Source organism: Callionymus lyra, chromosome 5 (assembly GCF_982586985.1).
Source record: "Callionymus lyra chromosome 5, fCalLyr1.hap1.1, whole genome shotgun sequence".
In the NCBI taxonomy this organism is placed as follows: domain Eukaryota; kingdom Metazoa; phylum Chordata; class Actinopteri; order Syngnathiformes; family Callionymidae; genus Callionymus; species Callionymus lyra.
In genome coordinates this window covers 8,587,990-8,709,885 of record NC_141822.1, presented here as the reverse complement: position 1 = coordinate 8,709,885, position 121,896 = coordinate 8,587,990, and the positions used below count along the sequence as shown (strand labels likewise).

The 121,896-nt window shown below is 38.4% G+C and overlaps 6 protein-coding genes across 7 annotated transcripts; 4 read left to right on the top strand and 2 right to left on the bottom strand.

Moving 5' to 3' along the window:
* Positions 1-844: 844 nt before the first annotated feature.
* Positions 845-7,685, top strand: LOC148079233 (inactive phospholipid phosphatase 7-like). The gene is made up of 2 exons (XM_087792432.1): positions 845-1,414; positions 6,184-7,685. Exons 1-2 carry the CDS (start codon positions 922-924, stop codon positions 6,570-6,572), a joined length of 882 nt encoding a protein of 293 aa, XP_087648558.1. The 5' UTR covers positions 845-921; the 3' UTR covers positions 6,573-7,685.
* A 7,551-nt stretch (positions 7,686-15,236) lies between these two features.
* Positions 15,237-37,951, top strand: prrc2b (proline-rich coiled-coil 2B). 2 transcript variants are annotated; one of them, XM_087790720.1, is made up of 31 exons: positions 15,237-15,383; positions 18,246-18,422; positions 18,491-18,665; positions 19,252-19,354; positions 19,877-19,940; positions 20,004-20,147; positions 20,714-21,027; positions 21,100-21,224; positions 21,304-21,467; positions 22,421-22,508; positions 22,594-22,741; positions 22,844-23,174; positions 23,247-23,422; positions 23,529-23,730; positions 23,802-24,012; positions 24,944-26,953; positions 27,643-27,806; positions 27,877-27,992; positions 28,052-28,193; positions 29,355-29,431; positions 29,512-29,802; positions 29,888-29,989; positions 30,052-30,238; positions 31,644-31,741; positions 31,829-31,953; positions 32,655-32,895; positions 32,964-33,131; positions 33,200-33,285; positions 34,058-34,127; positions 34,487-34,696; positions 36,428-37,951. In XM_087790720.1, exons 2-31 carry the CDS (start codon positions 18,308-18,310, stop codon positions 36,584-36,586), a joined length of 6,606 nt encoding a protein of 2,201 aa, XP_087646846.1. In that variant the 5' UTR covers positions 15,237-15,383; positions 18,246-18,307; the 3' UTR covers positions 36,587-37,951. The 2 variants fall into 2 exon arrangements, with proteins under 2 accessions (XP_087646846.1, XP_087646844.1); XM_087790718.1 differs by having other exon boundaries at positions 29,876-29,989.
* Positions 37,952-39,153: 1,202 nt separating this feature from the next.
* On the top strand, positions 39,154-41,948 carry LOC148079231 (uncharacterized). The gene is made up of 4 exons (XM_087790717.1): positions 39,154-39,235; positions 41,141-41,284; positions 41,358-41,462; positions 41,533-41,948. Exons 2-4 carry the CDS (start codon positions 41,147-41,149, stop codon positions 41,689-41,691), a joined length of 402 nt encoding a protein of 133 aa, XP_087646843.1. The 5' UTR covers positions 39,154-39,235; positions 41,141-41,146; the 3' UTR covers positions 41,692-41,948.
* A 1,452-nt stretch (positions 41,949-43,400) lies between these two features.
* edf1 (endothelial differentiation-related factor 1) lies at positions 43,401-47,552 on the top strand. Its single transcript, XM_087790716.1, has 5 exons — positions 43,401-43,611; positions 44,569-44,620; positions 44,899-45,059; positions 46,026-46,119; positions 47,115-47,552. The coding sequence occupies exons 1-5, from the start codon at positions 43,534-43,536 to the stop codon at positions 47,174-47,176; spliced, it is 447 nt and encodes a 148-aa protein (XP_087646842.1). The 5' UTR covers positions 43,401-43,533; the 3' UTR covers positions 47,177-47,552.
* Positions 47,553-52,206: 4,654 nt separating this feature from the next.
* On the bottom strand, positions 52,207-77,484 carry prag1 (PEAK1 related, kinase-activating pseudokinase 1). The gene is made up of 6 exons (XM_087790715.1): positions 77,300-77,484; positions 72,046-72,385; positions 70,314-71,980; positions 60,543-60,685; positions 57,481-58,202; positions 52,207-54,726 (listed from the first exon to the last, which is right to left on the bottom strand). Exons 2-6 carry the CDS (start codon positions 72,307-72,309, stop codon positions 53,659-53,661), a joined length of 3,864 nt encoding a protein of 1,287 aa, XP_087646841.1. The 5' UTR covers positions 72,310-72,385; positions 77,300-77,484; the 3' UTR covers positions 52,207-53,658.
* A 22,910-nt stretch (positions 77,485-100,394) lies between these two features.
* On the bottom strand, positions 100,395-104,726 carry adgb (androglobin). Its single transcript, XM_087792431.1, has one exon. It carries the CDS (start codon positions 104,724-104,726, stop codon positions 100,395-100,397), a length of 4,332 nt encoding a protein of 1,443 aa, XP_087648557.1.
* Positions 104,727-121,896: the final 17,170 nt, after the last annotated feature.

Below are 121,896 nucleotides of genomic sequence, written 5' to 3'. Positions count from 1 at the left end.
ACTATTATACTAAATATTTATATATAATATATAAATACTAGATACAGATGATGGTGTGGTATGAGGATAATAAAAAAATAAGCACGAGCAGTTATGTCTGACTAGGTTTGATCATCAATATACATTTTTATTAGAAGTTAATAAAAGCTACCATTATAACATATTTAATTACTTAATTAATGTAACAATATCATGTGTACATATGCATGTATTTAATGATAGCAGTTCCGTACATTCGAATATATCAGTAGGAATAGATGAGAAAAAATGATATGGAAATATCGATTTATATTTAAAAATATATATATTCTAATGTTTGTATCATATTTATTTCCACTTATTAAAGTTTTAATTTGTTTTAATATCTGATCGATGTCTCTGTTGTTAAGCACCTTGGAGAACTCCAGAATCCGGATCGTGCGTAAAGTGCGTCAAATGCGTAACGTTGATGCCGCAGCTGAGCTCGGTTCGAGCCTCTTGTTCGTCCTCCATCTTTTTCTGTCGTTTTTTTTTTTACATGATCCAACTTATTCTGGACGAGTCCGTCTGAACCAGAGCGTTTTTTTAAAAAAAAAAATCTTTGCTGAGCTAAGATGTCAACATCTCGTCTCACGTCTTGTTTTGCGCAGATTCCACGCGTGTTTCCTGGCAGGACCTGGTGCTGATGAGGTTCGTTTATTTTCGTGCAGTGGATCAGGTTTCGCTGGATCGGGTCTTGACGTCTGGACCACCACGCATTCCTTGCTCGTCTAAATATATCTATTAAGGCCAGTGTTGGGGGGGGTGGGGTGGTGGGGGGGTCAGTGAGGGAGGGGAGAGGGGGGGTTTATTCCTGGACTAGTCTTTGGGAACTCGAACTAATATCTTCCGGATCCTGGTCCATATTGTGTCGCTGCTGAGACTGGACGCCCCAGAAAAAACATGCCCGCCGGTACCAGCGCCAGATCCCGGGCCCGGGAGAGGAACAGCGTCCTGGGGAGACCCGAGTTCATGTCCCTGAACCAGCCGCTGCGCGCGGGCGGAGGCGGGGCCCCCGAGGGTCGAGGGTCCGGCACCAAGAGACCCGGTCCGGCCAAGCAGCACCAGGCGAGTCCCCCCGCTTCCGCGGGCGAGGAGGCCCCGGACGCCGGCAGCAAGGAGCGCCGGGACTCGCGGATGCCGGAGGAGGACTGCATGCAGCTGAACCCCTCCTTCAAAGGCATCGCCATCAACTCGCTGCTCGCCATCGACATCTGTCTGTCCAAGCGCATGGGCGTGTGCGCGTCCACGGGCTCCTCGTGGGGGGGCTGCCGCTCCATCGTCAACCTGCTGTCGCTCACCGGACACGGGATCACGTGGATCGTGGGGACGCTCGTGTGCCTGACCAGGAGCAACACGCTGGCGGGACAGGAGGTCCTGGTCAACCTGCTGCTCGGTAAACACTTTAAAAATATATCTAACCTTAGACCCTCCTGACTCACGTTAGTAAACCTTCTTCATCTCCAAGATCTTAAGTCCCTCATCATGACCATGTTTTTAACTTATTACTTAAGAAAGTTGCTCAGAAATCTGGGCGAACGAGAGGTTACGAGAGTCCATTATGACGTATAATAATGGCTTCATTCCTCCTCCTCCAGCCAGCTGTAATCCCAACCCGCTTTGTTTATACAACGAGTCCCCTTGGAAGTGGAGACTATTAAGACCCTCATCATGGCCATGTTTTTAACTTATTACTTTATAAAGTTGCTCTGAAATCTGGGCGAACGAGAGGTTACAAGAGTCCATTATGACGTAATAATGGCTTCACTCCTCCTCCTCCTCCAGCCAGCTGTAATCACACCCCGCTTTGTTTATACAACGAGTCCCCTTGGAGGTGGAGACTATTAAGACCCTCATCATGACCATGTTTAGAACAAATCACTTTATAAAGTTGCTCTGAAATCTGGGCGAACAAGAGGTTACGAGAGTCTATTATGACGTATAATAATGGCTTCGCTCCTCCTCCAGCCAGCTGTAATCACGCCCCGCTTTGTTTATACAACGCGTCCCCTCGAAGGTGGAGACTTCCGGGATTGATGACGCGCAGTGACAAACCTTGATGTTTGACCAATCACAGCAGAGTGGGTGTGGTTATGGTAAATAAGATTTCATCTCCAGAAAAAAACAAATTGACCCTGTACCATGCTATGTCACCTTGAGTGATGTCACTTAAAGAAACAGTGTCTTTGTAATATCTGGAGTTGTAGTGAGTAAAAATGCAAAGTGGTACAAATGAAGTATTATTGAAATGTAGTTTCAAAATGTTATGATTATTTTTAAAACGTGGAAATTAAGGATAATTCTACGCAGTACTTTCCATCCATGGGATAAATCTAAATCGAAGTAAAAAAAATCTCAATAATATTAGATTTAAACGCAGTCAAAATAATTGCAACACAAAAGGCAGAATATTTGAGATTTTGTTAACATGTTTTGATTAAAATGTCACTGAACCGTCAATTTATAGTGACTCACACTTGAAGTACAATATCTTCCTCAAAACATACATGATATCCATCAAATAATGTTTTTCTGCTGCTTGTTTCTTTAGCAACATTGCTATAAATAACTTCTATCCTCAAGTTTTACAAAGACAATAAACGTAAAATATATATATATTTTTTAAAGTAATAACTCACATGAACTCAATTGATTATTTCAACTAAAACGGATGTAGTTGAAGTTGTTATCATGAGCTCATTTACTATCATGTTCTTTACAGAGATGCTAACACAGTTAGCATCAATGCTAATTCTATTAAATAAAAAAATATATATTTATGTTTTTCAAAGTAATAACTCACATGAACTCAATTGATTATTTCAACTGAAACAAATGTTGTTGAAGTTGTTATCATGAGCTCATTTACTATCATGACATATACAGAGATGCTAAAACAGTTAGCATCAATGCTAATTCTATTAAATAAAACAAAAATCGTCAGAAATGTTTCTCTCCGTCTGACGTCTAGACTGTCATGTCGAGATGTCGATACAAAGTTCATTACGGAAAGTAAATTACGGCATAAAAATGACGACTTATCTATTGATCCGACTGGTTATTGCGACATCCGTGGATCACAACTCAGATCATGAACCAGAAAACAAAATAATAAAAACAGTACTTGTTGCTACATCAACATAGATTTACTCGTAACATTCTGCTTTAATATCTGCCGATTAACCAATATTTGACACATTTATTCCCCGATTTTTCTCATTCGATTCTTTTTAAATGCATAACAACAAACACAAATCTTTCATTTATTTGTTTTGAAATCAGATCATGAAAATGCAACAAGGTTCCCGCTTTTATGATTTTATAATCTTTTTTTTCTGCCTCCTTTTATTTATCTGTTGACACATTTGTCTCAACATTTTAAATAATCCATGTTTACGAAGCTTCAAAATAACATCAATGTTGTAAACTGTTGCTGTTGAAGAAGGAAAACGTACCGTCAGTAACAAACAGTTCAAGACTTAAACTGACATTAATGAAGACATTCAAGAAAATAAATAACCAACAAAATGAACTCAATAATCAACAAACTCAAATAATCAACTAATAAACAGAATATAAACAAAAAAACGAAGAACAAAGTTAAAGCACAGATAAGAGTTGAAGCAGAGGTTGAGGGTTGAGTCTCCTGACAGCCTGGTGGAAAATCATGTCCTTTCACCTGCTGGTTCCTGAAGATCCTTATCCAGTTTCTTTGATGATGAACTTTAGGAAACTTTAACATAATATTGCCTTTTATGTAGTAGAAAAACAAGTCTTTTTTCATCTAAATTATAACTTAATATAATTATGGTTCTGCAAACTGTTAATAACCTCATGTTTTCTTCTTTCATTAAAATAAAAAAATGATAATAATAATAATGTCTACTTCTAGTTCAACTTCTACTTCTACTTCTTATTTTGCTTCTTTTTATTATTAATCTACTTCTTCTACTTCTTATTATCCTTCTTCTTCATCTACTTCAATTTATACTTCTTATTCTACTTCTTATTTTGCTTCTTCTGCTTCTTTTTCTAATTCTTCTACTTATACTTCTACTTATACTTCTACTCTTATTCTTCTTCTTCTTCTACTACTCCTTATTCTTCTTCTTCTACTTCTACTTCTACTTCTTCTTCTTCTTCTACTGTATTCTTCTTCTACTTCTACTTCTTATTCTTCTACTTCTACTTCTACTTCTACTTCTACTTCTTATTCTTCTTCTACTCCTTATTCTTCTTCTACTTCTACTTCTACTTCTACTTCTACTTCTACTTCTACTTCTACTTCTACTTCTACTTCTTCTTCTTCTTCTTATACTCCTTATTCTTCTTCTACTTCTACTTCTACTTCTACTTCTACTTCTACTTCTACTTCTACTTCTACTTCTACTTCTACTTCTTCTTCTTCTTCTTATACTCCTTATTCTTCTTCTACTTCTACTTCTACTTCTACTTCTACTTCTTCTTCTTCTTCTTATACTCCTTATTCTTCTTCTACTTCTACTTCTACTTCTACTTCTACCTCTACTTCTTCTACTCCTTATTCTACTTCTACTTCTACTTCTACCTCTACTTCTTCTACTCCTTATTCTACTTCTACTTCTACTTCTACTTCTACCTCTACTTCAACTTCTACTTCTTATTTTGCTTCTTCTTCTTAATCTTCTTCTTCTTCTTTTCTCCTGGTATCTTCACCTCTAAAATGTACAATAATAATCAAAAACTATCCATAAGAACTCAAAGGGAATTTCTTAAATATAAAAATGTACTGGATACACAAGATAATTATAAATGTGATTAAAAGATTAAAGTTTATATATAACAAGAAAATGTGTTTATTTTTTAATGAAAATTGATTTTAGTTTGTAGTTAACATGAATAAAATGATACGGAATAGAAAAGTATTTGTTAAAGTGAGATTATAATCTGTGATATTTATTGTGTTGCTCCTACTGTAACTGTCTTTGTTCCTGTAGTTCTCATGAGTTCAGTTAAACTCTTTGTTACTTAATTTAGTTGATCTTTGTCTTTAATCATTTCTTTAATCCTTGTTGTTTTTTTTATTCTTTAACTCATATGATCAATACTCTTTTGACTTTGTTTTAACAGCTGTTTTGTTTTTTTATCCACGTTAAAAATGTTAAAATATCCCAAAATCTGTTGCTTTATGTCAAGTAATTATATGAATAGATGCTATTTAGCCCAATTAAGATGAAGGAAACACATTTTTTAATATATATATTTTAAAACTCTCCACATATTTACCTTGAAAAAACAAAAAAAACAATACATTACTTGAATAATATGTAATTAACTTATGGTTATGGATTGATGCACATTAAATATGTGTATATATATATATATGATATTGTAATATTTGGTGTTCTGAGCTTCATTCTCCACAAATGCTGTTTAAATAAAAGCAAACACTGTGGAGGAAATATTTAGAAAATCTATTAAGATTGATTTATTAATTGATTTATTTTCCTTTATTATTCTTAGATTAGGAAAAATTCAGTTCACAAAAAAGATTCAACATAAACGCTTCATTAAACATGTAGTAAACATATTATAAATAAGGAGAAATATAATAAATAAATAATAGAGTAACACAGTTTAGAAGTGGAGCTAAAACACAAATTAAAACTATATGTCAAACTTCACAAAGCTTCATGAAACAGCGTCATGTTGTGTAGAGGTCAGTAGGTGGCGCCATCCGTTTAAAAATGATGTTTCATGAGAGCAGTCGTTTTAAAACAAAGCAAAATACTTCAGAGACGCCATCTAGTGGACTCTGAAGATAATGACACTGTTTCATGAAGCTACACTATCAAAATTAAATCAAATTTCAACCAATATAATCATCAATTTATGTTTTTAATTATAAAGATACATTTTGGTTTAAAGTTAAATTGACAAATCACAAAAGATTTTTAAATAAAAATAAATATAAAATTAATTCCGAAGATATAACATATTTAAATAATCCCCCATTTTTAAGGCCCTCTTTAGATTTAAGTATAAACTTGAATAAAAAATCTACTTAAAATGTATCTTATCAAACTAAAAATACATGAACATTTTCCTAGATTTCTTGAAATCCGTGAAAGAAAAAAAAAAACTAAAAAGAAAACTTGACTGTAAAACTCTCTCCGTGTCCTCCAGCGCTCCTGGTGGACGTGATGACGGTGGCCGGCGTCCAGAGGCTGGTCAAGCGCAAAGGACCCTGGGAGATGTCGCCGGGCTTCCTGGACTGCATATCCATGGACATGTACTCCTTCCCCGCCGCCCACGCCAGCAGAGCCGCCATGGTCTCCAAGTTCCTGCTGTCCCACCTGGTGCTGGCGGTGCCGCTGCGCATCCTGCTGGTGCTGTGGGCCGTCCTGGTGGGCCTGTCCCGGGTGCTGCTGGGTCGGCACCACCTGACGGATATGGCGTGCGGCTTCGCCCTGGGCTTCTTCCACTTCAGCCTGATGGAGACGGTGTGGCTCTCCTCCAACACCTGCCAGGCTCTCATCTCCTTCAGCACCTTCAGCTGGAGCCCGTTCTTCTGAGACCCGCCTGAAGGACCCGATCCACCATCAGACGTTCTTGTTGCATGTGACGCCTGAGACTCAAGTCTTGTCGCCGAAGCTCGCGGCGACAGGATGATCCGTATATGCAAACAAGATAGTTTCACTGTGAGAAGAAGATAGTTTTTCTATGATCCCACAAGTTCATGTACACGCCTGTGTAGACAAATATGGAGGTCGATTTTTTTATTGATGATTCCTTTTGATTTGATTTATACGTTTGCTTTCATCCAAAAATATTGTAATTAAAAAATGATCCAAGAAAGAGTGGCTTCAAAAAAAAATGTTTTTTTCAATTGAATAAAAAAGCTTCAATAAAACAATTAAATAAATATAAACATTTTCAGCCAAAAACCGTTTCAGTTGCTTCAAAAAAACATTATCATTGAAAAAATGTTGTTTAAATCAACGTGGCTTCGGTGGAAAAATCTTTAATAGCTTCAATAAAAGGGTTCAAAAGGTTTCAAGAATAAAAAAGAAAAAAGTTATTTTAATGAAATAAAAAACAGGTTGCGTCGATTAAAAAACTAGTCAAAAACAGTTTAAATCAAAGAAAAAGTTGATGCTTTATCAAAAAAACGATTATCATTAAAAAAAGAAATTGTGGCTTCAGTGAAAAAATGTTGCTGCAATAAAATAGAGGTTAAGTAAAACAAAAAAAACCCACAGAATTAAAAACTGTTTTATTCAAATGAAAAAAAAAATCTTGTCGCTTCGATCAAAAAACATTAATATTGTTTAAATCAAAGTGTGTTCAATAAAAAAAAATGTTTCAATAAAAAAGTTGAAAAAATGTATATGAAATTAATTGTTTAAATGAAAAGATTGTTTTAATTAAAAAAAAAAAAAAAAATCAATAAACTTTAATTGGTTAAAGCATTTTTGGGGGGATTTAATAATGAAGACACAGATGTCAATCCCATAATAAGACCTAAACATTAACATGGTTATTTAAATAAATAAAAAACAGTGCATTAAAAAAATGAGACATTTTAATTTCGATTGCACATTTTATTTTTGATTTCAAATCTGTTCATGATTACAGATCCTTTTTTTTATTGAAGACATTTTTCTTAATATTGAAAATATTTCTTTTGATTGAAGCAACTTTTTTTTTTTCAATGAAGAGCCATTTTTACTGAAAATATCTTTCTTTCTTTATTAAAGTAACATTTTTAATATTTTTATCTTGATTTTTAATTTAAATGTTTTCATTGAAGGGACTTTAAAAAAAATAAAAAATCGACCTCCATAAAAGAAGCCAATGGAATTTTTAAACTGACAAAATACTCTTGAGTACCACGAGTAAAGTGATATTTGTGAAAGTACTTCAGCGAGTTTGTCAGTTTAATTGTGAAGTTCAAATTAAAAACCGAATGTGTTGAATAGACTGCAAGAGTCAGTGGGTGTTAAACCCTGTTCAATCAATTTAAAACATACTTTCATGTGTTTTATTCGAGTATTGGTTTCCTCCAGGTACTCCTCTTGTTACCTCTGCCTCTCACCCTATGTAGCTGGGACAAACTCGAGCCCCCGCGGTCACAGCAGAAGCGCAAAAAGGTCACGAATGTTCCTTTGAATGTTTTAAGAGTTGCTGCTGAAAGTTTTTGAAAAAGTCAGTATTGCTCAGGTCGCGTTAAATGTGTGTTGTACTTCGCTGAGATTATGGAAGTATTTCAGTGTCATCAGAATATTGTACAGTTAAATTTAACTTTTAAAATGTTGAAACTATTTTTAATTAAGTTTTTTTATGTAGTTTTTAAGCATTTCATTTGGAATATTTGATTTAAATAATTTGTATATTTTATATTGAATGGTTGAATTAGTTTATTTGGGAATATTTGAATTAAAAAATGAGGAATATTTTCCAAATATTCTTTTTACACATAGAGTTTGATTTTCTAATTCCAATAAATAAAAAATGCATTTTCAAAATTGGATACTTTTTAATTCATAGCCTTTACATTTAGTATGAAAATGTTGGTATTGGTATTTATTGCAACATTTTTATATTGAATTTAAAAGACTATACATTTTAAAATATTGACTTTGTGGAAATTATTTATTAATTATTGGAATTAGAATATTAAACTCTATGTATAAATCTTTTTAATCAATTAAAAAATGTTTTAACAATCTTTCAATGTAGAGATAATTGAATTAAAGAACAACCATTTTTTCTTTAAATAAAGTTAAATTCAATCACTCAATACTCTGATGACACTGATCTACTTTCTTATCACTTTTCTCCTCTTGAGATCAAGACTGTTTCCCGCCTTGAAACCAGCTCTCTGTTCACTAATGTGAACCTTAACCTTTGTGTTATCACAGGGTCAAAGTGACCCGGCGAACCGCTGCATATGTATTCATGGAAGCCAGGGAGGTCGTTCACCCTGACTCAGAGGCAACGCAAGGGATACCACAAACACATTTGTTCACCGGGTAACTTTGACCCATGGATTACACAAGGGTTAACCTTAATGTGTGATGTACAGTTTATTTCCTGCCTGATCATCTACATCTGAGGCGTCAAACTTATCCATTAATGGGAACAAAATGTTCAAACACGTCTTCAACTAAATGTCTGGAAACGAAAAATAGAACGAAATCTGATTTTAAGAAAAAAAAAATCATCCTCAATTTTATGGCAAAAGACATAAATGATCCTTTCACACTCAACATATTCTACACTAAATATGTTCTATCTGAGAGTTTCCCCGTTTAAGAATTGACCTTGAGTTTGACCCCTGAGATGTACGAGTCAATCATGTGTCACAGAACTTGTGCCTCTGCTTCCTGTTTGTTCCTCCAACTCCAACTCTGTTCTTCAGTGAAACACTAGCTTTTCAGACATTTGTAAGTATTCATTACTGGGATTTTTTGTCACCTTTTCGAAAAGCACAGATTTTCAAAGTTGTATTTAACATCTGCTGGTATTTCAACATTAAACTTCCTGTTTCTGTTTTAAGCTCCATTTTCTGTTCAAGTCAAACTTGTTTTTCCTTCATGTTTGTGTGTAAATAGACAACAGTTCTGTGTAAATCAGGTTTTAGCTTCCGTTTTTCATCTCTTGAATAAAGGAGGTGAAGAGACACAATTATTTATTTGGCGTTTGCCTCTTTGCCAACATTCAACTGTCGCAATACAAGGAATAAAAATAAATTCACGTGTGGAGAAATTATCTTTCTATACAGGTTTAAACAGTTCATAAAATATGTCAAAAGAAAGACGAATAAATCTTATTTATTGCCTTTATTTGAATCTAGACTAATAAAACATCAATTCAATTTTAATATTTACTCTTTAATACTTCTTTGGATCGGAAAACTTGTCAATAATGTTGATGTATTTTATTTAAACCACTCCAAAATATGTCTGATTTTGAAGCACACGAGCATCAAATCCACAATATTGTAGAAGTATATCAGTGCCTCATAGTGTTAACATTTCTAAAAGATTTAAGCATTTATTTGAATAATTGAATTTAATAATTTCTGAATTTAAAGCTTAATTCATTTATTTTTCAATAAATAATTGAAAAAAATAGAAGTAATCATTCATTTTACACGTATATTCTGTTCACGTCTGGACTACAAAATATGTATCAGATAGTTTCAACTTTTAATACAGTTTCATGTTGAGGATTAAGCAAAACTATTCAACAAATTAAGATTTAAATCCATGTTTTTTTCAGCATTTATTCTCTTTTTTTTGTGACCAGAAATATGACTTGAACTTACCGCAGCACTTTCACTTCTCTTTAATGTTTGCTGCGCAAGAACATTCTGTTTATTTTTATTTTTAATGCCTAAAAAACAACAAAAATTCTTTAGACAAAATAAATATCTGCAAAAATATTGCGTTTAGAAGTTTTCGTGTTTTTGGTATGCGTTTTTAAAAGTACGCTCTTGTATTGATGGATGTTTTATTGACAGAGGATCAAGAATTATGGATTATTATATAGAAAAATAAACACTAAAAAAAGAGAAACCTGAGTTCATTCAAACTGTGACGTTCACACTTCGACTCGTGTTATTTTTGGCCGAACGAACTAAAACCTTCTCCAGTCATGAATGTTTGCGTCGATATTTCCGTCTTTTTCTTCGCAGCTCTTGAGTCTTAAACACGTTTTATATTTGGACGACATTGACACGCTGGATGTCACGACATCTTCCGCCGCCATCTGTTCCTTCGAGCTTCCTTCTCGAAACCAAACACCATCTGACCGGAAATGTCAAAACACACCTGACTCGAAAACAACGAGTTTCGAAGAGAAATTAATCCACCGTTAAAATAATCGATGATTCAGTGAGAATCGTTGCTCTCGGATTATTGTTATTTTTGCTTCACTGGATCGTTAACTTCAGGCTTCAGTGACTGAACTCACAACTTTGTGCTCTGATCGTCAAACAATTACCGAGTTTAAATAAAAGAGAAGTTGTGTAAAGAAACGACAAATGTTGGATGAACAAGAGGACAAGTGCTCCCCCTAGAGGACACTACAAAACACGCACCTTACAAGAGCTAATCGTTGGTTAAAGATAATTAAATAATTTATATTTAAAATTATTCTGTGGATTTCCATTATTATTATTATTATGACATCAGGAAGTATATCAGTACCACCAGAATATTGAATAGTTGACTTTAACATTTAACTTTTTTCTTTAAAACGTTTGCTTTATTGAAATGGGTTTTTAAAAGAATTTAATATTTTTTTATTCAATCATTTCTATATTGAAGGTTTAAATATGTGTTTAATTAAGGATTACAATTATTAATTTGTATGTCGAAATTCGAATTCGTTTTTTTTAAATAATTGAATTCTATAAAAAAAATGAATATTTATTTAGTACATAAATACATTTTCTAAATGCAATGTACTTTTGATTTTTTGTACTTTGAATTCAATACACACCTGAATATATAACAGTGTCACCAGACAATACTATTATAAAGCTACTCGATCGATTTTCAGCCAATCATGGAGGAACTATTATTCAAACATTTTTTATATGGTAAATGCTGCGAATTACAACATGTTGAGTTTAGAAAATGTTATATTTGTATAATGAGAATTTAAATCCCAGAACTCCAGTGCACTTTATTGAAATGTTTAAGGATTTAATATTTATTTTATTATATTGAAATTTTTGAATTTTGTAAAAAACGAATAATTTCGAAGTTTTTTTTGTACACATATAGTTTTATACTCTAATTCCAATAGTACAAAAAAACTAATTTTATGAAATCAATATATTTGGAATTCGTTGTGTATTTTAGTATAATAGTAGCACCAGACCAAACCAAACGAGTACTAAGCTACTTGATCGATTTTCAGCCAATCATGGTGGAACTATTTTTTTTTAATATAAAAACGCTCCCAATTAAAGAAAGTTGAATTTAGAAAAATTCATTTTTAATCATTTGAATTAGCATTCCAATATTTTATTAATTAGATTATTTAAAAAAAAAAAAAAAACCTTTCAATATACACTACTATACAGAACAAACTACTGTCCATCATGGATGATGACAGTCATCCTCTGAACACTGTCATCAGTGAGCAGAGAAGCAGATGAAGCACGAATGCTCCTCCCAGGTGCAACACTAATAGACTCAGGGACTCATTCATCCCTCGGGCTATTAAATTGTACAATTCTGAGTTCGGGGGCAGGAGTGGAGTGAGAGTATCTGGATGTTCTGTTCTATGTTATTCTTTGTATCCTTTGTCTTTGTTGTTTTTCTTAGACCTATGTTCTTTGTCTTTATCTTTAGACTTAGATTGTGTCATCTTGTTCCTTCTCTTTATGTTCTTCTTCTTATTTTATTTTGTATGTATTATTTTTTATTGTTTATGAAAAATTGCTGGCTATTGGAAAATAACAATTTCCCGAAGGAGACCTCCTGAGGGATCAATAAAGTTTTACCTTACCTTACCTTACCTTACACTCTCTTAAAGTATTTAAATAATAATAAAAAAAACATTTCAATATCATAATAAGAAACTTCTATTGCTAGTGTTTTAAACACAACATAAATGTGTTTGTGGTGGCAGTACATAATAAAAGAATGACATAAGATAACACACTCACATAGTTTAATTCAATACTTATAAAACATTTACAAAAGCTTAATTTGAAATTCAATTACTCAATATTCAGATGTCACTGATATTTATAAAGTTAATAAAGTTTTACCTTACCTTACCTTACCTTACCTTATATACTTCCATTAAGCGACTCACAGCTCCGTTGATAATTGCGTAAGAGAGCTGAGCTATAGAGCCAAATCATTATGACCACCAGCATCATGATCGCAGCGACTGCATCTCGTCAGTTTTAAAAGCCGCAATCAAAAGAGCTGTGAAGCTGCAGAAACGATCATGATCTTATCGTTCCATCACGTCTTCAAAAGCGCTTTGATAATAATGGTTAGGAGACCAATATGAACATCACATTACAAACCCACTGAACCGGGAGCACATCTGCAAATCTTCTGCAACCAAGGATGAAAGTGTGATGATCAACAGCGCGGAAGTAGGTACTTTATTTATTAAACTGTTACAAAAATATATGTTTCAATAAGTGTCTTTACTTTTGAAGCTACATCCTGTTTGATGACCAAACTGGTGCCAAAATATATAAGTTTAGTTAACGTATCACTACAGTTTCAACCCCTTATCATCATTACTAGTTAGTTAGTTAATTTTCATCCACCTTTGTTGACAGTTTGTTACATTTTCATTGATCTTTAAATGTTTTCGCAGTTTTTAATGTACGTGGTACGGCGACCTTCTAGAAATGTCGCTTTAAATACCATGCATTCTTAACATACCGATAAAAATCATAATATTATTATTATTATTATTATTATTATTATTATTATTATTATTGTTATTATTTTTATTATTACTACTATTATTATTATTATTATTATATATTATAACTCTGGTGCACTTTATTGTTTAAAAAATATATATTTAAATGCGTAGTTTTATATTCTAATTCCAAAAGTACAAAAATACATGTTTTAAATTCAATATATTTTGAATGTGTTGTCCTTTGAATTCAAAACACTTAGTGTCACCAGACAGTACCAATAGAGTACCGAGCTACTTGTTCGATTTTCAGCCAATCATGGTGGAACATTTTTTTTATATTTAAAGGCTGCCAATAAAATATGATAAATAGAGGATTTTATTTTGAACTATTGGAATTAGAATCCCAAACAATATTTGGAAAAGAAAATTAATTTTCATTAAAATCCAATAAAACAAAAACCATTTCAACATCAGAATTAGAAACCTTTATTGCCAGTGTTTTAAACACAACTTAGACTATTGTAAGTTTATTTTCATGTCCAAACAAGAAGGATCTGTCTCGCCTGAAGTTAATACAAAACTCTGCAGTGATAATTCTAACCCGCTCTAGTAGAAGAACTCACATTTCTCTGATCCTTAAAACTCTTCACTGGCTGCTAGTTTCTTTCAGGATCAATTTAAAAATTCTGGTTCTTACTTTCAGATCTATTCATGGTCAGACTTACATCAGTGATCTGATCCAGACTTACACCCCAGCTCGGGCTCTGAGGTCTGTGGATCCGACCTCTGTGTTTGTCTTGAATGTCTTGACCTTTCAAAGTATTTATTTAAACTGTGTATTGTTTTGATTGAAGCGCTTTGTGACCCTGGTCTAGAGAAGCACTTTACAAATAACTATTACTACAGACCTTCCATCAGTGATCTGATCCAGACTTACACCCCAGCTCGGGCTCTGATGTCTGTGGATCAGAATCTACTGATGGTTCCTGAACATACTTCAGGACCAGAGGAGAGAAATCCTTCCAGACTGTTGCTCCTAAGCTTTGGAACCATCTCTGTGTTTGATGATCTACTGACTCCTTCAAGAAACATCTCAAGACATTTTTATTTGTGCTTTTTCTGATTTTCTGGAACTCCTGTGTTTGTCTTATTTGTCTTGATCTTTTAAAGTTTATTTTTTAACTGTGTATTGTTTTTGATTGTTAAAGATCTTTGTGACCCTGGTCTAGAAAGATCTTTACAAATAACCTTGACTTACTTACTTTTGTACTTACATTTTTTACAATAATGGAATTGTAATTACTTTCGAAATGTACTATTTGAATAGTGATATTTCACAAAGTGTAGTTATATTTTGGGATTTTGAACTGCAGAATCAGCTGATTTGAAAATAGGTTCAAGTTATTTTATTTGGCAAATATACATGTATCAAGACATACAGCATAGATTAAATTCTAGTCCTCTTAGACCCTGAGGCAAAACATGAAGTAGACAATGAAAGGACATTAAAAACTAATAAATAATAAATAAACTGAAACAATTCAACAATACTTAAATAATTAACTTAACCAAACAGAATATCAACAAAAAAACAAGTTAATGCACAGGTAGTGCAAGCGGAGGTGAGAGTTATATATAATAATCATTTTTATGTATAATAAGAATATGTTTTAGTTTTTAAAGCATTTTATTTTCTCAATAATAACAATTATAATGAAAAAAACAAGGTCATTCTCAGTCGTAGTGGCTCACTCGGGCCGACAGGGGGCGGTGTCGTGTTTACGTCGCCCGATGACGTAGAACGCCGCCGCTGCTCACTCAGGCCGGGTAGAAGCCCAGCAACAACTCCGCGATCGTTCCAACCTATGAAGCTCGGCCTTTACAATCGCCATCCATCCTTCGAGTAGATCGTGTTTTGTGGATAAAGCGACTCCATCCGTGAACAGAAACCAAACCCCATCGTTGATTCGGTGAGTTTCGCGTGTCATCCGCGGACGGATTGAGAAATGTCCGCGTCTCTGCAAAAGTGCCCGATTTTATTGTTGCTTTGTTCTGGGCAGCAGCCATTTTTAATCGCCCCTGTCCTACATTTCCCATCGCTGTATTGACACCGTTTCCCACCGTCACTTTACGAATGTCACGCTTTCCTCGCGGACTTATGAGCCAAACCTTGCAATAAATGTGTTTTATAGGTAAAATGCATCTTATATTTAACCTTCAAAACCTCCCGGCAGACCCGGGGTTATTTCACAAAACAATGACGTTTAAAGGGGTTTTTCCCCCCCGCAGATATTCAATAGTCTCGTGGATATAAACGTTTAAATGTGAAATATCTAAAGGAATTATTTAAAAAACTGACCCTAGTTTCACTTGTTTTGCTTTTACCGTAATATATCGTGATGTTTACATAGTCGCTTTCCTTTAGCCGCTAGCTTGTTTTAGCTCACACTTTCTCCTTTCTCCTCCTTTTACTTCTCCATCTGTGTGTTTAGAATCTCAGATAATTGTAAGAACTACAACTGTCCAGCTTCTAATATCTAATAATGTATTTGTGATCGATCTGTTTGGACGAAAAAGCGATTTTTTTTATGAGTACACTCTGATGTTAGCATTAGCATCTCTTAGCCTCAATGATATAAACCAGGGGTTTTCAAACTCAACCGGACACAACCAGAGGTCAGTTCTTTTGGAAACAGAGTTACTGATTTAGGGGGTGTTTATTTGAAAAAATAGGTTTATATTTTTTTCTTAAAAACGTTGTGGATTTTGCGTGGTTTCAATGTGAAATGAGGCCTTTAAATCTGTGCCATCTTGACTATACAGTCACAGGGATGTCGATGATAACATTTGATCTGGTTACATGTGTAGTTTTTTAACCTCTGACGTTCAACACAATTGGTGTCCCTGGCTCTGCCTGCACAATAAAGACAGGGCTGCAGAATATCACATCAAGGGGTTGAAACCACTGATGGATAGAATGTTCCAACACAAAAATTGTCACGATTATAGTTACAGTAGTGAAAATATAATAATTCAATTCTGACGATAAGCCTTTATTTATTATTTGGAAAGAACGTAAACATCCATCTTAAATGCAAAAACAGTGTTGAGTTATAGATTTGTGTCGCTTTGGTGATACAGATGATAAAAGGCAAAAAAGAAGATGTAGTTTTAGGTCGTTGGATGTTTTAAGTCATCCTGGAATATACTGTACAATGTGTCGGACAAATCCCTGTTATTTTATATTCACCTGTGTTTTATGATGAATGTTCGGCAGCGTCGACTCGTGCAACCATGATTCTTTTTTTAATCTTGCGCTGAGCCACCTGTCAAAATAAGACATTGAGCCAACCTTGACTTTTGTACTGCAATACCTTCCGACTATACATGATGTTCAAACTACCAACTGCATTCTCCAGATCAACGTTATTAGATTATATCCCCTTGGATAGTTTACCTACAGTTAATGTTTTATGCTTCTTTGTGAATAAATATATTGTTTAAAAACCCAGAATGTATGCAAAAGAATGCATCATGTTGTGTAGGATGTTTTGTGCAAACAAGAGATTTGAAATGTCACTTGACCAAACACTTCAAGTTGGTTTGAAATAGTTTTGTAGTGCCACTTTCCTACAAAAAAAAGTGTGCATGCACGGACACTTGGGGTGGACTTGACCAAGTCGACGCAACATGAAGTTCACAATTGTTTTGATTTCCTTTGTATCTTGCAATAGACTATTGTTAATTGTATTTTGTGTGACACACCATCAAATTATAACTCAATCCTGGTCATGATTGTTTTTTTTAAATTGTGATTTGATTTATGAATGACGCTTGTGTAGTACCAAACTAATATTATTGTATTGAACGGACAGAGACTTGCGTCAATAACCTAAAATAAGTAAAACAAATGCATGTTTTGAATAGCTGTCAAAGAGATGTCATGACCAGTTTGGCTGTTCAAATTCTTTCAAAAGTTGTTGTTCAAACATGGGCGTAAGAAGAGGTGTTTCTTTGAAAATAGGATGAATACTCAGGATTTTTTCATGTGGTCTGGAGGTTATAGTTTGTCTGTTGTAGTAGCGACTGTAATAACAAACTTTGTCTACCTTTAATTATCATCGCATTTCAAAACTAGACCCTAAACAATATGATTCGAAGCCAACCCTCCATCCTTAAATGTCGTAGTCTTGTCTATAAAGACTAGGACTGATGTCCTCCTGTTGTATTATTCTGACTTACTATCATAGCCTGAGCTGAGCTCTCATTTACAACGTCCACATATGGTATAAAAAAGACATTACTCGTCAGAAAGTTCCTATGATGACAACATGTTTTCCATACATCCATGAAGAGCGTTCAGACCAGACATGCTCCTCATTCGCCGCCAGAATAATTTCCTTGGCAAATCGTTTTATGTTAATGAGTCGCTCCAATTTGTTCCGTTACTTGGTGATGGATTAGTTAGTGGTGAAAGGATTATTATACTAATGTATATTTTATTCACGACAAACGTCATTCTGTTGCAGTGTGTAATTACCAGGGAGTCTAGCTGCAAATCTGGGGTTTCCTCATGGTTCACTGGCGAGCCGTTTACATTTTGGTTTTCCGTGGAAAAATGCTGTGAACGTTTATCCCAGGCTCAGATAATGTTACAAAGAAATGTAGATTTGCACGTTTATGGTTGCATGTAGTTTGTGACGTGTGTGAATTCCCCTCCCTAATTCAATGTTAACCCTGGTTTTGCGACTCGATATGAGCTCATAGATTTGATCATTAGCTGTAAGAATTATTACACACTGAAGACTGAAACTGTGCTTTTTCCGTTGTAGAATCTGAGGCACTGGGAAGAGGCGCAAATAAAAATTTCCATACTAGATGACATTACATCGCAATGTCCGATCGTTTGGGGCAAATAACCAAGTCCAAGGATGGGAAAAGCAAGTATTCCTCTCTCAGCCTATTTGACAAGTACAAGGGAAAATCAATAGAAACTCAGAAAAACGCAGGTAAGATGTGAAATTATTCTGCTCAATCCTTTTCGTCATTTAAAACTGGCTCCTTTTTTTCCCTGTAGTTCCTCGACATGGCTTACAGAGTCTTGGCAAAGTGGCCACAGCCCGGCGCATGCCCCCGCCCGCTCACCTGCCGAGCTTGAAGTCTGAAAACAAAGGAAACGACCCAAACGTGATTATCGTGCCCAAAGACGGTACAGGATGGGCGAACAAGCAGGAACAACCCGATCAAAAGAGGTAATAATTAAGACCGGAAACTTTGCATAAAAAAAAAGTAGACTCCAGAGGGGATTTTTATGACATTTGAAGGATTGTTTAGAAATGTGCCAGAGATCATAGTCCGTTAAGAACCAGTAATGACAGATAACTGGACTTATTGAACACAGCTTGAAGTTGAATCACTTGTCTGTGGTTGACAGTAATTGTTTATTTGACTATGTAGAAGTGTCACTGACCTTATGTTGTCGTGGTAAAGGTTGCGTTTGGTCATATTTTTTTTTATCAAGAGTCAATTCTCTAATCATATAAGTAGATTTATTGACAATTATTTGCTTTGTTTTTGTAAGTAAGTAAGTAATATTTATTTATATAGCGCTTTTCCAGACCAGGGTCACAAAGCGCTTTAACAATCAAAACAATACTCAAAAAAGTATATACTTTAAAGATCAAGATAATACTGAGAACAACACAGGAGTTCCAGAAAATCAAGTAAAATGAGCTCCTTGGTGGAGGTATGCAGTGTCTTATTGCGCTGCTGTTTTTTTTTTGAAGTCGTTTGAAGTGCATTTCATCAAATTAACTGCATTTATCTCCGTTCTTTTAGTTCTGTTGCATCAACACCACAGCCGCAGGAGTCGCAGCCACAGCTGGCTTTACAGAAATCTGTCTCCAATCTTCAGAAGCCCTCACCGGTGGCCAGCCAGGAGGTGAGTTCATGCACCGGGGGAGACTAGAAACATGTTTTTAAGTATTGAGGGATTAGCATCGACTCTTAGCCGCTTCACTTTAAAATGGTTTGTGTGACCTGTCAATAGTTTTATTAAAAAAAAACAAAAAAACATTTGTCTGTTTTAATACGAGGAGGGACTGCTTGTTATTTAAATGCTCGTGGAAATTGTCGTTTCTATTATCCACATTTCTTAATGAAATAAAACTTGTAAAACTAACTTTACTTTTCCTCTTAGTTGACAATGTCACTGTCTTTTACGTGGCTTTGACTGATAAGGCGATGGATTGATTTATATGTGTAGATTGAGATGTTTGTAATGTGGTTGAGGAAATGCATGAAAACGTGCACATGACACTAACCTCTATAAAGGTACCTCAAGCATGTACTAGCAAAATGTTTGTTATTAAATTATCTTCAGTTTAAAATGCTGTCGTATGAAGGAAGATAAAATAAAGTAGTTGAATTATAGAAATGTTTTTTTTCTTCTTTTTTTTTATAGAACACAAACACAAGTGGACCAAAGCAATGGGCCCAGCTAAACGGAAAAGCAGTAGAGCAAGATGGTGAGTTTTTCTTTTAGTATTTCTAAACGTTCATATTAAAAAACACATGCTCCTCAACCCCAGGTCCAAGGGTGTCAAACAGACTGCAGCCCTTCTCTCACGAGGAGTTTCCGACGCTAAAGGCAGCTGGAGAACAGGACAAAGTTGGAAAGGAAAGAAGCGCCTTCGATCCGTCGTATGGGCCCGGACCAAGCCTCCGCCCCCAAAGTGAGTTTTAAATGATAGTTGGGGCTCTGGGTCAGATAGTGCTTCGCTTTATCTGCGGCCCTGCTCTTTTGCGGATTCTTTTTAATGCACACGGTACCACATATTGAAATGTATTGTGTCAAGCTGCAGTAATCGACAACAAAACTTTACCACTTATAAACTCCTATGATGCCTTTCTACAAATGCTCTATTTTGTGACTGCTAATTGGTCGCTACAATACTGTATTGCTACGTCAAAAGTTATGGATGGCTGTGATTGGTTGGCTGGCTGGGCGGCAAAGCAGGTGATCAGGGGATCTGTTCAGGTCAACACTACAGAGAGTTGTTGAGGGGCATGGCTCCTAACATGCAAATGTTTGCAAGTTGTGGTACATTTTGTTACATTTTAACAATTAGAATGATTTTTATTATTTTAGAGTGACTATTATTAAGATGTTTTATTTATTGCACAGTTTCCAAACATAACAAAAACAAAAGACTACTGTATTTGATAATTATTTTCGGATGAAAATATAAAAAAACGAGTTTTTCGTGAGCCATCATTTTCTTCTTTCCACTCTTTCCAGATGTAACAAGTTGGAGGGAAGGTGGTGGCAGGAACCTTCAACCCTCAACCCTCGGTCTGCTCGCAGACCCCGAGGCTAAACCCGCTGCCCCAGGTGAGACGGGAACCCCTCCGGCGTCATCCCACCCCACCTCCGCCACAGTCACCGCCTCCTCGCCCACCGTCGTGCCAGCTCCGTCTTTGGGGCTGGACTCCAAGGAGCCTATTTCTCTGCGACCTGCCCAGCCCGTACGAAGAACTACCGTCCCGACCGCTCTGCAGTATCAGCTCCAGCACACTTCCACTGCTGTCTACCACGACATGCTGCCTGCATTTGTATGAGTCTCTTTCTTTGTCTTTGGATGATATGATTCATCGATCGTTGCTCACCCATGCTTGTCTCGGCAGATGTGTTCTAAAGAATCCCAGGAGACCACCAGGCCAGACCCAGCCCCCGTTACTGCAACGGCCCCGGCTCGATTTGACAACAAACTCTCGTTTAGACAAAACTATACTAAACCTGAACTGGTCAAGTAAGTACACTTACTTCACAGAACATCAATGAATGATTCAGCATTTGCTTGGTTTTGATTTTGTGTTTGTAAATCTCAGCGGCGACGTGAGGAGAGAAAACAAATTTGTCCGAGCGCCACCAAGACTCGGTTCCCAGCCGATCCGCAAACCCGGTGACAGAACTCAGCGTCCCGCCATCATCAATCCTGACGACCTGAAAGATCTCGACGATCTGGATACTGAGTGTGATGACGGCTGGGCTGGTTAGTACCTCTTTATGAGACTTCCAATAAGATGTAGATGCTGGTGTTGAAGGAACATTCTGATGATAAAGATAAAGCCTCTAAGATTGATATTGTGATCAGACTCACACCGTTTGGTACACATATTTCAGACCTCGAATCAAACCGTTAAAAAGTTTTGCTCCTGACATGAAAATAGCTCGCCGTGCTTTATCCATCTGGCTTGAATTGTGAGCCGTAACAACAGCTTTTTCAAACTCACCCCTCGGATAAAAAGTTAAGAGAAGCTACTGCAAATTAAAAGTGAACAAGACCATATGTGGTAAACACTCCCACAAGTGTGGTGTGTTCATTGACATGAAGTGGATTAAGTTAAGTTAAAAAGGTTTATATTAACCAAATGGAAAATTTGAGTCAGTTTCAGACCCCTCCTTCCTGGTTTATGCCAGAAACGAATCAGAAACTGTAGTTGCTCTTCATCTGCAATTCAGATTTTCCATCTTCCTTTAAATATGTTTGTACAACATAAAACATTAAACAAACGATGCAAAAGAAGTGATATAAAAACAAACATTTTTAATTTTATGCTTTACAGCATTAAAATGATCTTATAAAAATAAGATTCTCGTTTTTCTTGCTTACGCTAAAGGTGTTGCTGCAACAAAAAAGCTAATGAGACATTCTTGTGGAGCTGCCAGGGCTAATGAACAGCCTGTGTTAACCTTTAAAATGACAAAGACTACATTCTAAGTTTGAAGTTTTCTCTTCAGTTTCATAATATTTTTAGAGGCGCTGAACTCGATGACGGTTGTCACAGATGTTGTGACGGCTGCTGATTTCGAAAGTGTGACTAAATCTGATCTTCCAAAAATGAGAGATCATTGAGTTTCAGATAAGAACATCCCTATGAGGCATTATACGCCTGAAGAACACTCTTGAGAATCTGAAGTTGGACCATTCTTCTTTATCTTAAGGTCTCCACGAGGAAGTGGATTACAGTGAGAAGCTGAAGTTCAGTGATGATGAAGAGGATCACTCTGGCGTTGATAAAAGCAAGATTTGGTAAGATTGATTTCACTTCTGCAAAAACATATTAACTTCAGATTGTTACATCTGCTTGATTTGTGCTGATAAAAAATGTCATCAGGGGCGAGTGGGAGCGTGAAAGGGAGAAACACCGGGAATGCCAATCATCCCCAAGTTCAGGTGACGGTCCCGAAGACGGTTACTCTTACCATCATCAGCACGAAGCTGCTAGGAAAACAAACGGCAGACTTGGCACTGCAGAAACACAGGTAACTCAGTCTGATTTATTTAATCTTTTTTACTTGAAATTTGTTCATCTAAACCGTCGACAAGTTACCCAATCAGATATTCACTCTCGGTTTTCTCCGCAGAAAAACCGCAGCGACCAATTGAGTGACAAGGATGATCACCAGCGCCAGACTCAGCCCCCGGGCAGGGCCAAGTACGTGTCTCCGGAGCTGTCGGAGGCCGTGGAGAGAGCCCGCAAGCGCCGCGAGGAGGAAGAGCGACGCGCACAAGAGGAGAGATTAGCGGCCTGCGCCGAGAAACTCAAAAAGCTGGACGAGAAATTCGGGAAGACGGAAAGGCAAACCTCCAAATCCGACGACGGGTCCAAAGACGGGGAAGCCAAAGTGATCCCTGTGTCTCCCAACAGAGAGCAGAGCAAAGCGCTTCATGAAAACTGGCAGTACAGCACAAAAGGTAAGTGAATAATAAAAAATTAATGAATCTAGCCGAGTGAGAAACGACATTTCATTCCACGTTGATCTACAGATGAGTGTCCCTCGGACAACTCCCCGAGCAACAGTTACAGAGAGGAATCGGGCTTCCCTGCCTATCGCAGCAGCGAAGAAGACGGCCCAGAATCCTCTGCTTCTGGGGATTATGGTGGGCGTCACCCCTCGAACCCTGTGCCGCCACGCTTTCAGAAACAGCTGCATCAGCAGCAGGTAAATTTATTCATGATTTTATTCCCCACTGCCTCAGTAATATCGTATGTGTCGCACAGTGTCAAAGGTTTTGAGTTTAATTCCATTTCATTCTTGCCTCTCCTAGGAACATGTATACAAGATGCAGAACTGGCAGCAGCCCCCGCATCAAGCTCAGTCTGGATCAAGCCACACTCAGCGGGGATACTACCCCCCACACGTGCTCGGCTTCGACCCCCGCTGGATGATGATGCCGCCCTTCATGGATCCTCGCGTGCCTCAAGGAAGATCTGCAGCCGACTACTACTCTGGAAGTGTCCATTCTTCAGGTGGGCGACATGCAAATGAGCTCACAAAAAATAAATAAAAATATCGAAAATAACTTGGGATTTCTCAACAGGAATGGGGAAACAACAAATGGGGATGCATCAGGATCACTTACACAGTCCTGGTTCCGACGAGGGGACTCATCCCAATAGCCACCAGGATCGGAAAAGCGCCTCCTCCGATTCGTATCCCGTGTGGAGCCAAGATGGCTACCCAGTGCGCAGCTTCACTCCGCCGTACCAAAGGCAGCACGAGAGCTCGGAGAGTGGTCATCCAGATGACGGGTCAGTTTGAATCGGATGTCTAAATTAATTGTAGTGTTACACCAACGTGAACAATTTCTGGCCAAGTTACTTAAATGTCATAACATTGGCAGGGGGTGATTTTAATTTTATTAGCTTCGGGAATTATCTTTAATTAATACCTGCGTTTTCTGGGCTAGAAATAAACCACTATTTTTCACTTCTGACTAAATCTTTTTAGTTAATTTTGTGTATATGTATGTAAAAAAATGATAAAGTTGAAAGTGAAATAAGACTATTCTACATTAGTCAGACTCGATGAAAGAAATTTGGTGGAAAGTATAAAGCTGATGCGGGAAATATATTGACAGTGATAACTGTTGCTTACTAATCCGTGTTGAATGCAAAGGAAAATGCACGTTGCTTTAGAAAATGAATGCTTTGAAATCATGGGTTTGTTTGCTACATCATGTCTCTGGATCTTAAGAAAGTAACTTGATGTATTCAGAAAATCTTTTCTTGCCCTTATCTGTGTGGATACATATACTCTGAATTTGCTTCAGTAGCTGAGATGAAGATGTTGAGGTTCTCTTTGGGTGTGATGAGGATGGATAGGATTAGGAATGAGTCAATCACAGAAACTGCACATGTTGGATGTTTTAGAGATAAGGTGAGAGAGCCCAGAATGAGATGGTTTGGTCATGTACAGAGGAGAGATAGTGAGGATGTTGGTAAAAGGATGCTGGGGGTTGGAAGACCAAAGAGAAGGTTTATGGATGAAGTAAAAGAGGACATGAAGTTGGTTGGTGTGAGAGAGGGGGATACAGGGAACAGGGTTAGCTAGAGGAGGTTGATTCGCTGTGGCGACCCTCGAAAAGAGCAGCTTAAAGAAAAAGAAGACCATCGTGCAACATAAAACCTTTGTCCTCATCTTGATGTTAATGCCTCATTGTTTTTATTATTTTCTCCTCAGTGTTGACCTGGCCTCCTCCCTGCAAGACACGTATGAAGCCAGTGAGGCTCTGAGTCGGCCCCAAGAAGACCTTCCCCAGCACTCCTATCAAAACAGAGAAAGGGAGCACCAAGAACAGAGATTGATCTTGGGCGCTCCGGGTCGCTCCCAACTTCACGGAGACGGCGAATTCTCAAAGAGAGAATCCCGCGACCGGCATCTGAAAGACGGTTCCGATTCTCCCGACGAGAACTTGATCTCCCCCAGGGACGCCTGGAGAAGAAGCGAATGTCAAAAGCAAGACGGAGGCGTCAACAGTTCTTCCGGTCAATGGTCCGAGCTCAGCTCCTGCTCCAGTGGCAGCATTAGCCAGCCGTCCGAGACCACCGGACGCACCCTGCTCAGACGAACCGGTCCGATTAAGAAGCCTGTGCTCAAAGCTTTGAAAGTGGAGGACAAGGAGAATGAAAAGCCAAAACCAGAGCCTGAGGAGAAACCTGTGCCGTACCGCCTGGAGAAGGAAGTCCTCACCAATGTGTATGACTTGAAGAAGGATAACCAACCTGCAAACAACCGGTCCTCGCCTGTCGTGGAGAAACAAAACGAAGAGAGGCAGCAGCGTCAGTCTCCGGCTCCTCCCAAAGTAGAGAGACCACTTGGCAACCTCTGTGACGAGGGTCCCAAGGAGAGCGTTTGGGAAAGTAGGAAAAACCAGTCCGCCAGAGACTGCCAGGATCCCCAAGCACCACGGCGCAACAACTGGATCTTCATCGATGAAGAGCAGGCCTTCGCAGGGGCCCGGGGATCCGGTCGAGGACGTGGTCGAGGTTTTCGGGAATTCAACCCTCGCGGTGGCAACCGTGGGGGCCGAGGTGGAGACGTTCTCAGAGGGAGTTACAACAACAGCAACAGCAGTGGTCCACGAACCGGCAGAGGCCGAGCCCACGCGACCGACCTCAAGGTGGTGGTGGTGGTGGACGAGTTTCAGCGCGGGAAGCCCAGAAGACGGAACGTCAGCGAGACCTTAAGTGAAACATCTGAATACGAAGAGCTGCCCAAGAGACGGCGGCAGAAGGGATCGGAGAACGGAGAGGCGTACGTAGAATCTGGCGAGGTGCGAAAAGCCGACCGGGAGTCATGGAGGTCCACTAAGATGTACACTGAAGACCCCAATATTGAAGCTAGAGAGAAATCCAAGGCAGGCAGAGGCTTCAGCGGTCGGACTTTGCCGCCCAGACTGAACACGAGCGTCAACTACAATCGAAACTTTGGAGGCCAAAGAGAAATGCCTTCGTGGAGAGGCCGTGGTCCACAGTTCAACACCAACGCAGGTCCTCTGCAAGAAAACGGTTATGGTCCTGGAGCTGAGGCTGGCTACACCCGCAGACCTCCCTCTGACCGAGACGCCCTAAAGTACCCCCCCAAGTTCACCGGCACCTTTATGGAGAACGGCACCGAAGAGCGAGAAGGAGAGTTCTTCTTCGATAATGAGAACCCCGACAGGCAGATGCTGAGGAGGCGACGACCGCCCCGCCAGGACAAACCGCCACGATTCCGCCGCCTTCGCCAGACCCTTGAACCCGGATCAAACCAGTGGACCAGCGACGAGTACCTAAATGGAGACTTCACCAACACATGGTCAAATCGCCCCAAGGGCACCGGAGAAGAGAACTGGCCAAGCAGCCACTACCCTGGAACACGAGCCGGTCCGCAGGCGCCCGGGGAAGACTGGGAAAGTGGATCCGATAACAGCGACTTCGGTGACTGGAGGGAGAAAAGGGCCGGAGGAGGCCCTGGGACTGCACCGGGACACCCCGAGGTTCCCACCGACTCCTGCCACAACGACGCCACATCTGCTGAGAAAAGGGAACTGTCCAAGAGGAGCTTCTCCAGCCAGAGGCCGCTGGTGGAACGACAGAACCGTAAAGGGGAATCGTCATTGCTCGAGACGGGAAAGATTGGGCGGACGGGGGATAATCCGTCCAGCACCGGGAACCGGAGCGACAGTTGGCAAAATGGGTCTTGCAAGAGGTCAGTCAAGAAGTAGTGAGTTATGATTTAAATTGTTATTGAATCATTACTAAGCAACTTTGCCAGGCAAATCTCTATGGAAGTATATTTGTGCCACCTTACAAAATGCATTGAAAAGTTGTTTTTCTAAGCATTGAATATTTTAATTCAATGATTTCAGTATTGAAAGGTTAAATCTCTTTTTTATATATAGTTGTATCAAAAGATTTGTATATCTAAAAAAAAATGACACATCCAATAAATGGAAAATACATTTTCTAAATGTAATACATTTTACTTTGTAGCCTTTAAATTCAATACATTTCAGCTAAAGGTGGTGAAAGTACTATAACTACATTTTAAATTGAACTCAAAAGTAAATAAATTAAGAAATTTGAAGAAAATAAAATAATAATTGGAATGTCAAACTCTCCAAAGAATAATTAATTTAAATAAATATTTAGTCATTCAAAAAAAAACCATTTTAAATAAAGAAAACATTTGTAGAATTCAAATACCCAATATAAACAAATGTCAACCTTTCAATATAGACATTTTTAAATTAAATTATTCATTTCAATTTAAGGTTTCAATTGTAAATTGATATACTTCCATATCCTCGGCATGCTCTAAAACCCAAGTTACAAAATGAAATCTTCTCCGTTAACCCTAATATAAAGATGCATCCTAATGCTTTCTTCCTTCTGTAGCAGAAGCCCAGATGAGTCGAGTCCCATCTATAACATCGAGCAGTCAGAGGAGAGGGATCCCAGCGACGCCTCCGGGAAGAAATTGGACAAGGATCTGAAGTCAGGAGCCGTGAAGACGGACCTGTCAGAAGCGCTGCCCCAGTATGAGCTGAGCGGCTACTCAAGTGAGAAAGTTTGATCAAACCTGCGAGGCAGCTCTCGGCTACATCTCATTTGTGTCTAACTTTTCTGTAGTTGATGAAAATTCCGGTGGACCAATGTCCAATGCAGACAGCTACCAAGATGCCCTGTCCAAGAAACAAAGACGCCCGCAGGAGGATGACCGGAGGAGGAAGGAGCAGTCTGCTCAGGTACCTGGACTGACAATGGAATTTAAGATTCATTTTTTTAATCCTTAAATCTTTCCTAGGTTTCGGTGAAAAACCGATCTCTCGCCTCCAAGATCCCACCACGCTTTGCCAAGAAGCAGGGGGGCATCGTCATGGATCCGCAGGAGGAGCAACTCAGCTCCAACAACCTGGGGACGGAGATCTGGGAAACCAACAGCTCAGGTGAAGTTCTTCTCCTTCTCTCGCTGCTCTGTGTGTTTGCTATGGATGGATATCAACTTTTTCAATACCTGTACTTCTATACCTTCACTTCGAAAGTAGTTCCTGAACGATACATTTTTTTTTTTATACCAATTTTAGAGATCAATTCTAGTATAGAACAGGAGTATTGTCAGGAATCTGGTGATATGATTCGTTTCTAGATAAAGGGTCAATGCTACCATAAATAGTGATACTGTAGTAACAAGGATATATGTGTAGTATTGTCGAGTACTTGACTCTGGTGTTGCAGAATTCACAGACCACATGACTGCCACCAAACTGCTTTCATTTGTTTTCAAACCAAAAGATGTCCAAACATCAGCTTTAAAAGCTGCTGGAGTCGACTGTATCCTCTCGTCCTCAGTCATCTTGCAGGATAATTCTTCCTTTGGCTGCAGAGGACATGATGTCTTCTTAAATAATAGTATTTTAATACCTAACTGAAAAAAGATTAAAGTATGATTTAAAAAAATGTTTTTATATTTTTTTGGGGGGGAAAGAAGATACGGTTCTGTTGGATGTCAATACAGTTTTGTGAAGAAAAAGAAATTGCAATATATCATTGTATCACGACCTAATTAATTAGACTTAGTACAATTTATTTATTTATTTTAAGCATTGTTCAATTTTTCACTCCAAAATGTTTTCAGGGGGAAAAAAGAAAAATATATTTATATATGAAATATATGCAATTTAATTTTGTATTTGCTAATAAACTAGTAAAGAGCAGTAAAAAATATCTCAATTTTATTATCTTTTCAATTTACATAATACAGCGAAGCTGCAAAACACTTTCATTACAATCTATAATAACAAGAAGCTTTAAACTAAAGAATCACAGTTTTGACCGTGAGCTACATGACTTGAAAGAAAATAATATTTTGTTTATTATTAAATAGATTCAATTTAACTAAGTCACTGAAATAAACTGATCTGTCCATCACGCCATCACCACACGGATTTAAATCTATATCATTAGATGATCAATATTCTGAGACAAGTTTCTTACAAATGATTTTGTGTCCTCAAATATGTGAGATGTGTGTATTATTAATGTAGTTTTAAAGCACTGTGCGACTGAAAATGTCTTTATTTAAACACAATATTGTCGTCTTGTCGCAGCTCTGTCAGTGCAGTCTTCAGGCGGAGACTCGTGGACCAAGCAAGTGTCTTACACAGGAAGTGAACCCAACTCTGAGGTAAACGCCATTAAAGTGCAGAGTGTTGCTGGACTCCTTCTCACCGTGTCCTTCGTGTCGATCTGTGCTCGTGGTTCCAGGATTCGGACGCGGGTCCGGAGCAGAGCAAAGAGCAGCACAAACCAGGTCCCATCGGGAACGAGCGCTCGCTCAAGCACCGCAAAGGATCCGAAGGCGTGGACCGCCTGGAGGGGAGCGGTCCCATCACCCCGGTCAACGGCGTGGACCTCCACGTGGACAACGTCCTCCCCGTGCCCCCCATAGAGTTTGGGGTCAGCGCCAAAGACTCCGACTTCAGCCTCGCGCAGGGCTCGGTGACGGTGCCGGTGTCCAGTCAGGTCAACAAGATCCAGGAAGTTCTAGCCACCAACGTGAGTCCACTTCAGGAAAAGATCCTCCTTTGGTGCCGTGGCCCGTGATTGACTTGTGTTGATTGACACGTAGTTCGTTAAACAGACGGTTCTCAACCAGAGCATCCCGATGCTGCGCTCCAACCACCTGCAGCCGGGGATCAACCTCAACCCCATCTCCTTCCCCTCGGCCGACCTCACCCTCAAGGTAAGACTCCACTCCCGCCCTTCAACGAACATGGAGAGTAAAAAACTGAACTGGTCCCTCAGATGGAGTCGGCTCGTAAAGCCTGGGAGAACTCTCAGTCGCTCCCGGAGCAGGGGTCTCCCGGGGGAGTGTCGTCCGGCGTCCAGGCTCCCTGCAGCGTGGGCTCCTCCGTCAGCTACAGCTCTTTTGGAGGCGTGTCCATGCCCCCCATGCCTGTGGCCTCCGTCGCCCCCTCCATGTCCATGCAAGGTACGTCTCCTTTCTCTTTAATCACATGACCAGGGGTCTGGTCTGTGGCCCACCAGATGATGTGCTTGAATTTGATTGTTGTTCATGTTGTTGACCTGTCGGGTTGTGTATTGGCAAGAATCTGGCGATACAGTATATATCACAATACAGGGCCAACGATACAATATATTGCGATACTGTAGTATCCATGGTATATTTGTAGTTTTGTCGAGTGCTTCACTCTGGTGTTGCAGAATTTACAGACCACGTGACTCTTGACAGAGCTGAACTGCTTTCAAAATATTCATGCATCCTCTCATCCTCAGTCGCCGCTGGAATAAATGTTAATTTAGCTTCAGAGGACGTTATGACTGCTGCAGTGTAATTGCAACATTACGATAAACAATCTGCATGAATAGTTCAGGTTAATTGGAAAAAATAGAATTATTTTATTTAATATAAACCATATAAAAACCAAGGTATTACCTTAAGTATAATTTGCAAGCCAAAAATCGCTGTATCAATATTTTTAAACGACCCTAGAGACTAACAACATCAGCGACTAAGATAAGGGACAGAAATGATCTAAGAGCTGATGCTGAAGAAAGGATGTTGATTGATTGATTAAATTACATTTTGGAGCCCAATTTATATCGGTTATCTCCATGACATTCATACTTCCTGTTTAATAAATACACGTTTAATTTGGCCCCTGATTGAGTTTGACACCAAAAATGAATATTATTTAATGTGGGGTAGATGACATTTTCCTCAAATATTCTTTACTTGCTTGTTTCCTGGGTTTATTTACATGGTATGCTTGTGCTATATCCAGCTGTTTTTCTTTGTGAAAGTCAGAATTCAAAAAAAGAACCAAAAATGTTACTGGATTTCTCCACTTAATAATGGCACCGGAAATCAAAGTCGACTATTAAGGTATTAAAATTTAATCATTAATTCAGGCTCATCAGCGCTGCAGGAAGAAGAGATTCTGCTGCTCTTTCCTGCCCCCTGCTGTCAGGTTATTTAATAAAAAAAAAAAACTATCCCTCCAGCATACTTTTGTGCTATATTTGAACTTTACTAGTGTTTTTTTCGGAATTGTGTTGTGTTTTTTGCACTACTATTATTGCCATAGTGTAATATAATTTGTTATTTATTGTATTACTATAATTCTATAATTATTACGTTATATATTGGATTAAACATACAGTTCAAAATTGGATAAAATACAATATTTATGTTTCATCTTTTTCTATGACTGTGAACTTGCTGCTGTAAAAACAAACACACACTGAGGGACAAATAAAGTAATGTCTCATTTATTTTATTTACGATGATTGTGTTTAACTGGACGTTCAAAGTCGAACAACAAAACTTCCACAAATTAATTTTTTTAAAGGATGTTTTGCTTCTTTCACTCTAGGAAGTCATATTCCACCTCTTTATCTGGACGGTCACGTGTTTCCCAGCCAGCCACGCCTTGTTCCTCCCAACATGACCCAGCAACAGACCTACCAACAGGTACACACACTTGTACACACATGTACACACACACATACTGAAATGTTTCCGTGTGACTAGATGTCCTCATGGTGTCTCTACCCTCAGGCTGCAGCTCAGCAGATCCCCATCTCTCTGCACACGTCCCTCCAGGCTCAGGCCCAGCTGGGTCTGCGAGGTGGACTTCCTGTCTCTCAGTCCCAGGAGATGTTCAACTCCATCCCCCCCTTCAGGTACTGACCCCCCTCCTCATGCTTCAACACACACAGGTTGTGTTTCTACGTTTGTATTGTGTGTGTGTCTACAGATGTATTGTGTTCCTACAATTGTGTTGTGTTTAAAGATGTCTACAGGTGGTGGATTGTGTGTTTTTGCGTGTGTGTGTCTACAGATGTATTGTGCGTGTGTCTACAGGTGTGTTGTGTGTCTACAGACGTGTGGTGTGTGCAAGCTGACTTGGTGTGTGTGTGTGTGTGTTTTTGTGAATCTACAGATGTGTTGTTGTGTGTACCTGCTGACATTTTCTGTTTGTGTGGGTCTACAGATGGGTTTGTGTGTGTGACTGCTGACATGATGTGTGTGCACGTGTCTGCAAATGTGTTATATGTGTCTACAGACGCGTTGTGTATGTGCGTCGTGCGTTGTGTGTTACTTTCTGACAGTTGTGTCTGTGCGTGTGTGTCTACAGATGTGTTACTTTCTGACAGTTGTGTGTGTGTGTGCGTGTGTGTCTACAGACTTGTTGTGTGTCTACATATGTGTTGTCGTGTGGGATGCTGACAGTTTGTGTGTGTGTGTCTACAGACTTGTTGTGTGTCTACATATGTGTTGTGTGTTACTTTCTGATAGTTGTGCGTGTGTGTCTACAGATTTGTTGTGTGTACATAGTACTTGGTTCATGCCAGTGTTGTTTCAAAGTGTTCTCTGGCTGCAGGTCGCAGGTCTACATGCATCATAACCTGTCTCAGGGGTCCCCCATGGTCTTGTCCGGAGGGGGTCCTCTCAAAGCTCCGTACTCTGCCTTCGCCGGGATGCAGCACTCGGACCTGGTCAAGTCTCAGTCCGGCTCTCACTACCAGCCCATGAACGGCAGCCAGCAGCTGGTGTACGACAGCCCCATGAACCAGGGGCCCAGCCTGGGCTCCTCCCAGCTGATGGACTCTCAGCTCATCCAGGTGAGTGACCCAGACCCCCCTCTGGTGTCAGAACCACCATCTCAAGATCCAAAACCCCCCCCCCCCAGGTGACCATGCCGCTCCCCGCCGCCTCGCAGCTGCGCTACGGCTCCGCCCAGCAGCACCTCATCCTCCCGCAGTCGGTCCATCTCCAGCAGGGTCAGAACCTGACGGTGGGCGGGCGGAGGATGATGCCGCCCGGATCGCAGCCCCCCGTCATGCCCGGCGGCAGAGATGTGAGTCCAGTGTCCACGTTTATTACTGTTGGAGGTCAAAGGAGGGTCTAATGTTTTGTTCCTCGCAGCTTTCTCAGGGATCCCAGATGGAAATGAAAGGATTCCAGTTCTCCGACAAACCAAATCACTCTCCGGGACTGTCTGGGTCCTACAGGTGAGAAGAAGACATGAGCAGTGGATTCTGTCCTCCATCACTCATGATACTGGTTATTATTTATGTTCTTGATCACACCTTTTGAAGTAACAAAACAACTATACTGAATGAAACAACCTTTATAGGAAAATGAATAACAAACAATACACAACTTGAAAACTAAAACTTAGTAAGTGCAGACAATAGTGAAAATAAACTTCACTTATCACTTCAATAATTTAATATTTTTATTAACAAAAATGAATATTTGAATAGACCAGTAATTAAATAAAAGTGCTTAAAGAAATCAATGTGTATTTGATCAGCCAATAGAAGTGTGTGTTGTCAATATATACTTACAAGTAGTAAGTATATATGTGTAGTATTGTGGAGTACTTGACTCTGGTGTTGCAGTATTTACAGACCGCATGACTCTTGACAAAGTCGTAACTGCTTTCATTTGTTTTCAAACCAAAATATGTCCAAACATCAGCTTTAAAAGCTGCTGGAGTCACTGTATCCTCTCGTCCTCAGTCATCGCCGGGATTTGATTGTTTCTTTAGCTGCAGAGGACGTAGTGAATGCTGCCATCTAGCTGCCGGAAGTTTAATCGCAGCAAAAAAAATGAAAAGAATGCTGTTAATATTAGCATTTTAATTGTAAATTAAAAAAATAATAATTTTATACACACTTTATTAAAATATTAACCATAACCACAACCAATTTAATAATTTATATTAAAAAAATGGATACTGCGATATTTCAGTGTAACTGAAAACCTTGTCCTCACCAGGCCTGGATCTGCCAGCCCGAGCGGGAAACCGTCCGGACCTCTCGGACCTCTGCCACACTTCGCTCAGCAGGTACTGACCCGATGATCCACGTTTTAAGATCAATAAGTGAACGTGACTCGTGTGCGTCTTAAATGACTGCAGACATGAATAGTCGATAATCGTGATTCAACATTTTGATCCTTTTTTTTGAGCCTTACAGTCTCGATTTTTGACCAAAGACGATTGATGTGCAACACTGTTAACACACTCTTTCTCCTCCTCCTCCTCTTTCTCCTCCTCCTCCTCCTCCTCCTCCTCTTTCTCCTCCTCCTCTTTCTCCTCCTCCTCCTCTTTCTCCTCCTCCTCTTTCTCCTCCTCTTTCTCCTCCTCTTTCTCCTCCTCCTCCTCCTCCTCCTCCTCCTCCTCCTCCTCCCTCCACCCCCCCCCAGGTGCAGCCTGCTCAGGGCAGCATGGTGATGCACATGCGGCCCCCCACCACCGGCCCCTTCCCCAACCCCATCCAAAGACCTGTCATGCAGGTCAACAAACCCGTCATCATCCGCTCCCCCCCTTACCCCAACCCCGGCCGCGACCTCTCCCACTCCGTGCCCCCCTCTGCCCCCGAGTCCTCTCTTAAAGGGCCGGAGGATGGCATGAAGGTGAGCCACCCACTGTAAATATAGGTAATTTGATTTCATCCATTCTCTTCACTTTTTCAATAAATGTGTCGCATGTGAATGTCGACGACTTTTAAATGATGGTGTTTTTATTGTGATATCTGCACATGTGTCGTCATCAGAATATTATAAAAATGTTATGTTTTTTAAGCATTTAATGGTTTTTTTCGTAATTAAAAGTATTCATTTAAATACTGAAAGTTGGAATTAGTCTTTTATTTAATAATTGAAGTTAATAATTTGTACGTTATTGAATTGTTTATTTATTTTCTTTAATCATCAGATTTTTAAAAATTGAATATTTTCAAAAGGATTTTTACACATAAAGTATCTTGTTCTAATTCTAATAATTCTATTGAAAATGTTCTAATTTCAGGTTTTTTTTTAATTTGTAGCCCTTTTAATATACCAAAATTTTTAGAATTTAAAGAGTTTGATCAATAGATTGAGGAACTGTTTATGTTGGTGGGGGAAGGAGTTAGATAATAAAAAAAAATGGGACCAAGGACAGAACCTTGAGGAACACCGGCTTTGTATCTTTGTGTACCGTATTTCTCCGACTGTAAGGCGCATCAAGTCGTTTTTTTTTGTTGACAATTTGAGGTTTTTAAGTGCGACAAATGAGAACATTTCAAGATTAGAATGTAAATTATGTTCATCTACAACTAAAAAAAAATATTATTGGTAATAAATGAAGGACTTGTTTTAAAGGAACGCGAGTATTTTGGAATAATTGTAGGTTTTCTGTCTCAAATCGAACACATTGTGTGAGTTAAATTGTTGCTATAGACGACAATTATTGGTGATTTTCTTTAAAAGAAAATGCAAATATGGTTTCATAGTGACTTGTGCTACACGTTGACTGTATTGAGTGTGATGTGTCGATGAGGCTTCATGAAACAGCCGATAAGATATCGTGATGCAGTGAGTTAATTTTTGAAAGGCCACTAGATGTCACTCTTTATAATCTTTGGTTCTGATCCAGTTATTTATTTAGAAAGATTGAAATTATCCATTAAAGACACTGTATCGTGAAACCTCATCCGCTGTTTCATGAAGCCTCGTCAATACATGCGAGTTTAATTGTCTCCATAGGCAACAATTATTTATGATCTTTTAAAAATGAAAATGCAATTATTGTATCATAGAGTGACTTGTGCTACACGTCGATTGTATTTAGTGTGATGTGTCGGTGAGGCTTCATGAAACAGATGATGAGGTATCATGATGCAGTGAGTTAATTTTTGAAAAGGCCACTAGATGTCACTCTTTATAATCTTATTGGATGATTTCCATCTTTCAAAAATGAAGACACTGTATCGCGACACCTCATCCGCTGTTTCATGAAGCCTCGTCACTACATGCTAGTTAAATTGTCTCCATAGGCAACAATTATTCATGATCTTTTAAAAATTAAAACACAATTATTGTGTCAAAGAGCGACTTGTGCTACACGTTGACTGTATTTAGTGTGATGTGTCGGTGAGGCTTCATGAAACATGAGGTATCATGATGCAGTGTGTTCATTTTTTGAAAGACCACTAGCTGTCACTCTTTATAATCTTTGGTTCTGATCTAATAAATGAATGGATCATTTCCATCTTTCAAAAATAAAGACACTGTATCGCGACACCTCATCCGCTGTTTCATGAAGCCTCGTCGATACACGCGAGTAAAAAAAAAAAAAGTTAAAATCTGGACTCTTCTCAACAGAGTAAAAACATGCGAGACGCACGCAAGGCTCTGGAGGTGAAGCCGCCGTCTGGGACTCTGAGCGGAACCCTGCAGGACTCCCTCGCCGCCGCCGCCGGTCAAGTCAAACCCGCTCGCAGCGGCGCCATCAAACCCCCGGCGGTCAAAGTGGAGGCTTGAGTCCGGACCCCCTCGTCACCACCACCAGCCCCCCCCCCCCCTCCCCCCGGACACTATAACGTCACACCACGTGTAGAGATCTATAAATAAATATATATGAATATAAATATAGACACAGTCTTTTAAGCAGGAATCTTCAAGTCCTCTTTAATTTATTTGTCACTTGTACGGGGAGAGTGACCACGAGAAGAGATTCTGCGTTTAACTCTGAAGTGAGGAAAAAAGAGGAAAAAAATGACGAGTCGTTTATTTTTCCTCTTTTTTTTTCTTTTGCCAAACTGTTCGTCCTCCGTGTTCACGGACTCCAGCCTTCGGACCGAAGCCGACGCTCCAAACCTCGTCGGTACTTTTTAAACAAACTAAAAAAAAAAATGCAGTGGGGCACTTTTTTTTTCTCTCTCTCTCTGTTGTTTTTGCTGATAAATAAATGTTATTCATCTTTTTTTTTTTTTTAACCCCTGAACTTTTATTCGAGGAGACATCGTTGCATGTCGGCGCGGCAGGAGTGAAGCACAGGAAATTAAAAAAAAAATAAAAGCTGCGTCGGGACTTTTTTCTTCTTTTTTTTTTGTGGATGTTTTTACCAAAATCTTGTCGCTTCCACGTGAACTTCACTGGCATCGATGCAGCATGTGATGTAGACTTGCAGCCAACCACGCCCCGGCACCCCCCCCACCACCACCACCACCCCTTAAAACCCTCCACCACGAACTGTCCCGACCTCAGCGATCTGGACGTGGATTTTGAAGAAAATAAAAAAAGAAAAAACCTGCGCCGTCGCCGCCCTTCATAAGTAGCCGGTTCCGAGGTTTCTTAAGAATCCAGTTCCCGCAGCAGCGATCAGGGTCCAAATGTATCCAGTTCAGTATCGATCAAACGCTTCTTCACTGGATCTTTCGCTTCCGCCTTCTTTCATTGTGACGCCGCAGCAGCAGCTTCCAGTCGAAGGACTTTTTAAATGTTTGAACAATGTGAAGCTTTTTTTTTTTTGTTTTTGTTTTGTAATGGACACTGATGTTGGAAATCACATGACGCTTGACGACACTTGCTGGTGTGTGTGTGTGTGTGTGTGTGTGTGCGTGAGTGTGTGTGCGCAGACGAGAGTCTCTTCTTTGTGGCACTGTGTACAACGGAGTAACGGTTCAATTTAAGGTGTTCTTCAAAAACGGCTTTGGAAGTGTTTGCGCGATTTTTCTTTTTTTTTTTTTTTATACCTTCTGGATCCGTTTGTTTCCCCCTCACAGGAACCTTTATTTATCCACCTGATCCTCTCGGATATTTGGTCAATACTCTCCCTTGTTTAAAGTTTAAAAAAAAAAAAGAGCTTATTGAAAGAAAATGAAATAAAGCAGTTGTGATTTCTAAGATGTATCGAAGATCTGTGTCTCACGTTGTCATATTAAAATCTTTGTTTGCAGAAGGCCCTTGAAGAAGTGTGTCGACTGGTTCATAGATGATGATGTCATGCATTTATCTTTTTTAAGAGTCTTGGCTCATCCCCTCATTTTCCTAATTAATATTTTTATTTTTTACTCGAAAAACGTCTGCAGGAGTTTTGAAATCAATCAAAAAAGGAGCCAAATTATTTAAGTCACGTGCAAAACAAAAGGTTTACTTGCTTAGGAGTGATTTTTATTTTATTTTTTCCATTCTTTTGGGCTCCATTTATCCGTTTCTTATCTCAAACGTCATCTGTACAGCTCACCATATCAACATCAACATTCATCTACTTTGATTTTCAACCAACCATCCGGCAGGGCCAGATAAAAAGACTCGGCGGGCCAGATTTGGCCCACGAACCACGATCCAAATCGACAATGTATTGGAGAGTATGACGGCATCTTGATTTTGTTTTAAATACTTATTGTTTTTGTTTCTACTGCGAGTTCTATATTTTTTATAAACGTGTTTTAATTAATTAATGACCTCATTTCTACAAAGAATACGTCCATTAGGCCCGCAGGCCCCGACTTTTCCTTTGCACCGTAGACCGGTTTAATGCTGGCTTTACTTTTTTCTTCAGATTTTCTTCAGCTAAAAACTTCACAAATAAAAGTCTATGAAAATAAACTCACTGGTTTGGCAGAGATACAACAAGATGGTCTTTTCTGTGTGTGTATATATATATATATAGTTAGATAGATAGTTAGATTTTTATTCTTTTATTTCACGATTTGTTTGTCGAAAACTTGACCGAAATAGTCAAGAAACAAATGTGAACTAAACTTAATAAATCCCCTTCATTTTCTATTTCTTCGACGCCCATTTCCTTTAAAATAAACCTTTATAAAAATCACGAACGACCGACAACGAGAAGAGATTCAAACATTAAAACCTAAACTGACTTATATTTTAAATATATTAACTCGGTTGTGGTTCAAGTTTTTTAAACGTCTAAATAAAAACCACTTTTATTCAGAACATATGCAAAAATTAAAGGTACATTTTTTTCCTTTTATTTAACTTTATGATTTCTCTTACAAAGAAATTGTAATACTGTATATACAAATATATTTAAAATCGCGCACCTGTGGGTGGGAGTGAGTGACGTCACAAGTGTCAAATTCCAGGGATGTTTTTGGGACAAAAGATTCTTGTCTGAACGAAGAGGTTCGTCTCGTGTCTGCAGGAAGAACTTGGCGGTTCCAGGTGAGTCTTCGCTGTCCATTGAAATCTCTATAACTTTTTTTAAAACGTTTGTTTTTAGCAAAAACTTCAATGTTTTCTTTTGTTACTTTAGCTCGAGCTAACAGTTGGTGTCGCTAGTTAACCGCGTGGTCACGTGGTTGCAGACGCAACGTTAACCCTCGTCAACTATTAACTATTAACACTAAATAACGTTCGATTAAATCGTTGTTTCACTTTTTATTCGTGTTTTTAGTTTATTAAGTAAACAAGACTATTTTTGTTGTTGTTGTTGTCTCCCCCTAGTGGACAATAATGGTTCGTTCTCGTTGCAGTGACATATGACGAATACATTTAGTTTATTTAATCTATGTTGCATTTTATCAGCAGTTCTCTCTGTTGCAACTTAATATAATGTTTTCTTTTATTAAATATCGTTTTTATTTTTGAGCAGGTCTTGATTTAAAGTTTACAGAAGGAGACAAAGTATCTTAAATAAGCTGCTGATATGTTGATATTTTCACAATTTCAACATTTTTTTAAACTGAATATTTTCTTTTTCTCATTTTTGTACAAAATAAATACAATTAATTATAAGAAAATGATGATGTAGCGAGTATTTATTTCATTATTGTAGTTTTATTTTCATTAAGACAATCAAATCTGGCAATTTTTAACTCTATTTATTTATGGTATTAATGCGAATGTTGTCAAAAAACAAAAACCTTAATCTAAGAGTAACAAGTTAAAGAATATACAAAAGAAATGATGAAGGAAAAAGACAAGAATTATGAAGAAGAAAAGAGTAAAACAAAATGTTGATTGCAAAAAAGGGTCAAAGTCCTCGATGATTAAAAAAAACCTAAATTAGTGTTTCTTCTTCTCTAGTCACTGAATCCAAAGTCTCTATAATATGAAGCCGAACTTAAACTTAAAGAGAACATTTTACAAAATAGTTTAACGTTTGTTTTCTGGAATTTAAACTGGTGTCAAATTAAAAGGTTCATGTGTTTTTACTCAAGACATTTAGTATGAATTATATTAGTGTCATCAGAATATTTAATGGGTAAATTTAACATTTGAAAGGCTGACATTTTTATTGAAATGTTTCATTTAATTTAATATATTTTGAAAAATAATTCAATTCAATAATTTGTAAATTTAAAGGTTGAATAAGTACATATTTAATTATTATACTGAATTAAAAGAGACATTACACATAGAGTTTGATATGATAATTCCTATAATTCAAAAATTATCATTCTAAATTCTTTACTTTTACAGTCATAGTATTTCGAATTCAATATAAAAATGTTGCTATAAAAGTTCCGCCAGACAACACCAACAGAGCACCGAGATACTTGATCGAACTCTCAGCCAATCATGCGACACAATCAAGTCGTTTTCTATTGATAATGTCTGGTGACACTATTATACCAACATTTTTATATCGAATTTAATAGACTACAGATTAGAAAATATTGACTTTAGAAAATGAATTTTAAAGTTATTGGAATTAGGAAATCAAACTCTATGTGTAAATAAAATAATTAATTTAGAAAACATTAAAATAAGATAAAAAATGCAGTTGTTAATATAGATAATAATAATAAAAAAAACAACAACATATAATTCAATGCTTAAAAACGTTTCAACATTTGAGGTTTTACTTTTATAATACTTAGTTAATTTGCCAGTTAATTTTAATACAGCAGGCAAGTGATTAAAAAAACAAAAAAATAAGTTAAATTGTAATTAAAGTGCATTAAATCTAAATAAACTCTGACAAAAGTTGATATTTTAACCCTCATATGAATTTTAAACACTTAAAACTAAATAAAAATCTAAAGTAAAATCATAGATAACGGAGAAGGAGATTTGAAGAGAGAAATAAAAGTGTGTCGTTCTATTAAAAACGCTCATCGAAAGTCCAGGATGTCGAGGAAGTCGCGGGTCCGACCGGACGAGAGTCTGATGGCGATGCAGGAGCTGGACGACCGTCTCCAGGAGCAGATCGACAAACTGGAGCACATTCGTCTCGCCGCCATCGAGCTCAAAGAGAGCGTGTCGGGGGTAAAAAACTCCTGCCCTTGAGCAAGTCCCACCTTCAAGGGGGTCGACCTGACGACGAGTCTTTTGTCCGCAGAGCAACTGTGATCTTTCTCACGCCATCAACAACCACACGGAGTGGCTGGAGCACATGACGGAGCGAGCGGAGACGCTGACCATGAACACGTCCGTCTTCGTTCAGGTGACGATGACGACACATGAGACCATAATAATAATAATAACAATAATAATTTGTGTGGTTCCTGGTCCAGATGAATCCCAAACCTCGAGCCTGGACCGGCAGAGCAGGTTCCAGAAACCACTGGACTCGGCGTCAGGTGGTCGACGACGCTCAGTCGGAGTTCGGCTGGTCCCCCATCCGCACCCGTCGCCATAGCAACGCCGCCTCGGAGATGTCCTGTAACTGGTGAAGGAAAGAGTCGACGACGTGACGTTATGAAGATTTTTATATTCCAGATATTACCTTGTTAGCGTCGTACATATCACTATATTTGTGTAGTTTATTAGTGCATGGTTATTTTAAAAGCATTATTTTTGGTATATTTTTGTTACTTTTATATTTTCCTACACCATGTTTTTTTTACACTTCTATGGAAGTAAATCAGTGCCATCATAATATTGAACGCTTTAATTTAACATTTCAAATAATTAAATTAAATCATTTCTATGGAATGGTTGCATTTGTTTGTACTAAAAAAAAGTATCATCGTTTTAAAAGTTAAATTCAATTTTCTGATGTCACTTTACATTATATACACTTTCTTTTTGAAAAAAGGGTTGAAATATTTTTGGTTTATGTTTTCTGAATGTGTTAAATCAAATTTTATGTATTAAATCATTCACTAAATGACGATGAAATCTGCATCATTATTAACAAACTAACATTTAATTACCTAATATTTTACTTTTCTCGACCATAGAATTAAAATATATAATTCTAAAATGATAAAAAGGCATTTATTGTGTCTTTTAATGTTAATTTATAGCTTTACATAATGTTTTACAGAACTTATTTGTCTCCACTTAAACTTTAAACTTCATATACAAAAATATCATCCATATTACTAACAAAAACAAGATGGTGCAGAGAATAAAGTTTTTCTACCCAAACTATTTTTTTAAATGATTATAATAAAAACATAGAAACTTCCAGCTTTAATTTATAGCTTTGCCAAAATGTTTTACAGAACTTATTTAGATATTCAGATAAAATAGATTTTACTTTTTATATAAAAAAATGTTAAATCCATATAATAAAAAAAAAAGGTGGTGCAGAGGAGGATAAATCATCATAAAAACGCCTAGATGACACAATCTTTTACATTTGTTGTTTGTATAGCTTTAATTTATAGCTTTTAAAGTCCTAAATTATTATTCTAAAAACGTACAAAACTCAACCTTCATTACACAATATTTAGTATGTGTCAAAACAGAAAACAAGTTAATTTAAAATTGCATAATGTTTTTAACAAACCTTTTTGGGTTTAAATCCATATTATTATATTTAAAAAAAATAACAAGTTGCTGCAGTAGAGTTATAGATACATTTTTATAATGTACTGCTCTATTATTATAATTATAAAAACATACACACTTCCACCTAGATGACTCATTGTTTCACTGTCTTGACCGTATCATAAAAAATATATATAATGTAAGAAAGAAAACGAGGCATTTATTGCGGCTTTTAACCTTAATTTACTACTTTATTCTTACTTGGACACGTAGAGGTGAGAGAATCCTCCAGCAGAGGTCGCTGCAGACGCGCGTTTTGTTCACGCGTTTGTAAATAAAGTTTTTAAATTGAGAATCTCGTCTTCTTTGAAGGTTTATTTGAAATAATAATAATAATAATTGTTTTTAAAGTGATAGAATTTAAACTTTAATTCAAATAAAACATATTTTCAAGTACAATTACGTCCATAAATTACAAGCTATATTTTTTTATTTTTTTATTTTTTTTACATTTATCACAGATCGAGTGAAATAGACTTTTTAACTTTCACAAATATACATTTATATTATTTTTTCTTAACTTTTAAAGCGGTATAAAAGCAAACCTAAAAGTAGTGACTCGTCTCCTTTAACGAAGCTTCAACGGTGCGTGTACACGGAGTGAACGCGTGGGGCGATCATTGAACGAGGAAGACTCGACTGAAGCAGATCCAGAATCTAGACCAGGGACCGTTGAAGGTCGTTTTTTCCACATTAAATAAAAGGACGTTTTTGTTGGAGGTTTAAAGTCTGGAACTATGGCGGAGAGCGACTGGGACACCGTGACTGTTCTGAGGAAGAAAGGCCCGACTGCTGCTCAGGCCAAATCCAAGCAGGTTAGCATCGAAACCCGAGCTTTTTCACACTCACTTCCACCTTTTTAACATTTTAAACCAGACTTTTATAATGTTTACAGAAGCTTAAGATGTTGTTTGTTTAACAACAACTACGAGTTTTGTTCCCTCAAACACGCGGCTGATGTAACCACGTGAAATGCTACGTTGTTTATCCAACACCAACAATAACAAACCAAATATGTATTAAGTCATTTCACTTGAATGCGTTTTTTTGTTTGGTTTTTCATAATCGACCCATTAAATAGTAGTAAAAATACATTGTTTAGTTAAACACGCCAGGTTTTTCCAAGTTTAATAATATAGCATTCAAGCTAACACGCTAAAGCTAGCTTCCCCAAGTTTAATAATATAGCATTCAAGCTAACACGCAAAAGCTAGCTTCCTAACTTTAATAATATAGCATTCAAGCTAACACGCCAAAGCTATCTTATTTGTATTTGTGTAGTATTATGTTGTTTACACGCTTTGTGACCCTTGTCTGTTAGCGTTGCTTTACAAATAAAAACGTACTTACTTCCCAGGTTTAATAATACAGCATTCATGCTAACACGCTAGCTTCGAGTGCCACTCCTACTGTAAACATTATTATTTTACAACACTTGGAATCACACATAACTTCTAAAATGGCGTATTTGGTCGACTTGAGTCTAAAAAAATACCTATATTTAGCAAACACTAGCTGTAGGTTAACTTGTATACAACTATACGCCATATGAGTTATAAGTTAGCTTTAACAATATGTCATTATTTAGACTCTAGAGTGTAAAATAATATAGTAACTGTATTATATTGTTTATAAAGTGTATCTCAATCTGTTTGGAATGTTTGGCGGCACACTATTCATTTACTGCAAATTCAAAATACAGATATTGATTGATTTGTATTCAATGTTTTTTCCTTCAAACAATAGTTGACTTTTAATTTTCATTTTTCTAGGCGATCACCTCGGCTCAGAGACGTGGAGAGGAACTTGAGACTTCCAAAAAATGTACGCATAAGCATCAATCTGTTTCGTTAAAATGGCTAATGTTATTGATTTATAACCTTTTTTCATCAGCAATGCGAGCACGCAAGATATATTTCTATCTAACACACCCGCCATCTTGCTTCACTGCTTGTATTTCATGAATAAATTGAAAACATGCTTTGTTTATCGATCTCCAAATGGCTTCTTTTAAGTTCTTATCACATCTTTTGTGTCGCCCGTGTAATGTTTTGACAACCGTTCCACTTCATTGAGTTGTTAACGTCCGGTGGTTCTCGCAGGGTCTGCCGGACAGAACAAACAACATCTGGTGACGAAGAACACGGCGAAGCTGGACCGTGAGACGGAGGAGCTGCACCACGAGAGGGTTCCTCTGGAGGTCGGGAAGGTGATCCAACAAGGGAGACAGGAGAAAGGGCTGACCCAGAAAGATCTGGCGACTGTAAGTACAGTCCGTTCAAGTTTGTCTGTAGACGTACCTCGTCATTTATATTCATGTTTATGAAGAGTATCTCTGGCGCTTCCGCGTTACAAGGGTCAGACGAGCTGATAAGACTTGGTGACGCAGTTTTTAAAGCCCATATTTGAAGAGCGCAAATTAAACTGCGACAGTCTCGCTGCTCAAAGGTCCAGGTTTAAAAATAGGACGTTGGTTTGGATTCTCCCTTTCCAAACATTACTATCACTTTGACACTTTCACATCTATTTCTAGCACCAGGTTTCGATCCATAAGGTAATATTATTGAGGGGACAGGAAGCTAAAAATGGAACGTATTGGTTTACAGAAATGTGTTAAGAAAATTAAAACTAATTTTTACTCCACCTCGATAAATCAGTTCATAAAACTGAGACCTATTTACATCCTAAGTCCCAGTCATAGTCCTAAATGTTTTTTTTCACTATTTTCTAAACCAAATGTTTATTTTTGACGTTATTTAATGAAGTTACTTGTAATCGTTTCTTTACTTGTTAAATTGTTCATTGTTTGACCTCCACCAAAGCATCAATGAAGAGTCGATACAGTTTTTATTAAATCAACGACGACCCTTGAATCGTTCACAGAAAGTACAAAATTCACAGCTTTTTTTTCTCTCCTTACCTTGTGTGTGGGAAATTTGTATGAAAAATGCTCTTTATTTGAAATGTTATGTAATGTTGTTTTACCCAGTATTATATTCTATTACTTTATTTGTGAATGCCGTACACGACTGTGTTCCAGCAAAACATAATGCATTACACTAAATAAATAAATTGACTTTAAGTTACTTATTGACCCCCATGCCTGCACTCTCTTCTTCGCAACCTTTGACCTCTGTCTATATAGAAATGTCTTACAAGCGCGCCGACACAGAGATTTGTGTTTTTAAGTTTCTTTCTCTATTCGTGACTTTGAAAATGATTCTTTCAGAAAATAAACGAGAAGCCTCAAATCATTGCCGACTACGAGTGTGGAAAAGCGATTCCCAACAACCAGGTGATGGGGAAGATCGAGCGAGCAATCGGTGAGTTTTCTTTTTCTCCTGTTTTATGTCTGGAATATTATTGATGGAAAACATTTGTCCAGTAAAATCCCATCATAGGAGTTAGTTTGTTAAAAGAACCAATGAACTTCCTAACAAACTATTAGTTGTGTGTATTGACAAGAGTCTGGCGATACAATACATGTCATGATACATGGGCAAAGATACGATACTGTAGTAATAAGGATATATGTGTAGTATTGTCGAGTACTTGACTCTGGTGTTGTAGTATTTACAGACCACATGACTCTTGACGAAGTCCTAACTTCTTTCATTTGTTTTCAAAACCAAATATGTCCAAACATCAGCTATAAAAGCTGCTGGAGTCTGTACCACTGTATCCTCTCATCCTCAGTAAATGCTGGATTTGATTGTTACTGTAGCTTATGAGGACGCAATGACTAAATCCAGTGGCCGGAAGTGTAATTGCAACCCAAAAATGAACAAACGCAGTAAATATTTAAATTGTAATGGTAAAAAAGACATTTTCTTACACCCCTAGTCTGCTGCAGTCCACTGTATCCTCTCGTCCTCAGTCATCGTCGGTAGCTCGCAGAATTTAACTGTTTCTTTAGAGGACGTAATGACTCCTCTAGCGGACGGGAGTTGAATTGCAACAAAACATTAAGAAAAGCAGTAAATATTTGCATTTAAATTGCAAATAAAGAAGAAAAAAAACTGTATTTTATTCATACTGTGTTGAATAAAAAAAACAATGGACAAACTATGATAAAAAGAATATATTGACTTAAAAGCAAAGAAACTGACAGTATAGCAATAGGAAATATTGCGTTGTTGATATTTTCTGACAGCCTACAAAATATGGTAAGTGTTCAGGCACTACCTGGTGGTGGGGTCAGGGCTGCAGACTGCAATGAAGCTGATGGCAAAACTCTCATCCCGACCACCTATACACGTTTTCCTTGAAGTATTTTTGTCAAGTCCAACCCCGAGTGACACTTGTGTTCCATGTCCAGGTCTGAAGCTGCGAGGGAGGGAGATTGGTCAACCAATGGAGCCAAAACCCAAAAAGAAATGAAGACAAAGCCTCGAAATCAGCCTCCCCCCCCCTCCCTACCCCACCCTCTATTTTTTTTAACCCCCTAACCTCCCTCCCCGTCCCACACCCTTCTCTCCCGTCCCTCCCCAGGCTGATCTCGACCCGAGTCCTGCTCCAGGACCGGGTCCTCCCCTCTGCACCCGAGTCTTGACATCATCGACTAATCGAAGTGCTTTTGTTTCCACGATGCGACATCGACCAGGAAATCGACCCTGAATCTCACAAACGCCGGAAGTGCTCGATCGCATCTTTCCTCACGTGCGCGACAGTGAGTGGATGTCATTTGTTTAGTGTTAACCTCTTAACACACGGCTTTGTTTTCCATCTGAGGAATAAAGTTTGGCTGCTCATGATACGCCAGTGTTTCTCTTCCTTGACCTCGGATCAACAACTGTAGTTTTTCACTTCACTTACTTGATGTGACGTTCTTGAGAGTCTCCACGACGCCCGCTAGATGGCGCTCTTGGCCCTGTAAGCTTTTGAGGAATTCATTGAATATCGTATTAAGTTTTAATTTTTAAAGCGAGAGCGCCACCTGTTGAACTCTGAGCACAACCTAAAGAAGCTTCTTCACCCCATAATGGTTTCAACTAATACACTTTATCAATATACTTTATTCCAAGTCCTTGAGAGACTGAAAAAAAGCAGTTTCTTCTAAAAACTATATATTGTAATATATACAGTATATAACTAATATATTGTAGTAGATCATTATTTGGAAAATTAAGTTGTTATATTTGCAGTTTCATCAACATGTAGTTCTATTTCTGTCCACTAGATGTCAGTAAAAGTCTAGTAATCGCAGGTTTTAACAGTGAGCCGTTAAATACATTTTCAACACAACTTGGTGGCAACTTAATTATTATTTTTTATTCAATACCAACTCATTCTTCTACCCGTCAGTCAAGACCAACTAAACCTAGAAAACACTCCCCTGTCATCAGAGGTCCACGGTTCAAATCCTTATGTTAAAACTAATTAAGTTTTGTAATAAAGTCACTACAGGGGCTCATGAAAGTGATGGTTCAACAAAAAAAAAAACTACTTTCTACTCAACCTCATGTCGACTAATGATGTGATTAGTTTCAGAGTAATATGTTCTTTTTTTTAGAGTTATACACAAAAATGTTTTTTCATTTTAATGTAGCAACTGGAGCTCAGTTGTCTTCATCTTTGTCAAAAAATACATAAAAACATCCAAATACCTTCATACTGCTCGTGTGTAACGTCCCTCTTGGATTGAAGCCTCGACATAAAGAATTGTTCCTGAAAAATAAAACAATTCTATATTTTACGCTTTTGTTTTAGCAGCATAAATCTGAATAAATGTGTATAAGGAAAGATGACAGGAAGTTCTTGTATGTTTAAAAAATAATCTCAGGCCTTTTAAGTTGTTGCTGTTTAAGTTTGAGGATATTTCTCTCCCCATGAGTAAAAAAAACAAAAAACAAAACATAAAATAATGTATAGTTTATTGATCATGATCAAGTCAAGGTGATTCAAAGACGGAATCGTGATTTATTTTAAACACACTTTGGTAAATGTATTATTTCTTTCTCGGCCCCACGACTTCTATTGTTTCAAGATTCAGTGAAACAAAGTGTAAGTTTATCAGTTACTTATCAACGTTTTAAATGAAATGGTATTTAACCGTTTATTATTTTAAATAAAGAAATTGAATAGTTTACATAATCGAAGGAAATATTTATTTAATTTAATTCAGTAACTTGAATATTAAAAGGCTGAATTCATTTTCCTTTTTAAATAATTAAAAAAAACAACAACTTTTTTTTCCTAAATTAATGTTTTTGTTTTTAAAAGTTTTTTTTTTTTTTTTTTTACTAGTTTGATATTCTAATTCAATATTTATTTTTAATTCTTAACTTTTAATTCAATATATAAATGTTGACAACACCAACTCTCAGCCAATCACGGAGTCACTATTATACCAACATCTTTAAATTGAATCTAAAAGATTACAAAATAAAAAAATATTAAATTTAGAACATTCATTTTTGAATTATTGGAATTTAAAATATTACAATCTAGAAAAAGTTTCTGAAAATATATCAATAATTAAAAAAATAATTCAACCTTCAACGAAGAAATAATTACATTAAAATATTAATATAAACTGATATATTTTCAAAAATACATTTGAATAAAAAAAAAGTCAATATCCTGATGATCTACTTCCTTGATGTGACACAAGTGCAACAGCTTTTGTGATGCAGTTGTTGTCGACTGTGTGTGTGTGTGTGTGTGTGTGTGTGTGTGTGTGTGTGTGTGTGTGTGTGTGTGTGTGTGTGCGTCAGTCGTATATTTCCTCACACAATGTAACACCTGACTGCCCGAGGTCCACTGAGCAAACAAACACTGACGGTTGTTACTGAGGTGGACTGTTTGAATTTATGCTCAACAGGCATTTTACTCTGTGTGTGTCTGTCTGTGTGTTTGTGGGTCTCTGTGTGTGAGTGAGTGTGTGTCTGTGTGTGTGAGTGTGTGTCTGTGTGAGTGAGTGTGTGTCTCCTGAAAATACCATTCCATTGGCCCAAACGCCGTAGCAACAAAGTTCCACCTATGACAAAGGAGCAGCAGTTTGGAGGGAGGGATGTGAAGCAGAAACTAGCGAGTGTGTGTCGGGGGTCGGGGGGGTCCAAGAGTGTGTGTATGATGGAGGGGGGGGGGGGGGGGGTCCAAGAGTGTGTGTGTGTAATCAAGGGAGGGAGGGTGAAAGTCTGGGGGTCTGTTGTGGCCCGAGGCTCCAAACTCTCATTGAGATTCCTCAGCATGTATGACCTGTTGTGTGTGTGTGTGTGTTTTAGTGTGTGTGTGTGTGTGTGTGTGTGCTCTTCACTTGACCGACTCGAATGTGACGTTTGTCTCTCAATCGTACAAACTCGTCCTCCAGCAGTAACGTGTCACGATGACATGAACTCGAACATATTCAACTGCTTTCATTAATGACAGTGTGGCGCGGGGGCCGTTTGTGGCCCTTAAATAGATGTTGTGAGGCCCATGGTCTGTTAAATAAACATGTTGTTTTACTGAGTAATGTTTGACTATATGACCCTTTTTTCTGTCTGTGATCTCAATTTTGCGTCGACATCTATAAAGAATTGTTTTTATAATTTAATTAAAAACACTTTCTATATTGAAAGATTTTTTTTTTTTAATAATTGTATTTTAAAAAGGGAAATATCTTAAAAAATTAACCAATGTTCGATTCAATTTTTTTCTTCTAATTTCAACACCTTTTAAATTTGTAGGCTTTTAAGTTCAATGTAAAAGTTGATAAAAATAGTGCCAAAATGTTGTATTAAATTGAATTTTCAAAGGCTGCAAAATAAAATAATAAAAATACAATTAATTGACCAAAAACAGTATTAATTAATTTAATTATTTAAAAAGATCTTCAATCTACCTTTTAAATATATATATATATATATTTGTTTAACCTTGAATGTAAAATACAGGTTTTAGAAAACACTCTTTATGACTTGTGAGTTCATTAGAAACATAAAGTGAAGATGCTAAGTGTTGAAGCTAATGCTAATTGTTTAAATTGTTCTTTGCAGGAAGTAAACATTTGTACAGATGTTTCCTTCTTAACTTCACTAGTGTTTATTTAAAGTGAAACGTAATACACAATGTTTTACTGAGTAATATATAAATATGATACCTTTATTAATTTTTTCTTTCCATGAAATTTTTTCTCAACTTTGTGTCGAACTGGATGAAAATTTGGACTCTTTATAATTTGGATTTTTTTGAATGAAAGTGTAAACAAACTCTTGGAATGATGTCACTGGTCACATGACGCTTGTTTTTTTCCTTCATTAAATAATATTAGAATATAAGAATATAAGCGCACTGCTAACAGTTAGCGCCTTTGCTAATTAGCAACATTGCATGATTTGTTTTCCTCTTAAGATTCACGCTTTGAGACCAGAAGAGATTTCAAATGATCAGCTTCATAAATAAAGACGTTTTTTGCATTAAAACTTTTCTTAATTTATCATTTTTAATAAACAAACCGTTTTTTTCTTCTTCTCTTGTCAATTCAACATGTTGCTATAATAACTGCTAATGCTAGCAAGTGACCTGATAACTGGACTTGCAGTTAAGATTTTTAAATTATGATCAACTTTTAATTTTATTTCATTTTAACTCACTTCTTATCTTTATAACATTTTATTTTCTCATTGCTATTTTATTATCCACCGTGTCTTTTGCTCTTTAAGACATTAGCAGGAATGCTAACTCTAGTTAGCTTTTAACGACTTTATCTGTAGCCATTTTGTTTTTTTTAAATTTCATGTTTGACGACTCGTTTTAAAAGACTAAACTAACACTGTTGTGTTTACTACTTGTTTATCTTCATGTTTAATTTAGTTATTTCTTGTATATTTAATGAATAACTAGAAAGTATCTAGCGCTAATTTTAACATTATTTTACGCATATTTACTTACGGTCGATGCAGATATTTATCAGTTTTAGGCGTCTTATCGTAAAAAATATGGACTTTTATTAAACTACCGTACATTAAGTAAGAACATTGATGTAATTAATGTTAAAAAAAAATGTTTACATACAAATTTTTTTTTTTTATTTAATAAAATTTAAACTCAAGTTTTACTTGAAGTAAAACCTTTCATTATTTTTAAAATTCATTCAATAGTTTCAATGAAATCTTTTAAATAGTTACCATTGGTTTATCAATTCTTCTTCTTTCCAACTAAAGTCTTTTATTGTTAAATATATATATATTTAAAATCCTTAAAAAGGCAAAATAACTGAAACACTAGTAAACAGTTGCTAATTCAATGACCATAACTGGATAATATCGCATCGTTGTGTCCCCGAGCAAGATACCAGGCGCGCTGCGTCGCAGCCTACTCCCACCGGCGATCATGTAAGAAGGTAAAATAGTTGTAAAAGCAGCTTTAAATGCCTAAATAAAAGTTTTTCTTCCTGGTCTCCATCAGTGCGAGTCACAAGCTCAGAGAAGTGTGTGAGAAAATAAATGCAGTTTATTGACAAACACAAAGTGAGATGCTAGTCGTGGGTTTGTTTTTCCGCGTCACACTTTTTACTCAATGGTTGTCGTGGGTCGAACACAAGCGATCGGTCGGTCCAGTGGCTGCGACAGAAGAACCGTCATAAATATATTTATATAGTTGCTTTTTTCTTCTTCTTTTAAGACCCGCTCGTTCGGCTGCAGAGCAACATTTACAAAAGTGACTGTACAAAGTGGAACATCGGGTGAAAAAGCCAGTTTCACCGGGAAGTGGACGCGAGACGTATTTACATGAAAAGGAACAAAAGGCACAAGTCGTTCAGCAGGTGACGGACGGTCGACTCGAGCTTGTGTTCAAACAAAAGCTGCACGTTTAAGGTTGACACGAATACACAAACTTTGGCAAAAGTGTGTTTAAAAGAATACTCTCCGTCTGCAGCAGTTTCACAGTGAAAAAAAAGAAAAACAACGCATGCTCTCAACGTTTTGAAAACACTTTCTACCTTTTCGTTTGTGAGCGTTTGTAGAGTCGATGCTTTTGACCTCTGACCTCTATCGAGAGTTGGAGGGATGACCAGGGCGGACACTTTCACAGAGATGCTCGAGGAACTGAATACAAGTCACGAAATACAAAGTATTTTCTGCCGTGTTCGGAAGTATTTCATCAGAAGATCGTATTGTTGAATTTAACATTTTAAATGTTGTAATTGTTTTATCGCAATGTTTTTTATAGCATTTGATTTTCTTTAGAATAATTGAATGAAATAATTCGTCTTTAAAGGTAGATTTTTTTTAGTGTATAGTTTCAAAATAAAAGCACATGGAGTTTGATATTCTAATTCCAACATTTATTTTTTAATTTATACATTTTTAATTCAATATAGAAATGTGGGTATATTTAGTTATTGAATTATTGAAATTAAAATATCAAACTATGTGTTTAGAAATTCTATTATAAATTCGTAAAAAAAACAAACATATTTTTCAATTTAGAAATTTGATTTAAAAAAGTAATTAAATTCTTAAAAACGTCTATTTGTGTGTGTGTGGAGTGAAAGTATCTGAATGTTCTGTTCTATGTTAGTCTTTGTATCCTTTGTCTTTGTTGTTTTTCTTTGATCTATGTTCTTTATCTTTAGACTTAGATTGTATCATCTTGTTCTTTCTCTTTATTTCTCTTTGTTCTTATTTTATTTTGATTAATTCTTTATGAAAAATTGCTGTATTTTCTGTGGCTATTGGAAAAAAACAAATCCATAAAGTTCTACCTTACCTTACCTTACCTATTTTTCAATAAAAAATCTAAAGGTTGAAAATGTCAAAAGGTTCAATTAAACTATTCAATATTCCGATGTCACTGAAATACTTCCAAACACGAGGTTCAAAGGTCAAAGTGAAGGTCGTGAGTCACATGTTGCACAGACGTCGACAGCTAGTGCTTCAGTGCTTGAGTGCGTACAGCAGCTCCGCCGTGTGACACAGCGACAGCGGGTTGGCGGACGAGAAGTACTGGCAGCAGAGCCAGTCCTCGAGCTCGGCGTTCCTCTCGGGCTCCAGCGAGCGCTCGGCGAACTTCATCATGAGCAGCGCTCGCTTCACGTCCAGCCAGTTGAGCAGACTCTCGTGCCGGGACGCGTCGGCCCCGCGGCCCTCCTGCGGCTGCTCCATCAGGTCCTTCCGGGGACCCCACAGCAGACTCTGGAGGACCCGCTTGGCCTCCTGGATGTGGATGCGCTTGATGGGGTCCGGCTGGAGCAGCAGCTGCGCCAGCTTGTGGAGGCCGGCGGAGTAGAGCGAGACGGCGGGGATGGGCGGCAGGTCCTGGCAGCGGTAGTCCTGCTCCTTCAGGGCCGGTCTCACCTCGAAGGGGTTGGGCTGGTGCAGCAGCTCGTAGATCAGGATCCCCGTCTGGAACTCGTCGAACTTGCGGTACTGGGCCGCCGAGACGATCTCCGGCGCCAGGCGGGCGTGGTCGCGCTTGAAGCGGGGGTCCACGGCGGTGGAGGCGGCCGTCTCCGCCGAGCGCCGCTTGGACTTGGCGAAGTTGCTGATGAGCAGGCGCGGGAGCTGGCGCTGGACGTCCGGGGGCTCGGGGTCCGACCTGCGGCTGTTGTGCGGCACCAGCAGCAGGTTCTCCAGGCAGAGGTCGCGGTGCGTGACCCCGTGCTCCTTCAGGTGCTCCAGGCAGTGGCACAGCTGCAGCAGCAGGAAGCAGACGCGCCGCTCGTACACCTCGGGCTGACTCTTGTGGAACGCCTGCCACTCCCGGGCGAAGTCCGCCGCCGTCTGCTGCGGGATCTCGGGGGTGATGACCACCACTCGCTCCCCCTGCTGGCCGGAGACGCCGGGCGGCGGGGAGACCTTGTCGGCGGGCAGCATGCTCTGGGGCACGCAGGCCAGGAAGTGGCCGCAGTCCTGCTGGAGGTTGAAGTGAGGGGGTACGCTCTGCTGCACCGACAGGCCGTAGAGGTGACCCTGCTTGGCCTCGCTGGACGCACTCTTGCAGATCTGGAGGGGGAGGAGGTGGGAGGAGGTGGGAGGAGGTGGGAGGAGGTGGGAGGAGAGCCAAGGAACACAAGAGAGGAATTCTTAGTTAGTGAAGCTTCAAGGTCGACACCCGATCAGCTCCTGCTCTTACTCTTCTTGTAGCACATTTTTTATTTATTGCTAAAACACTTTCAATGTAAATATTCATGAACTTCATCAGTATAAGTCTTGAACCAAACACCCTCATTTATCAGCCTTGAAACTATAAAACTGATGGAGGAATAATTTCACAGTATTACTCCGAGAGGCTTGGTAATATTACTCTTCAAGGCTTTGTAATATCGGCTCTGGAGTAATACTCCATCATCCCCCATAGTATTACCACGTGAGGCGCCGAAATGTTGGCTCCTTAGTATTACTCTGGATGGCTTCGTAGTTTTACTTCACAAGACTCCTTAGTACAACTATGCAAGGCTCTGCAGTATTACGCCACAAGGATCCGTAGTATTACTCAACAGGGTTTTGTACTTTCACTCCGCAATTGTTCCTAGTATTAATCTGCAAGGATCCATAGTATTACTCTGCAAGGATACATTGTAGTACTTTGTGAGGACCCGTATTATTAACTCTGCAAGGATCCATAGTATTACTCTGTGAGGATCCGTAGTATTACTTTGTGCGGATCCATAGTATTACTCTGCAAGGATCCATAGTATTACTCTGCGAGGATCCTTAGAAGTACTTTGCGAGGATGCATAGTAATAATCTGCAAAGATGTGAAGTATTAACTCTGGAAGGATCCATAGTATTAACTCTGTGAGGATCCGTAGTATTACTTTGTGCATAGGATTACTGAACTACTGCAAAGATCCATAGTATTACTCTCCGAGGATTGATAGTATTACTCCTTGAGGTTCCATAGTAATATTTCACGAGGATACATAGTATTACGCCGCTAGGATCTATAGTATTACTCCGTGATAATCTTTTGTATTGCTCTGCAAGATCCATAGTATTACTTTGTGAGGTTCCACAGTATTACTCCATGAGGTTCGATATATATCACAGTTGTTTCTCAAGTCTATTTCAATAAAGCTTTGATTGATTAGTTTCTGTTTAACCTCACAAACATTTAATTCCACCGTCTGGAAACAAAAAACGTCAAAATCCTCTCCAGTTTATCTGCATGTTTATCAGATTAAGTGTAATCTGGTCAGTGGGATTAGAATCTACTTTAGTCTGCCGCCGCAAACATAAATATTCATGAGGAATAATGTCATTGGGTGTGTTGCCCCTGACGACGGGGCTGCTCCCGGACTGTAAATCCCTGCTGGAATGTTCAAAAGATGGATCGGCCTTCAGATGTTGTGCCTCGTTAGCAAGGTTGTGGATCCACGCCCTTGAAGCTTCACTCTCAAGCTCCTAATCTCCGCAAAGTTCTGGATCTCTCCTCAAACAAGTCCCGCTCTGTGCAAACTGACTCTTCAGTTGAGGAGCTGCTCACCAGCCCAGAACATCCACACGCCCACAAACGTGTTGGATTAAAAGTTTAAAATCTTTTACCGTCAAACTCTTGACATGGAATTTCAGGAAATTGCAAAAAAAGACTTAAATATTGCAACAGCACTGTGTAGATTTATTTAATTTTAAATACATGTATTTTTTAGTTTTCATTTTATCATATTGTTATAGTTCTTTTACGGTTTCTATTACAACAAATATGTTTTTAAATGTACAATTAACATAAATATTAACAGCGTTTCTTCTATTTTTGTAATTTACAATTACTATGTATAATTACTTCCTGTCGCTAGATGGCAGCAGTCATTACCTCCGCCATAGCTAAAGAAACAATGAAATAATGGCGATGACTGAGGATGAGAGGATACAGTGACTCCAGCAGCTTTTAAAGCTGATGTTTGGACTTATTTTGGTTTGAAAACAAATTAAAGCAGTTATGACTTCGTCAAGAGTCATGTGGTCTGTAAATACTGCAACACCAGAGTCAAGTACTCGACAAATACATCCTTGTTCCTAAAGTATCACTATATATCGTATTAACCCCCCTGTATCATGATACGTATCGACAGATTTTTGCCAATACACACCCCTTCAAAGGGTTACATTTTGTTCACCTTAATTAGTTATACTCTTATTCATTTTAACTTACTCTTAAGTCGAGTCATTTTGGTATTATTATTATTTTTTTATGTATTAGTTATCTGTTCCTTTTTAGAATTATAGACAAAAATGTTTTTTCATTTTAATGTAGCGACTGGAGCTCAGTTGTCTTCATCTTTGTCCAAAAAGACACTTAAAAACATCCAAATACCTCCAAACTACTCGTCTGTAACGTCCATCTTGTATTAAAGCCTCGACATGAAGAATTAATCGAAAAAAAGTTAATGAAGTCTAGTTTGTTTTTAGAAGAAGATCCCAGGCTACCAGCACAAATATCTGAAATACTTTAAGCAGGAACTGAGAAATTGATAACTTCACTACAAACGTGCTTAAAATATAAAGACTTATTTACATTTTTTCGGCACAATAATTCATGTCGAGGCTTCAATACAAGATGGACGTTACAGACGAGCAGTATGAAGGTATTTGAATGTTTTTAAGTGTCTTTTTGGATGAAGACGAAGACAACTGAGCTCAAGTCGCTACATTAAAATGAACAAACAGTTTTGTCTATAACTCTAAAAGGACGACTCTGAAAATAATCCCAACATTAGTCGACATGAGGGGTGACTGGTGAGTAGTTAGCGTGGTTACCTTGACTGCGTAGGAGTTCCTGGGGTCGGAGGCGCAGGCGGCGGAGAAGTAAACGGCGTCTCCGCTGACGCAGCTGGGCTTGTTGGACGTGAGCCGGAACAAGGACCAGTTGCTCTCCTCGAAGCGGAGCGTGTTCTTCTGCGAGCGGGTGAAGTGGTCCTCGCACTTGAGCGCCAGGCGTCTCAGCGACTCGGCGTACAGTCCCCCCAGTTTGGAGTAGACCCCCTCTCGGCTGTCGATGTTGCTGAGGAGGGTCTGGAGCTGCAGGGTGGAGCCCAGGTGAGCCGCTTCCGGGGCCACCGGCGGAGTGCTGAGTTGAGGCGAAGAAGAGCAGGTGTGGCTGCTGCGACAGTGGAAACCCAGTCGCCCTTGGACCTTGAACGGCTCGTCCAGGGTCTGGGATCTGGACGGACGACCCGCCGGAGCGTGGCAGCGCTCCAGGGAGTCGTTGGAGGCGAAGATGGGCCGCGGGTCCACGGGACTGGACGGTAAACTGGACCTGGGGTTGGCGTCGGACCCGGCGAAAGGCAGGCGAGGGTACGCTCGGACGAAGCCTCGCCCGCTGTCCGGCGCTGACACGGTGCGGTTCACCATTTTCTTCTCGGGGAGCGGCGGCGGCTGGTTGCTGCTGGACGAGGGAGGACGAGGAGATCCGGGAGTGGAGCCCGCCGGACTTTTGGGGAAGGGTGAGGAGCAGGACCTCCGGGCGGCATCACGGGAACCTGAGGACACAAACGAACGTTAGCTTAAACCAAATAGAAGCTAAGATTAATCGTATTATTCCCTTATATCTCCAAATAAATACTTCATTTTTAAAGTAGTTTATTCCAGTTTGTTCAAGTCATAAATTTAAAATCTAATAAACCAAAAAAAAGGATGTTATTGATTTGATTTTATTCGTTATGTTGGCCATAAAAAAAAGAGGTTTTCTGAGGAGGAATTAAATAAATTGCTAGATCACCAGAATTTAAATTGGCAATGAAAAAAAAAGGTTTACAAATATATATTTGATTTTAAATATAAAATGTACCGTATTCTTTATGATACATTTTTTCCATTTTTCTGAAATTACTTTTTACGTTTTGTATTACAGTGAGGTGCCACAGAAAATAGCAATACTTTTTTCAAATCATCTAATATTTTCTACCAGTCTATGAATATATATATATACACAATATTTCTTTTCATTATTTTCTTTTTCACAATCTTCCAACTTAATTTCTCCTTGTAAACTTGAAAAAACTTTGCAAAGAAGTCAAAATAAAATGAACATTGAGAGGAAGGAAGGAAGGAAGGAAGGAAGGAAGGAAGGAAGGAAGGAAGGAAGGAAGGAAGGAAGGAAGGATAAAATTGGCTGGTAAAAAAATATTTGATGTTAATATTAACTTTAAACCGTTTTATTGAATTCAAAAAACGCTTCAGAAGCTGTTTTAGATCAAAAACAAAATAAACAAAATCAAATCCTTTCTATTTAAATCCTAAATTGATGAAAGTATTCTTCACATAAAATCTTTAATTTCAGTTGCTAATCAAACCAAACGACCATCATGTGGCTACACATGATCTCCCTGGCAGAGGCAATAAAAGAAATCACTTTATGTGGACAGTCACGATGTGACAAGTTCACACACTCCGCCTCCGTCCTTGACAGTCAATCTGCCTGCGACCTTGGAGTCTGCTCGTCCATCAAACTCAACCGACTCGTCCTACCTCGTCTTCTCGCGGCAGGAAACCTCCAAAATACAGGATTCACCAACAAAACGTCCTCCGTCCGACACCCGGACATCTCTACTTTCACAAGTTCACGACTCGACCGGGACGTCGGCCCCGAGATCATCTCAGTCTCAAAAATAACACGAAGAGGAAAAAAAAAAAGAGGATGTAGCCAAACCCCTTTCCCCTTATCAGAGTCCATAATTATCTCTTCTAACAACGTCGGCCAGGAAGTTTCAGCAATTACGAGCGTCTGGGAGCCAAAAGTGGATTTGAGGGAATGACTGAAGATTCTTGAATCAAGGACACGTGTCAGTCGTCGACTGATTCAATGGAACTGTTTGAATGAAACATCAGTCTAAACAACAGTGTGTGAGAGAGAAGAGATAAGATTCAGTGCGACCTTCAAGCCTGCTCTGGTTTGTCCGGCGGCAAAGTCGTCGCTTTTATAGAAGAACGTGTTCAAAACAGCAGCAGAGATCAAAACTGCTTATCAGGCGGAGAGAGAGGGAACAAAGGACCACCAACTTTCAACAGTTACCACCGTCATAAACGTTCCCTCTTCAGCCTGATCAATGCATTTATCATAAACAAGTAACAAGTCAGGGGGGAAAGAAAGTATTAACACACTTAAATATCGCAATATTATTTATCAGAATACCTTATTCATCAGCAATGTATCGCTTTTCTTTAAGTTACAATTAACTTGTAAATATTCAGGACATATTGTAATTAAACTGGTCGCAGTTATAAGGAACAATGGAATCAGGGCGATGACTGAGGACGAGAGGATACACAGGATCGACTCCAGCAGCTTTTAAAGCTTTGAAAGTAGTTACGACTTTGTCAAGAGTCATGTGGTCTGTAAATACTACAATACCAGAGTCAAGTACTCGACAATACTACACATATATACTTGTTACTACAGTATGGCGATATATCGTATTGCTGCCCCTGTATCGTCATACGCATCGTATCGCCAGATTCTTATCAACAAACACACTTTATTATTGGACACATTTTGATGAATTATTGATACTGAATTGAACTCCTTCGATATTTAAAGTAAAACATTTTCAATATTATTCAAATACCAGATATGATTGGAAAAACAATATTTTTTTAATGCTTGATTATATTTATTTATTATTTATTATTCATTTCTAGCCAGTAAGAAAACTGAGCTTATATTGACATTTTTTTTTTATAATCATAAAACATTTTTTCAAAACATACAGATGTATAGCTTTAAGGAACTTTTTTTTTTACAGATTACGTGCAGCTTTTGGAATGATTTTCCTTTAGAAATGCCCCATTTATTCTTAAAAAATAAATAAAATTAAACTCACCAGCGTCGAGACTGTCCGTGGAGGCGGTCTGCAGACTGCTGCTGCCCAGACCCCTCAGGGACGAGGTGGAGCTCTCCATCGACCCCTGTTGGCTCCAGCGGTCCAGCTCCAAGTTGCTGCCGCTCAGCTTCCCTGCCGACACCCTGACGGAGAAAAAACATTGAAGTTACTATTTTAGCAATTTACAATTTAAAATGTAAATGTTTGTGCCGCTGCTAATTTATGTAGCAACAATATTGTTTACAGTCCTTACAAACTAAATCAAACAAGGGTGCAAACGTCTTGGTCATGGGCCAAAATATTTAGATTTACCAAACAAGTCTATTTTTCTCTTCATTATTTGAGGCACATTTTATCACCCTTATCTTACTTAATCATCTTTATACTTATAGGTCACAATAGAAAAATTTACATTTATCTACATTTATCTGGAGCCAGAGTCTGGTTACTCAGCATTACATTTTCTTAGAAAAATAACTCAAGAAATACACTAGAACAATAGTCTTGGCTGAATAGTAATGAAATGAAACCTGAAAATTTAATGGTGAAGAAATACATTTAGGTCAGTATAAATTATTTGTTTATTGTTTAGTATTATTCTAAAATGTCTAAACATCTACAGAAATTAACATCATTTATTTGAACTATAACCCATAGAAATCAAATGACAATTTAGAAATTAGCTTTAAATCAAACGATACAGTACATTTCTTAGAATATTTCTATATTCAAAGCTCACATGCTCCTCACCCTTCAACCCCCTGAATCTAAATCATATTCCACCCTCTGAACGTGACATTTGCCAACCATAACATCTCTGTGACTGTGTTCTAGAGTCGGACGTGGAACCCCTGAGCTTCTCTATTTGTTTCTCTACATCCGCATTTAAGCGTAACGTTCCCTGAGAAAGAGGACATTAAAGTAGGAAGCTGTGTTTAAACTATGAAAGCACATGTATGTGGTTTCTTTTCTCTGAGACTGCAGCTACTTTTTTTTAAAACAATTAATTAATAATTAACTTGAGCACAAGAACAAACACTAGCTTGAACATATTTATGAGTCATCCACACTTCCTGTTTATAGTAGATCATTCTCCTATATAAAATAAACTTCCCATTTGATCTGTCATAACACTTTTGTGTAACCTTCGTGACTAGACCTGCTTCCTGTCTGCAAACACAGGGGTTCATTTTTGTGTCCCACGTCCACATCCCGTGTCTGTTAAAGGTCAACATTTTGATGGTTCAACCACTTCCTGTCTAGAAGAACAACAGTGCATGTTTGAGAAAGATTTAAAAGAGTCAAGACAACTCATCTTTAGAACAGCACCTGTGTCAAACTCCGCCCCGAAAAAGTAATTTTACGTGGCCCGCCGGATAGTTGGCTCAAAATGTATTAATGCTAATCTTGTGGCCCATAAAGTTGTTTAAAATAAGATAAGATAATGTTAATGTTAATGCCTGATGTTTGAGATTCACTTAACCACAAGTCAGAATTGCACATTAAACAATCGATTAACAAGGATGATTACAATCATCTGTTGAGTCACAGCAGTACTTGATATGGAATCATTGCTAAGTCACTGAACTCGTCATTTGCTAAACAAATACTTGCAATACTGTATTTTTCTGACTATAAGGAGCAATTAAAACTCATAAATATTATCAATGATTTACTTTGCACCTGGTTGTACTTACTGACCTCAAACAAATATTATGTTGTATGTGGCATTCCCAAGGATTGCTCCACAAGACTTTGTGGTAATACTCTGCAAGGCTCCTGAGTATAACTGAGCAAGGCTTGGTAGTATTACTTTGCGAATCTCCTGAGTATGAAGCTTTGAGGCTCCTTAGTATTACACCGCGAGGGATCCATTGTATTACTTTGTGAGGCTTCGTGGTATTACCATGCGAGGCTCCATAATATTGCTGCACAGTGTTGTTCATAGTATTTGTTTGCAAGGCTGCCTAATACTACTCCACAAGGCTTTGTAGTATTACTCCTCAATGCTCCTGAGTATAACTCAGCAAGGCTTTGTGGTATTACTTTTCGAATCTCCTGAGTATGAAGCCACAAGGGTTCGTAGTATTACTCTACGAGGCTCCCTTATATTGTTGCACAAGTGTTCATAGTATAAGTTTGCAAGGCTGCGTAATACTACTCAACAAGGCTTTGTATCATTACTCTGCAATGCTCCTTAGTATAACTCAGCAAGAATTCGTAGTATTACTTTTCGAATCCCCTGAGTATAAAGCCACAAGGCTTTGTGGTATTACTCCACGAGTCTCTGTAGTATTACACCGCAAGGGGTATCTCGTATTACTTCTTTAGGCTTCGTGGTATTACTTTGCGAAGCTCCGTAGTATTACACCGCAAGGGGTCTCTTGTATTACTTCGTGAGGCTTCGTCGCATTACACTGCGAGGCTCCCTTAAATTGCTGCGCAAGGGTTCATAGTATTCGTTTTCAAGGCTGTCTAATACTACTCCACAAGGTTTTGTAGTATTACTCCAAGAGGCTCCCTGGCATTACTCTGTGAGGTCTGTAGTAATACTCCATGAGTCTCCATAGTATTTCTCAACAAGGCTTCATAGTATACTCTGCGAGGCTCCCTAATGTTAATGTGCAAGGGTTCATAGTATTCGTTTGTAAGGCTTCCTAATACTACTCCAAAAGGCATTGCAGTATTACGGCAAGAGGCTTCCTGTTATAACTCCGTGCGGCTAGAAGTAATACTCCATGATTCTCCATAGTATTTATCCACAAGGCTCCATAGTTTTACTTTGCAAGGCGTACTACGGAGCCTCTACTGTACTTTAAAATAATATTTTTGTGAGTATACAAGAACATAAATGGCTACTGTTAACAAACGTGTGCCTTATGGTCCAAAAAATACAGAATATACTGTACATGTTGTGTTTATTTTACACAAGACAGTCTCTGGAGAGCATCTACTGTGTAATTGTACACACATGCAAACAAGCCACTGAAAACCAAACATGACTTGAGAACAATGACGCGACAACAGCAGCGCGATGGTTCCTCTGTATACTAAACACAAGCCTCCTTCACGCCGACCGCTCGCCTGCCTGCAGATAATGATGAAGCGAGTGCATGAGTGGACTTCCTAATCAAGACCACCAATTACTCTGAGTGACAGCCCTTCGCTTGTCTCATTAGAGCTGCTAATGGATCAGAGGAACCGGGCCAGCGCCGCTTCTTTCCCTCCGTCGCTCCTCACGCACAGACGCCTCCTCCGGCCATTTATCTGCAGGTCCAGAGCTTCATCCACAGCTTCATCCACAGCTTCATCCACGTGAATCAGGCCAACAAACGTTCAGGAGGGAACAGTTTGAGGACTTTCTGCTCATAGTTACGACCTTGTCGTTCCACAAACACAAGCTTGAATGTTCAATACAACACATGGACGGATGCTGCGCTACATATCAATGTATATATATATATATATATATATATATCAATGGATATATATATATATATATCTATGTTAACAGATTTAAAGTTTAAATCATTTCAAATGGTTTAGACACGATCAAATATATCTTAAAATAAATAAATATAATGTTATAGCATTAAATTAAGTCATATTTATCTATATATCAAAATATATATATATCAATATCTATATCTATATCTATATTTATATATATATATATGTAAACATATATAAACAAAAAAAATCAGTAAAACTTCCATTAAATTAAAGAGTTTTAATAAGGTTTTTAAATTTTAAATCATTTCAAATGGTTTAAACATGATCAAATATATCTTAAAATAAATAATAACGTTATAGCATTAAAATAAGTCATATTTATCAACTTTAGAAACATTTAAGAAGCACATTTAATTGTTTAAATTTAATGTTAAAAATGAAGAAGATTCAACAAAAGAGTGAACAGCATGAATTAGCAGGCTAGCTGTTAGCAAGCTAACTGTTGTTAGCTGCAGCGAGCTTTCGAAAAAGACGACTTTTACTTACTTATTTAGGCTTTAGTTGACAGACATTATTCTTTCAACAAACATCTTTTGAAGGCACATTTAAAAGTTAATTTTTTTGATTTGTTTTGCCTGTATTACATGCCAGGCTATAGCTCGCTTATCAGGAATACTCTAATCCAAAATGGAGGATGTTTTTGAAAGAACACCGTGGCTAATAACACAGCTAATAATTAGCAACAATGAAAAACATGGAAAATGTATTATTAACTTGTGGGTTTAATTAATAGTTGAATTGAACTTTTAAATCGAATGTTGCACCTTTGATGTTTAATTGAAATGGTTTTATTCCTTGCATTGGATATTGTTTGAATTATTAAATGTAATATTTTTAAATTGAAAAGTTGAATAGCCTTTCATTGAATAATTGAATTTAAAAGTCGAATATTTTCAAAATGAAGAGTTTGATATTCAATTAAAAATCATTAACAAAATGAATGGTTCTTATTTCAAATTTCATGTCTTTTAAAATTATTATAAAAACGTTGGTATAATAGGGAATCAGGCTAAACTCAAAAAAAGTGGACAAATGAATTTGTTTATCAATTAATCAATTAAAAACATTTTTTTCTTTTTTTAAAACAAAGAAAATACAAAGCAAGCATAGAGTTTCATACATTATTAATATCTTGTAACATTTAAAAAAAAATCTACTACAAATTACTAAAGGAAAAATTCAATGAAGCGATTCAAAATTGATTTAATCTCATGGTACGACACAAATATCCAGCATTAAAACCCTGATTTGGCTTGTAGTTTATTTAATCATTTTGAACGGAAAGGCTATAAATAATCACTGATTAAATCACTTCCCTCGCCAAAGTCTAGATGAGATATCACTGCTGCCCCTGCACATCCATCAGGTTTGTATTTAGAAAAGAGGCTGGCACCAACAGTCGCTGGGATTAGGAATGTAAACAATCGTGCCACAGTAGCTAAGTGGATCTGTTGACACGCACCGCCGAGCTGCGCCGGGTATAAATAAAGCTGCGCGAAAAGGAGCTGGGAGAGTTTTTTAAAAATGGTTTGAGGTTTCACTTAAACGACGGATCCTGTGACGGCGACACATGAGACTCAACTGAAGTGTTTTGTTGGCGTGGCTGGAGTTCACGCCCGGACGACGGCGACTCTCTGGTGAAAACATCATGTGTCTTTTTAAGATATATTTGATCTAATATTTAGGTTAGTTTTTGCCAAATGAAAGCGTTAAATAATCATGAAATATGAGGCGGGATATAGGGAAAGTAATCGATAACGAAAAAGCAAATCAATATCGCAATTGTTTTTTTTTCCTCTTCCCCCATACCGTATCGATACACAACATTGTATCGATAACAAAACATTTTTGGGGGTGTTTTTATTAGTGAGTGGCTGATGAAGCTTCATGAAACAGTGTCACGTTGTTTCGAGGTCAGTAGGGGGCGCCATCAGTTTAAAAATGACGTGATGATTCATTAGACCATTAAAAACAAAGGAAAATAGTGCAGAGACCGCCATCTAGTGGACTCTGAAAATAATGACACTGCTTCATGAAGCTTCATCAGACCATCACTAGTTTACATTTTTTTTAAACAATAATTCTTCTATGGTTAACTTTTCAATAAAGTGCGTTGCGGCTGAACTTAAGTCATTCCATCTTCCACAGCTAAAGGGATCCCGCTTCAAGCTGACAATGACTGAGGACGAGAGGATACAGTTGACTCCAGCCTCTTTTAAAGACGATGTTTGGATATATGTTGGTTTCAAAACAAATTAACACAGTTATGACCGTATACTGCAAATATATCATTGTTTATACAGTATATAAATATATCGAAATATATTAAAATACATATACATATATCGTATTTTCTCCCTGTATCATGATACGGATCATATCACCAGATTCTTGCCAATACACACCCTATGATAAATGCCATAAAATGTCATTAGAACAACACAAAATACTGGTAGAAGATAATAAAACAACGAAAGAGGGGCAAATTTAGTTAGTAGGCATTTGGATGATCGAGGTACATTTAAGAATAACACTTATCATTTGTATAATTAGATTTTGGATCGTAGAAAGTATCATATAGTCTTCAAAGTTTAGATTAAAGGGTGACCGGATTTTCTATTGGTTGCCACGGCAACACAGCTCTATAGGCTCTGACTAGCTTATTTGAAAAAACGACCTATTAATGTTTGACACTAATCCTGCTTATCTTTTCTGATAGCGACAATATTCCGAACAGTTTTCCTCGTACAGAATCACTCCAGGAGTGGACCGAGGTCAGCGAGTCTCAGCATCCCTTTCTTAAAACAAGATAAATAAATAAAAAGTAATCGATTCCCATCAGAACATAGAGCGTGATCTTAGCTAGAACGACACAAAACCGGTCCCTACCTCCGGTGCGAATCTCTCCGCCGGGCTCCCGATGTCCCCGGGTCGGCTCGGTGGACTTCTAAAAAGCGGGCCATGAGCGGTAACAGAACCCCAGTCTTTGCACGAGTCACCCACGTATTTTAAGTCAGGACGGAGGAGCAACAGTACAAATTTAAAGTGCTCATTTATAGCGTATACCCGGGCGCCACTAAGATGCTATCTGTCTCGTGCCGAGGAGAAACAAAAACCGGGTCAAATCGGTTCTGAGGAGGGCGGGGCGGGCGGACTTGGGACCGTGGATTCATACATAACACATTGGAGAGGATCTATAAAGTCTGCCGGTCACACTTGGTAGTCGCCCGGGGCAACAATCTGTCGATGGACGCTCCTCCTTTTGGCAATACTTCCTGACCCATCGACACACTTAGTCACACACACACACACACACACACACACACGTGACTCACACACACACACCTGGATTTAACCTGCTACGTCTTGCAGACCTGAAAAAAAGGTTCTGTTTTTTTTTTTAATCCGGTGGTCTTCAGTGACGGACGTCCTCAACCATCTGTTACGTTTAAATGATTCAACACATCAGATCTTGCCAGCAACAGGCTCTCGACTCAATAACTATTATTATTATCAAGAATCTTTCACGTGCTTTTTTATAGTTTAGTGACTAAAAATGTGCTTCATTTAATCCTTAAATCATTTCTTAAAACGTAAGCTAAAGTGCTAGCATAGCATTGGACACAGTCGTAGAACAAATTCAATGTTGTCTTAGTAGTTAAGCCAGAGTTGCCAAAGTAGCTAGAATGCTAACAGCTTATATGACAATATAGCCAATAAAACAATAAAAATTAAAGTAGTAGAAATGTGATGTGATGTCATGAGATGTACTGGTTCTGATGCAAGGTAATAGAAAGCTAGCACAGCTATGATGCTAACATAGATGCAATGATGATGATTTCGATCTGAACTAGCAACTGCTAAAGCTAACAATGACCTACTTTATACTTTAAGCGTTCGCGAACATAAAGGACAAATGTAGCATCTGCAGTTAAAATACATGTACTGTAATATTGCTAAGGTGCTGATGCAACAGCTAAGGAAGTTAGCATATAGCTAGCTTTGCTATGATGCTAACATTAATATGAGAAACTGGTAGGGCTAATAATGACCTACTTTATACTTTTAGAATTCACAAACCTAAAGAAGAAACAAAGAATTTTAAAATAAAGTAGCGTTATTTGATAAACACTTGAAGGTACTTTAACATTGTTGATCAAAAACACATTAAAGTTCAAAGCAAATATGCTAACGTAGCTAAGGAAGAGAAAACATGATACTTATTGACACTTAAGTATTAATACAAATCCTTACATGAACTAAATAATGATATAAATCTGATTCTTCATATTATTTAACCAGTTACTCATAGCTAACATGCTAGCAAAGCAATTCATAATTGAAGCTTTAGTTGGTTAAGTAGCAAAATGCTAACAGCTTTGATGACAGTTTAGACATGAAAAAGCTCCAATAAAAGTACTATTAAATGAAGTAGTTTGAAAGTTAGGGTTTCTAAAACTAGATATTACTGCTATACTGCTAAGGATAAAACAAAGATTTTTTATTAAAAACTAAGTAAATATGCTATATCTATTGATTGCTGAGGACATTTTCTTCAGGAAATAAGGGAATAATAACATTTTTATCTATTTATTGTGTTACATTATTCTCACTGTGTATTTATAAACCTTCACTAGTTATAGTTAGTTATAGTTATTCAGAGTTCTTGTCTTGCATTTGAGCACCAAATTAAAAACGAAAGATATAAACCAGTGTAAATAATTACACCTTGAAATCTCGTTCATTCAGTGTTTTGTCTCGGTCGACACAAGCCCAGCTGAGCGGCTTCAATAGGGGGCAGGTAAACATGAACTGTGCCACACAAAACAGAACCAGCCTTCACCAGACAGTCACAATAAAGCCAGACTTGTTAGTCGTACAGCGTCCCCGCTTGTGCGCCGGCCAAAAAAAAAAAAAGGCTGACACAGCGAGTGAGTATTTAAAAAGCCTGTGTTAATGAGAATAGAAAAAGTCACATTACTGGCGTGAATGGAACAAGGAGGGCATTGAGGACGGAATGATGGGCGGAATAATGATGCAGCGAGCAGCAGACTATCATCCCAGCAGCACGTTCTTATAGGTGTTGAATTATGTAACGGGAGCAAGCGAGCGGCTGAATAACGCGGTGACTTGAAGGACGACACGTGAATATGAGCCTCGATGGATGGAAGCCTCTGATGGATGTACTGTATCATCCATCTCTGGCTCGCAGTTAAAGCCCTATTTGACTTTTTTTTAAGCAGCATAAATCTTTCGCTTGATGGTAATTGGTCGAGCGCTGACCGTTGAGAGAGAGAACAGTGATGGATTTCTTTTGCTTTAATTTGACTGTCGAGAGACGAATATGACAAGGTGACACGCTAGGCTTGACAGGACAGGCTAACTGGAAATGGAACTCATTTTTAAGTCTTTTTGTTTTTTCTTAAATATCAAATATAACATTTTATTAATCGATTTATGTTCATATTTAATTCATTAACTTTATCATTCTGCTTGTTTTTCTGAATAAAGCAAATAGTCCAAGTAAGGTATATTTAACATTTGCAAGAGAAAATGTTTTATAATTACTATTAATATTCGATAACTTAATTGTTTAATTCAAGTTTTCTTTTACAGAAAATACAGACTAAAACAGAAATAAAGTTCAAATAATCTTTGATATATTAATATCTTGATTCTATGGAAGTATATCAGCATCATAAGATGATTGTATGGTTGAATAACATTTTTTTTTTTTTTTACAATTTTTAATAATATAATTAAATAATTTTTATATAGAAAGGTTGTATTTCTTTTTTTTTTCAAAATAATTCAAATTCAAATTCAAATGTTTTTTTACCCCCAGAGTTTGATATATTTACTCCAATAATTCAAAAATAAATGTTATTTTTGACACAATGACGAGCTAAAAGCAAAGAGCAGCTACTCTTATTAAAGGATACAAATACAAAAATAAATATATAAAATATATATATAATGGAAAAGGAATGTAACCGCCATTTACTTAGAAAATTTAAATGATTTAATATTGTTTCATACAATTATTTTAATGAATAAAACTCAATCTTTCAATATTCAAATTAAGGAATAATTCCAAAATTAATTTAATTATAAAAAAACTCATTTTAATTATAATCTTTATACTGATTCATAATGACGGCTAATACTCTCTAGCGCCACCTGAGAAGTACTGCAGTATTTAGTCTCTCAAAAAGACTTGTTGTTAATGCATGTTTGTCGAACAAAAGTTTTTCTTACCTGTACAGTTTCTTGGGTGGGGGAGGAGGTGGGTTGGACTCCTGGTTGTTGGGTCCATTCCCGGCTGCCAGAAGCTCAGTGGAGCCCACATGCAACAGTTGCTTCGCCCGCATGCTCACGTTCTGCCGGCCTCCCTCGTCTGCCCCAGTGCCCGCCGTGTCCTCCTGACAGGCACCATTGTCGGGCACAGATGGGGGGGCCGTGCCTGGCTCTGTCATCGGGGGGAGGTTGGCTGGAGCCTTGTTTCTGAACTCCTTCCAGACAGCGGCGCCATTGACCAGACCTGCCACTCGAGACGTGGGACTGGTAGCCGGTGTCTTCCTCGCCCCCTCCTTCCGCTCCTCCTCCTCCTCTTCCTCTTTGATGCTGCAGTTCCAAGCCGAGTTATGGTGGTGGGGCTTGTGCCAGCGGTCGGAAGCGGCGCCGCCGTTCTCGGCGTGCACCTTGAAGTGGCCTTCTTTGGCGGAGACCAGGAAGAGCATGGGGAGCTCCGGTAGGGGGACGGGCGACGACACGGACGTCGAGATGCAGGCGTTGCCCAGTTTGGGGAGTTCAGGAAGAGGGACGGGAGAGGAGAAGGATGCAGAGAGGCTGGAGGTGCCGAGTTTAGGGGATCGGACCATCCTCTTTGGGGGGATGGGGGGGCTGGATTGGGGTTTCGGGTGCAGCGTCGGAGAGAGGCTTGCGTCCGTGGTCAAAGATGGCGCGCTGAGGCTCGGGCTCGGCCAGCGGAAGGCCGGGCTGACGGGGTCTTTGTGTGCAGGGGGGCTGAACCGACAGTGGGTACTGACACCAGAATCAGGACTACTGAGAAAGAAAGTTCTGTTGTTCGCCTCCAAGTGAGCGGCCATGACAGTGATGGTGGCCCGTTGGCTCTCGCTCTGAACCGCGGACTCCAAACCCTTGTTGTTCGATTGCGTCGATGGTGCCGAATTGTTGGGTTTGGACTTCTTCTTTGTACTTTCCGCGTAAATGGGCTCCTTGTCCTGCGCACTGGGGGAGCACGGTGCCGAGTGACAGGAAGCCAGTGCAGGTGGTCTTTTGGGGCTCTCTTGTCTCCCTCCCGAACTCTCCGCTATGGGCAGCGAATCGGTACTGCTACGGTACGACAAAGTGTCCGACAGGCTGGACTGCGGAGACAGGGCGGGAGAAGCAGGGACTGCGTCCTGAGGACCCGGACCGGCTTCAACGCGCGTCGGCGAGCCGATGGAAGTGCTGGTTTTAAAAGGCGAGGTGGGACTTTTGCAACCATTTCCGAAGACCCTCGACGGACTGCAGGGACCGTTGTCAGAGCAGGAACTCTCCACGGAAGTCTGCCGGTTCTCCAGGTAGTGGGCTCGGTTGGTGGCTCCGTTACCGTTGTAAGTGCTTTTGGTGGAAGAGATGTTGGCGCTGTTCTGCTGCCAACAGTTCAGGTCCCCGTTCTTCTTGGTGCTCTGAGGGCATCTCACGTCCTCGTGGGAGACGAAGATGTTGCTAATTATCTTGGAGTCCTTGATGTTGGGGGACAAGGGGCCTGGGGAAAAGCAGTTAGGGAAGTCCTTTTTAGAGTCGGGGCTCTGTTGATCACGGTGGGCTTTCGTGCAGCTATTTCCATTGATGTACAAGGAGGACAGGTCCAGAAGTTTCTTCAGGCCCCGACGCTCCATCGGACTCTTTGTGTTCTCCTGTAACACAAACCAAACATGAAACCACTGTGCAAGTCTTTGAACGCGGATTTCAGGGGGCTTACCTGGTCTTTGTTCATGTTGTCATCGATCAGAGACTCGGTTGTATCGAGGCTTATCATAGTGGGCTTCACGGCGATGGTGGGTTTACTGTAGGGGGACAGTGCCGTCACAGCAGTGTCTTCATCACCTTTGCCGCTCTTCTGACTGGCAGCCGCGACGCCGCCGCCCGGACCGGTCGCTGTCTTGTGCGCGCTGAGCTGGTGGAAGCAGTTCTTACAAGAGCCGGGTTTCCACACGTGTTCTGCAAAGTCACTGCACGCGGACATGTTTGGATTGCTGGGTCGGGGGGGGGCAGGTGTCACACGTGACTGTGGGAGGAGCCGGTGAGATGGACCAACATGGCTGAGGTAGAAAGAGAAAGAACATTATTTATATGTTTATTTATTAAACCTGCATAGACACACATTTACAGGATTGACTAAACCATGACCTTAATTGTGACAGTTGAATAAATCCTGAACATAAAGTATATCAGTGGCATCAGAATATTGTTTAGTTAACAATTCAAATGTTGAACATTTGATTTAAAAAAAATGAAAAATGAAATCTGTTTTTTTAAACATTGATTTGTTTTCGTTTTTTTTTAATAGCTGAATATTTTATATTTTGAAAGGTTGCATTTATTTTACAGTTTGATATTTTTGATATTCATATTCCAATATAACATTCATAGTGCTTTAAATTTAATATAAAAATGTTGCTATAATAGTGTCACCAGACATTACTAAAAGATCTACTTGATCGAACCTTCGGTCGATCATGACTGAAATGTTATACCAACATTTTTTTTATCTATAATGTAAAATATAAAAGCCATGAATTAAAACAAATTAAATATAGAAAATATATTTTTGAATTATTGGAATAAGAATATAAAAGATTGTTTAGATTTTTTTTAAATATATTTTAATTATAAAAAAAATTATTACAAATAAATTTACCCTTTTTTTAAAAATAAATAGTTAAATAATCATAATAAACATTTTTTTTTATAGAATTATGTACTTAAAAACATCCACAACAACAAGATCTCAATTAAAAAATACAGTTTTCACATTTTAAATGTTTGATTTAACCATTCAATATTCATATTTTTCTGAAGTGATCAAATTAGTTTTCAAATTCAAACAATCGTCGAAACTTTTTTTTTCTCAAATAAATGGCGAACTTAATAAATGTACAATAAAAGGTTCTGATTCTAATTCCAGCTATATTCTAAGTCAAAGTATTTTTACCACCTCCACCTTTAACTAAAAAATGATAAACTTAATTAGAAAAGTACTGCTACACATTTAGAGTGGTCGCTAATGTTGCTAACATGCTAACATAATGTCTTGTTAAATTATGAGTTATTAATGAGTTCTTTTTCTGGTCAAAACGCGGTTATATTTAATAAATAAACTGACTAAACAGCGATACAAAGCACTGACTAAACAAAAATATTTAGTGTGGTCGCTAACATTGCTAGCATGCTAAAATAATGTGTTGTTGACTTGTTATTAATGAGTTATTTTGGTCAAAATATTGTTGTATTTATTAAATAAACTGTAACTAACTACAGGCGAAACAAAACACTGGTTCACCCACTGACAAAACAAAAATATTTAGAGTGGTCCCTAACGTTGCTAGCATGCTAACATAATGTGTTGTTAACTTGTTATTAATGAGTTATTTTGGTCAAAATATGGTTGTATTTAATAAGTTAACTGTAACTAATAACAGGTAAAACAAAACACTGACAAAACAAAAATATTTAGAGTGGTCGCTAACGTTGCTAGCATGCTAACATAATATGTTGACTTGTTATTAATAAGTTATTTCTCTGGTCAAAACGTGGTATTTTTAATGCGTAAACTGTAACTAACTACAGGCGAAACAAAGCACCGACTCACTGACTAAACAAAAAGTGAAAGTTGGTGTCAGTGAGTTGAAACATCCACTTAACAACACAAAGTCAGTGATGAGGGGGTCCGGATGGCGAGGGGTCACCGGCGCTGCGAGGAGTGTCATCTGTGTTTGTAACTTAAGAGGGACGCGGCGCTACTTGTTCCCATGCTCTCCTAAATTAGAGGGTATGCGCTCCCCGGTGAACCAAACAGCCTCTGCAGTGTGAGCCCCCCGACATAAAAGCCTCCTGCAGCCCCCGACATGCCAGATGAAGACGGAGGAGCCTCAAGCATCCCGGAGGTCGGAATGTCAGGAATGTCTAAAGGCGCAAGTCTCACCAGGGTGAATCTCACACCCCTGAAAAAAAAAAGAAGACCCCCCTACTGCCCCACTACGCCTACACACAAACCATGTAAAAAACACCTCCTTCCTCTCGGTCTGCGTCCTGTTTAACAGGAGTGACAGCAACACTGCATCTGGGGGTCCCTTTTATTGTCTTTACACGGCTTTAATTGCTTCTCAACGAGGTGCTGCAGACCCCACCCCGGGATGAGCCCACCTTCAAAACTCATTACCGGTGACAGCCCCAGCTACGCCGCTGAATTATTGATCGCCCGATCAGACAGGTTTTCCTTTTTCAAAACCAGTGATGATAAAAAAAAAAGACTTAATTCATGGTCCATGGACTCGAGTCCATAGGAATGAGAGGATTTTCCTGTCGGTTGAAGATAATGCCTGTTTACATTTTTTCCCCTCTTTGTTCCTTGTGACTCAGACCCGGGTCCAGGAAAGAACCCACTCGTGCTGTGTTTGTTCGACGGCTCAGGGGGAAACCGGCTGCCTCGCGCCTTACGGACCCGGCATTGTGTGTGAGTCACGACGAGATGACTGATCCGGAAAACGATGCTAAGTTCCGAAAACGAGTTAAAGAGTTCAGACTTTCTCAGCAAGAGTGTGTGTGTGTGTGTGTGTTTGTGTGTGTGTGTGGCAGGGGTGTCCAAACAGGCTGTTGCCAGGTAAACATGTCTGACGGGGCGGTAGACCCCGAGGTCCACATTCCCCACACCCGCTCAAGCTCAAAGTCCAAGAGTTCTCACCTGTAGAAGGCGAGCGGAAGAAAAAAGTGACACGAGTCTGTCAGAAAAAAAACGAGTTAAACTAAACCAGCACATCGGAAGATTTTTAAACGTTTAAACGTTGCGTGTGTTTGTGGGTTAGTTTTCTTTACGTATTGGACAAACATAAACAACCATGTTCTGAAGGAAACTTCTAGATGTAACCCCGCCCCTAACACGTGACCAAATAAGGGGCTCGAGTTCTTGCTTTCATTTCCTTGAAGCTTTATGGAAATAAATGTAATTGCCGTCTCTGACTCACTGCTACAAAGCAGGTTGAAGATCAAACCTACAGGTGTTCGGTGGATTACCAGAGGTAGCCAGAGATACTTCGTCCGTCACGACTGTTTAAAAAGCAATGTTAAATTTAAGTTGCGAAATTTTGGGACTTTTCAGGCGCGCCTAAAATCCCTTAATTTGTTAAGGTGCACCTTGTGTATCAATTCTATTTTTACTATCTGACCAAGAACCGGTTTTAGGTGGTACACAAACTTAAAAATCTTTCAACATGTTTCAGTGCGACCTTGTTAAGATACAACCTTGTACGTAGTATTACTTCACGAGGCAACGTAGTATTACTCTCAGAGGCTCTGCTGCAATGTGAGGCTTCGTAGTACAACCAAATTCACCGTATGGTCCGAAAAATACCAAATGTTAAGCATAACCTGTTCTAGAAATTTGCATCTTTAGTTGGGTTGCCACGACCGACTTTCGCAAAGTAATATGATTTTGATAATTGTGTTTTGGACGTGATACATTAAACTTGTGTGTAAATTACTGCAGGAATTGCTCAACACTATCTTGTTTACCAATATACTTATAATACTTTTCTCTAGTAATGTGCTAAGAAAAATCTTTGTGGCCTGTTTTACAGACTTTCTATTTCCCAAGTATCCAGAAAAACGTCTGTATGACGATATTCTCTTTGACAGTATTACTAAAGAGAAACTAGACAATTTAAACAGCTGAAAAACTGATAGTATTATTTGGCTGGATCCATATATTGACACTTAATTTTAGGTATGAAACAAAATCATTGACAGGAAGTCATGGTTCAGAGAATTTTTAAGCCGAGTTGCAACTAAAATCCACTATAGAAACTATCATAAAGGGTTTAGGCTAGTTTGGCTAAAACACAAATTCAGTACTTTAGCCCGAACATTTCAGCAGTTTTCGACCCATTTTATGTTTGATTTAAAACCAGACTTTCAAATATAAAGAAAGATGAGCCTTGTATTGTTTGTATTTCCAAATAAAAAAAAAGAAGACAAAGACCGTCATCGATATAAAGCATTAGTTGATAACTAAAGCCTTGTTACGTAACGATACAACAAATAGGTACTTTATCGCATTCCGATAAACTCAATACTGCTAAGTGGCATTTTGGGAATGTGCCATGCTTGTTTCCCCCGGAACGTGTTAACAACTAAACACAGTTGCTGTCTCTCGGAATTATGTTTCTAAAAAACACCCAATTGAGAGCGTAGTCAACGAAATGAATGTCTTCTTTTCATGATCGCACACTTTTTTCTTACTTAATATAAACAACACAACTACGACTTAAAGTTGAACTGATACTTTTTTGAATGGTTTTTATTAGCATACAGCCCATAATGTGAGGCTGACAAGTGTGTCAGGAGGATAATAAGGTGGATTGAATGGATTTCGCACAGTAGCTCTAAGCCTGAGGAACATCTGGGCATATGATTAACGCACTATTATCGCGACACTCGTGACGAGATACAATTGTAAGTAATGCGATAATTAACGCGTGTGATTAACGTGTAATTAAACACATTTTAATGATTTAACAGAAACTAAACGGGGGGCCCCCAGTGAAGGGTCAGCAGCTGTTAAAACTACATTCAAGTCCAAATCACTTTTTGCTGTCACGCGTGCACGCGCAAACGTGCGGGTCACCTGATTATTTTTTATTGTGTTACTGTGACACTTTTTTTTTTTTTTTTTTACAGTGTGATGGTTTCGAATAGACCCAGAAAAAAGGGTCAAATGATCAATACACGTTAAAAATCACTGACACACTTTTCAACGTTGAGAGGCTTTTGTTTCTCCTAAAACTCATAATGTCAATATTTCACTTTAAAAAAAAAATGTAATCTGCTCACGTACATATTTTAGGAATAATGGATTACTGGATATTTAATCGATGGTATATCATATATATTTTCAATTAAAAATGATATATAATCTGAGAATAGTCATGTGTTTTATTGCCAAGGTTACCGTCGCTTACCTGCTGGTCTTTTCCAGGCAAACCCGCGGGGAAAACCTCCAAAAAAATGAATAAAAAAAGCAAGATAATGTTTATAATAATAAGATCAGCAGGTGTGGGTCCAGCAGGTATCCGTCTGCTCGTGTCCGCGGCGGGTCAGTGAGTCCGGGTGAGACGGAGCAGCAGCAGCGGGCGGCCGAACATGTTGCTGCCGCTGGAGGAGTGAGTGCAGCGGTGGAGCAGGAGGAGCTGGACCCGCTCCTCTGCGGCGGAGGGAGGGAGGGAGGGAGGGATGAAGGGGGAGGAGCCTCACACCGACGAGTCAGCCTAGAACCCTGGACCCCGTCAGGACCTCCTGTCCCTGAGGCGGGCACGATCTTAATTCAATGGCTTTTAATCAGTCGATCCCAGGCGAAGATTTATGGAGAGAATCAAGGTCGGATGACGTTTTTTTTTTGTTCACTGTGATTGACACCGTTAAAAAAAGAGCTGAGCCATAGGCTGAACTACTCCTCACTCACTCACTCACTCACTCACATATTTTAAATGATAAAGTCTTTCTCTCCAAGATGCAGTAAGACTGTCGTCACGACCATGTTTTCAACTTATCACTTTATAAAGTTGCTCTGAAAACTTGGCGAATGAGAGGTTACGAGAGCGGTGGCTTTGGTTAGGTAGAGCTTTATTGATCGAAATTGATTGAACTGATTGAAATTGTTTTTTTTTCCAATTAGCTACAGCAATACAGAAATTTTTCATGAAAATAAATAAATAATAAAAACAAGAACAAAGAGAAAGAACAAGATGACACAATCTAAGTCTAAGATTAAGAAAAATAACTAAAATAATAAATAAAATAAAAAAATAAAACAATCTGGGCGAACGAGAGGTTACAAGAGCGGCGGCTTCACTCCTCCTACAGCCAGCCATGATCACACCCCCGCTTTGTTTATACAACCAGACCCCTTGGAGGTGGATACTTCTGGGATCGATGACGCATGGGTTTGACCAATCCCGGCAGAGTGGGCGTGGTTATGGTAAACAAGATTTCATCTCCAGAAAAAAGTTTTTGGTGATCATTTTCTAATGTCAATATTTCAATGAAAATAAAGACAGCGGTGATACAATAGAGTCACAACATCTATTTAAGACACACTTATGTCAACACATTATTTGAACTTTAAATATATTGTAGCAACTGCACCAATGAATCCATTGAAAGACTCTAATTAACACACCCACCTTACTTATGGTGCTCTATTTAGTGATGGATAAATTGGTCGCTTAAATACTGTTTTTAAATACTACGCCAATTTCACCATGTCAAAAGTCATCGACAGCTGTGCTTCGGTTGGCTGGGCGGCAAAGCACCATGAGGTGGCCATTACTGAGAAGGTTGTTGAGAAGGATGGCAACTCATTTGCAATGTCATAATTAATGTTGTTCATTTGAACATATTGAATCGGTCAGTACTTTGCAGATTCCGTTAAATATAATAAACAAAAGACCAGTTTTCAACCAGCAGCTGAGGAAGAACCTGCCCAAGATAAATCCAGCAGTGACCACAAGTAAACCGATCCACTGGTCCAGACAAACATACCATCTACTCCCACTAAGAAGACCACAGTAGAGAAATCTTGGCAAAACGGATTCTTATATAGGTCCTCGATGTTCTCGGTGTCGACCACTGATGACGCCGTGAGGTCACACGATAGTTTGTAAGTCAGTAACTTTCTTGTACGTCACCACTTTTAGGTCATAACCAACCATTTAACAATGTGAGAACTGAACTGAAATTACAATCAATTGTCCTCGAAAGTTGAGGAAAGTCTTGGTTTTTTTTTACCACTTTTTGTATCGTACCGATGCCACATTAAAGCCAGCTGGACAAATGACTGACTTAATGACTAACAATGACATGGAAAAGTATTTTGGTTCTTACCCACAAGAAGACTAGCTACAGAAAAGTACTTTACACTTTACACAGAGAGAGTCTTTCCAAACGGTAAACTGTAATTCTACACAAGATCAAGTCATGACCCACTGAACTCTACGTCTGTCGAACTCAAGGTTTGGAGATGAATCAGATGCAACAAGTATAAACGTGTGAGTGTTTAAAATGAGATAAGAAACAGGGATTATCGATGTCAAGAATTACACGGAGACTTCTGATGTCAATCAAATGGATGTTGAAGGAAAGGATGGGAGTGTTTGCTGAAGGAGGACAAACATAGAAATAATGAAGAAATATTGATTATGGAAAGATGCATTTCATGCGAGATCCAAGTGTGAACAATGAAGTGTTAGATGGTTTGAAACTGGCTCTCCAGAGATTTAAATAACTTTGTTTTGTTTTACTTCTTCCCTTTTGTTGCTCCAGCACCAAACCTATTTCTGTTGCTCTTTAACTCTCTGTGTCCTTCATGATTATAGTTGAAAATGGTTTGATTATAATTGAAAATGGTTTGATTTCAGTTGAAAATGGTTTGATTAAAGTTGAAAATTGTTTGATTTTAGTTGAAAATTGTTTGATTAAAGTAGAAAATTGTTTGATTTTAGTTGAAAATTGTTTGATTAAAGTAGAAAATTGTTTGATTTTAGTTGAAAAGTGTGTGATTATAGTTGAAAATTGTTTGATTAAAGTAGAAAATTGTTTGATTTTAGTTGAAAATGGTTTGATTAAAGTAGAAAATTGTTTGATTTTAGTTGAAAATGGTTTGATTAAAGTAGAAAATTGTTTGATTTTAGTTGAAAATTGTTTGATTAAAGTAGAAAATTGTTTGATTTTAGTTGAAAAGTGTGTGATTATAGTTGAAAATGTTTGATTACAGTTGAAAATTGTTAAATTATAGTTAAAAAGTGATTGATTACAGTTAAAAATTGTTTGATTCCAATTGAAAAAAGTTTGATTCCAATTGAAAATTGTTTGATTACAGTTGAAAGTCGTTACAGTTTTATTTGAAAGTAATTTCATTCCTCTATGTCACGTGCCTTTATTTGAATTTGTTGGGATTTGCTTCCTCGTTGGGATCCCTGTCCTACTTACAACAAAAACTTCCTCCAGCACAAAAAACTCTGAGGTTTGTTGCCCGTCAGCTCGCGTGTCTTCTCTTTTTGCAATAACTGCAGATTCACCGGCAGTTAATCCCCGAGCATTTTTAATCAGGATGTGAGGAGGACGGGGGTCTAAAAGTGCTTCCTGGGGTTTTTGATGCTGCTCTCTTCCCAGCGCCCCCTGGACTGCCTGCGAGTCAGGCCCGGACCCCCCGCTGTCTTTCCATTACGGCCGGCAAAAGGACAAGCACAGCCCAGCGAGTGACAAACACAGCCGGTGTGTAACCTGTGGAGATCTACATCCACGTCTTACTGCTCCTGCTGTCCGTTCGGATTTGTTTGAACACGGAAAAGAAAAACCGAAACTTCTTTTCTCTCTCTTGAGTCCTTTTCGCCGTCCTCGCAATCGATTGGACGCGCTCGAAGTCGTTTCCTGGACTTCACGCAAGAATTTATAGCAGCGTGAAGATTATCGGCGTAATGGCTGCAACAGACTCTCTGGGCAGGAAAAGTGATATCTCTTTACACAAGCACCTGTTGCTCCCTCGGGCCGGACCTCTCACTGGGATTTACAATGTGGAGGCTATTTTTGGGGCGGCACACAATTCTGATAATAGATCCAGTTGATTCTTACAGATAGTTGAGCCGCATTGACCAGTCATGGGCTGACATGGTAAGAATAAAATCTTCTATCGCGACACGGACGACTTTATATCATGATAACGATATTGTTTCTTCGTAGAATAATCTACTGTCCAAAAAACTACTTTTTATCTCCCTTTATTTTTTGGAACTACCATTTCAAAATGTCAGTAGTCATTCTTTTGATTCTTAGATATCAAAAAGATGCCTTTTCTTTTAAGTACACAACTTTATTAAATAACCAGACCAACAATCAAAGAGTGTTGATGGTAAAAAACAAAACAACCAACATGTATCTTATAAATGTGCAAATACAAAACAAAACCAACAACTATTATATATTAAAAGTAATGATAAGCCTTTAAGAACAAACTGAAACATTTGTCTTATAAAAGTGCAAATTAATCTAAAAACCTACAATTATTATACATTCAAACTGTAAGGAGCAGTCTTTAAACACACGAAAAAAACACTTTCTGTCTTATAAACGTGCAAATTAATATAAAACCTACAATTATTATACGTCCAAACTGTAAGGAGCAGTCTTCCAATTAAAAAAAAACAAACTTTTATGTCTTATAAATGTGCAAATAAATCTAAAAACGTTATACATTCAAACTGTAAGGAGCAGTCTTCAAACACAAACACAAAAAAATAATTGTCTTTGTTATAAACGTGCAAATAAATCACAAAATCGACTTCCTGTATTAAAAAGCTTTTTCACAAAAACTATTCTACGTACAAATCCACACTTTTCCACCGTGTAGATAGAAACTCGGTCCTTTCACGGAAACTGCTTCATTTGAATGTAGGTCATTGTCAAGTTGTTTTTTTGTTTCTCTTAAGTTCTTGCCTCAACTTGAAAGAAGGCTTGTCTGAGTTCCAAGGACACGCCGGACAACTCGCTACCTTTGACCTTTTATTAGTCAACCGATATGTAGAGGTTGACAACCTTTGAAAAGTAAACAAAGCTCTGTGTCAGAGTCAACATAAATAACACATTTTGTATAAACCAAAGACAGATTACAAACATAATTATTATAATTGTCTAAATTCAATTGTGTCTTTTTAAAAACTAGACAAAAATCCATACCAGTCGTGTCTTCGGTATAAACAAATTGAAGGATCTTCACTTTGTGCTCCACTAGTTGCTCCACTTGCTGGCTGATTGCCCATGCCTGTTTCAGGTGAGGGCCTGACCTTTGAACCGGAGCTGTGATGTCACTTCCTGTTTTTTTATTTTTTATTTTTTTTAACTCTCCTTTCCTGGACTCAACAGGCATATTTCTTTGTTTTTCAAAATGTTCTGGTACTCTCTTGTTTGGATGGATGGTTGGATGGATGGATGGATGGATGGATGGATGGATGGATGGATGGATGGATGGATGGATGGATGGATGGATGGATGGATGGATGGATGGATGGATGGATGGATGGATGGATGGATGGATGGATGGATGGATGGATGGATGGATGGATGGATGGATGGATGGATGGATGGATGGATGGATGGATGGATGGATGGATGGATGGATGGATGGATGGATGGATGGATGGATGGATGGATGGATGGATGGATGGATGGATGGATGGATGGATGGATGGATGGATGGATGGACGTACGGATAGCTTTAAAGATTGATGGATGGATAGCTAGATGGATGGATGGATGGATGGATGGATGGATGGATGGATGGATAGCTATAAAGATTGATGGATGGATAGCTAGATGGACGGTGGATAGCTATAAAGATTGATGGATGGATAGCTAGATGGACGGATGGATGGATGGATGGATGGATGGATGGATGGATGGATGGATGGATGGATGGATGGATGGATAGCTATAAAGATTGATGGATGGATAGCTAGATGGATGGATGGATGGATGGATAGCTATAAATATTGATGGATGGATAGCTAGATGGATGGATGGATGGATGGATGGATAGCTATAAAGATTGATGGATGGATAGCTAGATGGATGGATGGATGGATGGATGGATGGATGGATAGCTATAAAGATTGATGGATGGATAGCTAGATGGATGGATGGATGGATGGATGGATAGCTATAAATATTGATGGATGGATAGCTAGATGGATGGATGGATGGATGGATGGATGGATAGCCATAAAGATTGATGGATGGATGGATGGAAAGCTAGATAGATAGATGGATAAGTATATACTTTATTGAATATTGTTTTGATTGTTTAACCGCTTTGTGACCCTGGTCTGGAAAAGGGCTATATAAATACAAATTACTTACTTACTTACTTATGGATGGATGGATGGGGGGACGGATGGACGGACAGACGGATTGACTTTACTAATCCCTCTGGAGATCTCCTTCGGGAAATTGGGTTTCCAGTTCAGTACAGAAAGTTTCATAAAAACAAGAACAAAGTGTAAACAAAAGAACAAAGAGCAAGGGATGACTAAGTGCAAGCCTAAAGAAAAGGATACAAAGGATACAAAGATTAACATAGAATAACTCCTGCCCCGAAATCCAGAGTTATACATCCTAATAGCAATCAAAAGTATTTCCAAATGTGACTCCGATGCTTTGACTAATGAATAAGTTGATCCGTCGTGGTTTCCCCTTGAAATTCCAGAAGCCACTTTATTGAAGACATAAGAGTTTATTGTGGGCTTGATAGTTTACATGCGTAAAATGGCCCCTGATGGTCGACTTTCGTGCGTCCGGTGCTGATGGTGACGGGTTAAGCGGGAGTTGTTTTTTGTGAAACATCTACCTTACCTTACATAGCGAGACCTTCTTTCCATCCTCCCTACGACGCATCATCGCTGCCCGCAAGTGTCTCCGACCTCCATCGAAGTGCCTTGTGAAAGTTGAAGAGAAGAAGAAGAAGAAGATCATCTGCAAACACGAGCTCCCCGGAGCCGCGAGTTGAATCAGAATCAGCGCGTCGGTACCGATCCTGCCGGGCCGATGATGAATTAGCAGTTTTTGCTGCAGGATGCTGTGTGTGTGAGTTTCTGATGAATACCGCAACATGGGAAGCCGCTGGAGCTCGGCCAATCTCCGAGACAGCAGCGGCAGCGTCGTGAAATATGAGCCGGCCCTGGCACCGCATGCATGATGTACGATGTTTGTATCTCCTGCAGTCAACAAATACTTAAAGTTCTGCTGCGGGCTCTACTCGCATGGAGGTAAATAAAGAGGCTCCCTGGAGGCGCACCTACCCTCTCTTCACTCCGCTGGATGAATTATTAACGCGACATTCACCTTAAATTAAGCTCAACCAGGAAGTTAATGGGGTTTCATGCAAAGCAGGAGTAAATGGACTTCTAATAACCGAAGGTCAAACAAGATGGTCTGCTGCTATCACGCCTTTGCTGAGTTGATCCGATTGAGGAGACCTGAGGGGGGGCGATACTCTGATAAAGTATTCCACTCAGCTTGATACGCCTTAGCTTGAGACCATTAGTATAGTAGCGTTAGCATGTACAGGACATTCATTATGCTGATGTTTTCAGTTATATCTAAGACTTTAAAAACCATGAAACATATTCTTAGTTTCTTTTTGTAAAGACTTGAGTATTTTGAACAACTAACACTGTATTTAGCCTTTGACGTTGGATAAAACTTAAGTGGTGAGTACTTGAAATGACAATAAATATGACCACAATGAAGACGCAAACTTTTGAACAAAACTGCACCAGATACCAATATCCAACTCAATTATACAAGGGGCCAAAACCTTTTTTAGGTCTTGGGCCTGAACAAAATGTATATTTACAAACCACCTTTCTGGTCTAAAGCACCATAACTTTAAAAGTTCTACACATACTCATACAAAATACATCTTATCCGTGTGTCTGCTCCGTGTATGGTAGGAACAAAACCCTATTATTATGGTTCATTCTGCTTTGTTTTGGGGGGTTGGGAGTCTCTGACTTTCGTCTTTGCAAACTAGACTCAAGATTCTGTTCCTTATCTTAAACACTGGCATCTTTCAAGGTTACTATTTCAACCATTCCGCAGACCACGTAAAGTGACTAAATTTTGACATAGGAAACCGTATTGGCTGAAGAATGCTAACAGTAGAGAATCCATGTAAATGAAGACTAGTAATGGAATATTAACCAGCCATTATCCAAGTTGTTAAAAGCCTCAAGGTCTTCATATTCAAAGTGTGCCAGGACGACGGGCAGGTATCAAGACAGACCCATAGGTGAATAGAGGACTCTTTTAAATCTAGTTTTATTCTGGCTCTGGACTGTTGAACAAAAGAGGAAGTGGTTTCCAGTTCAAGAATAATGTATCAATGGACAGTCTCACTGAAAACTATATCTTCCAGTATAAGGGATGGTGTCGTTCACACAGCACTTTTGAGTAGATGTCAGAGGTATCTTCGACAGTAAGATCGTCTTTCTCTGAGTGATATTTTTGGGTGGTATTTTAGCCAGACTATCAGGACACATGCTTTGCCAAAATCTTTAGCACCTCCTCCAAAGACCTCTCCTAGATGACGTTGTCTTGGCCATTAAGAGCTTTTAAATCCGTATGTATTTTTAACTATGTGTTGCTTTTGATTGTTCAAGCGCTTTGTGACCCTGGTCAGAAAAGGCTCTTTACAAATACCTGTTACTTACTAGACTGACAGCGTACTAGAATACATTTTGAGAATAGTATTACGCCTTCAAAGTTTCGAGAATTCAGTGTAAGTTCTGTCTTATTTATCTAAGTTTCCAATTTCAGTTACAAGCCTAATACATAACACAATGTCCAAAACAAAAACCTAATAGTCCAATATCTCTATAAATCCAAAAACCAAAGTGTCCACAGAAAACTGGGAAAATAAAAGGGTAAAGAAAAAAAAACAAAAAAACACAGAGGTCAAAACACTCGTAAATAAACCTAAACAAACCAAAAGGTCCAACAGGAATATCCAACAGGGAGACAAGAGAACAACGACTATACCAGGGCAGGGACATCTTGGATCAGGAGGTTTTAAGTAGAGGAAGGTTCTTGAGGGTCGATGCCGTGGACCATAAGTCACCTCGGGAACATAGTCAAGGAGAGAATAGGTGAAATGAAAACCAGAATAAAAGTGGACCCATCCATCTGATCGCACCAACAACAAATACTACGTAAGTCTATAAAGTATACTTTCAAAGTGCTTAGTAAGTCACTTTAAACTGATGTTAATGTCAGTCGACTACAGTCGAGCTGGTCTAAAAAGATCAAGTTCCTTCTGGTCAGCGTGTTTGTTTAGGCTAATTGACAAAACAGGTATTATGTAGCTGCGGTCTCGGCCTGTTCCCCCGTGTCACTTCCTGTTAACCACAGAAGGCACCATAAAGCCGATCCTGTCAGCAAAAGGCCTTTGTTTGCTTTTTTTTGTTGGGGGGGGGGAGGATCCAGTCACCTGAGACATCAGACTTCTAACCATTCAGATTCCAAATGGCTTCTCGGTTGAAACTGGAACGTCGTCCACAGGTGCCTGCGACGGGAGCTAATGTGTTCACCGTGAGTCGGGGGGGGGGGGGACTACAAAGACCAGCTCCCTCAGGACTGACTTTCTTCTCCGCGGGCCGTCCCCCCTAAAAAAGATGGGAGGCCACCCCCTCGTGTAACTGTACGCCTCTGAGAGCCAGACTTGTGTTTCGAGGGAGAGGCGGGTGTCAGATTTAGTGTCTTTTCCATGCTGGGTTGCCATGGCGCCCGGTGTCGAGGAGGTCTGTTTGGAATGCAAAGATAACGCAAGGCAGGACCGCACCTCACACACACACCAAGTCAAACAACACACACACACATAAACCCACTGTGTTGCTTTTATTACCAGCTCCACTGACGATATTCCTCCACATTCCTCGACTTGTCGCTGCAGGCTGGAGCCGCGATTACGAAAGGACGCACAAAACACCTCTTTTTTTTTCCTCTCGGTACGTGAGTCGCTGGAGATTTTTGACGTAATCCCATCATCGTTTCGTCAGATTAGGCAAGAGAGTGAAAGAGTGAAGGTGCAACCACGGTTCATGTGGTGTTCAGTATCAGCTACTGTGGTTTCAAATCTACCACCGTGAAGTTATCCTTTACTGTCAGATTTAAACATTGGTCTCTTTGAACTTCAACTCCCACGACACCTGTCCGTCACTTTTTGTCAAAATCCATCCCAGGGTTTCAAACATTCCTGACGACTAGCCTTCAATCACGACCGGTGAATGTTTACCGTTTTAGATACATGTTACTTTCAAACTCACCCTTAAGGAAGAAGATCTGGGCCTTGAGAATATCGAATGGTTTTAATTTATGGTTGGAATTTAATTATTGAAACTTTGAGGTTTAAAAAAAACAAACAATTTCTATATTTATAAGTTTTGTAATTGTTTTTATTGAAGAATATCATTATATATCTATATATGTGAAGTCGTAACTGCTTTCTTTTGTTTTGAAACCAAAATATGTCCAGACATCAGCTTTAATAGCAGCTGGAGTCGAGTGTATCCTCTCGTCCTCAGTCATTGCCGGAATCTTCATTGTTTTCTTTAGCTGTGGAGGAGATAGTAATTGGCTTCCGTCTAGCAGCAGGAAGTTTGAAAAAAACATATTTGATATTGTCAAGATTTATCAAAAAATATGTATTTTTTTCACTCTATTGAAATAAAAAACATACGTTTTAAATATTCCCGTTTCGTGAAGAATAATATCGCGATATTAAGTGTATCAATATTTTCTTACATCCCTTATTTAAAGTGTACTTTTATTCTTATATGATAATTTTACGATTTTTAGATATTTTTCTTTTCATGTTTCTTTATTTTATTAATATTATTATAATAACTGTTGTTGTTTATGTTTTTTTGTTGTTGTTTGGTGGGTTATCTTCCTTTAATAGATGGATGGATGGATGTATACATAGATAGATAGACGGACGGATGGATGGATGGATGGATGGATGGATGGATGGATGGATGGATGGATGGATGGATGGATGGATGGATGGATGGATGGATGGATGGATGGATGGATGGATGGATGGATGGATGGATGGATGGATGGATGGATGGATGGATGGATGGACGGACGGATAGATAGATGGATGGATGGATGGATAGACGGACTGGTGGGCTTGTTGGTTAAATCTTTAGTTATATAAAAAGATTAAACAAAAAAACATATATGTATATATATATATATATATATATATATACATATCTGTTTTTTTATATACATATATATAATACATATAACATTAGCATTATGCTAGCTGATTTATACAGGGGGTCATAATGATACTACTTAATACTTAAGAATGAATTTCATTCACTTTATTTTCTGCAGAATTCATTATCACCACTTCAAGACCCGGCACGTTCGTTGACTCACACAACATTTGACGCACACAACATTTGACGCACACCAACACGCACGCTTTGGTCTGCCAGATGCATTAGCCTGCTGCAGATGCTGTGGTCACTCCGGGTCACAGCTATCACAGCATGACCCCTGGAAGTGTGTGGCTTGTGGGGGTTCATTTAACAGCCAGGACGGATAGTCGAGCCAATTACACAACACTCTGTAGTTAGAAACGTCTGATGACACTTAATCCTCACTTCAAAACCACGTTATTGGCTTTAATCACTTTATTTTTAATTGTTTAATGTTCATTGTTGTTGACATGTTTATAATTGTGTTTTTTTATTATTATTTTATTCAGTGTATTGTTGTTATGATTTTTTTTAAATTTTATTTGTTCTATTTACACATGTACTTTATGTTTTAATAAAGTTTTTAAGTATGTTTGAATATTTATTTTGTTCTGCTGTGACAACTTCAATTTCCCCGGAAAAAGAATAAATATGCATAAATATCAATAACTTGATAAAAACTTGAATAAAGTAAATAAAAATACATTATTTAATTATTTGGAATTTTATATGAAGTGTATTACTTCAATATCATTCAATAACTATGGGGTTGTGGGGAAAGTTTAAGTTCTATGGGGGGAAAATATATTATTAAATTATTATTTTATATAATTAAAGATGTTTGGGCATAATAAGATGTGTTTATGTTAAAAATATTTATTCAATTGAAGGAAATTCTCTTGTTAAAGATGATTTATTTATTTTAGATTTAAATAGAAACCCATCAATACATATGAGGGGTAGAAAGTATAAAAAGGGCAAATACAAAAAACATTATACATTGTTTTAAAAAAAAGAATTCTATAAAAAATACAAATAAATTGACTTTGTGGTAAATAAAGTCTTTCATTAGTGATTCAAAAGCAACATTTTAAATGTAATAATACTAAGACAGCGTTCAATCGAAACAAAGTTTGACACATTGTCCGGGGAAATACCTTTATGATGTCATGTGATCGTCTTCGTGTCACATGATTGACTGAGAGTTTTTTCAAGTAGCTCGAGGCTCTTTTAATAATGTCTGGTGACGCTATCATAACAACATTTTACATTGAATTTAAAAGACTATTAATGAAAAGATATTGAAAAATTGGAATTAGAATATCAAACTCTATGTGTAAAAGAAATACAAAATAAATCGAATTCAATGTTTAAATTCAATTATATAAATAACACAAGTTATTAAATAGAATAAATATAAAAAATATTGAATTAAATGATTTAAAAACCTTATTTCAATTAAAAAATACCAACATTTTGGAACGTAAAATTCAACCATTAAACCAATAAATGAGTGAACTCCCATGATGCCTTTCTACACACTGCTCTATTAAGTGACGGCCCACTGGTCGCTACAATGCTGTATTTAAATTCTGCGTCTATTTTGCTGTGTCAAACGGGATCGACAGCTGCGATTGGTTGGCTGGGCGGCAAAGCCCAGGTCACCGTTACTGATTGACTTTTTTTGAGAAGGATGGAAAATCATATGAAATGTTAAGTTTGCTAGTTTAAATAAATACATGTTAATTATTTCATATTTATTTATTAATCGAAAAATAAATTGACACTACTTTCCATATTTTTTATTTATTTATTTGAGAAGATACCCATTCTGCTCCCAGTGTGTCTGGAAATAAGACTAAACTCTGTCAAGTACTGTCATAACATGGCATCAATTTTCAAAACTATTCTCAGGCACTTTTATCTCTTGACCGTAGAACACGGCGTCGCGTGCGAGCGAAGTCACTGTCACTTCGCTCGTCAAAGACAAACATGGTAATTAACTTCTTTATGATGCACAACAACACACTCGAGCTCTCGCTGTCATGTGCAAAAAAGACGCCTCTTTTCGAAGCCGCTACACATGAGAAGAGCCGAAGGAAGGAACTCGTCGATGTGTTTCTGGAGCCGCGACTGTTCCATCAAAGACGAGTAAAGTCCAGACAATAGTTCCTCTTAAAGCCAACAAAGGCTTTTTTTTCTCAGCGTGGTGCCCGAGGCTGAAAGTGATCAGCATGTGGATGAGCAGCGTGTGAATCACACTTGTTTCCCAGACACAGGTTCTCTTCAGAGACCCCCCCCCCTCGACCCCCCCACAAACACCCCTCGATACTTAGGCCCCGCTGACCTTTGGTGACCCGGCAGAGGTCAGTGCGGCGTTATATCATGTCCAACACCAAAGGCAGGAGTGCGTGCAGGTCATTAAAAGTGCAGGTTCTTCAGCCGCACATATGTAGGTGCATTCTTTGGAGTTCAGCTGTGGAATGAACGTCGTCCACATGACTCACTGTCAGGGTTTGTTAGCAGAGGCTTTTATCACCTTCTGTCGAGAAGGTATTTAAGGGCCTTTAGAATTTGAAATAGTTCAATGGTAAACTTCAAATTTACATTTATTTAATTCAAATGTAGATTTTAAATGCATTTAATTATTTTTTGTATTACTTAAACCATTCAAAATTGAAAGGTTGGATTTGATTTTTAGAGAATTATTTAATTCTGTTATTTGTATATTGAAAGGTTGAATTAGTATTTTTTATAAATCATTTAATAAAAAATATATATTTTCAAGACGATATAATTTTATTTACACAGAGTTTGATATTCTACGTCTTAATTCTATTTTTCTTACATTTGTGGACTTTTAAATTCAACATAAAAATGTTTATTATGTAATAGTAGCACCAGACAATAACAAAAGAGCAACTCGATCAAAGTAATAGTCGCACCATTTTTTTACATTTTACATTTGATTTAAAAAAGCTACAAAATGAAAAAAAAGAGTAAGAATATAACATCTCTGTGTGGAAAAAAACACACTCATTCATTTTGAAAACGTTTAATTTTTAAACAAACAAACTCATTTTTTATTTAATTATCCAATTAAAAATGTAACCTTTCAATTTAGATATTATTCAATTATTTATAAAAGATGAATTATTAATTTTAAGTATTTAAGTTTTCAATAATTGAAATGTTAAATAAAATGTTTTAGTATTTTACTTTTGGTGCTGATATACTTTAATATCTGGAACTCATTTGTTTGTCTTATGTTGTCTTGGCCTTTAAGAGTTTTTAAATTTGTATGTATTTATAACCGTGTATTACTTTGGGTTTTTCAAGCGCTTTGTGACCCTGGTCTAGAAAGGTGCTTTATAATAACTATTACTTACTTACTTACTACCAATATCTTTTCTTGTCCTCCAGTCAATTACTTTATCCTTAATTATTCAAACTTTTACAAAGATCATTTTCATTTTTAATGATTTTCTTTCCCTTAAAAATAAGGGTTTGTCTCCTGTCAGTCTATAGGTGGTGTGAAAGTAGATTTTTTCATCAAACTCACTTTCCCATCTCATACCCCTATATCCCGTTTTCTACCACTACTCACTCCGACCAGCAGGGGGTGGCATGTGCAGAATCAACGAAGAAGATCATTCTCCAGCAAAGACGAACTGACGTTGCTGAAACAGATAACTTTGTGCCAATGTCTTATTAATCATTTTTTGTTTCCTTGTTTTTATCTGGTCTTTGCTGTAAAATCCAATTCAAAGTTTATATTTTTTATTTCTGTTGCTGTTTCAAGCGTTTTTTGTCTAAATATTTCTATTTTTGTGACTTTTGACTTTATTTACTTATTAAAGTACATTATAAATATTTAACAGTTTTCTTTTTCATTTTCTCTTTTTATTCAAACAAATATCTTTATCTTTATCTTTATCTTTATCTTTAGACTTAGATTGTGTCATCTTGTTCTTTCTCTTTATGTTCTTCTTCTTATTTTATTTTTTATGTATTATTTTCTATTGTTTATGAAAAATTGCTGGCTATTGGAAAAAAAACAATTTCAAATCAATAAAGTTTTACCTTACCTTACCTTACCTTATATGTTCATATATATTCTATTGAAAATAATGTTTATTTTTATTTAAAAAAAAAGTGTTTTGGGTTATTTAAAAATGTATTTCATTTACATTTACAGAGCCTAATGGAATTTAATAATGAGGTTGAATCATCAGACGTAAAGCTTTAAATCAGGAATTATGAGTGAAAAGTTTGGGGATTTGAACTGAAAGATTAACAGCCGAGCATCTGGCGTCGTCATTACAAAAGCAGCTGTGGGTGTGATTCACGTCCTAATCGTGGTTTGTTGCATCTGCGGCTCTCGTGCAGCGCGACATGACCACGAGACGCTCACGTTGTCAGCACTTACGAAAACACCAGCAGCCTTTTGCCTTTTAAAAATAAAACAAGCAGGTTTTTAAAATTGGAAGGCGTGTGAAAGAATAATACGCACTGGTCTGGTGGTGGTTCTGTTGCAGGATAGTGTGGAAGAAACTTTTGCAATGTTCTGAGCCAGGAATCTTACAGGAAAACTAACAAACTCAACACATAGTTGCTGAATTTGTCGCTCAACACAACCTGCTAAATGTATATTAACTAATGTTGTTTTGGGCTGTCACTCACAATATCTTTTATTGCTAAATAAACCTGGATTAAACAAGCTTGTTGTTCCTTATAAGTTGATTGCTTTTGTTCATCATTTAGATGATATATAAAGAATGTTTAGTAGCTGAGTTGATATTTAGTTCATTATTTGGTACTTTAGAATCACAAACAAAATACAACTCCATACAACAGAAGCAAGAAAGTTGGTTAAAAAATAACAAAAAAATAAAATAAATGTTAATATTGTTTTGTTTGTAGAACCTGGTTTAATGCTGAATAAAAAAACTATTTCTGGCCATGAGATTATAAAAGAGCGCTGTACACTGAACAAAGTTCAAAGGAACAAAGTTAAAAAATAACAATGAGGAAAGACAAAGGTTTTTCTAATATCTTATGTAGTAGTGAATTTAATATCAGTTAGGTTTTTATTTATTTAACTTCACAATTTTTTACAGAATCCTTTAGGTAATTTATTGAAATGGACCGAAACAATTTTAGTTGCAGTTACTAATATTGTATTTACTCAAATAGTTCAACTTTATTAAACATTTCAACGTCGAATAATGTCTCTGGAAAAAACGCCACAATGAAGGGATGTAATAAAGATATAAAAATAAGGAATCAAAAATGAAATAAACACAACAAACATCACAACATTGTTACGAACTGCACGAGGGACCCTGTAAATAAAATCAAAGGCTTGAAATATAAGGTAAGGTAAGGTAAGGTAAAACTTTATTGATCCCTCAGGAGGTCTCCTTTGGGAAATTGTTTATGCACCAGATCAAGTACTGGGTTCTGAACACTTTTAATTCTTAAACGCTCTTTGCATCTGAAGCTTTTATGTCAAAACCAATAAATGATTTACTCGCCATGCTAACATGCTAACACAGCTAACATGCTAACACAGCTAACATGCTACAGAAGGACAACCATCTTTTCTAGGCTGCAGTTATTTGTGCATCAGTTGCTAAGTGTGTCGCATGAAAACAAAAAAAGTGTGTCTTCTACATCATGATGCGAGACCCTCCAGCCGGGCTTGTGGCAGCGTGGCCTGGGGGGGGGCCTCGCATTCATTCGTAGAACCGTGGTTACGATAGATAACCGGGTTTCTTCAATATAAAATAGATCTTCAGTTTCAGTTAATATCTTTGGAGTTCCTGCAACATTCGGGATCTTCTCTCGGATGAAACTGGATCACTAAACCTTGAAATTCCACACAGGTTAGCCACAGTCGGCTCAGGTTTCAGGGAAGCTGTCAACTCACCGATTTCTCACATTTGTGTGTTGAACCAGAACCAGGGACAAAACGACCGGGTTAAGTCGAGCCTGTGTGTGTGTGTGTGTGTGTGTGTGTGTGTGTGTCTTCTTACCGCCGTCTTTGTTTACACGTCTCCTCCTCGCTCAACAATCGCATCACTGTTGAGACGCGGAAGTCAGGTGGAGTCTGCGTGGGAAACGTTTATAGCAAGGAAGCGAGAAAATATCTATGAAATATGAGAGTGAATATCACAGTTTGAAGCAAAAAACATCCAACGAATGGAAGTAAAAGGAGATTCTTGTGTTTGTCCTGAAACCATTAAATAACTTAATACTGTGGTCAATATTGTGGTTCACCTTACGCTGTTAATAGGATTATTCTTTTGAGTCACAATACTGTGATTTAATTCTATTGTAAAATGATATATTCTAGAACATGAAGCTACTTGTCTTTGTTAACATTCTTGCAAACAAATGATTTATTTGAACATCAGATAAACTTCCAAACAACCACAGAACTTTTTAAGTCCTACTGTGAGCTTCTTGAAGGAGTCAGTAGATCATCAAACACAGAGAGAAGATCATTCCAAAGCTTAGGAACAACAGTCTGGAAGGATTTCTCTCCTCTGGTCCGGAACCGTGTTCAGGAACCATCAGTAGATTCTGATCCACAGACCTCAGAGCCCGAGCTGGGGTGTAAGGCTGGATCAGATCACTGATGGAAGGTCTGACCATGAATAGATCTGAAAGTAAGAATCAGAATTTTAAAATTGATCCTGAAAGAAACTGGCAGCCAGTGAAGAGTTTTAAGGATCAGAGAAATGTGAGTTCTTCTACTAGAGCAGCTCAGAATTCTCAATGCAGAGTTTTGTATTAATTGCAGGCAAGACAGATCCTTCTTGTTTAGACATGAATACAGAACGAATGAGCAAAGAAAAAGAAAGACTGAGAAACCCCATCACTGGTAATTAAAGGACCAATTTCGATTCCCACCATTCTGTGGAAGACTAGGCATTTCAGATAGCATAGACGAGCGCAACTTTCATGCTACATCTGTGATTGTTTCAGGTGTTGATACTGTAGCCAACAGACCCCGGGTACAGTACCCTTTAATTTATGTAACATACTATAAAACAAATGTAATGTTCTCCTGACTGACCTACAAATGTCACCTGAGCCAATCAGCAATTCATTTTTGGATTTGTAGTGCTTCCTTTGATTAGTCATGTACTATAATGACCTTGTAATGTCCTAAAATTTAAATTCTTTATTTCACTCATGTTCTACTCACCCTCATGGCGACTAAGGGTTGGGATTATCTTCAGAGTAATATGTTCCTGTATTTTGAGTTATAAACAAACATGTTTGTTCATTTTAATGTAGCAACTGTAGCTCAGTTGATTTCATCTTTATCTTGTTACCATTTTCCTTTTTTTTTATTCTGTATTTTAAGACCCTGCTAGGCTAGCTGCTAGGCTAGCTGCTAGTAGAAAATCAGTAAAGTTAGAATTTCAGGTAGACTATCACTTCAAGCACATATAATATTAAAATGTGATTTATTAGATTAGATTATATTTAAATTACATTTTACTATATCAAAAGCGACCAGCAGCTTTGATTGGTTGGCTGGGCGGCAAAGCATTGTGGTAGCTCTTCATGTCACCGTTACTTAGAGGATTGTTGAAAGGGATGTCACCTCGTATGCAATGTTGACTTTGGGTCTCTTATAAAAGTTGTTAATTTGATCAAATCAAAAATTAAACGATAACTACTTTGCAGATTTGGCTTAATACGTGCGCGGCTACACTTGATCTGATCCCTGGCAACAAGCTGAGGGATGGGAAGGCGTTAACTCCAGTCAGCTGTCGGCTCCGCTGAGGAAAAAGGGTCAGCGACGAAATAGAAATAGCCGTGATTATTAATAACCCAACAGGTCTGACAATGAACCGACAAACACTCTCCTCTTTGGTTGATCGTTCGTGATCTCATCTGCATTTTCAATCAGGCGTATCTGCCTCTTAATCAACACATGAATGATGTCGATGATGATGACGGCGACATCAGAACCTGCAGCTCCAAATAAACACATGGACTCATGAAGAGAAGCATGTGGTTAAAGAGTGAACGGGATATTTTAGATACATTTGATGCGTCCTCGGTGTGTGTGTGACGGTGTGTGTGTGCGTCTGTGTGCATTAGTCTCAGTGTTTAATGCGGTAGAGCAGGACGCCGGTCTCAGAGGGGGAACATGAACATTGCATTAACCTCTGCTGCACCCAAACACCTGCGCGTCCAATTTATCCGAGCGAGACAAAGAGCACGTAGACGAGGAGGATCAACCCCAGACCTGGACTTACCCCGATCCCAGAGAAAGAATGTTAGACGGGAAGGACAGCCTCCGTTATTAATAAATAATGTTATAAATAAATGCAAGTGGAAGGATCACAAGAAGCAAAGAGGAAGGAAGGACGCAGGGAAGGAAAGAAAGTAGGATGCAAGGACACAGGGATCAAATAATGAAAGGAAGTGAGATAAAAAAAGAAAGAGGAATGAAAGAAAACAGAATAGAGGAAGATAGAAAAGATTGAAAAAGAAGTAAGATGTTGATACGCAAGTGGGGCAGACAGGAGGAAATAAACTGATAAATGAAAGAATCAAGGACAGATGGATAGAAGAAATAAAGAATGAAGGACGGAAAAAAATGCAGAAGGAGAAAAGGAACAAAGGAGGACGGAGTGGAAGAAAAACAATAAAGGGAGGAAAGGTAAGAAGGAAAGAAAGTGATAAATAGATGAAGGTAGGAGGGTAACTGAAAGAAAAAGTAAGCAAGGGCATGATGAAGGAAAGAATGAAGGATGCAAGGACACAGGGATACAATAATGAAAGGAAGTAGGATACAAAAGAAAGAGGAATGAAAGAAAAACAGAATAGAGGAAGAGAGAAAAGATTGAAAAAGAAGTAAGGAGGGAAGTAAGATGAAGAGGCAAGTGGGGCAGACAGAAGGAAATAAATTGATAAATGAAGGAATCAAGGACAGATGGATAGAAGAAAGAAAGAACGGACGGAAAAAAAATGCAGAAGGAGAAAAGGAACAAAGGAGTGGAAGGAAAACAATAAAGGGAGGAAAGGTAAGAAGGAAAGAAAGTGATAAATAGATGAAGGTAGGAGGGTAACTGAAAGAAAAAGTAAGGAAGGGCATGATAAAGGAAAGAATGAAGGATGCAAGGACAGAGGGACAGAGGAAAGAATATAAAAAGGAAGAAAGAAGAACAGAATGGAGAAAGTAAGAAAATAAAGAGGTGAGGAAAGTAAGAAATTAAATAAAAGTATGAGGGTCACAGACAGCAAAGGGAGAAATGGACATGAGGAAGTAAATAATCAATAAATTAAGAACAGAGGGATAGAAGAAAGACGTACACATATAAAGAAAGAAAAAGGGAGAAAAGAAGTTGAAAACACTAAAGAAAATGAGGGAAAAGTTAAGCGAGGCAAGAGGGAAGGAGAGAAGGAAATAAATAGGTAATGAATGAAAGTATGAGGAATACAAGAGGAAAGAAAGGAAGGAGGGAAGTAAAGAATGAGACAAAGAATAGCAGGAAGTAAAAGATGAGCAGAAGGGTTAATGGATAAGAAAGGAAGGATGGAAGGTAAGAAAGAATCAAGGATGGACAGGTTAGGAGAATGATAGAAAGGAAGGATGAAGAGACAGAAGGAAATATTTTAGATAAAAACATCATTATTGAATGAAAGAAAAAAGGAGCGGTGCAAGAAAAAAGAAAGGGAAAACATTAAAGAAGTATCTAAGACGGTGTCAGGAGGAAAGAAGATAGATGGATGGAAAGAATGAAGGGAGTCAGGAAAGAAAGAAGGAGGGTAAGTAAAAGTACAGATAAAGGTCAGCCTGAAAAGATCAGAGGAACTGGAACTGAGGAGGAAGTCAGTGAAAGAAAAGCAGTGACAACCAGAGATCAACAGGGAATAAAGTGAGATGGAGGGAAAATAAAAAAGAGGTCTGTAGGGGCTTGAGACGGGAGGTCGGGGTCTGCAGGAACTATCAGGAGTTGAAGGATTCATGACTCGTCACGTTGTCACATAAAGCAGCGGCGTCTATTTATAGAGTTTGTATGGAGAACATCATAAATCCTACGAGTCGAGGCGATGACGGAGCAGCGAAGCAGAACCTCACGCAGACCTTCTGTTTACCTCCTTCATCTATAATGCAGCGAGGCCACATCTGGCACTCCAGCGCCGATTGTTCCCTCGCACGTGGAGATCAGCGTCGACGAGACGTCGTCCACGCCGTCCGCCTCTCTCTGAAGACGCTCAGGAGTGCTTCGCTGTTATTGGAAATTGATCTCAGTCGTAGAACGTGTTCGGGTCGTCGTGGGATTTCAGGATCCGACGGAGGGAAGCTGTTCGACCGGCGTCTGCCGGAGATCCAGTTACCGCGGGTGCATTAGGTTGATGAGAACACCTGCTCCCATTATTATCCTTGTGGGTTGATGAAGCCTTGAATATGACCCGGATTAACGATTCATGAGTCGTCATCTTTTGCCTTCATCAGAGCCGAGATCTTGATTGGAACTAGCTACATTTAACCATTGAACTGCATCTGTCATTTTAGGATGATAGTACTGATGAGGCGTAAATCCTAAAATTTCCCCCAAAATCAACAGCCTTATAATCTGATGCGCTTTATGTATTAAATCTGGTTGTATTTACTGAGCTAGAATCGTTTTTATGTGGTACACGGCTCTCAAAAATGTGTCAAAATGTTTAGGACTTTGGTAAGCTACTAAGCCACACTGGGAGGCAACATAGACTTCACAAGGCTCCATAGTACGACTCCGTAGTATTACTACGTAAGGTTATGTGATATATATCCACAAGGCTCCATAGTATTACTCCGTAAGGCTACGTGGTATATCTCCACCAGGCTTCATAGTATTACTCCACAAGGCTCCATAGTATTACTCCGTAAGGCTATGTGGTATATCTCCACCAGGCTTCCTAGTATTTATCCACAAGGCTCCATAGTATTACTCCGTAAGACTCTGTAGTATTACTAAGCAAGGCTTCGTGGTATACCTGCACCAGGCTTCATAGTATTACTCCGCAAAGCTCCATAGTATTACTCCACAAGGCTCCATAGTATTACTCTGTAAGACTCTGTAGTATTACTATGCAAGGCTTCGTGGTATACCTGCACCAGGCTTCATAGTATTACTCCGCAAAGCTCCATAGTATTACTCCACAAGGCTCCATAGTATTACTCCGTAAGAATCAATAGTAGTACTAATTAAGGCTACGTGGTATATCTCCAACAGGCTTCATAGTATTACTCCACAAGGCTCCATAGTATAACTCCGTAAGACTCTGTAGTATTACTACGTAAGGCTACGTGGTATATCTCCAGCAGGCTTCATAGTATTACTCTGCAAGTCTCCATAGTATTACTCCACAAGGCACTGTAGTATTACCTCGCAAGGCTCCATGGTATACCTCCATGAGGCTTCATAGTATTACTCCGCAAGGCTCCAAAGTATTACTCCTTAAGGCTCAGTGTTATTACTTCCTAAGGCTCCATAATATCACCTATCAAGGTTTTCTGGTTTTGGTCCTGACTATTGAGTCTTGTGGAGTAATACTACGAAGACCCTCTGCCCTTTATGTACCTCATAATGAGCTGTGCCTTATAGTCCGAAAAAATACAGTAACTTTTGTTAGTGTACTTCTATGCTTAATGTTATCTGCCCAACTATCAGGAGTGAACAATGTACTGGGTCTGCTATGAGGGGCAGTCATTTCAAATGACACTTTAAGGATATCTGAGCTTCTGGCAAAACTTTTCTAAAAAAAAAGCAAGGGTAACATAACGCCAGCAGGCTCCAGTGTGCCCTCATGGGATATGAGACTCGTCCGCGGCCTCATCCATTAATACATTGGAGTATCAAATTTGTAGAAGCCATTTGGATCACTCAGTGCTCATGGAGCGGCTCGCAGTAGCAAAATGTTTGGTGACCTGTTCTTTAAAGCCTTTTGATCATCGTTGTTGTTCCCTGCAACACATGTTGGGCATTGAAGTACGTAATGGATTCAATTCAAATTAGATGGTATTCAATGTTTGAAATGCTTTTTTTTGTTGCGTAATTTACCGCAAAAGAGAAATACACATGTGTCACACATTTGAACTTCAGTTTGTGAAGTATTTTTCTAAGATTGAAACCAATGTGAATGCATCTTTATATGTGAATAACCAGGGGATCGAAGTGGCATGAAGTACATTTAATCAAGGTTTGAGTTTGAGATACATCTAATGTGCCTCTTCATGATGACTCTGATGGTTATGGTGGTGGTGATGTTGGAGACCCCTCAGATGTTCTTTGGTGTCCAGGAAATGCTTATGATGATTCCACACTTCGGTCTGCATGGTCGTGTATGTGTCCAACTGGTGTTTCATCAACTCCTTTCTGTTCCCTTCCTGCTGGTCGCGGTGCACTAGGACCTCTTCTCTGATTCGTCGATAGGTCTGGATCTTCTCCAAGCGCTCTTTCTGTCTGAGCTCCTCTACCTTGTTGTCCAACACGTTAACAGATTCCTCCTCACGTCTGACAAAGGGAGAGTAATCCATTGGACGGAACATGTACAAGCTGGAGAGAGCCATTGGTTCCTGACTGGAGCCATCAAGACCGATAGAAGAGGCAGCTTCAGCAGCAGGGATGTCCTCCTCAGTCTCGTCCGGGAAGGTTTCTTGCATGGATTCTTCTTGGAACTGACTTAGAAAATCCAGTCGAGACTTGTAAGCTTTAGCAGCGCGCCCTTCTTCTGCTGTTTCCCAGGCTGTCTTGATGGCCTTTATTTGGTCTATTCTTTCCATGTCCTTTTGCACCACAACACCTTCACCTTTGCTTTTTTCAACAACGACACGCAAAGTCCAGTTGGGTTTAGTCGTATCAATGGAGATTTCTGGCTTACCCGGGGTTTTTACTTTGCCTGCCGCAGGTTTACCCTTCTTTTTGTCAGCTTCAACTTTACCTTTACTTTTAGGTGAGCTGGGTCTTTCCTCTTCAATGGGTCCCTCTATATTCACTTTCATCTCATTTTTCTCTCTGACATGCATGGTGATAAAGGCCAACTGAGAGTCGTCCAACTCCCAGCTCTGATAGAGCACCTCAGCTTTCAGAAAGTAGTTGTGCTCTATCGGCTCCGTGGAAGTTTGCATGGATGACGAGTCTGATCTCAGGGCTGAGCTGTCCTCGAAAAAGATTTCAGTCGTATTTTCTTCCTCTTTGGCTTCCCTGTCATCTGACATCTCCTCAGAAAGGTCGGTGGGGATTTCGTTGGCAAAAAAGTAAAAATTTGGAATTAAAGCATGGCCTTTTGCTGTTGTGCTTGCCATCTCTGTTTCCCCATCCAGAATGTAAAGACGTATGAAGACATCCAGCTTGGAAGTCTGAAACTGGACTGTTGCTAAAACGTCTGTCTCCACTGTAACGCAGTAGCAGAATATTATGTTTTTTTCATTAGGAATATAGTAATCCCTAATCTCTTTCACTGCAAATGTGTTAATCGGACCATCCTCCAACAGTTGAGCAAGTGGTTCTCTTGTACCAATTAAACGCAGTCTCCATTTTAAACCCGTAGGAGGGGTTTCAGGGGTGACCGCCTCCGCTAGAAAGGTATAACCAAGCTTATTGGGGTGATAGACATGAGGGGGGATTTTTTTGAAGAGCGTGCCGACCTCTTCTCCCGTGTCATTGTCAATGACATGTAGTTGACAGTTAGGGAACGGAGAGTCGATCTTTGGGAGAAGCAACATCTTCTGTGGAATCACAAAAACTTCTCGAAAGATCAAGGCCCAGAAGCTAGAGAGGTCCTGCAACGGTACAACATAGTCCACATAGGAGATTCGAGTTGGTTCATCGTGCTGGCATGGATATAGTTCTGATTTGGTCTTGTAGTGACCAATGATGTACAGAAGCAGATAGGCAGTGTTTCTGTCTATGTCGTGTTTAACCATGGTCCACATATCATAAAGGACTGTAGACACGTTGACGTTCTCTTTGGTGCCATGTTTGGAAGCTTGAAGCATCTCTCTCACCAAGTGGCGCCTGAATGCAGCTTGTAGAGTAATGACTGCCCGAACCTCTGCTTTAGTTGGATGACGGTCTATCCAGTTCTCTGGCGGATGCCCCTGCGCTTCCAAAGAGGGGGCGAGTTCTCTGGTTATAGTGGCCAAAAGTTTGGGGTCAGCAGTTAGGGACATTACAGCAAAGTTTTCCTCCGTTGTCAGCATCCTCCCAAGGGCCTCCAACAACATGTGATAGACTGCAGAGTTAAACACCTTCTGCAGTTCCCATTTTTCATTAACTGTCTTAATGTGTTTGGGACAAAAAGCTTCTTCCAACGTTCTCCTCAGAATTTGCTGATCATGACCATCTTTGAAAGAAGCTACTAAATCCGACAGAGCATCCATGATGGACATTGCCTGCTGAGTGAAACGAGCGCTTTCCTTTGCAGAGTGCGGGATAATAGTGTCTTCGTCTCCAAAAACAAAGGGTGACTTGCTGCAGAGGTGAATATGGTAGCCGAGTTTTGCTCTAGCATGGAAGGCTAATACATGCCGCCCTGGGGGTAGATTGAGCATGATTGCCTTTGAGGACATGGTCTTGACAGTCATAATATGGAGTCTGAGCTTTTGATCCTTCCAGCAGTGTGGCTGAGCAATGAGAACTGCATTACTGCACCTCTTTTCCTCTTCACTTTCAGTCCAAAGAAGCAGAGCAGAGAAACTGATGAGAATTTCTGATGGTTCAAGACTATCCACACAGAGGTAGTGAATCCCTCTCACTTCTGCACAATCAGGCTCTGCCACAAAGAAAAACTCTGTCAGTGCGGCACTTGAGGCAGAACTCGTTGATGACGCAGCAAGACACATTGCTTTGGTTAAGATTGTGCTTTTCAAATGTGTCACCTGGAACTGATACTCGTATTTTTGGGGTTTATGAAAGACTAGTAAAGTCTGAAAACAGTGGGCAAAATCATCCTTGTCAATCCAGGTTTCTTTCAACATGGACTTTATAAGAACTGGAGGATCCTCTATTTCCTCGGGTTCATCAGGTTGTTCATCATCTGTTTTTTCCTCTTCATCTTCTTCTTCCTGAACATCTTCCAAAGGAACATCGTCTTCTGCACCACTTCCAGACTTAGGCGCAGTGTTAGTCTGTGCAGGCTTTTGGGGTTCTGGCTCGTCATTTTCATTCTCACCCTCAACAATGGACATCAGATGCGACATATAAGATCGTATCCTCTTGGGTTTTGACTTAACCTCTTTTGTCTCTGTTTCTGGTTCCTTAGTTTCACTGATGGAAACGTTGAGGGCAATGAAAGGGCTGGAGATCTCGATAAACTCCTCTGGTTTTTGCAACGGGCTTATCCTTGGCTCATCTGTTATTGTGATCTCCTTCCGAGGGCGGATAAGTTTCCATGTAGGCACAGCTGCTGGTTTTAGTGGAGGTTCTATAGGACATGCTCGGGTTTTTGTCAAAAGCACAATGTGGCTGAGAAGCAGTGAGAGCTCGTAACGCCGCAGATATTCAGAGAAATCAGCCATTTGCTTAAACCCTGAAGAATTCTTTTGTGGCTCCTCATTGTAGAAAGCGGCGCAAACCAATATCTCTGGCATGCCGTCATCTGACACGGACTTAATGCTGCCGGGTTCCTCCTCAACAGAATTACTTGCTGCAGGAGGCTCAACTTCCTCGACCTCCTCCTTATGCGAAGTCTCCTCTGGGTGGGTAAATATCGGAATGTTCTCTTGCAAGAAATCCCAGATTTTGTTCATGTTCCCAGGCTTTATGAAACTGATCTCTGGGATCCAGCCCGTGAGATTGTGGATGAAGGAGAAGTCGCCCATCTCTCCTTCCACTTCCGACACTGGATTAGTGTTTGCAATTTTTATAAGTGCTTTTGCTAACAACATGGGCCACAGCTCTGACGGACTGGTCGAAATAGGAAGCAATGGGTTATTGTCCTCATCAAACGGTATGGAATCGTCCACCGTTATCTTCCTCCAACAACCCATCCAATATAACCGGACCACATATTTTCCAAAGCTGTTGTATAGCGGCATGTGCCCTTTCATGACCTTGCAAAGGGAGTAAATATGCTCCCAAGGATTCCAGTCCTCCCTGCACGCACTGTTGCACAGAGACCAAACAATGTAGATCTCGCTAATGATCCACCTCATCAACTCACTACAAATCAAATGACTGTTTGGGGTGATCAGGTCAAAGAAATCCTTGTCCTCTACGACCACGGGAGAATTGCTGGGCATAAAATCAACCGGGCGCTTCCAGCAATGAACCTTCAACGTTTTAGGCAGACGGACTTTACCCTCCGGGTCGTCGAAGAACGGATGCACCGGACTCTTGGTTCTTTTCCCTTCGTCGGGTGCTTTGCTCGAGTCCCATCGCTCTTTGGCAATGTCTGCATCGTTCCACTCTGGCCAGATGAAAGTTCTGGTTCTCACCACGGCCTGGCTGTCAGCGGAGGAGAAAATCTGCGAAGCTGTCCTTGTCTGTTTGCCTGGGACGTTGACTTTGCTCGAAGGTGCCTCCTTTTTCTTTGACTGTGACTTGGACATGGTGTGTCTCGACTGTCATCCTTTTCTGGTAATAAGAGCCTGTGCTTCGATGTGTCTCTTTTTATCCACGTTAGACCTTGATCTTGTCAGTCTTTCATCTTCACTTTATTTACTTTAATCTCACTTAAATATGACTTTAAAGAGACCAGATGCCTTTGTTTACAGAGGATAACAGTTGTGTAGCTCTTTAGCTTGTATCCACAAACATACATAAGTATGCTTGGCCTGTTTTATATCTAAAAGACTAACACATTTGAAGTTGTGGCTTATTTACCCCAAAACAACACTCCACATAAACACACGGGTGAGAATCCCAACGATGAAAAACACAGATCCGTGTTCTCCTGCTCTCAAGAGTTGATGGCCGTTGGGTTTCCGTTCTTAACTGCGTTTATCTTTGTAAATAAACCCCTTGACCTAAGGGCGGAAGAAAAGAGCTCGGCTGTCTTAATAAGCACCTGTCTGAAGGATGAGTGAAGATAAGGACCAGAAATTCCTGTCTGGTTCGTGTGTGTTTGTGTGTCTGCTAAGTCCCATCAAAACAGCACTGATGGCTTGTCTTTCGTTGACAGAATGGTCGCAGGTGCAGGTTTTTCCGGATCTATTAGTCCCTCAGAAAGGGATCACTTTAGGTCGTTTTGGGAGGCAAATGTTTGTCGATGGAGGAATCCCTGTCAACATCTTAATTCTTCCTGTTCTTCCTCAGGTCAGGAACTTGTACAGATGTTGTTCAGATCGGTTAAAGGGAACGAGATTCATTGATTTACATACATGGTACTTACTGGATTACTTTAGTTGAATAAAATATTGCTTAAAATAAGATGAATCATCAGGATTTTGAAAATATTAATCTGTTGCATTTCTGTTAGTTTCGGTTTTTAATGCAATTTTTTTTATTTTAAGCCAGTTTTTGTTTGTTTAATATTATCTTACCTTTAGCATCCTGGATCATAACCTATTATCTTAAGCATCATGTAAGCCTATTGTGTGAGATGATGAGTGTTAAAGACGCGCAAGTCCTTATTTAGAAATAGCTTTAAGCACTGACTTAGCTTTGTGTTACCAAGGTTTGAACTGTAGTTTTGCCTTCTCTCACATCCCCGCCTTAGCTTAGTGTTAGCCATTTTAGCTTAGCATTAACAACAATAGGGTTTATCGTGATGTTATTGTCGGACCGGTCTGCCCTAGGACACTTCCTACGTGATGGTGACACACAATAAAGTCTTTTTAACAGCTTTTGTTTTTTTTATGAGTGAACGAGATTTCAACTGAAAGATTATAGGATACGTTGTACCAACAATAAACATTTATATTAACAAAAAGACACAAGAGACTTTTACCCCCAGGGTGTGAGTCATAAAATACTTCATACTAAAGAAGCAGCATGTGATGTCGTCACATAGGAAGAACCCAATGCTTACACCAATACATTAGCTTGGTGTTAGCATTTTATTAGCTTAGGATCAGGTTAATATTCCTTTGGTGATAGAGTAAACATATTATCAAATAAGCTTTACTTTAGCTTAGTTTTAGCATCGTGTTAGCTTCATAGCTAATACAAGTATCAGTCTCTTAGAGCAAGTGTCTCCAACCCTTTTCTGTACCGCGGGCCGGTTAAATGTCAGAATTATCTTCACGGACCGACTTTCAGACAGAAAAAAAAGTCAAAATACAATAGCATGACCCTCAAAAAAGCATCCTCAAGTGCATGACAGATACATCTCACCACAACGCTGAATTGGCAAGAACACTGGACAGGTTACAACAAGATGTTTATGTATTTGCATCTACGTATGTATGTTTGATTATATGCTGACGATGGTGTTCTTTATGTGTGTGTGTCCCAATTTTTAGAGACTTTGTGCCAATGTGTAACTTCATGTTTCGGTGTTTCGAATCTAAAATAGAAGGTTTTTCTTTGATAAATACTTTGTGTTTTACTTATTTTCACTAGTCAATAACTAATGTCATTTAAGGGAAAATCTGGTCTTCTTTCAAAATAAAACACCTTCAAGGCAGTAATAATTAGTAGAACAGATTGTTTATTGTTTTTTCATTTTGCAGGCCGTTAACAAATGTCTCACAGTCCGGTACCGGTCCTTGGACGGGGGGTTAAAAGTAAAATGTAATGTAAATGTAATAAGGTATTGTCATGTTCCGTTTGGTTCTCTTTGACTTGTACAAAACTGTACTTAAAATCTATCAAGTTTAAAGCTTTAAAAAGTTGGTTTGGAAAACTGATCACTGTCTTCCTGGACCACGACACGGATCATTATTCAGTGAACGGAAGTTGACAAGTCCATCTATCTTGCGGAGGTGATTAAGCACATTTATTACTGTGTCTAATGAATGCAATATTTCCACACAGAGACAACATCTGTGTGTTTTGATACGACACATCCAAATTATCCAGTCGCTAATGTAATCCCGGGAAGTTATTTAGAAGAGAAATGAGTGTACATGTACTGAATAATAAGCAGAATATTAATCAAGTTGAAGAGAAATATATATATATTTTTTAATTACACACAGACTGCAGCTCTCACACTACAGTAGCTCTGGGTTTGGTTTCACTTCGTACGGAAGGAGAGGAGCAATAAAGCAGGATCGCCGTGGGGCTCCTCTGATTGCTTTTCTAATACTTGGGAAGTGCTGAATCTGGAGACGGCCTCGGCGCAATTATCTGAGCCTCCGGCAAAGATGGATGATCCAGACAGAGACTCCGGTTCGTCAAGTTTTTCTCATCGCAACCGGTTTCCTCCCACAGTCCAGAACATACACAGGGTTAATTGATGAATCCCAGTGGTCGGTCGGAGTATGTGAGTGGTTGTCTGTTTACTTGTGCCCCATGATGGACTGGTGACCTTTCCACCCCACATTGTCACCCCCACCTCGCAGCCCTGTAAAGGGACCAACCCTAGACTTTTTAAAGCTTCATTAGTGGATCCGGTTCATTATTCTAATTACTAGTGTGTATTGACAAGAATCTGGCTAACGATACAGTGGCAACAATAAGATACTTAGTGATACTGTACTAAGAAGGATATATTTGTAGTATTGTCGAGTACTTGACTCTGGTGTTGCACAATTTACAGACCACATGACTCTTGACGAAGTCGTAACTGCTTTCATTTGTTTTCAAACCAAAATATGTCCAAACATCAGCTTTAAAATCTGCTGGAGTCAACTGTATCCTCTCGTCCTCAGTCATCACTGGAATCTTGCAGGACTTTATTGTTCCTTTATCTGCAGAGGTTGAATGACTGCTTCCATCTACTCTTATTGATTAGCTCCCTGCTGACTATTTTAAATAATATAATATTCTAAATAAAAATGTATACGTTCCTGTTGATTATCGATACAGTATCGTCAAAGAAAATATTGATAATACCTCTAATAATCACCAACATGGTGGATTCATATGGAAGTATATCAGTGCAATCAGAATATTGAATGGTTGAAACAATTTTTTTATTGACACATTTTTAATAAGAATTTATTAATTTATTTTTATTATTATTAAATTAACATTCACGGCAGAACTATTTTAACAACATTTTCTATTAAATTTTAATTGCTACAAATTAAAACATTTTGAGTTTAGAACATTGATTCTTTAATGGTTGGAATTACAATATCAAACTATATGACTAAAATAAATCATTCCTTTGTTTTTAATATTACATTTATTATTTGATTATTTAAAAATACACAAATTCAACCTTTCATTATACAAATAATTGATTATTCAATAAAAACAAATTGAATATAAACTTTCAATATACACCCTATTCAATGCTAAATAAGAAAAACAAAATTTAATCAATACAAATAAACAAAGTTTGAACATTTTAAATGGTAAATTCAAACAACAAAATATTACGATGACACTGATTTACTTCCATAGGTTCAGGTGAAACCACATGAGGGTTAACTTGAGCATTTAGTGAGTCAGTTATTCATAGAAATGCACAGTTCAAATGTCATACAATCACACACTCACACGCGCACACACACACACACACACACACACACACACACACACACACACACACACACACACACACACACACACACACACACACACACACACACAGGAATCTCTGTGGAAACTCAGTCAAGTGGAAAATGTAACGGCCACTCAAACACTCGGCACTGATCATTACATCTACATTCCTGGCTGACTCTGGACCAGCCAGAAGGAGAAAGAGAGTCAATCTCAGCTCTGGGAGGAAACGACTTCCATCTTCCCGAGGAAGGAACTTGAAAAAAATATGCTGGAACTGGTGCGTGTCGGGTCAGGGATCCGTTAATAAATCAACCCAGAGACATGAACATTGCATGTTCTCTTGAAACTAATGTATGTTTTTGTGCTTCACGTGTTCAGACCTGCGAGGAAGACATAAAAACAACACGTGAATCTAACATATAAAAACGAAATGGAAAAGTCGGGCAGCGGGGGATCAGTTATGAGGGTCGACATCATCAAATCAATCATTTCAATCTGTGTTGACGTTTGCTTTTAGTCATGCCTGGGATCATGCATGTTCGGAACGTCATGGGAGTTACATAAGAGAGAACCGTGTAAATAAAAGATGCGTGAAGTGAGAATAGAACACGTCAGGAGAACTTGTGATGTTATTTGTTACAACAATTGTCATTTTCATGATGATATTGGCTTTGTTCTGAATTTATTTAAAAGGAATTGAATCTTAATGTATTTTTTTTCATTTTTTTAAGGGAGATTAAGGCTTATTCTGAAAGTTATTTTCATTTATATATATATTTTATGAGTCAATTATCCTAAAATGAAAACCAAAATAACTTGTACTACTGTTTATTGCCATTGATATATTTATTTTAGTTTTATTTATTATTTATTCTGTTGTTGTTTTTAATACGTGTACTGTTTGTATTTTGGAACTTCCTCCCCAGACAATTAAATTTCCTCAATGATAATAATAATAATAACGGAATATCAATCAATCTTTAAATCCATTAATTGATTGTCAGTGTTTATTATTTGCTTCTCTAAATGGAAAATTTCGGCACATAAAATAAACAATGTAGCTTCAAACGTCATGAATTTATGTCTAAAAATGTGAAACAAACTTTTTGATGAACTTTAATAATGTTTGTATTTAAATGAAATCAATGTCGGGATTTTTTTTTCAGGATGACACCGTTAAGTACATCTTCAGTTGTTAATAAAAGAGGGCCACTGATTGAGCCTTGCTGTGCACCACGTTACATTTCTGCTTGTCAATTATGAAAGTACAATGTTGAAGGGTTACATTTAAAATGTCAAATTTTTACATTTTTTGACTTAAGTGTGTTTTTTTTTAAAAAGCATTAACAGCATTTTCAATTCAATATAAAAATGTAGATATATTAGTGTCATCAGACAAAACCAAACGAGTATTGAGCTACTTGATGGATCTCTCAGCCGATCATGGTGACACTATTATACCAACTTTTTTATATTAAATTTAAAAGACCATAAATCAAACCATTTTTTTAATTTTTTTTTTTAAATATTGGATCTAGAATATCAAACTCTATGTGGAATTAATTATAATTAATTTAATTAATTAAAAAATAAATGATTCAATAAAACAATCAACACTTTAATATAGAAATAATTGAATTCAATTATTAGAAATGAAAAAAAGCTATTCAATAAAGAAAAAAAGTTAAACACTTAACATTTTTAATTCAACCATTCAATTTAATGTCACTAATATACTTTCATAATCACCATTTCACTTTTAAACTTGTAAGAAATCAAGCTTTATTATTATATAAAACTGCTGATATTTTTAGGCTCACATAGTGCACATCGAGACAATAAAAAAAAAGAAAAGAAAAGGTAATTAGCAATTAAAAGTGTGAGAAGTGGTCGATCAGGGCTTTGGTGTCACAAACAGAAATCCATTCCAGGTTTTCCTTCACTTCCCGACCTCCTCGGATCAGCCTGATTGAGTTCTGCTGTGTCGGATCAATGCTCCGACCGAGGTTACCTTGTCGATGTCGAGCCTTCGTCCTGTCTGCGTCCTGGATATCGATCCGGTACCCTTGACTCCCAGACCCACTGAGTCCTCTCAGACCCGCCCGCCTCCTCGCTTCCCCTCGGTCGTCTGGACACTGTTTGAATTTGACTATTTTAATCTGCTTCAGGGAAAATAAATAGGGTTACAAAGATGTACCCTTGTGGTTCACCAGAATAAAAACTTCATATTAAATATAAACTGATACTTGAAGCTGCGTCTACATTTAAAAACAGGGTTTTCTCTGACTGGAATAATTATTAAACTGCTAAATAATGGATGCACTGGAACGTAAACACTGGTTCTCTTTGGACAATCCACGCCTGCTTTTCCTCATTTTCTTTCCCGACCCGGAGTTAAATATTGATGGAGTTTGACACTGTGACATCCTGCTATTGTCCGCCGGAGTGAAGATCCACCTCTTCTCTTCCCATTATTATATTCCCTTTGTCTCATTAAATAATCATTCCTAGCGCAGCCTTTTGTGCGAGCGCTGGATTATTGTCGACACCTCTCTTCTGAAAACACTTCCTCGCTCGGATGATGGATCGTAGATCAACAAGTGTTTCATTGACAAACTCTTCTGGCAGGATTGTTGTGCTGAAGTGACAGACTTGAGTGAATCTAAAGAGGCAACAGTGCTCAGTGTAGTAATGTATGCACGGCTAATCCCCCCCCGCCCCTCACACACACACACACACACACACACACACACACACACACACACACACACACACACACACACACACACACACACACACACACACACAAACGTCCAGCCTGTGTGTGTGTCAGTTCACCGCAGCGACACAAAAGCCTTTTGTGTTTCTTCCAGTAAACCCAAGCTTTGCTGCTCATCTCCCTTAATTGGCCATGCTCTGTTTGTGCCGCAGTGAGAGGAACATTGAGGCATCGCCCCCGTAAACCATTAGTCATCGCAACCTCCACCCATTGGTCGAGGTCGTTCAAACCACTTTCGGCTGATTACAATTGGTTGCATCCAACCGTGGTTCGGGAGTCGGGGTCCCCTCCTCGGGCTCCTGTGCTCAGCCACGACTTTCAGATTTGGCCATGAGCCCTGCTGACTGAGGACCAAGGACCATAGACCAGGGTTCTTGGCGTGTTTAGGGTTCGGTCCTAGGACACGGTCGGTGGGAGAACGGTGATAAAGGGTCAGGGTGGGAGTTCAGGCTCCCATCCCTGGGTGGCTGTGCATGTTTGTTGGCTTTGTGACTTGGCCCACAAGCCTTGGGCCTCCTAGTTCTAGGGGTAGTTCTGGTTCTAGGACTCTCAAACCTGGCGGCAAGTTCCTAGACACTCAGGGACTCCCTAAACTGTGGTCAAGGTGACGTCCCCAAGCCCCATGTGCTAGGCCACAAGCTTTGGATTGCCCCAGTGGGGCTCCTGGAGCAACGGTAGAACCAGGACCAAGGTCAGGAGGTGTTTGGGGTGCCCGCCCTTTGCACTCCAACTAGACCGGGAGCTTCAGGGCTTGTAACCGTGGTAGGGGTTCATGCTAGGCTGTTGGGTACTAGACTTACTTGTGAGCCTCTGGGCGCAACAAGATAACGTACTGGTTCTTGGGGTGTTTGGGTTCTGGTTCTCTCAGGACTAAGCTGTCGGTTCCTGGACACTGAGGGGCCCAGGAACCCTGAGATGTTCAGGGACGCATCCCCTTGTGGCCCCTGTGCTAGGCTGTGAGCTTCAAGACTTGGCCCCGTGGAGGCTTTGGTGGCACAAAATCAAGGCATGGGTTCTTGGAGTGTTTGGCAGAGGGTAGGGCCCTCCGGCACCCTGGTTCTCAGACCCTGCAGAACCCTCTGATTTTGGCTATATGTCTCCTTTATGAGGTTTCAAAAACCTTTAATGTATTTTCTGATACTGCTTTACTTTGAACGGCGTAAAAAGGCAATAAAAATGACTGAGAACTCAATAAACGATTGTATATCAGGAACAACTAAAAAAAAACTGAAAGAAAACCCACCATCAGATGTGGAGTTCCTCAGGGGTCAATCATAGGACTCTCACAGTTTGCTTCTATGATATAATTATATCATGACGGATTACCACAAAAAGAGTTTAAAAACGAGGCGCGGCAGTCGACACCAGGGAATAGAAACAATAGCTGAACAAAAGTCCTGGAGATAAACAGGCGTGAAAAGTTGTGGTGAACCTTGACCTCACAGCTTCACTTAGTCGTGACATTATCTTTCACATCTTCTGTCGTCCAGGAAGTGTCTCTGCCAGCAGGACATCCTCACCCGAGGGGCATCGGGCAGAACCAGATGGTCGCACTTGTGTCAAACCTTCAGACCCTTAAACACTAAAAAGTTTTTCCAATTCCACGTGTTTCAAGAGTCGGGATGAAAACAACCAGTTATTCAAAGTGTGACATTTAAAAAAAAGGGATGTTTGACTCGTGGTTTTGAACGTGTCCACATCAGCATGTGTGTTATCAGCATGACTTCCTGTTTTCAGTTGGCGGAGGAACGGAAACCAGATCAATACGTGATCCACTTCCTGTTGGTGCCACACACTCGCTTCTGCTTTCAGGCCATGATGTCACTCAGCAGATGAAGTCCACGAGATGAAGGGTCACCAAAGTGTTTTAAGTCATCAAAATAAGGTTTCTATGGCCTATGAAGGTAGATTTGTGTTTTTTTTTATTACATTTAAAAAAAAGTAGTTTAATTAAAAAACCTTTTTCAGCAACAAATGGCTTCAATAAAAAAATGTTATGAATCAAAACAATCTTGGAAAAGAAAAAAGAGATTAAAACAAACATTTTGGAGGCAAAATATATTGCTAAGACAAGAAATTAATTTAAACACGTTTTTTATTTTTTTTTATTAAAGTTAAGTGTTTGGGACTTATTATTGGTCAGATTTATGTATCTTTATTACTTATCCTGCCCTCAAAATAAAAAAGAATATATTAAAATAAGATATTTTAATCAAAGATATTACTGTTTAAATAAGTGTTTTTATTTATATTTATTTATATTTGAAGGTGGTTTTATTTAGCAAATTGGAAATAAATAAAATTACTTAAACAAAAATGTATAGGGTTATATATATACAACTTTAAAAAAAATGTATTATTCTGAAACAACTCTACCTTCATAGTATTCTTCTTTATTTATTACATTTTTACAAATGTTTTGTACAAATTGTTAGTCCTTTAAAGTCACAAACAGCTTTATAACAGGTATGTTGAGCTGTGACAAACATTCAAGTCAAAATTTAAATAAACATAAAGTTGTAAACCAAACTTAATTTTGATTTATTAAACCATCTCGCGGCCTGAGGGTCAAATATACCCGGCAAGTTATTCAATGTGTCCCGTTGTATGGTTTGCTTGGATGAAAGTAGATTAAATGTTCATGTCGATCTATAAAGATGCCAGTGTTTAAGATAAGATAAGGAACAGAGATTACTGATGTCAAAAAATATGAGTAACAGGGGTCAAAATCCTAAATAGTTTAAGGATGAATTTAAGTTAAAACACATAAATATTCATTAAATTGAACTCATGACACAAAAGCATTTTTTTTTTAAAACATTTAATATTAAGATTGTATTTTCAACTGATTTTTAAAAATGATTTAAATATTAATGATAACTGAAATATTTATGCTCTTTAGTGTTACAAGAAAACTTTATATTTGTATTATTCTTATGGGGGAAAAGATTAAGTGAAAGTTAGATTAATATCCTCATGGAAACTCCAACAACACTATCGTGTTAAGAGAAGAACTTCCATCAATGTCTCCCCGAACAAGATCCACAACAAGTTCAACCTTCGATGTTCAATTCCTTCCGTGTTTCCTCCAAAATGTCGATCGTCTGGAGCAGAAGTCAGGAGGTTGTTAAAATCTATGGCTCGCCTCCTCCGGGAGACGCTGACATTTCCACAGCAGATCCATCGTCACGACAGTAAAACCAACGCTCTTTGGAAAGACACAAAATATTGATATCATTAAAAAAAAACTGATGCCGTTATACGGAAGTAATATTTCATATGTTTTCTACTTATTTTATTATTAAAATAGATTTGTTTTAAGCAGTTGGCTTCCAGTTTCTTTCAGGATCAACTTTAAAATTCTGGTTCTTACTTTCAGATCTATTCATGGTCAGGCTCCTCCTTACATCAGTGATCTGATCCAGACCTACACCCCAGCTCGGGCTCTGAGGTCTGTGGATCAGAATCTACTTATGGTTCCACGCACACGGCTCAGGACCAGAGGAGAGAAATCTTTTCAGGCTGTTGCTCCTAAGCTTTGGAACGATCTTCCTCTCTCTTTGCGCTTGATGATCTACTGACTCCTTTAAGAAACATCTTAAGACGTTTCTATTTGTTCAGACTTTTCCTTGAATTTCTCGAACTCCTGTGTTGTTCTCAGTATTATCTTGATCTTTAAAGTATGTACTTTTTTGAGTATTGTTTTGATTGTTTAAGCGCTTTGTGACCCTGGTCTCGAAAAGCGCTATATAAATAAATATTACTTACTTACTTACTTAATAATTGTTTTAATAATTCAATTGAAAAAGTTCTATATTGAAAGGTTGAACTAGTTTTTATTTAATACTTGAATACAATAATTTCTATATTCAAAATGTTAAATACATTGTTTTAATTAATTAATTTAATAATTTGTTTATTGAAAAATTGAATTATTTTATTTAATATTTTATTCAATATTTTCTCTATTGAAATGTTGAATACGTTTTTTTAAACTAATTTAATTAAATAATTTCTATATTGAAATGTTATATACGTTTTTTGTAATTAATTGAATAAAAAAAATATTATTATTTTCATAACAGGTGAATTTTTTATAGTATTATATAATATTTTTTAAATTAAATATTTTTCATTTTTACACATAGATATTTATATTCTCATTGAAATACGCAAAATATAGAGCTTTTAAATTTAATATTTTTTAAATTCGTAGCCTTTTAAATTCTCTTTCTCTCTCTCTCATTATATATATATATATATAAATTTTAAAATATTAAATGTATAAGATAGATCATAGTATAGATAGTATAGATATATAGATATATATGTATATATATATACAGTATATATATATATATATATATATATAGAGAGAGAGAGATAGATAGATAGATAGATAGATATGTATATATCTATATAAATATCTATATACACAATATATACAGTATAACAGTGACAACTTCACATTGTCCTTTGAAATAAACCGAAATAAACTGAACTCAACACAAAAAATGCTTAAAAAAAGAATTAAAAAAAAGAATAAAAGCTGCAACATTTGAAATGTTAACTTCAACCACTCAAAGTTTCATTAAGATACGTATTTAACGATGAAATATCGATACTTAAAATCTAAACAAGACTTTAATGTGTCAAGAGAAACGTTTGTCGGTCTTCAGCCTCTTATTCTAAGAGGACAAAGTGTCATTCGTCTCCTTTAAGACTGGACTTCTAATCCCACTTCCTGCATTAATCCGACGAAACTCAAATATGTCTCTTCTTTGTTGGATCTTGGCGTCGGCCTGGTATGAGAAGAACGCTCACGTGACGAGTCGCTCCAGAAAATCCCCGACTCTCTCTTGATGCCAACGCTTTGAGGCACGACGGGAGATTTACTGCCGCTTTGACAGGGCAGGACACGACACGCACACTGGCACAGACAGACACACACACACACACACACTCACACACACACACACACAAGTGTGAGTCCACGTGTAGCAACACCTGGGATGTTGTGCGTCAAACACAGCTGTCTCTCCACCATCCGTTTGACGGTTTGCTTCTCTCCGGGAGTTTAGTTAAGACGCTCTGTGGCTTTTTTCCTCTTCCTGCGCGAACTCGTCAGACAGGAAATCCATTTGGCCGCCGCTCCTTCTTCCTCTCGGGCTCTTTTCGGTCCATGTTTCCCAGCGACGTCTCGCGCCGATTACTCACGCGAACAAGCTCTCGGTGTTGTTCTCCGCCGGCCCGCGGGGAATCTTCCGTAAGTAACTTCTCGAGTAGTTCCTCGTCCTGAGAGGTGAACCGAGAACACTGACGTCAGAAGGTCACTCCGGAGATGAAGGTTGAACGAAGACCGAGAAACTTTAGTAGTATTTTCGAGTACTTGACTCTGGTGTTTACAGACCACATGACTCTTGACGAAGTCGTAACTAATTTAATTTGTTTTCAAACCAAAATATGTCCAAACGTCAGCTTTAAAAGCTGCTGGAGTCACTGTATCCTCTTGTCCTCAGTCATTGCCGGGATATATATAATACATGTGTAGTATTGTGGAGTACTTCACTCTGGTGTTGCAGTATTTACAGACCACATGACTCTTGACGAAGTCGTAACTGCTTTCATTTGTTTTCAAACCAAAATATGTCCAAACATCAGCTTTAAAAGCTGCTGGAGTCAAGCGTATCCTCCTGTCCTCAGTCATTGCCGGGATATATAGTATGTGTAGTATTGTCCAGTACTTGACTCTGGTGTTGTAGTATTTACAGACCATATGACTCTTGACGAAATCGTAACTGCTTTCATTTGTTTTTGAAACCAAAATATGTCCAAACATAGCATCTTTAAAAGCTGTATCCTCTCGTCCTCAGTCAACGCCAGGATCTCGCAGGATTTCATTGTTCATTTGGCTGTGGAGGACGTAATGACTGCTGCCACCTAATCATCTGCTATCTTTTTAAAAGTTTACATTGTGTTTTTTATTCATTAATTTATGATATATTCCGAAAATTAGTACTATCACAGTTTTTTTAGAAGTTACAAGACAAATATCACGTTGTATTCCATCAATTTGTTGAATTCCTTATAGGGGTCGCAGGATTATTTATGAAAAAGAAAATCGGATTATTTACACATTATAGACCGTCAATTATGTTCAGGAGATATACTTTTTTTTTTTAATCGTAACTTTTGTTGTGAAATGCATAAGGTACATTTCCAAAGAAAATAGTTAGACACAAAAATTCACTTTATGAAAAGATGGATAAAACTAAGAAGAAATAAACTGAAAAAAGAGAAGAAAAATTGTTTTCTGAGAAACCTGTGTTGAAATTGTTTTTTTCATATAATTCAGAATATGTGTTTAATTCATTTAGAAGTATGTAAAAAAAAAAAGTCGTCAAGGATGCTTCGGATGCTAACGGTTAGCATCATTAGCAGGAGAACAACCGAGGACAAAACAGGCGGAAAGTGACAATAATTATTTTCTATTTTTGTCTTTTTTGATGGCTTTTTACTTCCTTAATTGGGCTGGATGTCAGTATCGTGATAATAGCTCGAAGCCCATTATTAGAAGACACAACATTTATTTCGTCTATTATCCAGCCCAGTTCTTCAACACAGGTATTAAACAGTAACATTTATCTCTGGGTTTACGTTCTAAACTCCGGTTTCCTCCCACAGTCCAAAAACATACAGAGGTCGATTGAGAACTTTGGGGAAATTGTCGTTAGGTATGAGTGTGTGTGTGAATGGTTGTGTGTCTTATGACTGGCATCCTGTCCAGGGTGTCCCCCGCCCAAAAGCATGATGGGAGTTTTTTTTGGCAGCATAAGTAAGATAGGTGAGGTGGTGCCGTTCAAACAAATCATCAGTTATACAATTAAGCTAAATATACATTTTTCTTTCTTGGCGACTAAATGAATTCATCATGTTCATGTTTTATTCATGTCATCCTTCTATTATTATCAAACCTGAATAGAGGATGAAACCGTCCATGAGAGGAGAAAAGATCACGAACTGAAATAATTGATGTCTTCTAATGCTCTGGTCTGTGAGTGGAGGACGGACACGAGCAGGAAGCAGATCGACGAGGAAGATAAGAAAGTGCTGAGATAAGAGCTCGCTGTGGAAGAAGATTTGGACGTAATTAACCTGCACCAGAACTTTTGTATACTGAGCCATGACCTTTGACCTCTGCTACATTTACTACAGCAGTCTTTTACTTTCTAATCCTTCCGTGTATCACGATACAGGGACAAAAATACCATATATAGTAATACTGTGGTAACAAGGATATATTTGTAGTATTGCGGAGTACTTGACTCTGGTGTTGCAGTATTTACAGACCACATGACTCTTGACGAAGTCTTAACTGCTTTCATTTGTTTTCAAACCAAAATATGTCCAACTATAAACTTAAAAAGCAGCTGGAGTCGACTGTATCCTCTCGTCCTCAGTCATCGCCAGAATTTACAGACCACATTACTCTTGACATAGTCGTAACTGCTTTCATTTGTTTTGAAACCAAAATATGTCCAAACATCAGCTTTAGAAGCTGCTGGAGTCAACTGTATCCTCTCGTCCTCAGTCATTGCCGGGGTATATATAATATATTTGTAGTATTGTCGAGTACTTGACTCTGGTGTTGCAGAATTTACATTACATGACTCTTGACAAAGTCGTAACTTCTTTCATTTGTTTTGAAACCAAAAAATGTCCAAACATCAGCTTTAAAAGGACTTTACTGTATCCTCTCGTCCTCAGTCGCCAGGATCTCACGTGATTTCATTGTTCCGTAATGATTGCATAAGTATAACTTCTTTTTTTTAAACTTTTAACACACTTTAAACATTAAAGAACTAAGTTAAACTTTAAATTATAATAAAAAAAAAAGAATATTTATTTCATTACAATATATTGATATCGATACAGTATCGTGGGAAAACAAATCTTGCAATATATCGCGTTATCGATATTTTTTTAAAACCCATAATTATGAGTCGATCTCGTTAAGAAGTTAAAACTTAATGTCAGAAAAAAAAGTACTTTAGCAGTTAGCAGTTAGCATTGCAGCTTTTGTTTGTTGTTTTGTTACACGTGTTAAATATTTTTTAAAAGAGCCTCACAGGAGCTCATCACGCCTGTTTTATCAACTAATAAATCACTTTGTGATGGTTTAACCTATGACGCTACAGCGTCTAAAGTGTTGACTCATCGCGGTCGATAATTCTTAATTCTGGAATTCTTGTCAAGGTCGAGTGGCCGAACCTCACTTCCTGCTATTCATCCACTTCCTTCCTGTGAGCAACACGTCTTCGCTCGACTCCCGTTTGTGAAAACTCTCGACCTGTTTAACGTTTCGCTCATGATTGTTCTTCACCGGCAGGAATTCACGACACGTCGTTCAAGTTGAACTTCTGGAGCCGACTTGAAACATTCTGACCGTCTGCCAAATATAGTTTGAAATCGAGATGAATTAACCTTGAGTTTTCACTTTTGTAACCATGTTTTTTCTCACCTAATAAAAGTTAATTCTACAGATTATTTTAATGATTTGCAATCAATGTTTCTTGTCTGTATGATCCAGTTCTTTAAACCAGAGGACACAAAAATAAAGAAACATTTAACCTTCGACATGAATTAAAGATTTATTTACAAATACAATTAATTAAAATCAATCAAGAAGACTTGGAAAATGGAAAATTTAATATTTTTGAAATTATTTATTCTTTTAACATAGAGGTTGATATTTTTTATTTCAAAAACAAAAAAAATGCATGCAGTAAATTCAATATTTTTTAATTTATAGACTTTTAAATTCAATAAAAAAATGTTGGTATAATACTGCCACCAGGCATTACTAGAAGCTAAGCTACTCGATTAAACTCTTCCACCAATGAAGGTGGGACTATTGTATAATATTGAAAGCTATGAATTAATAAAGTATTGGATTTAGTCGTAAAAAAGAGCTAAGCCAAAAGGCAAAGTATTGTCCAGTACTTGACTCTGGTGTTGTAGAATTTACAGACCACATGTCTCTTGACGAAGTCGTAACTACTTTCATTTGTTTTCAAACCAAAATATGTCCAAACATCAGCTTTAAAACCTGCTGTAGTCCACTGTATCCTCTCGTCCTCAGTCGTCGGGACTGATGAGAATAAATAGATTAATTACTTGTCAAATTGTAGTATCTCAGGGTCTTGTTCATGAGTGAGGGAATAACAGAGCGTACGATTGAAAGGTGGATTGGGGCGGACTCAGCCGTTATGCAGACGATGCACTGATCTATGTTGGATAAAAAAAGAGCTAAGCCAAAAGTCATGCAGCAGAGACTCGGAGTAGACCCACGGCTCCTTCCTTGGACGTCTGTTGTTTACGATGTCTCCTGAACACATCGCCGGTGAGGCGTTCAGTGGCTCCTGTAGTAGAACATGTACGGGATCCAGAACACACTGGAGAGACTCGTGCACAAGGACGGAATTAAATAAAAAATAACATTCTTTTAATAAACTGTTTGTTTTTTTGGTCGGAAGTTTCACCCATTGTTCTTTTGAACATCATGCTGCCTTTTATATAAGTATATATATGTTTTCTTTTTATATACGTTTCAAATCTCATGATATTTGGTAACATTTTTTGATGTGTTTATTAAAAATACTTACAGACTCAAAAGCGACAGCAGAACTAAATAAAGAAAGCGACATCATTCGTGTCAAACACACAAACTAGAATGGAGAACAACAACAACAGTGTCACCACACACTGACATTTAACTACACAATTGGATCTATTTTTGTTGTTCATCTCAGTAACGTGATCCTGGTCAACGTCCTGCTTATATCCAGCCTGGAGGCTCCAGATCCCTGGAGGAGAACCTGGAATAGAATGAGGGGATAGAAGGAGCTGAGTCAGCAGCCCCTCGGACCCTCCCCTGCCTCCCTCCCCGGCTAGCCTTTCTTTTTTTACGATCGCTCCTTCTCTCTCGGCTCTATTGTGTCGCGCGAACGACTTTGTCGAGGCCAAGTGTGGGAAGAAAAGATAAGTTCCGAGTCGATTAAGGAGTCGGAGCTGAAAGAGACTTTGGCTTCTGTGTGCTTTTGTGAGTCGAGATCCTTCGCTGACCAGACAGACGAGTCACTGCAGGAGGACGATAAGGTGGAAAAAAAGAAGAGGTTTATGTGTAATTACATCCATTAATGAACACTTGAATTATCCTTTAAATGTCACCATAATATTCTTGTTTACCAATTATTTAGTAAACAAATGATTAAAAACATTATTAACCAATATCTTCTTCTAGATTCATTAGTTATTATTTTATTATTTATTTGTATTTTACATTTATTATTATTTCTTAATTTCTTTTGATTTGTCGAAGG

What these genes read in the sequence shown, in the direction of transcription:
- prag1 (XM_087790715.1), bottom strand. Translation starts at nt 72,309, where the DNA reads ATGTCCGCGTGCAGTGACTTTGCAGAACACGTGTGGAAACCCGGCTCT. An exon ending in ACAACATGAACAAAGACCAG is followed by an intron (nt 71,981 to 72,045) that starts GTAAGCCCCCTG and finishes TTTGTGTTACAG; the next exon opens with GAGAACACAAAGAGTCCGAT. An exon ending in CCACCCAAGAAACTGTACAG is followed by an intron (nt 60,686 to 70,313) that starts GTAAGAAAAACT and finishes TTTCTCCGTCAG; the next exon opens with GGTGTCGGCAGGGAAGCTGA.
- LOC148079231 (XM_087790717.1), top strand. Translation starts at nt 41,147, where the DNA reads ATGTCGAGGAAGTCGCGGGTCCGACCGGACGAGAGTCTGATGGCGATG. An exon ending in TCAAAGAGAGCGTGTCGGGG is followed by an intron (nt 41,285 to 41,357) that starts GTAAAAAACTCC and finishes TTTTGTCCGCAG; the next exon opens with AGCAACTGTGATCTTTCTCA. An exon ending in ACACGTCCGTCTTCGTTCAG is followed by an intron (nt 41,463 to 41,532) that starts GTGACGATGACG and finishes TTCCTGGTCCAG; the next exon opens with ATGAATCCCAAACCTCGAGC.
- adgb (XM_087792431.1), bottom strand. Translation starts at nt 104,726, where the DNA reads ATGTCCAAGTCACAGTCAAAGAAAAAGGAGGCACCTTCGAGCAAAGTC.
- edf1 (XM_087790716.1), top strand. Translation starts at nt 43,534, where the DNA reads ATGGCGGAGAGCGACTGGGACACCGTGACTGTTCTGAGGAAGAAAGGC. An exon ending in CCCAGAAAGATCTGGCGACT is followed by an intron (nt 45,060 to 46,025) that starts GTAAGTACAGTC and finishes TGATTCTTTCAG; the next exon opens with AAAATAAACGAGAAGCCTCA. An exon ending in GAAGATCGAGCGAGCAATCG is followed by an intron (nt 46,120 to 47,114) that starts GTGAGTTTTCTT and finishes TTCCATGTCCAG; the next exon opens with GTCTGAAGCTGCGAGGGAGG.
- prrc2b (XM_087790718.1), top strand. Translation starts at nt 18,308, where the DNA reads ATGTCCGATCGTTTGGGGCAAATAACCAAGTCCAAGGATGGGAAAAGC. An exon ending in CGGCCGACCTCACCCTCAAG is followed by an intron (nt 29,990 to 30,051) that starts GTAAGACTCCAC and finishes CTGGTCCCTCAG; the next exon opens with ATGGAGTCGGCTCGTAAAGC. An exon ending in TGGACTCTCAGCTCATCCAG is followed by an intron (nt 32,896 to 32,963) that starts GTGAGTGACCCA and finishes CCCCCCCCCCAG; the next exon opens with GTGACCATGCCGCTCCCCGC.
- LOC148079233 (XM_087792432.1), top strand. Translation starts at nt 922, where the DNA reads ATGCCCGCCGGTACCAGCGCCAGATCCCGGGCCCGGGAGAGGAACAGC. An exon ending in CCTGGTCAACCTGCTGCTCG is followed by an intron (nt 1,415 to 6,183) that starts GTAAACACTTTA and finishes CGTGTCCTCCAG; the next exon opens with CGCTCCTGGTGGACGTGATG.